General features: G+C 39.9%; 2 long non-coding RNA genes across 7 annotated transcripts; one reads left to right on the top strand and one right to left on the bottom strand.

The window, feature by feature from the left end:
- Nucleotides 1–45142: 45142 nt before the first annotated feature.
- Nucleotides 45143–94457, bottom strand: LOC105491807 (uncharacterized). Of its 5 annotated transcripts, none has more exons than XR_011612504.1 (8): nt 94328–94457; nt 93621–93695; nt 92746–92972; nt 92516–92623; nt 60123–60210; nt 58899–59045; nt 48559–49334; nt 45143–47662 (listed from the first exon to the last, which is right to left on the bottom strand). It is a non-coding gene; the product is annotated as an uncharacterized lncRNA (long non-coding RNA). The 5 variants fall into 5 exon arrangements; XR_011612503.1 differs by having other exon boundaries at nt 45143–48838; nt 49207–49334; XR_011612506.1 differs by having other exon boundaries at nt 45143–48633; nt 49207–49334.
- Nucleotides 93526–101402, top strand: LOC139358125 (uncharacterized). 2 transcript variants are annotated; one of them, XR_011612509.1, is made up of 4 exons: nt 93526–93623; nt 93708–94931; nt 98120–98485; nt 99448–101402. It is a non-coding gene; the product is annotated as an uncharacterized lncRNA (long non-coding RNA). The 2 variants fall into 2 exon arrangements; XR_011612507.1 differs by lacking the exon at nt 98120–98485 and adding an exon at nt 95571–95789 and having other exon boundaries at nt 99448–101395.
- The last annotated feature ends 42777 nt before the right edge of the window (nt 101403–144179 follow it).

Genomic DNA, 144179 nt, shown 5'->3' with positions numbered 1-144179 from the left:
CTGCCACATCTTATGAATAATTAACACTTGGGTTAGCAAAATTAAGAAGGGCTGGGGCCAGGTATTCATATACAATCTAGAAACAGAAAAATCAAACACAGCTGAATCTTTTGTGAGCTGGAGCATCTTCACTGGCCGAATTTGCTTTTGCCATGTTTCAGAGACCACATGCCCCCTCTTCTTTATTTGTCTGTGTACCTACTACATGCTTTCAGTTTGAAGACCAGTTTTCTTGTGTTCCTTAGCCTACACATGCCTGCAACTTTGCCTTCAGACACTCTGTTTAAACGGCTCATCTCCTGGCAACAAACTGACTCTATATCATGCTCTGTCATGACCCTCCTCATATCCCCTTGGCCCTGAAGACTTCCATACCACTGGCTCAATTTGCCATGCCAGCACTGGCAACTCCTAACCCCAGTGTTATCTCTGGACTTGGGTCTCCTCTGCCCACAGGAAATGCATGTGATTTAACACCTCCTGGGGGCAGCCTTTGACCAATAACTCACACCAAGTGATGGATAAATGCCTTAACTCCTTTAACCAATAACTCATACTAAATGATGGATAAATACCTTAGCTCCTTTAACCCTAGGATGGAATTATTGAGACACATATTCCACATGGGCTACCAGAGTCTCCTAACTGGATTAAACTCTAATTCCAAACTTGTCACTTGTTTGATTAGTCTTTTTTTTTTTTTTTGAGATGGAGTCTCACTCTGTTGTCCAGTCTGGAGTTCAGTGGCGCTATCTCAGCTCACTGCAACCTCGGCTTCCCGGGGTCAAGCAATTCTCCTCCCTCAGCTTCCCAAGTATCAGGGATTACAGTCACCTGCCACCACACCTGGCTAACTTTTTATTTTTAGTAGAGACAGGGTTTCACCATGTTGGCCAGGCTGGTCTCGAACTCCTGATCTCAGGTGATCCACCCGCCTCAGCCTCCCAAAGTGCTGGGATTACAGGGATGACCCACCACGCCTGACCGATGACTCACCTTTTATTGCCATCTTTGCTTTCCCATCTCACTTCTCCACTTCCCTACAGATGTTTCCTGAGATCCTCTCTCAAATAAACTGCTGCAATTAAATCTTGGCCTTGGAGTTTTGGAGAAAATCAAACTAAGATGCTCCATCTCCCTCAGTGGCCCAATTTAAAACTCTAGAAGAAGTAGTATGATTGGCCTGATCTGGTTCATGTTACCATTCATCATTCAATCTTCTGGAATTAGGGGACTGGGTAATGGAATTGCATGGCTCCTCGGGCCTTCCTATCATCAAGCGTCATAGGGAGAGTAGCTCCCAGAGAAAGATCTATGGGCAGAAAGGTATAATATGGCCTCCTAATTCACCACAGTGCATTTCTAACATGCATTCAGAGTCCCCTTTGCACCTAGACACTGTTACCAAAATCCTATTCTTATGAAGATGCCTCTATATTCAGAACAGAATGCCCACACCCAAAATCCTGCCTTGACAGAATGTATGAAGTAAGGCCCTTTATAATTTATAGAAATAATAGACTAGCAGTTATTTAGGACCTATCATGCTAGGCACTTTATGGCAATTTTTCCTTTTATCTTCACAAATATATGTTTTTAGAAGTGAAAACAGATCAGGAAAGGTCTTAAAAATGAGCAGTTCTTTTAACAGCCAACACATTTAAGCTTGGAGTGATATTATTTCAGATCACTAACCATCTCATTACAGATTATTGTAAAGATCCATCATTATTTGAAATTTTTTAAAAAAATAAAATCAAACACACAAATAATGTTATAAGGAAAGTTGTACGTGTTTGACTTCAATTACTTGGATGCAAAACTCACTTATGGATGATGTAGTAAAGAAATTATTTGTGGGCTACTAACTCTGCAACCTTACCCTAGAATCCTTTTCCATTTCAATCTAAGGGGCTACTCCAAAAGTGTTCCACCTATACATTCCTCTACAAAAAAAGTTTTATAATAAAAATTAAGGTCACAACATTGAATTTAAATACCCAATTTACAATAGTTTTAGCAGTTTCCATTTATCACCTATTAGATCGACCATGTAGGAACTGAGAAACTTCCTTGAACTTTCTCTCAGAATGTTCTGGGGTCCCCAAAGTGAACCACTTTCTTAGCCACAGTTACTCTTGGCCTCCAATTTTTCCCCTCCTATTCCAACGGAACTAATGTCAACTGAAGCTGCTTGCAGGAGCTTCCCCTAGATCATGTTGATAGTGCCATGTTGAGCAATGCTGCCTGGAGCAGACAAGGAACTGCCAGCTCCTCACAAGCCAGAATAGCGTTCAATTCCGAGCAGAGTTGGCAAGACCGTGTTCACCTGTGGTGCTTCACCTGCTGACCTGAGCACAAAATAGCCCAACCTACACCCACAGTTTTCCATGAACTCAGTCAATTTCTGCCTCTCGTGCTCTATCAAAAGAGGCTCAACCGCAGTCCAAGGGGTCACATGTCAGATGGGTAACAGACACTGTACTAGGCTCCTTGCCAACACTTCCACTTCTTTTTCAAATAATGTGGGGTTTTTTTGTTGTTTTTTTTGTTTGTTTGTTTCTTTTGCTTTTGTTATTTTTTTAGACAGAATCTCACTCTGTCACCAGGCTGGAGTGCAGTGGCACGATCTCGGCTCATTGCAACCTCCACCTCCCGGTCAAGCGATTCTCCTGCCTCAGCCTCCAGAGTAGCTGGGACTACAGGCATGTGCCACCACACCCAGCTAATTTTTGTATTTTTAGGAGAGATGGGGTTTCACCATGTTGGCCAGGATGGTCTCGATCTCTTGACCTCGTGATCCGCCCGCCTCAGCCTCCCAAAATGCTGGGATTACAGGTGTGAGCCACCATGCCCAGCCAAATAATGTTCTTTTAATGTATATTTTTTGAGGAAACAGATAAGGGTGACTGAGTGGACAAGGGTCATGATGATGTTTCTCCCTATCAGTTTTTGACCCCACTCTGCCATGTTTGTCACATCAGAAGCACTACCATGTTGCCCAGGAGCAGTGGCTCACATCTGTAATCCTAGCACTTTGGAAGGCCAAGGCAGGTGGATCACTGGAAATCAGGAATCCGAGACTAGCCTGGGCAATACAGTGAAACCCTGTTTCTAAAAATATATATATGAAAATTAGCCAGGGGTGATGGCTCATGCCTGTAATCCCAGCTACTTGGGGGGCTGAGGCAGGAGAATCACTTCAGCCCAGGAGGCAGAGGTTGCAGTGAGCCGAGAACACAACACTGCACTCCAGCCTGGGTGGCCGGGAGAGTGAGACTCTGTCTCAAAAACAAAGGAAAAAAACAGTGCACTACAATGTTATGTACAGTATTTTGAACAATGTTATTATTGGTACTAGTCAGCTAAGTGAATTTTAACTGATGCAAAATGACCATCCAGTATGGTACTGGAATGCATCTAAACAATACTCACTACCTCACAGGGCTAGACTTCTCAGTGGCATAGCAGACCATGAGACAGTCCAAGAGGGACCAAATGATGTAACTGGAAACAATGAAAGCTAGAGAAATGCTCCAAATACATGCTGAAGCACAGCTGAAAAGAATAGGGCAAGCCTGAAGCTGCCTGAGATTGAAATAGCCAATAGCTCTGCCTGGTGAGTGACAATCATACTTAACAAATGCAATCACAGGTGACACCAGGCTCTGTGTATAGTAACTGCCATTTCATATCAAAAAAAGGACCACTCCATGCACACACATTGGAAAGCATGCTTGCACCTTCCAAATGCAAACAGAGAGTCACCTAGCAACACACAGTAGAACAATCCACCAAGTTTCACTCTCCAAAATGTAGGTACTAGTACATATTTTAAAAACCTTCAGTGTTGTCAAGGACTTTGACAACTGTGAACTGTGACTACTGTGCCCTAGTATGGTAAGGTCCAACTACTTTCTATATTCAATGGACATTCAATACTTTTGTTGCATTTCCACCCAAGTCTCTGCCAGCACGATCAATTAAGTATCCATGGTTAGCTCCTTTGCCCCATGAATGAAATACGGGATGGGAATCTAATGTTTGCTCTCAGCTATGTGCTTCAGAAAAAATTCTAAGCTAATATAAATTGAGTATTGTGCCAACACTATTTTTAGTGTGCTAAATATTTTGCCTGGACTATCTCATTTAATCCCTATCACAATCATATAAGGCAGGTCCTACTGCTATTAGAAACCTGAGTTCAGAAAAGTTAGGTGATTTGCCTAATGTCACAGTGTTAGGTGCAATAAGACAGGAGTCAAACACCATCAATATGACTACAAGTGCGTACTAACCTTCTATCCTTTAAATAGTCCAGTGTACTGCCTCCAGTTTTTTGAATCATTGACTCTGTTCTAGCCAGTTCTTCTGACTGGAACAGTATCAGTATCAGTAGGTGTTTTTTTGCTTTTTCTTTGTTTTGTTTTTTTTTAGTGAGATCTATGTCGAGGTAGACAATAATCCATCCTTGTTGATAAGTAATGGTTCTTTCAGCACCTCCTTCTTGAAGTAGTCTTGGCGGAATTGAGGAGTAGTTGGTGGTAATCAGTTGGCTCCATTGGGTTTTCAAGTGAATAGAATAGCCTTTGCAGAAAGATTGGTTGAAAATACTGCCCAGTCTGCTATGTAGTCAATCAACCCTGGAAGTGTAGTCCATTCAGTCTGTCCCTCCTCACAACTCACTCATATTATGGTAGAAACATTTACAGAATTGGATGGTATTTCCAAGACGTTCAGAAGCCAACCTCTTGCCATTTTGCAATGCAGCAAAGCCATGAAAAGTGGACTGTGACTACTGTGCCCCAATATGGTAAGGTCCAACTATTCATCTTTCACTACTCACTTCTTCCTCCAACATCAAAGTAGCTTCTGTCTCTTAAAGGAAGAGGGGATGGAACCCACATTTCTTATGTAGGCCTGCGCTGAGTATTCTATCTACATACTTTACTTTGCTTCACAAGAAGCCTTTGTGACTGATATTCCCATCTATTTAAGAATGGAAAAGTAGAGACTTCAAGAAGTTAAATATTGTGTCCAAGTTTATCTGACTGATTAGTGCCAAGCAGGTATAAGAACTCAAGTCTAACATCAAAGACCAAGTGTTTATTTCCTGACGAGGCAAGTTGTCACAGTTTCCAGATTTTGGTCTGGATGAGGTCAAGAGCACTTCTGGGTTGCATCAGAATACATTATAAACATGGCATATGTAAACAGTAAGTCTGATTTACAAAGCCCACTAAAGATGAGAGGAAGAGAGAAAGAACTGCAGAGATGGGAAAATTCACACTTCTCCTGCCACCTCACGATCCCAAATGTTGTTTTCTTAACTAAAAAGAAAAAAGGAGAAAATTTATTCCTAGTATTTTCTGAGGTCTAAATACATTCAAACATAAATCATATGGAAAAAAATCTATCATTTTTGTAGCCCAAGCATGTGTTGTCTGTGGAAATGGCATCCCCTCCATTTCGCTTCTCTATCCTCCCCACTCCCAGCCCCCAAATTAAGTTTACAAACCTCTTACAGAGGCAGTGCTGTTGCCTAGGAAATCTGGCAGAGTAAGAAAACAGTGGTTTCACACTGGTCTGGGTGTACAGTTTGAATAAGATATTGAATTTTAAAAATTGATTTTGTATACTCCTTAGGCCAACTTCCTGGGATTAGAAGTTTCTTTAACACTTCACATTCTCTTCAGGCTTCTCAGATATCAGTAAAAATAAAGAAAACGGAGACCATGGCAGAACAAAACCATAACTCAGGAGTTGGTAATAGGTGAAAGATGCTAATCCCAGTTGAGAGGAGTTCATAAAAATGAATCCTGGCCCCCCCTTTGGGTGGCAGGAGTACTGCATCATGAATATTTATGGTGGAATATGGGAAGTGTTGGGAAACAGACCCAGCAGGGGCCAATCTACCCGAACAGCTGGGGATCGTTTGAGTGTTAAAATGAAGTTTTAAGGGACACCATTTAGATAAAAATCATATTTGAAAGGAATTATGCCTGTGTTCCAAATAACATCAAGTATAGAGCAATTTTGAATTTTATATGCTTTGCAAACATCTGCTTGCTTTTAAACTCTACTCATCTTATACCATAAAGTTGGATTAGGTTTCAAAAATCTCCCATATTTTTTATGTTGGGGTGAACCAGTTAAAGGGGTTTGTGAAAGTGTTCAAAAGAAAAAGATTGTGTACGTACATATCTATATATCATGAACTGACTTTTCAAAAAGCATTAATTTTGAAGAGTTGATATGTGTAGTGGTAAAGTGCACAGACTCTGGAACCAGACACTCTGAGCCCAAATTCCAGATCCACCACTCCCTGCAGGCTGTATGGCCTTGGACAAGTTACTTAACTTCTCTGTGACTTCATTTTCCGATCTCTAAAAATGAGGTCATAATAGTGCCCGCTCCGGTGGCTGTTATGAAGATTAAATGAGTTCCTAGCCCATAATAGGTGCTGTGTTAATGTTAGCTTTCATCCTTACTATGAAAATTATTCTCATTTAAATGCAATGCTCAGGTAAAGGGTATAAAATGAGAATCATATGCTTGCCCCAAAATGTTTTTAAAAGAATTAAAAGAGATAATGAAGCCAGGTGTGGTGCGTCACGCCTGTAATCCCAGCACTTTGGGAAGACAAGGCGGGTAGATCACGAGGTCAAGAGATCGAGACCATCCCAGCCAACATAGTGAAATCCTGTATCTACTGAAAATACAAACAAATAGCAGGGTGTGGTGGCACGTGCCTGTAGTCCCAGCTACTTGGAAAGCTGAGGCAGGAGGATCGCTTGAACCCAGGAGGCGGAGGTTGCAGTGAGCCAAGATCACACCACTGCACTTCAGCCTGACGACGGAGTGAGACTGTCTTAAAAAAAAAAAAAGGATAATGAACAAATGAACACAGTACCTAGTTCAAATGCTATGTGCAGAAGTATTTAAGAGGAATTACTGATTAGCCAAAACTCACCTGTGTCATAAGTTCTCGTCATTGAGTGTTCTTGAAATGAATTTCACTATTCTCTAACAAAACAAAAAAAGCATTTACCACCAAACAAATCAAAACTGTCGTTAACAGTTTAATGCCTTATTGTCATTACTTTTTTTTTTTTTTTTTAAGACTGAGTCTTACTGTGTCACCCAGGCAGGAGTGCAGTGGCCTGGTCTCACCTCACTGCAACCTCTACCTCCTGGGTTGAAGTGATTCTCCTGCCTCAGCCTCCCAAGTAGCTGGGATTACAGGCACAAGCCACCATGCCAAGCTAATTTTTGTATTTTTAGCAGACACAGGGTTTCACCGTGTTGGCCAGGCTGGTCTCAAACTCCCGACCTCAGGTGATCCACCCACCTCAGCCTCCCAAAGTTTTTGGATTATAGGCATGAGCCACTGCGACCAGCTGCTTTTTAAATATATATTGAGACTCAACTTATTGTGTGTTACCTGAGAGGTTTATTCGTACGGTATAGACCGATTGGAATCTCTTCTCTCCCTAGGAACACAGGAAATTTTATTTTGATCCCCAATTCTGATTTTGTTCATGTATTATTTCATTCATTTATCCAAAATGAAATTAGGAAAAAAAGAAATAAAACCATTGAAGGCTCTACTTCACTGGAATCTGATTACTTATAGATTTATTATTGTTGGTGTAGTTTGTTCATTTCAGCTCCGCAAAATTTCCAAATGTCTGCTGTGAATGATCAATAATCTTCACATACCCCTTTTAGGCAACACCTGAAAGAAGATTCACCCATGTTTGAAATCCAGATTGCCACATGAAAGAACTCTGCTTTTCCTGGAGAGAAAATAACTTGTTCCCAACAGACAGTTAGCTTTGCAGGAGCCACACAGTAAACGTGCTAATATGATCATGTTAGTTCACTGCTTAAAACCCTTTGACAACTCCAAAGTTCCCATAACATGAAGACCAAAATCTTTAACAGGGAGTTTCCATGGCATGATCCTGGATGAGCGTCTGCTCCTTCCTCCCTCCCCTCTCATCATCTACTCCATGTCCCAGATGCCCTGCCCTTCCTTTGGTTCCTTGAACTTGCCAACCTCCTTGCAGGCCAGCAACAGCTAAAGACATGGCTGTGACCTGGAGGACTGAGTGTCTGGGGCTCCTTCAAACAGATAGTCTTTAAATATTTGTTTGATGTTTCTCTCCTGAGAGTGGGGTAAACCTAGTTTTCTATTAATAAAAATTGTCTACAGAAACAAATTTATAAACACGTCAATTCACTTGGTTAAAGCAAAACTAATATTCTGAAAAATGTGCACAACCTTCATATGTTTCTTTTGTCAATTATTAAGCAAGACAACTTCTTAGGGGGTGAGAAGATGTATTGAAGAGCTTTGCATTTAGATCACAAAGGCTATCATTTGTCATACACTATGCACAACACTATACCAGCACACTATCACCACCCTAGCCATGATGTGGTTTTGGAATTTCAGATGATCGTGACTGCCAGTTTCAGATATTAGCTGTGCCAAGCAACTTGTGTAACCACATATTAAAAGTACTCAAGAAACAGACCGGTGATAGTTTTATTTTATTGTGCACTCCCAAATCCTCTCAGTCTCAGTGAGGGTGAGACCTACTTTCATTTCTTCGGGACGGTGAGCCTTCATGTACAAAAACCTGGATGGCAGTTACCACATTTCACATTTACTCTGGAAATATTGTAGCATTGCTGCAGTTTCGTGTCCAGATGAGCCTGTAATCCAGTCCCGTCTCTACCAGGATCACACTTTCCACTTGGTCTTCTGAACAACTTCTTAGTTTTCAAATCTAAGCCTAAATGTCACCTCCTCCAAGAGAAAACCACTGATCCTGAAGACCAAGTCGGATCATAGAGTGACTCTTTTTCATTGATCATTATTTTCATAATTTTACATTCTGAAATCAAGACGTGACTTTCCAACAATGGGGTCTTCCAATTTCCTCCACTCAGCATCAGTGGGCATCCTGACATGATCTTCATTGCTGGCACGTGCGTGAATGTGAGTGTTAGCTCCAGCAACGTGATTCCACAAATACTGCCCCTTCCCTCTTTAATCAATAAACTATGAAAGGACTGTTGCAGGAAAGTATAGACATCCTAATTAATGCCTGAAAAGCTTCTGTTGGCACCTGTTGGTAAAATCAAGAAAGCACCAGTGGCTGGGTGCAGTGATGCAGGCCTGTAATGCCAGCACTTTGGTGTGAGGATGGCCTGAAGCCAGGAGTTCAAGAGCAGCCCTGGCAACATAGTGAGACTTCATATCTACACACAATTTTAAAAATTAGCTGGGCATGTTGGCACATGTCTGTAGTTCCAGCTACTGGGGAGGCTGAGGTGGGGAGATCTCTTCAGCCCAGGAGGCTGAAACTGCAGTGATCCATGATTGCACCACTGTACTCCAGTCTGGGCAACAGAGAACGAGCTTATTTCTATTAAAAAAAATAAAATAAAATAACAAAACACGAGTATCTAAACTTCGAGAGTTAGTGTCAGCTGCTGGGAAGACACCTCACAGACAACAGTAGAGCACTCTCAAAAATGCTGATGTCCATCTCTCTTGCTGACCAGAAAATGACAGTGTATACAAAAGCATGGATGCTGATGACTCTGTGTCAAAAACTGCTTCAGATGAGTTCAATTCTCAATGTGAAAAGGTTTTAGAAATGCTTTATTCAATTTATATATACACACAAGAATGTGTGATAAAAATTCTATGTTGCACTAAGTAAAAAATGAATTCTTTCCATAAGTATGAAATGAAATGTATAAAAAAGCACAGAGCTATAACTTAATTGGCAGGGTTTTCTCTTTTTTTAGAGGTAAATAGTGTAGTGATGTAATTTATAAGCAAGCTCATGTTATGAAATATGATATACATTTTTAGAGTTGCCTGGGATTTTCATTCATTTCATTTATTACAAATGTAATTCTATTTGTGTAATTATTTGTTTAATATCTGTTTTCTCAACTTGTCTATCAAGATAGAGTGACGTCTAGAATAAGACAAAGATGCAATAAGTATTTTTTGGTGAATGAGTTGAATTACCACATTAATGAATGAGTAAATGAAGCGTGCTTAGACTTTTGCTCCTGGGTGCACAAATGTCACCTGGGATCTCATAAGACCTCTGGCACTAGATGGTTGCAGGCTGAATCTGAGCTTCAAACGTGTGTTGCTTGATAGAGTACATTCTTTAAAAAGTAAATAAATAAACAAAACTGAATGCCTCTAGGTAGGGCATGCAGTCTCCAACTTGCTGTCCTGATCACTCTTATTATTTTACATCTACATGATCTAACTGCCCCTCAAAGGCATTAGGATTTAAGATGCCTTCTCTGTGGTTTTATATTAACACATGATGACCATGTCCTACATACATACGGTCTGAAGGATGCTTATTGATTTGCAGTGAAAAGCCCCATCCCAGGTCATGGAGGTATAAAACACTTACTGGGAAAATTTTGGAATATCTGATTCGCCAGGTTGCTTGTTGTCACCATAATAACATGACACTGACACTTCACTCGGCCTGCAGCATGTCGCTAATGCTTGCTGCTGTCCACAGGTGGCAGTGGTCCTTCACTGTTGCAGAAGCCTAGAAACACCAGTGTTACCTCTAGGCCTCTGAATCCTGGGCCCTGGGAGATGGTATCCATGTTCCGGGCAGTCTGTCCATGTTATCATGCCACTTCTTGTTCAGTGTTACCTGCGTGCAGTATTTGGACAGGGAGGCAGCACAGCCCCTGGTATTCCCATACAATGTGTTTACATTGCTAAAATATAAAAGGCAGTTTGCAGCTGAAAAGATGTTTTTCCCATGTGGTTTAAACCAAGCATCTTTTCCAGTCTTTTCCTTCAAATAAGAGTGCAGGAAGGGAGCGGTGATTTTGTTGTGCATTTTATTCCCCTGCTAGTCTAATCTTTGTCTTTTACTGTTATCCTAAGATACTAGTATATCTGAAACTTGCATTGTCAAGTTTCAGATATACTAGTATCTTAGGATAACAAATAATGAATCTCCAAAGTTAAGACATTTTTAAGAAAACATGTGTTTTCCTATGTGTTTTCCTTCTTTACAGTCTTCAATATGTGTATAGACGCAATGGGAAGCTCAGTTTAAAAGGGGTTGTAATCAAGTATATTCTAGCTCTAACCAATTTCACAGGTAAGTTAGCCTTGTAGATATAAACTCTGGAAACTAGGATTCTGGGCTTTATATTTTCTGTATTTAAGCCTAGACAAGGCTGGGGACACTGCTTAGGAGTTAGCCCTGCTCTGCAAGGAGTAGCCTAATAAATAAATAAACAAACCTAGTCTGGATGTGTTCTATTTGTAACTCAGCTACAAAAGTGCTCTGGCTATCTTAAGAATAGCCCCACAAGTGTAAATATTCCTTAATAACACATGACAAAGTTTTAAATGCTTTTCTGTTAGACCATGATATTGCCTGCGGTAAGGAATAAGTTACAGCAAATAATTTTCAATTGACTAACTTCCCCAGAGAAAAGTTAGTCCCACTGTATATATGACCATTAGCAAAGACATTTGTTGATGATGATTTAAATGAAATCTTTTCTCAAAGAGAAAAAAAATATGGTTATAAAAGCAATACTTGTGTATATAGGATCAGCAACTCATCCCTCTTCATGCTATGAACTGAAGGAACCCTCAAGAAAAGTATAGCCTTTTAAAAAGTATAGTTGTTGAATAAATGGAACCTGTCTTAAGCCACTTGAACCGAACATTTTTCTGCAGAACCTTTCACATTTTTTTTATTGATATAGAATTGCTCATGTATTTCTTGATCAGGTAAAGCACGTTAAAGACAAATGGCCCCATTTAGACTTTAAAATAAAGGAAAAGAAAAAGGTGATAAAAAATAAACATTAACTATCTTCTTTTTCTCTATTGTGAGAGATTTATTTCCCTTTCCTTCTCACTCAAAAGCAAAACAACCAGCATGGGGCTTTTCTCTCTTTGGCTGGGTTGGCTCCTCTACTGCAGCTGTACACATCTGGTGTCTGAGTCTCCACTTAAACATGACTTCGCAATATCATTGCACAAGCTGCAAGCTCTGTGTGTATGAACCCCTGTCTCTAGTGTCCTCCCTGGTGGTGGTGTTTCCTCATTTTGACTCCCACACTTAACCATCTCTACCCAAGGCAATAGAGTAACAGTTTGTTAAACTTCCATAGCCTCTCGAAAAATCAGTTTATCCACAGCTGTTTTAAGATGTTGGACACAAGGAGTAATATAACATTGAGTAGGTTTTCTAACACTGGAAATCACCACACTGTTATCAGACTTAAGTATCAGAATTTGGGGCAACACATATAACTCTATACCGAGTGAAGAAATTAGGAAGGTATTGATTTCCTTGAACTTCTTGGGAATGGATCTTTCATCCAGCCCAGTGTCAGAGTTGCCTGGGATTTTCATTCATTCAGAACTCCCAACTGAGCCAACAAAAACTACTGGACCTAAAAACAATTTCAGGACAAAATCAGCACATAAATCAAAAGCAGTATTAAAGTCTTCAACAGGGAGAAACATCAGTATTTATTAAGTTCCTAATAAGCCAGATACTTTACATGCATTTTCTCAATGAATTCTTAGAACAACACTGTGATAATTTTATTAGTCCCACTTCACAGGTAAAACCACTGAGATTACAAAGGTTAGCCAATTCACTTGCCAAGTCAACCACCTTACTACCCGCAGTGTGTTAACCCAGGTCTATCTACTTGTGAGTCCCATAGTCTTTTTACTACCTCATTTCCAATGTCCCCTTTGACTGCTTGATTATTTCAAGATAATTTTTAATAACACGTGTATTGGAAATGGTAATTCCAGTACCTACGAAAGAATGAAACTATGAAATTTATTCCCTCCATTCTTACGTAAAGGATCTTGGAGTATGAAGAACTTGATAACAACTGTGGTTTTGGATGTCACAATTGCCTTTATAATAAATATTATTTTCCCAGAGTGCAAGGATAGGCATCTTTGACTCTGATGGAAAAGGGGTTTCTTTCCACATTATAATGATTGACTTCAGCACCAATGATACAAGTTATATAGATTGAGTCCCTAGATGCTCAGATAATTAGAGATATTTAAAAGCCAGTCTACACTTGCCACCAGAGTATTTCTGAGATTATTTTATCTGAAATTATTTATTATATAATAAATAAATATTTATATTTATAATAATAAATGTTATTATATGTATATTTTATCTATAGTAAACAAATAGGGTAAGAGTAAGAATTTCCTCCAGAGAACTTTCAGAATGTACAGCATTGCAGCATGGCCTGAAACTCTTTCAGCTTCCATGTCCCAACTGATCAATGTAGAATTACAAAGAGATTTGAAGAAGAGATGTAGAATTACAAAGAGCATAAACTTTTCTGCTGAGAGCTCTGGACAACAGAGCTACCATGGAACATGCCTACTGAGTATAAAGCAAGCCACCTGACTTTCAAAGAGAATTTCAGATTGATAGCTTTCAAGGGGATGGGCATATAAGTTAGTGTCTTAGATAGAGCAATTAAACTAGAAATCTTAAGGCTGCTAGAACATTCTGTGTTTGGCTTGGGGTTAGGTATCAAAAGTGATGTCTTCCTTATTCTGTTTGAAAAGGGTTTCCCACTGCTAAAGACCTCCCCAGTCCTCCCCTTCTCCCCTTTACTCAAGTAAGAATGAAGCTTGGGAAACATCAAAATATTAATTCAAACACTCATGTACAGCCCTGTGCCTACTACAGAGGAAGTTAACCCCAGGGATGCCTGCTTTCTGGGGCCTTGAGATTTCTATCCATCAAAAATTGATTTTTCTGAATTTAAAAAAGAGATGAATTTGACAAATGCTATAAAAAGGTTTCAGATTGATGATTATATTACATTTTTAGGACCTGAAACTCGGTCTGTCAGAAAATAAGGCAGCAAAATTATCAACCGCAAAATCGCTCTCCATATTCCAATATGGAATATTCACAGGCTTGCAGTCATCTTCTCTATTTTCCTTATTCTCAATTCAGTCTCACCTAGGGAAACTGATGGAAGAAAAATAATTTATTTCCACTAAAAATATTTTCTTTGAGGCTGCCTAGCTATTGTACAGATATATTTATTGCTGCAAAGACCATAAATGAAAACTAAAGGTAAGTTACACTCTGAAAGAACACTCATTTGTTTATAGTACAAACTGATTTAATTAAATATTTTTGAAGAACTCTGTTTCACAGAGACTGTGACCTAAGAATTTCTATGACCACAAACATATCAGGTGACCTGGTACACTAAAAAGAGCTCTGCAGTCTGACAACAGAGACCAAGATCATCGCACTTTTAGAATCACAATGCTATCGAATGATATCCCAGGAGTCACAGAACCTCCAGCCCACAGTTTCCCTATCTATAAAGAGGCTGAAAAACTGGATGATCACTGGGGGTCTTCAAGCTTTAACATTTTTATTCTAATATGCTAGGCACATTTTAAAAATATGTATAACAATAGAGGCAAATTTTAACACATTTTTTAAAACTAGAACTTTTTTTTTATAAATATCATACCTAAATTATAAGTAAAGCAAAGTGAAGATACAAGTGAGAGAAAATGAAGGCAGAATTATTTTCCACATTCTGAGAGCTTTCCTAAAAATGAACAACTGTGGAAGCAAGCCAGCATCCCCTTATTTCTGCCAGCAAATGTCACAAGTGAGCTGCAGGTTTGATCACATTTACCCTCTAACACCAGCAATGCCAAATTGAGAGAGTCTCTGTGCAGAGGGCCACTTGGATTGTAAAGGTGCATTCATGCTTCTGGAGTCCTTTTTCCAAAGCAGGGGATGGGGCACCCCCCACCCCAGCACACAGGCTAGACAGCACAGCCCTGGCTCCCATCCTAGGAAGATTGCCCTTCTCACTAGGGGTTGGGGTAGGAAAGAGCCTGGAGGTTCCAACAACAAAGTGTGCCTGCCACAACTTAATGTATTGTGCAACAATACATGAAATACATGTGCCTACTTTTCCACCCTCAATTTAATGTATTTAATGCAACATCTAATCTAATGATAAACAAAATAGCTTTTTTGTTAAGGCTCCCTGATCTCCCTCAAAGGGATGAAGGATCTCACTCTCTCTCTCATGCATTTTGCATATTCGACTCTCTGCTCTTTCAGGGCTTTGAGCTGGATGGGTACAGTCTATTTGTTTCACCTAATTGAAGTTTTGAATGGAATCAAGCTGCTACTGATGATTTAGAGAACAAACAAGGGAGAAAGAGCAGCGGTGATGTATAACAAAGGGCCACATGTGGCTTCACACACCCATTTGGCCACAATCCTTTAACACACTCTTGTTTACATACATCACTATTTAGTGGAAATTATAGGAAGAATCCTCACAGTCTCACAAGGTAAGAATCTAACCCAAGAAATAATGGAACCAGAGGCGACTCATTTGAACATTTATTATGTGAGATAGGAAAACTTTTAATCAACTTTGCAGGATTATGAATGACTGTATTCAAAGAAGCCAGAAGACCTAGTGTAAATAAAATTATTACCTTTACGCCTACTCAATACACAGTTTTGAAGAAGTCATACGCTCTGTCATAAGTTTCTTACCCTATCCCTGAATTGAGGTTCAGATTTCTGGCCAAGCAACCAGAACACTATTACCTTATTACCTTTAATGGCTAAAAATTTCAGAAAGGAGGAAAATGTCACTACATAGTTTAGGAGGCCAAAGTGGGAGGATCACTTGAGCCCAGGAGTTTCAAGCTGCAGTGAGCTATGATACTACCACTGCACTCTAGCCTGGGTGACAGTGAAACCCTACCTCTAACACAAAAAAAAAAAAAAAAGAAAAAAAAGTAAGAAAATAAAATAAATATTTAGTAAGTTGGAAGATACAATTGATTCAATCGCACAGAACACAACACAGAAAGACAAAGAGGTGAGAATTATGGAAGGGAAGCTAAAGTATAAAATATACACCAAGAAGCTCAAACATAAGTCTAAGAGGGCTCCAGAAGAAAATAAAAAAGCATATCTGAATATACAATTCCAGAAATTTTTCTAGATTTGTAACCTAACCTAGACTAACCAGAAAAGACTTGCTCTTGTGATTAAAATGAGCTAAGCACAAATGTTAACAGAGCAGTATCTCTAATCTATTCTTGTTCGATTCAAAAATCGTAATCAAAGTCACAATGAAGTCTTAGTAAGGGTGGAGATGTCATGACATTTGTGATTTACATAAACCAGAGAAGACTGTTGTTGCAAATGGAATGATAGGTTGACAAATAACAAACCTGTAAAGTCTTACTGATAAATCCCCTCTATTCATCCACTTCTCTAGGCATACTCAGTAGATTGTATCATTCTTCTAAGTTTGTTCCTTTGCTCAAAGTGGTAAGACACAGTGGTTCTTACTTTGGGTTCCTAAACACAAATGCATTAGGTTTGGTTGAGCTAAATGAGGAAACTTTACTAGGAAACATCGTGCCTAGAAAACCCTAGTTTTATAAATAATTAATATAAAGCAGTGACCAACAAAACAGAGAGCTGAGACATAAATGGCAGTAGAGTACTTGGAATCATTCTGAGATGATCTTCCCTTTTACTGGTCTTGGAAATTTGCCATGCATTTTACCCCAGTGCTTTTTAAATACTAAACATACAGTAAAGATGACAAATACATTGTAGGATCTGGTATTTTGAGGCTAGGCAAAGAACCTACATGCTAAGTCAGAACATAAAAGTTATGAAGTGGTAAGTGATGCTCATTTTGATGGATGGTAGACATTAAAGGATTCATCAGTGATGGAAGTGAATGGAAGGAATATAGAATAGATATTGAGGAGCCATGGGAAGCCAGAAGGGCTTGCACTGATTTTGGAATACATCCCGAGGTTGAATCTACCTCACATTGGGTGGCAATTAATTCCAAAGCATTTTAGAAGTAGGCCAAGAACTTAGCACTGGAAGTTCTAGATTTATGGGGATTTTGTAACCCCAACTAAAATATCTAAGGTAAGATTTACTGCTCTTTTGAGAATTGTATCCTCTCCTAATATCATGTCAGTAAAGCACTAAAAAAATGGCACTACTCTGAAATCCTAGAAAATGGAACTTCCATAAAGCCTTTAAAAAATGTCATAGGTGAAACAAATTTTAATGGTATAAAAAACAAAACACTTCCCAAAAGGTCTTCACCAAAACTTGTCCCCTGCCTGCTGCAAGAAAGCCATAAGGAATTGATAGATTGCTAAGTCCTAGCAATCTTAATATTGTGGCTATTTGACTTCTTCATCATCCACTTTTAACATCATCTTACAGCAGAATTTGTTTAGCCCACCAATTAAAGAATGATTACTTTAAAGTCATTTGGTTTAATTGGATGGTGGAGTCTCCTTTAAAAATATTAGTATTTTTTCCTTTACAGTATAAAGTATATTTCCAACTTTCAAAACAACTGGGATAATACAGAGAACCAAACAGAATAGCACTGACTGCCTCACTGAAAGTTCAGGTCCCTCACTGACTCCGAGAAAATGAAAATATCAAATTAGGCTGTCATGGTGACAGCAATGTCTTGAATCCTGACTTCAGTAGTAACATCTATTTCCTAATTAAGAGGATTTTTGTACCTCCTCCCTGCAGTGATTCATGAGATCTTGTCCACAGAATAGAATGACTGTGCACATTCACATGTATGTTTATAACCGTGCAACCCTTACAAAGCCTAGCTACCATGTGACCCAGTTTGGACACAGATTTGCATTCAAATATCAATCAACTTGAGATCCAAAAGTTATTGTAGAGCTATGTGGTACTGTAGTGCAATACCTTGAAAAAATGTCAAAGAAAGATTCATTCATAGGTATGACCAAATTCTTACAATCCTCTTTCTATGCCTCCTTACCTCTCACAGTAAGAGGACTTGTTCCCCAAAACTCACTGTTTCTTCACTCTAACTCTCCCCCAAATCTGGTCACATCGACTTCAATGATTCTTCACCTTTTCACCCTTTTTGTATCCTTCTCTCTCTGATGCTTTCTAATGAAAATCAAATGAAGCCTGTCTTGATTCTCTTCAATTCCTTCCTTCATCCATTATCCAGAATCTGCCCAATGAAGAAGGCATGAGGGACCCAGCAGACAATACAAAATTCCCTTTAGTGCACAGGGAAGAGAAGAGAGAGCTGCCATTTTCCTGTAATAGTAGGATGGCATCTTTCTTGAATATTCACCAAACACTTGAGAACATGACCCCCATTGGGTCACTTAGGAAGAAATGTCAATCTGGACTACTCTGGGCATGTTGTCTTTAAATGTGGCTAAATTCCTGGATCCGTAGCCAGGAAAATAATGAGAGCCCTTTATACCAGTGGTGAAAACTTTTGCCGCAGGCCCTAGACTTTATTCCACTGACTGTTCAGTGGCTCTTTCTTTTGAAGAACGTGCGTGTTGTTTTCTTGCATTTTCAGGAAGAAAACTGATGTAGCTTCTGCATCCAGAATAGACATTGATGGGCTTAGTCAGATCTTCAAGTACTATACAACTTCTGTTTCCTGTGTTCTACTCACCGTTGAGAAACTCCCTTGACATGCATATGGGGGCAAAGTAACTATTAGAAGCTGCCCTTCAATTCTGTGGTATGTGATGAAGTGGAGTCATTTCTTGGATTACTTAAAATGCATCTGTCAAAGACAGGGTTGGGGACCTGAGTTTTGAATCCATATAGAGAATGCTTCCATGATATGCCATTCAATTCAAGAAATCTCACAAAATTGCCGCTTTGAGAAAGATAGCACAGTTCTGGTTCAACAAAGGCTCAATTTCTTCAAACGTCTGGTTTGGAAGAGACCATGTCATACATTTGAAGTTAACAAACAGGAGCACAGCTTTGTTTTACTCAAGACTGTCTTTGTTATTTTGTGGGGGGGGAATAGGGTTGTCATTGTCATTGTTTTGCTTCAAAACATAGTGGAAGCCCCTTGTCATATTAACCCAAGGAAGCTAACTGACAGATAACCAACTCCTCAGCATCTCATCAAGTAGCTCACCATTTCAGGTGCAAAGTCTGCTTGATTGCAGGCTGGAGTTACAATCCGATGCTGTCTACCAGTAATACCTAAAAGTGAAGAGGAACTGCCCACTCTTTCTTTGTGTGTATTTAGAGAGGAGCAGAGGTGGGCGAGGGAGAGACTTTTTTACATTCTGGCTTCTATTTTTTTAAAAAAGAAAATTATTCTTAAGATACACTCTTAAGTGTATGTTACTTTTTATGTACATAATACATAATGAAACTTTGTATCAACTCACTGATTTTTTTCTTACTGATCCCCCAGGTGACCCATAGTGGGGAATTATACTTCAACTGGCAGGATTAGTAGTGGAATTAGGAGCAACTTGTAACTCTGGGACAGAAAGCAGACACCCTCAGAAGAGTCTGTCCCTTCAGGAACAACAGCATCACCCTGGATCTCCTGAGCTGTCCTTTTTACCCATCCTCTGCTCAAATATTTACTGAATGTTAACTATGTGCAGTACCACACCCAGGGCTAAAGAGAAAGAAGTGAATTGTGACATAATAAAACATATTCATATAAATTATATAAATATGATCCCTGTTCTCCTGAAAGGGAAGTCAATGTAAAAAGTAAACAAACTAAGAAATAAAATAATTGCAAGTCATAAGAAGTGCCATGAAGGAAACCAACCAAAGGCAGATCGATATACAGGAGAGGCCTATCATAAGTTAAGAAAGTCAGGAAAGGCCTTTCTGAGAGAGAGATTTCTCTCCCCTGTAATATTTCTTCAAACATTTGAAGGCAACTAAGGCCTAGCTAGTGACAATCATTTTCTTCTCTGCGGGAAACAGTCACAGTTTCTTTGGTCAGTCCTCCTACACAGAGTGATTAGAGAGGGCCCCTTCCACGTCTCCCTAGTTCACTTATAGGCCTGAGTCTTCAAGGATAAGAAAAGGGTCCCACAGTCTCTGCTTAAGAGTCTTTCTTTAAGGGGAGCAGGGTAGTTGAAAAACAAGTTAGAAAAGTTTTTATCCTGTGTCATTTACTGTTTGTTAGAAAAAAAGCTGCAATCCTAAAATCTGATCTCCAAGTCTTGGGTTGCAAACAGTTCTCTGTCTCTGGAAAAAGTCTCCCGCTTCATACAGTTGTGCTGCCAGCTGCTACCAGCTACCACTAGGAAGCCAAATCCACACTGAGGTTTCCAAAGCCCTGACATCTTGAAAAGACCATCATCGAGCTGCTGTTCTTAAAACTGTAACTTCTACCCACTTTTATCCCCTGCTTTTGACTTCGGCCTAGCTCACCTTCCACCTCCTCCTGCCCCTACTAGGTTTCACCAGCTAGGTGGGCAATCGCAAGGGTGCACTGACATATAAGGCAAGGAACACATGGGCAAGGCCAGTACTAGTTCTTGTTTATTCAAGATTTTGGGAATTCCTCTCTCCCATCACAAGATGAATACAATGTGAAATTCCGAGTGAATGAAACCAATCTGTTCAATGGAAGCATTTTCAGTACAACATGCAGACATTGATCATGCTATCAAGGAGGCATTAGTTTTATTTACTAAAGACCCACATTGCTGGGCTAGGCTGCAGCCAGTCAGAACTACAAAGGATGTAGCCCAACTGGTTTGCATATTGCTCTCTTTAAATTATAGTTTTTCCAGTCTCCCAGCTCTGTAAATATTTACTCAATATTTTACCATACCTCAAATTTAAGAAGTAAGTTGTCTGTCTTAACTCATTCATAAACATCAAATTTTTAAAAAATGTCTTTGAGATGGAGGAGATAGCATCTGATTGACACACTGAACTTGGATTACGTATTAAACAAGAAATGCCCTCCTTGAGCCAAGATCATTGTGAGTGAAAAGCAAGTGACCTTCTCAGCCAACAATGCATCCATAAAATGGTTGGAAAGCTGCCCTGTTTGCACATGGAATCAGAAAGTAAAATGAAGTAAAAAGAATCTAGCCCACTCCTCTAATTTCATCATCTTGCTACAGCCATTCTCCCCAGGGCTTTCCACTAACGCAGTTGCCAAGGAGGCGTGAGGGGTTATCCTCTCTGAAACGCCATTAAGGATTCTGTAGGCCCTCCTGAGGATACTCCAAAAGCATTCTGTAGGGAAACTGGCTGCTTCTCTGGGCTCATCATATGGAAAGTATATTTCTCAACACAGCTGGCAAACAAATCTCTTTGAAGGAGATAGCCAAGAGGCCTGAGATTGGCCTTCAAATAATGAATTCAGCATCTTTCACTCTCCCCAGCCTATAATATTCTTCCTCTCTTGTAGTTATTTATTATTATTCAATATTTATGCAAGCTATAAACGTGCAGAGTACTGCACAATATCACAGAGAGGGCCAATGCAATAACAGCACCTTCTCCTAAGGAATGGAGAGGAACTCACTAGCCAAGTCCATGGGCAGAGGCTTCCAAAGAGAGAGGAGTGCAGGGAGACAGGTGGACGGCTGAAGTTGTCCAGTGTCAGAGACCCATTCTACGTGTGGGTACATTCTGATAGATCAGAGCCCCTCTATTCTGCAGTGAATTAAAGGAGGAAATAGCTTGACCTCTCCATGCCTTTGACTATTTCACAATTATTTTGTAAACAGAGGTAGAAACAGTGATCTGGAATTAAGACATGCACCATAAACTACAACTCCTATACCCAGGCCACATCCAAGGCAGTGGAAACTATTAAAAGAGCAAGACTTTATCAAGTAGTGTTTCTAAACTTAGAGTACATAGCCTGCAGAACACCCTCCTCAATATGACCTGTATCCGTATTTGAAAATAAATGGTTCTGATGTTCTTCACCAATGACCTGGGCATGTTTTCTGTTTACCAGGAAATGAGTGTAATGAGGTTCAAGCTGTGGAAGAACTATCAAGGTCATGTCATCAAAGAATGACAGAGCTCAGAACCAAACCCAACTTCCCTGATCCAAGGCTAGTGTTCCTCCACTGTGAAACTGTCGCCTCAGCCTTCTGCTTCCTTGGTTGCTCAGGGCCTTGGTTCTCTGGCTTTCTTCCTTCCTCTTCAACCTTTCCTCTTATTTTCCCCAAATGGCTATTCATCTTCCACCTTTAACTCTAGGTCTCCCCAGCCCCTCTGGTTCTTTATTTCTCTCCTGAGCCCCTCTGTTTTATTTCCATGTTCTTCCTGGGAATTTGCTCCATCCTCTCTCATGTTTCAGTCATCAGCTCTATGTGGTGGACTCTCCGTTCCCTCTCCAGCCCTACACTTACTATAGAGAAAAACTCATGAACTTTGGAGTCAGAGAGGCTTGAGGTGAAATATTAGCACTGCCATGTACCACCTGTGAGACCTCATTAGGCTCTCTAGAACCACTTCTTACCTTTAAAATGAGGATACTAGTGACCTTATAGCTGAAATACAGACTTCTAAATGCTGTGTACTGTCCATTATCCCCACTCTTTTTTATCCAAATCCAAGGTCCAATTTCAAATCCAAAAGAGCCTGGATTTATAGCTGAGTAGTTATGACCAACTTAAAACACCATTACCCAGCCTCCCTTTCAGCTTCCTGTGGCCATGTGATTCTGTTTCAGCCAATGAGATACAAGTGGCAGCATCAAAGGGATAATCCTTTTCTCCACCTTTTCTTTCTCCTATTGCCTAGAGCACAGATAAGATGGCTGAGCTTCATCAGCTATTTTGGACCATGAGGATACCCTGGAAGTAGAAACCACATGTAAGAGATGGCTGAGCAGAGATACATGACTAGGTCCCTAAAGAAACTGCAAAGCTACCATAATAGGTCTAAACTGCCTATCTTTTATATAACAGACATACACACACACACACACACACACACACACACATATATATATATATTTAAGCCACTTCTTGGCAAGTTTTTTCTCTTATATGCAGATGCAGTCAAATTTAGCATACTGACTGTGGGGTTTTTTCCCCCTTTTCTTTTTCTGTCCAGTTAGAGAGAGTACCAAAGAAAAGAAAAGGCAGCTACTGCTACTGGAGATGCAACTGGAAGCAGAGAGGAGAGGAATATCTTTCTCCAGCCCTCCAATCTCCCACCATCCCTTCCACTGGTCAAATCAAGCCAGAAGTCATTTTCAAGGACAGCCTTTCTCAATGCAACACAGAGTTAGCAAACAGGGGTTGGATTTGAGAACAAACAGGCAAATTATATGGTCTTTCCAGAGAACATTAACTAAATGAAGATCCATTTGTAAAGCACTTAGCACTGTACCTGCTGCATAGTTAAGATACCATAAATGCTGCCTCCCTTCCCCTTCACTGATTTCTCTTCAAAGTCATAAATTCACAGGACCATTCATCTGTGCATCTCTGCATAGATATTCCACAAGTATCCATCTAATTTGCCCAAGGAAGAACTCAGCACCTTCTGCCTCTACAAAATTCCCTTACACCTGCATTCTAGCACAGGCAAGAGAATCACTACCAATCTAGTCACTCAGTGTTGAAATCTTAGAGTTTTTTTTTTTTTTTTTTTTTTTAAGACGGAGTCTTGCTCTGTCACCCAGGCTGGAATGCAGTGGTGCGATCTCAGCTTACTGCAACCTCTGTCTCCTGGGTTTGAGCAATTCTCCTGCCTTAGCCTCTAGAGTAGCTGGGATTACAGGTGCCTGCCACCATGCCTGGCTAATGAGTTCTCCTAAATTCTTTCTCCCATCACAAACTTCCCCTCCCCACATCCCTCAAGTTACCAAAACACAGATGTTCTGCCTTGATGGATTTCATAGCTACCCCTCTAACTCTCATGGTCATGAATATAAATCGCTCATGGTGTCCCTGTATCGTCTTCTTATTCATGTTCCCTGCTCCTCTCTGTTTAATTACACTATTCATATCCTTCTTATGGCTTCTTCATCATCAGTTACTCATTTTTTGGCTCATACAAGCCTTTGAATTGCAGTGGCCATACTCCACTTCTTGGCCTCCTTTCGCTTTCAGTCACATGGCTAAATAGCAAATTTCTTACAGATCAGGTTCAAAAAGAAAGACTTTGGCCCTATTGCTGCACCACAGGTAATCTGATGTTCTAGACATTACCTACCCATGGGGGATATGTCTATCATGGCCTGTTCATTGGGAATCAGGAGGGGAGTGTAGCCATAATAGAGATCTGTGAAACAGCCCTGTTGCCACTGCCATTCTCATATGATCACAACATCCTCCTAATCAAAATTTCCCAAGGTTTTTTTTTTTTTTTTACTGCCCACAAGAAGAAGGGAAAAAAATGCTTTCTCCACGGTTTGTTTGTTTGTTTTTGACTACTCACAACAAGAAGGGAAAAAGTGCTTACCTTACAAACTTTAATGGGAAATACTTCCACCATTAAGAGAGATATTTGTCACTTCATGATTCATGAAATATCAAGTAAAGTGTGTTCACTGAGAGTTTTTCACAGCATGGAATCAATCTCCGAATCTTTCTAGATTCATCCTGTGCTCCAGTATATGAGATCCAGCATCTGAGACTTACTCTCCACTTCCAAATACATTCTCCAAAGTCTCTACCTTGAGCTTCTGTTCTGTTTCAGGAATGCTTTTCCCCTTGATGTTTCTATGTTGAGATACTACCTTCCTTCTCACAAAAATCCCAGTGTGGTCTTTGCAATGAAATTACTCCTCGTTACTCCAGCCAGAATTTGTCCCTTCTGGACACATATGCTTTCCCTATCCTATAAGCTCCAAGAGGGCAGAGACAGTACATTTTTTTTTCCACTGTATTCCCAGTACACAGGTGAGATCTTGGCTTGGCAAGTGTTAAATACATATTGCTTGAATAACTGTGCACTCCATAGCACATCATTTCTTCTTCACAGATTTACTGCAGTACTGATAGAAGCCTGCCTTAGTTAGATTCCAGCTATGTCAATTCTCATCTCTACTTCCTAACAGATAGTAAATAAGAATATATCTTATTAATTTTGGCATCTCCCATCCAGGTACCTACAAGATTACTTTAAACACATGATACATGTTTGTAAAATTGAACAGTTGAATTTATTACCCCATTGGCAGTCAAAAGAAGGTTTTGAATGTAATAAGATCTAGTTTATTCTTCACCTAGGAAAAAATGCATTTGGAGAGTCTCAGCGACACATACAGAATGAAAATCTCGGAAAAATCATGAAATCAAATTTAGATTTTTCACATTTCTTGATTATAACACTTCAGTAATAACTATATCCATAGGAAGTGATGCATGTTGTTCTCACACTGCCAACCATTACTATAAAAATAAGATATTCTGGAACTTCAAGATGTAAAAATAATATATGTTTTCTATTACTTGAGAAGTAATCTTATTTTCAACCTTAAGTCATTTTTGGAAAGGATTATTTTCAAAATTATTCCCAAATTTATTTGAGGTATCTTATTACAACCCACAAATAGAGGGGGTGGTTGCAAAAGCAATTGTTGCTTCTTTAAATAATCATTTTGAAAACTTTAAAGGAAATAAAAATAAATTTTAGAAAGCATTTTTTACTTATTAACCCTTTGGTGAAATGTAACAGTATGTGGAATTGAACTGAAAGTTTATAGTGTTTATTTTAAGGGTAAAAAAGTACCCACTCCAGGAGAAACAAGTTTAAAAATAAAATGGAATCAAAGAGGAAGACCTATCCCTTGAGGATGACGCCAAGGAATAGAAGAAGTCATGAGGAAAATACTTGTATTAATTTATACAGATGAAGTGCAAAAAATAAGGAAGAATAGTTCTCCCATATTCCATTCAGGCCCCGTAGTAAACAGAACCACATGCTCTTCTGTCCTTTCTGAGAAGTTTGGGACTTCAGTTTTTTACTCTACCCAACACTCTCCTCCCTGCCTGGCTGACTTGCCTTCATGGGACTACGTTTCTCTTTGGGTGGGGATAATGCTTTCTTGGGTGGCCTCACCTCTCTCCTAAGCCAGCAGCATTAAGGCTCAGGGGCACTGTCTCGAGTTTGCAGGTTCTGTGCCAAGTGCAAACCAGGCAGGGCCTGGAGATCAAGGCACAGGCAAGATCTACCGGCTTATTCTGCTCCCACTTTCCTCCTGAACAAGTTAGGTAGGACAAGCCAGGCCAGCCTCTTCCCTCAGCCTGTCTTCAGTGCTTGAGGGGTTGAAGGGAAGCATCACAGCAATTCATTCCATCTTTGCTGTTACTAAAATTCACGCTTTGATATCCATCATGAGGCTCCCAGGAGGCCTGTTAAAAGCATTTTGGGTGCATCAGTCTTCATTGTGCCAACCTGTTCTGAACAGAATGAGATGTCTCATTTCTCTGCCTCCCTCCATTGCATTTCAGGAATGCCCCCACACACGTGACCCCCTAAAACACATTTCCACATATTTTCAAACTCTCTAGAAGAATGATAGAGCCCCTGTATCTAGACCTCCTTTTGGTCCAAAATCAAAGCTGAGGACAGCTGAACCTTGACATCCCACACCAATAGTAAATTCTATATTTAACTTGTGATATTGGTGCCACTGCTGTTAATATAGCAGGATTGGTTAAAAATGTATCACTTTAACTATCCCTGAGACATGCCAGGCACAACTCAAAAACTGCTCTTCCTCCACAAAATTCAAAGGAAAATATTATCTCTACCTAGGAGCAGATTTACCGCTTCATAAACTAAAAAGAAAAAATGGCAAATAGAGTGTGCTTTTAAAATTAAACTTTTTCACACAGACGATGGGAGGCTAATCCCAACCTACCTCACCCCCATACTCCCTACATCCAAAACACACATGCAGAGAGAGTGGCTCCTACTATAGATGAGTTAATTGCATTCATTTGGACAGTTTTGAGAGTGAAAGAAAGGAAGGATTTATATGAGGGAAATATATACTGAAGATTGACTTTTCAGGCAAATGCTTGTTAGTGTTGCACCGCTCCTTTGGGTATCCTGAGGTTGAAGATTTAATGAGGATTCTTGGAAAGCAGACTAAATTGTGACCACAGATGATAAATTACAGGCAATTAGGTCTACATCTGATCCATTTTCCAGCATACTAAGCTTCACTTACAACCTGTCTTCAGATTCAGGTTTTTCTACAAAGAGCAAACCAACTTTGCTTTTAAGAACATAGTTCATTGGAAATGAAATGTCTCTGGGTTGATACCCAGAAGCCCAGCCACAAACAAACCCAGATTATGTTTGCAGGCAGCAAGGTATTGGGTTACTGATTCCTTCCGGAGCATATCTGTTACAATCTGGTTGAAAGTCAGCTGGCCTGGCAGAGAAGCTCTCATTTGCAAAGGAGAAAAGAGAGGGTCATGCCAGTGGAGGAGGCTGCAGAACTAGCAGGTGTTTGTAGGAGCTACCAAACACGGGGTCTAAGCCTGGCTTCATCGAAATTACCTGGAGAAAATGCTAGAAATACAACTTCCCGGGGTCCCACCTGATAAGGCTGAATTGCATCCCCTCAAAATTCACACGTTGAAGTCCTAACACCTGGGATTCCAGAATATGACTGTATATGGAGACAAGGTCTTTAACGAGGTACTTAAGGTTAAATGAAGTCCTTGGGGTGGGCTCTAATCTGACTGGTGTCTTTATAATGAACGATTAGGACACAGACAAGCACAGAGAGAAGACCACGTGGAGACAAAGAGGAGAAAATGGCCAGCTACAAGCCAAGAAGAGAGGCCTTCCAAGAAACCAACCCTGATGAATTTTTGGTCTCTGACTTTTAGCCTCCAGATCTGTAAGGGAATAAATATCTGCTGTCTAAGCCACCCCCCAAAAAGTCTGTGGTACTTATTTATGCAGACCAAATACACTCCCCTAGGAACAGCAAATCAGATTCTCCAGAGGTTAGAGGGAGGAGTGAGTTTAATATATCAGGGGTTAAGAACCAACAGCAAGGACTTCTTCCCAAGAGGCTACAGGGCTTCGCCAGGTTGCCCATCACCTTGACTTACTCTGACTGTAGCCAAGTGGTGTTAGGCACATGCTTGCAACAGAAGCATTCTTAGTTGCCCACTGTGGAGTCTTGGTTCTCCCTTCTCCCGTTTAACCCTGACTTCTTATAAAATAATTGTTCACTTTTTGGTTCTGGGAGTTTCAAAGAAACTCCTGTCCTCAGAACTGCTTCTGCCAAAGCCATTTGAAAGGCAGCTCATAGGGGTATTTCCAGATGACGTGAAAATCTATATCATAAAGAAAAATGTAGAGAGAAAAGTGGATCAAGTCAGGCTGACCAAAATGCTGAATAATTTCTAAGCTATAGAGGGTCAAAGAGGCTCAGTGGTTCAGGAGTATATGTTTAAGCGAAAGAGCAGCTCATGAGGTGACCAAGTTACTAGCCCTGAAAGTCTCCAGCCTGCCGAGGGCTGCAGAGTTGGAGTGTGCCAGCCCCCAGAATGGACAACTGGGAAAGCCATGGTCATTTCCCAAGCTTTCATCATGGAGGGTAAACTGCTATGCTTATCCCTGCACTTTACAATTCATAAACACACAGGTAGCAGGGCTTGCAGTCTGCAATACACAGTCTAGCTTAAATAACTGCTTTTGGTCAACCAGAAGCCATGCAGACACCCCTCACGCACAGAGTTGCTGAGGCTATAGAATTCACCTAGGCACAGGAGGGAGCTTTGCATGTTATTCTGTTGTAGCAATGGCCAAATATACTCAAGCCTTAGAGGAAATTATGCAGCCCTCCTATCCCTACTATTGAAATTATCCTGTTGGTTCACTAGCATCATGTTTCATGATTACTGCTCCCTGCCCCTAGATTTGCAACTTTGTATTTTATTTGCCTAGAAGCAAATTTGATGAGCAGCACCTCCTATCTGGGCATAGATACAAGTATTTCTGTGGCCCAGAGTCACTCCAATCACCACCATCTAAAAAAACCTTTCACCCACTGAACTTCCTGGTGATGTGTCCATTTGTTAATTCAATAAATATTTTTTGAGTACCTATAACAAATTAGGCATTTTCCGAATCCTAGAGACATAGCAGTTAAACTTAGTTGACTAAATTCCTGTTCGCGGCAAGCTTAATTTCTTACGATGGAACCAGACAATAGGCAAATTTTAAAATACAAACATAATTCCAGGAAAATGTTGTATAAAAGAAAAGCAGGGTGATGAAACAGATCAGTGGTTCTCAGAGTTTGGTCCCTAAATTAGCAGTATCAGCATCATCGGGGAACATGTTAGGAAAGCAGATTCTCAGCCCTCACTGAAGACTTTCTGAATCAGATGCTCTGGGGGTGGGACCATCAGCCATACACATTGAAATTTGAGACCCATTGCTGTAATAGTGAATGATGAAGGGAGAGTTACTTTGGAATGGATGATTAGGAGTAGCCTTTAAGAAGATGACATCTGAGCCATGACCCAAATGGTCACTTGAACTAGAACATGCCCTGGTCTCAATGCCCCGCAATGGTCACTTAAGGTCTCCTGAAGTCCTTGATCTTTATTTCTTGCTTACCAAACACTTTCTGATTACAACTTCCCATCAGGGATGGCTTCCTGGCTATGAGACCTGGGCAGCCACACAAGTCTCTGTGCTCAGAAGGGTCCCTCATGTGGTTTAATGCTCTGCTGTTGCCATCTTGAAATTCTTAGTAATTTTATCTTCGAACCTGTGTTTTGTAACTGAAATCCAATAGGACAATGGAGCAGGCACATGAACAAAGGAGATACAGGTAATGTGCATGCTCTTCCATTCACAAATGGCATTTGCAATGCCCTGTGAGCCCAGAAGTCTGGTGGACTTGTAATTCATGGGCGTTCAGCATAATCCAAAGGGAGTTTAATGTAAGCATGTTATGTCTACAACTGAATAAGCAGGGACACTGACAGCCCAGAGTGGCCATGCTCTCCATTCTAACTAGAACTTGCTTCAGATGCAGAAAGAATGCAATGATGTTCTAAGTAACAAGAACTACCAAGGAACCCTATTGTATACATTCTTATCCATGTTATTTCTCTGTATTGCCCAACTACTTATGCTGAAAATATGGCATAGACAGGAACATATAGGGAAACCCATAATTCCTTTTTCCTTTCGGTTCTTCCTTATTCCTCAGTAAGCCCAAAGTGAGGAGTGTTAGTACAAACTGGTGAATCAAGAAGTGAAAGGAAAACAATTGGGTTAGTTTTATGCAGCCATTCCATTGTTCTTGTGAGAACAAAAGACATATGCATGCGTGAGCAATGAAATACCCATTGCGTAATTTTCATGATTCCTATATGAGTTAAATGATCTTAAATTTGCCTATAAAACTGGCATTGTACAATATAAACAGCAAAATTCATGTTAATAATTTTTAATTGTTCTTCACTTAAAATGACATTAAACTATAAATTTAAAATACCAAATTGAGAGAAATACGAAGGAAGACAGGGAGAAGCCTTACAGTTTAGTTCCTTTAATGAAGTTTTTTTCCTGCTTTTTGAACAAGAAGACTCACATTTTCATTTTGCACTGGGCCTCATAAATTATGTAGCTGGCACTGCTTGCAATTAGAAAGCTGCCCACAGAGAGAGAAGGCACACTCACCATGCCGGCACGAGCATTCCAAGACATGCAGCTGCTATATTTCTCTTTGTCACAAATGGGTCATCAAGTGGAGCATCCATCTTTAGGAAGGTGCCAGGTGGCACTGTTATCAGAAAGGTGCAGTTACATTCGTGTCAGTGAGGAAGCCAACAGCCTCCATAAATTAAAAAGGAAACCTTTCTCTTTGGCTCATACCCACATGCCACAATGGTAACAGCTTCCTTATGAACAGTCATGAGTGTAGCTTTCAAGATTGGGCACAATGTTGAGTCTTGAAAAACCCGGTCTATCGTTTGTGAGACCACCCGGCCACTTCCCAACAAGCAAAAGATGGAAATGGGGCTAGCTACCCAGACAGTTCCCCAAAGAACAAACAGCACAAAAACATTAGTTTATTGACTTGTGCTAAAACATTGTACACACAGCCTGGTGAGACTTCAGTGGAGATTCACATTGTTTAAAATTAAGAGGTTTTAGGGCCCTGTCTCACTTTTACATTCTACTAAAAACTCAAGTTACATTTGCATGTAATGGACATGGGTTCCCCTTTCTCTAATCCACTTCCAAGTTACATTGCATACCTTTAACAACAAACCAATATGAAAAAAAAGGGAAAGTCCCCTTGACTTCGCCTGCCCAGAGTTCAATGCCAAACAGTAAGAGGGACCTTCATTTACAGGCAGCTCCAAGACCTGGTGTGTGTCACCTCACACGGTCAGATACATTGCTCCAGCTAGTTCGCTTCATGAGAAATCTGGGATCTCTCTCACACGTGGTGCCAGAAGAGGCACAAAGGCTGTTTTCATGGACTACGGCAGGTTTACGAGGCTGAAAGCGCCAAGATTTCGGGGTTATGGCACTATCCCATTCATTTCTTATTAGGATGTTCCTTCATCATTAGGAATTCCTTTCAGTCCCAAATGATTTCAGTCCTGTTATTGAGCCATTAGTTAACAGAAAGGGCTTAGAACCAAAATCCTTACCTCTCCGTCAAAGCCATTAGCTCTTGGAGATCGATTTTTACAAGTTTTTTAAATGCCGACCCTGGGGAATACGGTGTTCTATTAGGTGAAAACACGAGTAATGGATTTATTTTTCACCATCAAAATAAAGAAATAAATACCTTTTACTGATAATTAATGTATGGGAAACATTCTGAAAGAGTTCAGAGGTGGACTTTCTCTCCCACTTCGCTAGAAAACAAAGAGCTGCCTCATGTACTGCCGTTGCAGAGATGCTGGAGGCCAGTCAAATGGGGGAGCCCCGGCTCTGTTTCTAACCATCCTCATCTGCCTGACAGCTTCCTCTGCAGGCTATTTCTTCATCTTCAAGGTTGGACTAGATCAGAGGTTTTCCGACTGTGCTCCGTGAAGTTCTTAAGAAAGAGGTTATTAAACCTTAGTGAATATAAAGGATCACTTGGGAAGTGTGTTCACAATTCAAATTCTTACCTCTGACCGTCACATTCCATAGGTCAGGGAGGAAGGAGGACCCAGCCATCTAAATTATTAATAAGTTCTTTGGCTGATTCTGACTCTGGGATTGTGGAGATGCCTCTGAAGTTTTGGAGAGGAAGAGGGTGGATGTGAAAAGGGCCTTACCCCCTCCACCACTGCATTGAAGAAAGCAGCTCAGCCTTCCTCTATGTAAAGATTAAGCTCCTCACAAGATCAAACTTGATTAAAAAGGAAAAAAAAAAAAACCTCAAAACCCAGCAATAAGGGTTGATGAGCCCAGGACTAAAAGTCCTCTTTGCTGTTTGCAGTACCATTGTCTAGGATTCCAGGAAGCCCACGGTGGAATGGGTTTTAACTTGGGGTAGATACATGCAATACATTAATAGCTTGTACTCTTTCAGCTGGAAACCTTCAAGTGTTTCCAGAGAAGAGACACTTCTCCCTAGACTCCAGGGCATTCATCAAATACTTCTCCCATAACTAAAAAAATAAAACAGAGGCACTTCACTTCCTTTAAAAAAATTCAATAATGGCTTATGAGTTGAGTGGTGTCCCTCAAAAAGATACACTGAAGTCCTAACCCCAAGTACCTCAAAATGAGACTTTATTTGGAAATAGGGCTTATGGTCCCACCCCCAGAGCATCTGATTCAGACAGTCTTCAGTGAGGGCTGAGAATCTGCTTTCCTAACATGTTCCCCGATGATGCTGATACCGCTAATTTAGGGACCACTCTGAGAACCACTGATCTATTTCATTACCCTGCTTTTCTTTTATACAACATTTTCCTGGAATTATGTTTGTATTTTAAAATTTGCCTATTGTCTGGTTCCAATAGTTACTCATACTGGAGTAAACTCTTAATCTAATGTGACTGGTTTTTTTTGTACCAACACCATGTGAAGACACAGGGCGGCGACGGTGGCAGGGGGAAGCCCTGTGACGAGGGAGACAGAGATTGCAGTTATATAGCTGCAAACCAAAGACTGATCGTGACACCACAAACAAACAGAAGCACAAGAAACAGATTCTCCTGCTGACATCTTGATTTCAACTTCTAGCCTCCAGAACTGTGAGAGAATTTATTGCTCTTGTTTAAGCCATCCAGTTTGCAGCACTTTGTTATGGCATCACTAGGAAACTAACACAATTACTGAATTTGCAAATGACAAAAATTATTCTTGCAAAGGTTGCTCTTTTATCTTAATTTAATTTTCAGGGTAGGAGTGTGAAAGGTTATCCCAACTCTGCCCAGGTAGTTGTGAACCACCATCTATCCACCATCTTTCAAACGCAAAAAGGTCCATCTCTGCACTGAGGCTCAATATGATATCAAAACAATCTCTAGGTTACAGCAGGCCCTGTATACTCAGCATGTATCATCCTTTCACAAAAAGAGGTCATTAATTGGTGTTGGCCATGAAGTCAAAGTTTTTTTAAAAATGTTTAAGAGGAATACATGATCTCCATATAAAAAGATTCCAAAAGTCTGTGTTGCTACAGGGGGGAAGGAAAACTTTGTACATTCTAAAGGTTCTGTGGAAATAGGTCATATTTACATTTAGAGAATAAAAAAGAACTTGCCATTTTTAATCTAATTGGATATTGTAGTAATTACAATGACTGTCAAAATACCAACCCATTGGCACATATAAGCCATTAAGTTAAATTAGCCTCATACTACTTTTTTATTACACTTTAAGTTCTGGGATACATGCACAGAACATGCAGGTTTGTTACAAAGGCATACATGTGCCATGGTGGTTTGCGGTACCCATCAACCCATCATCTAGGTTTTAAGCCCCGCGTGCATTAAGTATTTGTCCTAATGCTCTCTCTCCCTTGCCCCCCAACCCCAACAGGCCCTGGTGTGTGATGTTCCCTTCCCTGTGTCCATGTGTTCTCATTCCCACTTATGAATGAGAACATGCGGTGTTGGTTTTCTGTTCCTGTGTTAGTTTGCTGAGAATGATGGTTTACAGCTTTATTCATGTCCCTGCAAAGGACATGAACTCATTCTTTTTTTATAGCTGCGTAGTATTCCATGGTGTATATGTGCCACATTTTCTTTATTCAGTCTATCATTGATGGACATTTGGGTTGGTTCCAAGTCTTTGCTATTGTAAACAGTGCTGCAATAAACATATGTGTGCATGTGTCTTAATAGTAGAATGATTTATAATCCTTTGGGTATATACCCAGTAATGGGATTGCTGGGTCAAATGGCATTTCTAATTTTATATCCTTGAGGAATCGCCACACTGTCTTCCACAATGGTTGAATTAATTTACACTCCCACCAACAGTGTAAAAGCATTCCTATTTTTCCACTTCCTCTCTAGCATCTGTTGTTTCCTCACTTTTTAATGATCACCATTCTAACTGGTGTGAGATGGTATCTCACTGTGGTTTTGATTTGCATTACTCTGATGACCAGTGATGATGAGCTTTTTTTCATATGTTTTTGGCCACATAAATGTCTTCTTTTGAGAAGTGTCTGTTCATATCCTTTGCCCACTTTGTCATGGGGTTGTTTTTTTCTTGTACATTTGTTTAAGTTCCTAGCAGATTCTGGATATTAGCCCTTTGTCAGATGGATAGATTGCAAAAATTTTCTCCCATTCTGTAGGTTGCCTGTTCACTCTGATGATAGTTTCTTTTGTTGTGCAGAAGGTCTTTAGTTTAATTAGATCCCATTTGTCAATTTTGGCTTTTGTTGCCATTGCTTTTGGTGTTTTAGTCATGAAGTCTTTGCCCATGCCTATGTCCTGAATGGTATTCCCTAGGTTTTCTTCTAGAGTTTTTACGGTTTGGGGTCTTAAAGTTTTAATCCATCTTGAGTTAATTTTTGTATAAGGTATAAGGAAGGGGTTCAGTTTCAGTTTTCTGCATATGGCTAGCCAGTTTTCCCAACACTATTTATTAAATAGGGAATCCTTTCTCCATTGTTTGTTTGTGTCAGGTGGTTTGTCAAAGATCAGATGGTTGTAGCTGTGTGCTGTTATTTCTGAGGCCTCTGTTCTGTTCCATTGCTCTATACATCTGTTTTGGTACCAGTACCATGCTGTTTCAGTTACTGTAGCCTTGTAGTATAGTTTGAAGTCAGGTAGTGTGATGTCTTCAGCTTTGTTCTTTTAGCTTAGGAATGTCTTGGCTATACGGGCTGTTTTTTGGTTCCATATGAAATTTAAAGTAGTTTTTTCTAATTCTGTGAAGACAGTCAGTGGTAACTTGATGGGAATAGCATTGAGTCTATAAATTACTTTGGGTAATAAGGCCATTTTCACAATATTGATTCTTTCTATCCATAAGCATGAAATATTTTTTCCATGTGTTTGTGTCCTCTCTTACTTCCTTGAGCAGTGGTTTGTAGTTCTCCTTGAAGAGGTCTCTCATGTCCCTTGTAAGTTGTATTCCTAGGTATTTTATTCTTTTGTAGCATTTGTGAATGGGATTCACTCATGATTTGGCTGTCTATTACTGGTGTATAGAAATGCTTGTGATTTTTGCACACTGATTTTATATTCTGAGATTTTGCTGAAGTTGCTTATCAGCTTAAGGAGTTTGGGGGCTGAGATGATGGGCTTTTCTAAATATACAATCATGTCATCTACAAACAGAGACAATTTGACTTCCTATTTGAATACCCTTTATTTCTTTCTCTTGCCTGATTGCCCTGGCCAGGACGTTCAATACTATGTTGAGTAAGAGTGGCAAGAAAGGGCATCCTTGTCTTCTGCTGGTTTTCAAAGGGAATACCTCCAGCTTTTGCCCATTCAGTATGATATTGGCTATGTATTTGACATAAACAGCTCTTCTTATTTTGAGATATGTTCCATCAATACTGACTTTTTTTAGTGTTTTTTTTTTTTTTTAGCATGAAGGAGTGTTTAATTTTATTGAAGGCCTTTTCTGCATCTATTGAGATAATCATGTGGTTTTTGCCATTAGTTCTGTTTATGTGATGGATTACGTTTATTGATTTGCATATGTTGAACCACCCTTGCATCCCAGGGATGAAGCTGACTTGATCGTGGTGGATAAGCTTTTCGATGTGCTGTCTTATTTGGTTTGCCAGTATTTTTCTGAGGATTTTTGCATCGATGCTCATCAGGGATATAGGCCTGAAATTTTCTTTTTTTGTTGTGTCTCTGCCAGGTTTTGGTATCTGGATGATGCTGGCCTCCTAAAATGAGTTAGGGAGGATTCCCTTTTTTTCTATTGTTTGGAATAGTTTCAGAAGGAATGGTACCAGCTCTTCTTTGTACCTCTGTAGAATGCAGCTGTGAATCCATCTGGTCCTGGGCTTTCTTTGGTTGACAGGCTATTAATTACTGCCTTAATTTCAGGACTTGTTATTGGTCTATTCAGGGATTTGACTACTTCCTGGTTTAGTCTTGGAGGGTGTATGTGTCCACATTCTCTATTTTATTTGCATAGAGATATTAATAGTATTCTCTGATGGTAGTTTGTATTTCTGTGGGATCAGGGGTGATATCCCCTTTATCATTTTTTATTGTGTCTATTTGAGTCTTCTATCTTTTCTTCTTTATTAATCTGGCTAGCAGTCTATCTATTTTGTTAATCTTTTCAAAAAATCAGCTCCTGAATTCACTGACTTTTTTGAAGGGATTTTCCTTTCTCTATCTCCTTCAGTTCTGCTCTGATCTTAGTTATTTGTCTCAAGCTAGCTTTTGATTTGTTTGCTCTTGCTTCCCTAGTTCTTTTAATTGTGATGTTAGAATATTGAATTTAGATCTTTCCTGCTCTCTCCTGTGGGCATGTAGTGCTATAAATTTCCCTCTAAACACTGCTTCTGCTGTGTCCCAGAGATTCTGGTACATTGTCTCTTTGTTCTCATTGGTTTCAAAGAACTTACTTATTTCTCATTGGTTTCAAAGAACTTATTTATTTCTGCCTTAATTTCATTATTTACCCAATAGTCATTCAGGAGCAGGCCATTCATTTTCCATGTAGTTGTGTGGTTTTGAGTGAGTTTCTTAATCCTGAGTTCTAATTTGATTGCACTGTGGTCTGAAAGAGTGACTGTTATGATTTCCATTCTTTTGCATTTGCTAAGGAGTGTTTTACTTCCAACTATGTGGTTGATTTTAGAATAAGTGCTATGTGGTGCTGAGAAGAATGTATATTCTGTTGATTTGGGATAGAGAGTTCTGTAGATGTCTATTAATTCAGCTTGGTTCAGAGCTGAGTTCATGTCCTTAATATCCTTGCTAATTTTCTGTCTCATTGATCTGTCTAACATTGACAGTGGGATATTAAAGTCTCCCACTATTATTGCATGGGAGCCTAAGTCTCTTTGTAAGTCTTGAGAACTTGCTTTATGAATCTGGGTGCTCCTGTTTGGGTGCATGTATATTTAGGATAATTAACTCTTCTTGTTGCATTGATTCCTTTACCATTATGTAATGCCCTTCTTTGTCTTTTTTGATCTTTGTTGATTTAAAGTCTGTTTTATCAGAGACTAGGATTGCAACCTCCACTTTGTTTTGTTTTCCATTTGCTTGGTAAATATTCCTCTGTCTCTTTATTCCAAGCCTATGTATGTCTTTGCACATGAGATGGGTCTCCTGAATACAGCACACCAATGGGTCTGGACTCTTTATCCAATTTGCCAGACTGTGTCTTTTAGTTGGGTCACTTAGCCTATTTACATTTAAGGTTAATATTGTTATGTGTGAATTTGATCCTATCATCATGATGCTAGCTGGTTATTTTGCACTTTAGTTGGTGTAGTTTCTTCATAGTGTCATTGGTCATTATATTCGGTATGTTTTTGCAGTAGCTGTTACTGGTTTTTCCTTTCCATATTTAGTACTTCTTTCAGGAGCTCTTGTAAGGCAGGCCTGGTGCTAACGAATTCCTCAGCATTTGCTTGTCTGTAGAGGATTTTATTTCTCTTCATTTATGAAATTCTGGGTTGAAAATTCTTTTCTTTAAGAATGTTGAATATTGGCCCCACTCTCTTCTGGCTTGCAGGGTTTCTGCAGAGAGATCCACTGTTAGTCTAATGAGCTTCCCTTTGTAGGCAACCTGACCTTTCTTTCTGGCTGTCCTTAATATTTTTTCCTTCATTTCAATCTTGGTGAATCTGACGATTATGTGTCTTGGGGTTGCTCTTCTCAAGGAATATCTTAGTGGTGTTCTCTGTATTTCTTGAATTTGAGTGTTGGTCTATCTTGTTAGGTTGGGGAAGTTCTCCTGGATAATATCCTGAAGTGTGTTTGCCAGCTTGGTTCCATTCTCCCCATCACCTTCAGGTACACCAATCAATCATAGGTTTGGTCTTTTCACATAGTCCAATATTTCTTGGAGGCTTTGTTCGTTCCTTTTTGTTCTCTTTTCTCTAATCTTGTCTTCATGCTTTATTTCATTAAGTTGATCTTCAATATCTGATATCTTTTCTTCCACTTGATCAATTTGGCTATTGGTACTTGCGTATGTTTCAGGAAGTTCTTGTGCTGTGTTTTTCAGCACTATCAAGTCATTTATGTTCTTCTCTAAACTGGATATTCTAGTTAGCAATTCCTGTAACCTTTTATCAATGTTCTTAACTTCCTTGCATTCAGTTAGAACATGCTCCTTTAGCTCAGAGGGGTTTGTTATTACGCACCTTCTGAATTCTATTTCTGTCAGTTCATCAAACTCATTCCTTGTCCAGTTTTGTGCCTTTGCTGGCGAGGAGTTGCAATCATTTGGAGAAGAGGAATTCTGGTTTTTGGAATTTTCAGCACTTTTGTGCTGGTTTTTTCTCATCTTTATGGATTTACCTACCTTTGATCTTTGATGTTAATGACCTTTGGATGGGGTTTTTACATGGGTGTCCTTTTTGTTAATGTTGATGTTACTACTTTCTGTTTGTTAGTTTTCCTTCTGACAGTCAGGCCCCTCTTCTGCAGGTCTGCTGGAGTTTGCTGGAGTTTTCTGGAGGTCCACTCCAGACTCTGTTTGTCTGGGTATCACCAGCAGAGGCTGCAGAACAGCAAAGATTGCTGCCTGCTCCTTCCTCTAGAAGCTTTGTCCCAGAGGGGCACCCGCCAGATGCCAGCCAGAGCTCTCCTGTATGAGGTGTCTGTCAAGCCCTGCTGGGAGTTGTCTCCCAGTCAGGAGGCACAAGGGTCAGCAACCTACTTGAGGAGGCGGTCTGTCCCTTAGCAGAGCTCAAGTGCTGTGCTGGGGGATCCATTGCTCTCTTCAGAGCCAGCAGGCAGGAACGTTTAAGTCTACTGAAGTTGCACCCACAGCTGCTCCATCCCCCAGGTGTTCTGTCACAGGAAGATGGGAGTTTTATCTATAAGCCCCTGACTGGGGCTGCTGCCTTTCTTTCAGAGATGACCTGCCCACTGAGGAGGACTCTAGAGAGGCCGTCTGACCACAGCTGCTTTGCCATGCTGCGGTGGGTTCCACCAAGTCCAAACTTCCCAATAGCTTCCTTTACACCGTGAGGGGAAAATCGCCTTCTCAAGCCTCAGTAATGGTGGATGCTCCCCTCCTTACCAAGCTCCAGCATCCCAGGTCGACTTCAGACTGCTGTGCTGGCAAAGAGAATTTCAAGCCAGTGTATCTTAGCTTGCTGGGCTTAGTGGGGGTGGGATCCGATAAGCAAGACCACTTGGCTCCCTGGCTTCAGCCCCTTTCCAGGGTAGTGAACGGTTCTGTCTCGCTGGGGTTCCAGGAGACACTGCAGTATGAAAAAAAACTCCTGCAACTAGCTTGGTGTCTGCCCAAACATCCACCCAGTTTTGTGCCTGAAACCCAGGGCCCTGGTTGTGTAGGCACACAATCTGCAGGTTGCAAAAACCATGGGAAAAGCATAGTATCTGGGCCAGATAGCACAGTCCCTCACAGCTTCCCCTGGCCAAGGGAGGGAGGTCCCTGGCCCCTTGCACTTCCCGGGTCAGGCGATGCCCCACCCTGCTTCTGCTAGCCCTTCATGGGCTGCACCCACTGTCTAACCAGTCCCAAAGAGATGAAACAGTACCTCAGTTGGAAATGCAGAAATCTTCCCACCTTCTGCATTGGTCTTTCTAGGAGCTGCAGACTGGAGCTCTTCCTATTCAGCCATCTTGCCGGATTCACTGCAAAGCACTTTTGCCTCCTACTATTATTAAGGAGCCTAAAATTAAATTTTAAAATATTTTTAAAGTACAGTACATTTTAATGGTATCCTAATTTTTATGAGGGATTCAAAGGTGAAACCAAATTTCACAATTAGAACATTCGTTTTTATTCTGAAAGAAAAGCAAATAAATAGAAAATCAGTTTTATAAAAAGGTGTAGTCAGATCTCATAAATATAATTAAACCTAGCAGTTAGATTTTGCATGCCAACATGCCAAAGATCATTAGAAAAGAGTAAAACTTCTCATTTTGCTTTTTTTCACCTCCTTTTTATGAATCATGTCATGTCTATCTACAAATCTATAAGATGAAAAGAAAAGGAACTGGCCTTCCTCCTATCTGGCTTGTTAACTGATCAGTAAATCCCCTATGAGACAGTCCCTTACTGGATGAGTCTCTCCTCTCTTCCACCAACCGCTTGCTTTTCTGAATTTCCTACTTTAATTTTTGACAGATACAAACCTGAAGTTCAGGGAGTTACAATCACATTCCATTGTTTCAAGAGATAAGTTCCATTGTTTCAAGTGAGAAGTGTTTACACTTGCACCGTGACATAAGCAAATCTGTGACATGGCAACACAAACTATCAGCAGTATAAATTGGAGATGATGATTTTCATCCCACAGTGATTCATAATAAGACTCTCTTAAACAACATCTGACATTATATATGTAAAATTTAATTAAATGAACAAGAATTCTGTTTTCATAAAACTTTTAGGACCTCAAGTAATATATCAAGCGAAGTGACATGGTTTGTATTATCATATATACTAATTTGTTCAACTAACACTCATTGAGAGCCCATAGTGTGCCAAGAACTGTTTGGCACTAGGGACACAGGTGAATAAGATGCAGGCCTTAGCATAAGAATACTTCATACAATCACATTTCATAAATAAGTACAACAGTAGTGAGGGAAATGAACACTTGTTTCTGGAAAGAAAATACCTTGACAAAAATCCCTAGATTTTGCTGATGGCTGCATGAATTCGCCTGGTTTTTGTCTTTCTTTCCCACTCTCCTGCTTTACTGCACCAAAAGATTCTGAGTCACTGTCCATCTGCATACAGAACAGAGAGCCATCTCAGTAACAGGATTTGGGATTATTGATTCTGAATGATCCAGGAATGTCAAGGAGCTACAAAGCTGAAGACTCTCCAGTTTCGGTGAAGGTAACTATAAATCAGCATATTTTCATTTGTACAATTCTATAGCTGGACCAGATCCACTTCTATGTGTTACTTTAATCAGGCAAACATTTTCAGGTCATCAGTATTTCCCATTCAATTACTCCATCCTTCATATTCCTAATGTATCCACATTAAAATTAATATTAAATTGATTATCTTGTATGCATTATCAATTAATAAAAGATATGTTTGTTATTGTTGTGTTGGCTGCAGGCATCAGAAATTAATTCTGATTAGTTGAAGTAAAGAGCAGTAATTTGCTGGAACTAAAGGAATTGTCGAACAGGGAAGTCTTGAGAAAATAGACACCAAGACATCCCTAAAGTCTCCATGACTGTGCTCTCTCTAAAGAGCTAATTTACTCTTAACTTGGCTTCAAGGAGCTTTGGGTACCTGAACACTCCAGTCCCTGTCTCAGATTTCCAGGAGCAAGAACCCAGTTGGCCCAATTTGGATCAAGTGCCTACCCCTAGAACAAGAGCAGGATCAGTGTTCATCGTGCCTATTCACAGAGAGGAGTGAATGCTTGTGAACCTAGAAGTTGTCTTTGGCATTAAAGTAAGTTTTTAAAATATTAAACATTAACTATCTTTTTTTCTTTGAGACAGGGTCTCACTCTGTCACCCACGCTGGAGTGCAGTGACATCATCACAGCTCACTACAGCCTTGACCTCCCAGGCACACGCAATCCTCCCAACTCAGCCTCCCAAGCAGCTGGGATTACAGGCACACATCACCATGCCTGGCTATTTTTTAAAATGTTTTTGTAGAGACTGGGTCTTACTATGTTACCCAAGCTGTTTAACTCTCTTTAAGGAGTTAAGTTTCTTAGTTTACCACATTGATTCTTTTCTGAGACTTATTCAGGATATTAAAAAAACACAACTTAAAACCACAATGAGGTTTTTCATCTCACAGCTGTCAGAAGGGCTATGTCAAACAGACAAATAGGCTGGGCATGGTGGCTCATGCCTATAATCCCAGCACTTTGGGAGGCTGAGGTGGGTGGATCACCTGAGGTTAGGAGTTCAAGACCAGCCTAAATAACATGGTAAAACCCCATCTCTACCAAAAATACAAAATTAGCCAGGCATGGTGGCACATGCTTGTAATCCCAGCTACTTGGGAGGCTGAGGCAGGAGAATTGCTTGAACACAGGAGGCTTTCTGAGTAGCTGGGACTACAGGTACCCACCACCACATCCAACTAATTTTTGTATTTTTAGTAGAAATGGGGTTTCATCATGTTGGCCAGGATGGTCTTTATCTCCTGACCTTGTGATCCACCCACCTTGGACTCCCAAAATGCTGGGATTACAGGTGTGAGCCACCATGCCAGGCCAGAAATTTTTTTTTTTAAACCCACAACTATGGGGACTGCTTGGGAGGAAGATGAGAGGTGCAAAGGTGTCAAAAAAGATGAGCATAGTCAACAACATAACAGTCTACACTCATCCAAACACTGAGATACTTTGTGATTTATTCTCCAGCCTATGGACACAGAGACTGAAAAGTAAAAGTCACTCAGAGTGATAAACAGATGGAATTCCAGAGTCAACAGGACAGAATGATTTTGCTCCAAAAGCCCTAACAAGAGCATTCTGTTCCATTAAATTCCCAGCAGAGTGATCCCTCAGAATCCATGCCTTATGCTATTTCCAGTATTGTCTGACGAGAAGATGGTACTTTTCTTTGTGACTGATTAAAAACCAAAACAAACAAATAAAATCTTTATTTCAAAAAACGGGATAAGGAGGAAGCAGGGACTCTGGATTGACATATGAAGACTGTCTAAATATAGAAATTTACTTTTTCAAGAAGCAAACGAGTCTCCTGTTTCTTTCTGTTGGAAAGGTTGCTTGATGAGCTAGGTTTTGAATTACATGAAAAGACATGCACAGAGAAAGCTTTGAGTCTAATGAGAAATGTCAAATGGAAAATGTAACTAAAAGAGTCTTACTCAAAAAATCCCTGCTGATGAAACCTGAAATCAATATTGATGAATTTGGCTTCCCCAATTTTTGCTGAGTGGAATGAACTGCATTGGTAGGAGAGGTTATTTTAGCTGCATTTTCTCGCCATGCCAGTAGAGTTTTTTCCAGCATTCTTCCAGCCACACATGTGGCATACATTTATTATTTACAATACATACACAGGAAGCGCTTGATTGATGAGATAACCTCTTTTTCAGAAAGATCTTTTCCAAATGGGCCTTTATGCTACATGTGTTAAATGAAGTACCATAAAGTCAGGAAGATATACTTTTTCACCCCTAGGTTTTATTCCTGATAAAAATATTACAAGGGTGATTTTTTTGCAGATAGTATGTGATATAAAATATGGTCACAGATAAATACACATTGTGCCTCTATTTTTTTTTTTTTTTTTTTGCTTTACATGCTCCCTAATATGTTATATACAGTGTGTATACAGACTTATGTAAATATCAGGGGTGGGGGAACAGAGAGAACCAGGGGGGAGAGATTGAGATTGGGATTGTTTCTGGATAAAAATGCACTCATATAGAGTAGATAATTATATTCATGGAGATTTTAATCCATACTTAGATATTTATATTGTACTATTACATTGAATGAGAACTATGAAAAACATTTGAAGTGGCATCTGTGGAGTTTTGTAAATGTTTTAAATTTAATTTTGAAACATTAGTATTGCCATAATAGGAATGTTCCCATTTAGTGTTGGAAAGTAAATTTTGCCTTTAAAGGAGGGAATAACATTTAGCACAACGTCAAATTTACATCATTTGGTTAGATATGGTTTTGAATCTGACCATGTCCAAATATAGTTCTGTTTTGCTTTAAGACTGTTAAAGAGAGAGAGATATATATATTTAAGATATATAATATATTACATATATAATGTAATATATATAATATATAATAATATATAACATAATATATATAATATTATAGAGAGAGAGAGAGAAAGAGAAAGAGAGCTGAGAATTTTCATTTAAAAAAAAACCTGTTTCCTTCTCAAATCATTACATTACAGTATTCCTTCTAATAGTATTCTCCAGGAGTACATTTCATGGGCAATTATATTTACAAAAATGTAATATGCATATACTTGTATATATGTGTGTATATGAATATATATTTATTAATTTGTGATACATACTCACTTATACATAAATATGTATGGGATATCATATATATGAACATGTTCTGTATATATACACATCAGGGATTATATATGATTGGACATAATATTTAACATTCATAACTACTATCAGCCATCATTATAGATTACTTACATGTATTTATTTATGCTGCATGACTTTCATAAAATAAGCAGTATTTTATTATTCTTATTTTACAAATGATAAAATAGAGGCACAGATAGGTTTTACAACTTGCCTTAGTTCTCCCTCTAGATGGCTGAGCCAGGATTAACACCCAGGGAACCACACAGAGAGATTGCATGCTCATCCGCCTGCTGCAGAGCAAGGTTAGCAAAGATGTTCTGTAAAGGCCCAGATAATACACACTTTAGGCTTTGTGGGCAACAGATAATTTCTGTTGCATAGTTGTCTTTTTTTTTTTTTTTTTTTTTTTTACATTTTAAAATGTCACTCATGGACTATTACAAAAACAGGCCACGGAACAGATTTGGCCCGTAGATGATAGTTTGCCAACCTCAGTTGATTGCCAAAATATCTCACAAAACAATTTTTTAAATGTATATGTAATACATGTAGACAAAGTGGCATTATTCTGTTGACAGCATAGTTTCTTCCAAAGACCCTCCAGCCACCTTTTCTTGGGATTAAACCCTGGGGAACTGACTTCCCCATCCTTTAACTACCCACATGGTTGGGCTCCTAACAGTCCAGTTCTTCTAATGTGACCCCGCCCATCCAGCCTCAGCTGATTGGTCCAGGGAGATCATGTGGCCCAACCCGTGTCAGAGAATTGGGAATTCTTATGTTGAGGGATGTTTTCCATCTATACTGGTGGAGGTTCTTGTGTTGAATGAAACCGGAGGCTTCTCAATTGCCATGGTTTCCACCACAGAAACTGCAGAAACAGAGAAAGCCAGTGTGCAAAGAGACCAAATGCAGAGAGGGAAGAGCAGAGATGACAGACGGAGAAAGAAGCCTGACAGTGAGTCCTGTGCATGCTCATTTTTGGATTTCCTGAGAAAACTCATATTTCCTGCTAATAAATTTCCCTTTTCTTCCCAGCTATCTGGCATTAGTCTGTTGATTACAACCAAAACTAATACTTTTTACACATTCTTACCATATTTAATTAGCTAACATATTTTAGACAGGGAAATTTGTTCTAAGGGAATTGGCTCAATAAGAGTTTAAGGAGGTACATGCTTTAAGATTACTCAAGATGTTTTTAGTTCATGCAGCTCCATTTAAACATTTGAGATACCTCTTTAAAGTAAGGCACCAATGAAACTAAACACTTTAACAAAATGTTGTAGTTCAACATCCCTCATCTTTCCCATCACTTCCCACAGCAGTGGCAGTCACTCAAAGACCAGAACTTGATGTACAGGGAAGTTCAACAAATGCTAAAATTCCTACCATGTTTTCAACACTTTTCTTACCTTAGGCTGACACCCATTACCTGGAGCAGTGCCTGGGCCAGAGCAGTAACAACACATACTGAGTTTTTTAAAAAGGTAAACTGAGGCACAATAAAAAAAATTTTTAAGAGTTATTTGAGCAAATAACAATTTATTAATCAGGCAGCTTCAAACCAGAAGTGGTTTGGGAGGTCCACCAAGAGAACACAGTGGGAGGCTTTCACCGAGTGAACACAGAGGTAAAGCAAAGAATGTATTTGATTGGTTAGAGTTATAGAGTTGTCTTATTTGGTCTCTCCCACTGGAAAGTTCCTAGTGATATAATTACAAGTTAGGTGGCAGCTTCTCATTGGTTGAGCTTAAGTTTCTTTAGTATAGGCACTTATGAGAAATAAGTCTTTTTGTTTCTGTTTGCAAATCAAACAAGGTTAAGCTTACTCTGGGATTCTTCAGGCCTGGTCTCCATTTTAATTTACTTTAACAAGTTAAAAGAATCAATACATGTATATTTTAATGATTTTTAAATGTTTAACCACACTCAAAAGATGCCTGTTTATTTGAAAGGGATTTTTAGTTTAGGTAACTAGTCATTACAAACTGATTTGTTTAAACTTAAAACTTTCCAAACAGAAAATAAAATCCTAGGTAGAAGTAAGGAAAAGGGGGAAATCAGGCTGAAGCAAATCTTTTTACGATGCTGTGCTTAAGTGAAAATGTAATGAATGAGGCAACCAACGAAAAGGGCTTTGGTTTTTATGTTTTTGGTGCTATTTAAAGTAAATTCAGTTGCAACAATACATATAGAATTTTCAAATGCTTTGGAAACATTCGTGTGTGGAATTAATGGGAGCTATTTCTTCATCCTCTCTTCTCCTGGAAGCCATATAAAATCGTCACACTTTCAGGGCAAATGGCAAAAATGTCTCTTTTTTTATATGTGTTTTGAAGAAAAGCCAAGGAATTGGCCATCCTGGTGAGATCAGTCTCACCAGCTGCTTTCGTGAGTTTAGCTCCACCAGCCAAGTGAATTGACTTACATAGATGAGATGCTGTATGGCAAAGTGATTTCTTTTTTTAAACAATTCAGAGGTGTGGAGATTTTCTAAGTGAAAAATCACACGGACTTTTTGGAGTTTTGCCGTATATCACCTCCCAAAGAGGCCAGCTTCGTTATGAGTCCTATCGAGTCCTCTAGATTGAACCAATGAAATTGATGATAATTTGCCATCAAACATTAGTTGGATACAACACATTTACTATTCCATATTCCTACATGTATGCTTGCGGGTTTTTTGTTTCAAGTACAAAACACCAGAAGATGTATTCTGCCATTTGCACAGCTAGTCTTCTTTCATTTCCTCCCACCACACAAGTGCCTTCAATTGTTCTTTAACTCTACCCGCTTCAAGTCAGGAGGTCATTTGGAAACAGTCCCATTTGAAAAGTAAGAATCTATATTTAAAACACAGAAATCCACTCTTCAGGGTTTGAAGGTATTTTTATTTGAGCACTCAGTCTGTAATGACCATTGAACATCAGTTGCCAAACTACTTCTCTTGGGATCCTTTTTGTTTCTTTCTTATTACACAGAATAACAGCTCTTTGGTGCTCATTTCCTGAAGAAGATTACTTTTCAGTATCAGACTTCGCCAACAAGCCTTTTCCCAGCCAAGGACCGCAAATTTACATCATAGCTAAACCAGGTGACCTTCCAGGTAATACTGACTATAGAAGAAAACAAACAAACAAACGAACTCTTTGGTTAGCTTTTCCACAGCATATTTATTGCTCCTCATAAGTAAGTATTTCACTGGACATTCTCATCTAAGAGAGAGAAGTTTAGCCAAGAGTGGTGATGCAACTCCCAGCCAGGACTTAGGGGCTCGTCAAAAGTGGGGGAAACATCCACGACTTAGAGTGAATTTATGCCAGTTAGAAAGGGACATGGAGTGTTCCAAAGGCTTTCAAGATACCCCACTTCATTGCAGGTGATTACTTAATATAGAGAGTCACTCAGGCATGGTCCACAACCAGATATAAATCCACACACATGGAGAGACTACGTTATTAAGGTGAGAAAGGAGAAGGCAATACTGGACTTGGAGTCACCATCTGACTTTGAATCTGGACTAAAAAGACTTGCTAGCTAGTTGTATTGATAAGATATTCGACCTCAGTGAGGGTCAATTTTCCTTATCTGTTAATTGAGCATCGTATCTAGTTCACAATCTTACTTTAAGAGCTAAGTAAAACAATCTGTGTGGAAATGGCGAGCCAGTACAACAAGCACACAACAATGAATCAAATTTTTCTTTAACAGCATCCAGAAGGCAAAATAACAGCTGGCAGGGCCACCGATTAACTAAGCTCATAGAAAAATGCAAATTCACATGTTTTCCAGAGTGGACACTTTTCCTGTAGCTGAGAATTTATAGAATTTATCTGTCTCTAATTAATGCAATAAGGGGATCGAGGACTCCTAGAATGCATGTAGGGTACATTAAAAGACAACAGCAATGTTAGGAAAAGTCCCTGCTGTGAAAACGTTGAAATTAATTAAACTCTCTGCAGGACTAGAAGTGTAGGCATCTCTTATATTTTCCAGTTTAAAGATTGCTTACCTGGTGTAGTTTGGGTTCCTCAGGAAACAGACTTTGGGATGAAGATTTGCATGAAGGGAATTAATTGGAGAATAACTGAGGAAGCAGGGAAATCAGAATTGGATAAAGGAAGAGTTAAACTGTAGAGTAGTAGTAACAGCCTCAGCCAATTCCACAGAAGGCTCTAAAGCTGTAACGGCCCATCAATGATGTTCCAAATTGAAGCAAAGGAGGCCAGACAGTTGTCCCCATCCCTCGGCCAGTCATAGAATGCAACCTTCATCCAGAGAGAGGTGTAAACCTGGGAGAGGCAGCTTTATTCAGCTGAGGGCATTTCTCCAGAAGGAGCTCAGCCACAAATGTTCAGCAGCCATCACTTGTGGCAGCTGGGGAAATAAGTACCTCATTCCTCAAGTTAAACCTGGGTACATCACAGATTTACTAGGGACCACACTTTGTCACTCAAAACCAATAGCTTCCTATAGTGAGTCTACTCCATCAGAAAACAACTCCCATGGGATCTTTCTGGTTTCCATCTATTCCTGTGGACACTTTCAGGTGGGCAGTTATAGAGACAAATTAGAACTTCTGCAATTGCAGATGGTCATGGGGTGTACACCTGGTACTCACTGTATCCTTTCTGCTCCCTCCATTCTAGATTCCCCTTACCTTCTGCTAGCACCTCTGCAGGGTTTGTTGGTTTACCAATTGGAGACACAGGCCCTCATCCCGAAGGGGTCTGAACCCTTGGTCCACATGTCCTTTTCAGGCTGTAGCTGCTTGCACTTGTCCACTTACTGTTAAAATTGTGTGGGAGAGAACCAAGAAACATCCCATTGGAGCACCTGGATGCCAAAGGCACTCTGATATGCTTCCATTGTATAAGAGCAGCCCTATCTTCTCCTAAGGCTCCAGGATCAATTACTCTTGCTGGGACGATGACTCATTTTCTCACATGCTGATCTCTTAGCACAAGGAGCCCAAAGTGACTGGGTGGCAGCCTAGTTTAAAATGTAGTAGGATCGTTGTCGTGTCTTCAGTGCACATATTCTGCTTTTGAGAGCCTCTAAGACCAAATTGAAGAGATTAGAGTTGCAAAAACATGAAGCATAAATTCCCCCAGGTGAATCACAAATAAGATAGGCTACCTTTAACATCCAATCCTTGCCTGGTTCCTAGACCCTAGAGCCTTTGTAAATTAATTTGGGGCATATTCCAACTTGCAGGATGGTACTCCTTTCCTGCAGGGCATCACCTCCAAACTGGCACCTCAGCTATACCTTCATAGCAGGTTGATGGCTTCTGAGTGATGTGGCATATGATAGGACCAGCGGACCCTATAGTCATGTGCCACTGCCTCTTTTGATATGAGTGAGCCTCATGTCTGAGGCAATATTATGTGGTATCTTGTTTCGGTGAATAAAACACTCTATGAGGCATCAGGTAGTGATGGTGTTCATGGTCCTTCCATTAAGAAAGGCAGTCCCCAAACCTAAAATTATGTCACTTCCTTCCCCCTCTGAGTGAAAGAGGTCCACAGTGGTGGCTGTTTGGTTTCAAAGAGTAGTGCTGTATCAGGGGCTTAGGTTGGACAGGTTGGTAGTTTGGACATTCAGCAACAGTAAGAACTAGAACAACATTGGTGAGTGGGAGCCTATGCTCTTGGACCCTTCAGGACTTCCCATCCCTGTCATCATGGATACTCTATTTGAGTCCATTGTGCCAGTGATGGAGTGGCCAGTGACAGTCTGGTTGATATCAGCTATTTGACTCATTCTGCGTAGTGCCTCTTCCTCAAAGGATACTCTTGGTGGTAAATAACAAGTGATGCAAAGACCTTCAAATTTCATGCCCACTCTCATAGGTCATTCACATGCCTGTTACTTCCCAAACCTCCTTGACTCTAATATTCATCCAAGCTCTTTGGAAACCACCAACCATCTACCACTATCCATAAATCCATATATATTCTTACATCAGGTCACATCTTTTTCCACGCTATGTGGATGCCAGATGTACCTGCCAATCCTCTGCCCACTGGGAGGATTTATCTTACTGCTTTCTCTCAAGGACACAAATAAATAGGGCTGCCGTCCAACCACAAACCATTCTCAGCTCCTACATATTGAGCCACCCCATGCACGAACCAAACTCAGGATTTTGTCTCTCCTGTCAGCTAGATATTAGGACCCTCCCCACACAGATAGGATCTGAGATAGAGAAGCGGGGGTGGTGGTAGATGACATGGCACTCTGGGTATGTGATTCAGCAACTTCACTCCCGACCATGTTCATGATCAATCTTGGATGTACAACTTCTATCTTATAATAGATTACTGTTGGGCCTGCCTGACCCTAAGATATGGTGGGTCTGAGAACCGAACTCATGGTGGCCACATCGTGACTCATGTTCAGGTGGTCCATCTCTATGGACACTGATAGAGTGTCCAGTAGTATACAGGAGCTGTTTTTCAAAAGTTTATTATATTCTGCTACAGATGCAATTGAATGAGCTCCTGCAGCTTTCTATAAACTCCACATGGCCTCTCTTTTCCTACACAATTACCTTTAATATCACAGGATGTAGCAGGTTGTATGACCTAAAGGCACTCTCAGCTTACTGAATAACCCTTTCTGGTCTTGGCCCCACTTAAGGCTGGCAGTCTCTTTTGTCAGTTGGTGAACTGGTCAGAGTAGTATTCTCAAATGTGACATATACTACCCCCAAAACCCAACCAGACTTACCAGACGTTATGCTTCCTTCTTCATGATGCAAAGAGAAAGATGCAATATTTTTTTCTTTTATTAAAGTGGATGCCCTGGCATGTACCAGATCATGAGACCCCTGAAATTTCACTAATATTGCAGGACCTTGAATCGTTTCTCTGATTCTTTCACTTCCAATATATTTTCCACATTTTTCTCATCGGTCCAATTAACAGGATGTCATCGATACTGTGGACCCATGTGAGGGTCTATGGAATAAGCAAATGGTGTAGTTCCTTTAGACCATATTATGACAGAGGGTTGGAGAGTGAAGATAGCCTTGGGACAAGATGATAGATGTATATTGTTGACTATTCCACGTGAATGCAAACTGCATCTGGCCTTACTTCTTCATAGGTATATAAAAAGAACTATTTGCCAAATCAGTGGACACATACAATGTACATGAGGTCATATTAATTTTAAAGGTTACCTCATTTGACAAAACATATGCAATCAGGCCTACCACTTGGTTGAGTTTGTGGAAATCCACTACCATACTCAAGGGTCACTTGTTTTTATTAAGTGCCAGAGTAGTTAATTAATTGGGAATATTTATGGAGACCACCAGCCCTACATTAGTTAGGGCTTGAAGGGTGGCTCTAATCTAATTCTGCTGCAACATGCTATTATTTTTATTTGCTATCCTAGACAGCAAGCATAGGGCAGATTTAGAGGCCTCCAGTTAGTCTTCCTCGTTATAAAATCTCTTACCACATAGCCCATGGAACTAATATGGGGGTTCTTTCAATTACCAAAGGTATCCATTCCAATTATACAATCAGGGATGAAGGAAATGACCACTGGATGGGTCCCTGGGTCCAGTGGACCGAACATGAGCAAAACCTGGCCAGTATCTCATTTATAACCTGGCCCCCATATGTACTACTTTAATAGCAGGGCAGTAATAATGCTTTGGGGCCCTGGAAATCAATGTCAAGTTAGAATGTGTGTCCAACAGTCCTCAAAATACTTGATTCACACCCTGTTCACAGTGTATGGTTTCCCAAGTAAATGACCACAGGACTCTTTGCCAAATGAGTGGGAGCATAATTAATGTATATACTTGTCTTCGTAAGTCTTTCTTCCTGAATACTTAGTCCCATCTTGAATATTTAGATGTCAGGTGTGAAGAGTAACTCAGGTTTTTCATTTTTGAGTTTTTTTGTTGTTGTTGTTGTTGTTTTTGAGACGGAGTCATGCTCTGTCGCCCAGGCTGGAGTGCAATGGCGGGATCTCGGCTCACTGCAAGCTCCGCTTCCCGGGTTCACGCCATTCTCCAGCCTCAGCCTCCCGAGTAGCTGGGACTACAGGCGCCTGCCACCACGCCTGGCTAATTTTTTTTTGTATTTTTAGTAGAGACGGGGTTTCACCATGTTGGCCAGGATGGTCTCGATCTCCTGACCTCGTGATCCGCCCGCCTTGGCCTCCCAAAGTGCTGGGATTACAGGCATAAGCCACAGTTTTGGTTTTGTAAAAGATGAGATCTCACTGTATTTCCCAGACTGGTCCCAAACTCCAGGGCTTTAAGCAATCCTCCTGCCTCAGCCTCCTAAGTAGTTGGAATAGAGGTGTGAGCTACTGCGCCGACCTAGCTCAGGTCTTGAAGCAGGGCTAGGAACTGCAACTTTCTACTGAGGAAGCTGCCCTCAGATTTCTAATAATCTATTCTTGATTTCTTTAAGTAATACTATCCTTGGCCTCCCACCTGTCTTACCTCAAGGACTCTGTATTCTATTAACCATCTCCCTAACTTTCTGTGAATCAGGCATACCTGCTGTCATTCCAATCTTGCTGTAAATTACAAGAAGTGCTCCAACCTTTCTCTGATTGGCAAGTGCCACCACTTGGCCTATATATCAGGCTCTTTTCAACCCTATTTATTTAGAGGCCCATTCTATAACAGCATCCCTTCTATCAGCCCTGGCCCCAGAGGATGGCTACCACTGAGCCTCTCAACAATTCCAGCATCCCTCTCACCAGTGCATTATCACTTTGGTAAGTGGAGTGTCCTTTAAACTCTCACACAGAATATAGTTGACTGATGGATTCTTCAGACTTATATAGTATTCCCACTGTAGCATGGTCTCTTCTGTGAGCATTTTAATTTCTCTGTCCACCATCTGCTATGGCAGTTCTGGCATCTCTGCTTTACTTAATGTGGACCATCACCTCCTCCAATCTTTAAGAGCAATTCTAGCTGCATGTTAACATCATATTCTTACGTCCTTTCCAGGTGCTAAATCCTCTATTATAGGAGAATGCTCCCATGTTAATAAACTTCTTTATATTCTCCTATATTCCCCCTGTCCAACACATACACACTTGATTCAGCACTCACAGGAGCCATACTTTCCCAGCTCCTGCTGGTATAAGTTAGGTTAGTCTTGCAGCTTCTTAGAGGTATAATTTCTTTCCTCTCTTAGCATAAAAGCACTTCCCCTGGGTTAGGTTGTAATATGACCCTAATCATTAGTCTGATAGCCAGGAAGGTGGTGAGGTAGATCCTAAAAGAGCTACAAGTTGTCATCCAAGACAAATACTTCTGCATCTTCCGTAAAAAGGAGGGAGTGCTAGCCTATAACAGAGAGGAGCAGGCCCTCTGCAGGTTCAGAGGGCTCAGGGAGAAAGCAAAGCACACAGAATTTTGTAGTGTATTGTCACCATGCTGAATCTCAAGGTCTCACTTTTTCCAATGAGAGTCCTAACCTTGGCAGAACAGACTTGCTAGCATGGAGACTTTGGCCTTCCCTGGTGCTCTGCTACCCTTAACAATCTAGAACAAAGCCCTAGGTCATCCATTCTTTTTGTTCTCTAACTGCAAGAGATGAGTCTCTTTATATGCTACCATGGGCTCTCTGGCTTTTACACTTAGGCTTAAATTGGTAATTAATCACCCTCAGCCTATCATTGTCTTTTTCCAGTATCTCCATAGGCCCTGACAAGAACTATCCAATTTTATAGTTCTTATAAATACTACATGACCCTCTCAAAAGCTTGAAATACTGCAATCAGCAGTGTAGTCCCTTCCACCTGTGTCTCATCCAAGTTCAACACCAATGAAATTTTAACAGTTGCTCTGCAACCACATGCCAGGAGTTGGCAATGCTCCATCTACCACCACTAAATGGAGATTCGTTCACAGCCAGCTGACAGAATCCAGCTCCAAAATTCCATTTTGAAATCTGCTTCCGAGGATAGTTCCTGGTACAAACTGTCACAGGTCAGAAACAACTCTAATATGAAGATTTGCATGCAGTAAATCTTCTGCATGCAATCTGGGGAGTTGTTTTGGGCACCACACCTGTGTGGGAGCAAGGACAATAGGATTCAGCACAGAAAAAAGTTGAACTGTGATACATTTGCAGCTGCTGCCTCAGCTGGTCTTTTTGGAAGATCTAAAGCTGAAATGGTTCTTCAAAGATGTCCCTAATTGAAGCATGGGGCTATGCCCTCCTAAACCCATTTGGACCAGCTATTAGATGCGGGCTTCCCTCAGGAAAGTATGTAACCTTGTGCGAGACAGCTCCCTTTGGCCAAGGGCAATTCCCAGAGAGGAAGTTGGACATGAGTCTTTGGCAGCCTAAATTCCTGGGAGTTGGGAAAAGGAGTGTCTCCATTTTGAAAAGGAATCTGGACTTCTACCACAGCATACACTACCTTAGCCAAGAAATTACAGTTCCTAGAATTTAACACAAACTATAATCTGAGGAATTATAAAATGTTATTCAAGAGTTAAAGGACTTGCAGAAGATTTAATGAAGTAATAAATAATGAAAGGAAAAAGAAGAAGGAAGTAGGAATTTTTCAATGTGCTTCAAGCACTGTAGCAGTAAATGGGTGCCTTGAACCACAAAAGCTAACTTTTATTCAACAAGCACTCTTCTAGAGCTTTACAAATACTAACTCATTTAATTTATATATAACCTTATGAGTTCTTTACTATTGTCCTTATTTTTACATGATAAAACCAAGATCTGCAGAGATTAAATTATTCGCCAAGCTACACTACCCAGTAAGTAGCAGAGCTGGTATTTGAATCCCAGTAATCTGTGTTCTTAACCACTATATGAAGCTGCCTCCCTTAATGTATCAGATCTTGTTTTAAGTACTTTTCCTACATGAATCATTTATCCATTATGCAGCTGGTTCTATTATGAACCCCACTTTACAGAGAAAGAAACTAAGGCCAAACGTTTATTGATATTTTGTTCAGTAAGATACCTCTTGTTCATCACTTAATTTATGAAATAATCACATTTAGAACTAAGAATTCTGCCTCTATCACTTACTAGCTGTGTGACCTTAGAAAAGTTATTTAACCTCTCCATGCCTGTTTCCTCTATGTAAAATACAGACTTACCCATTGGTTGTTGATATGTAAAACTCTCCTCTATCCATAGTAAGGACTCCAGAACTGTTGACCTTCATCAGCATCAACATCACTATATCATCATCACTTCTTTACTGTGATGATGTTAGAGACATTCAAACCAGAGCAACTCCATCTTGAATAGGGGCTTGGTAAAATAAGTATGAGACCTACTAGGCTGCATTCCCAGGAGGTTAAGGCATTCTTAGTCACGGGATGAGATAGGATGTCAGCACAAGATACAGGTTACAAAGACCTTGCTGATAAAACTGCATGCAGTAAAGAAGCTGACAAAATCCTATCAAAACCAAGATGATGATGAAAGTGACCTCTGGTCATCCTCACTGCTCATTATACACTAATTATAATGCATTAGCATGCTAAAAGACCCTCCCACCAGTGCCATGACAGTTAACAAATGCCAGGGCAACATCAGGAATTTACCATATATGGTCTAAAAAGGGGGAGGAACCCTCAGTTCTGGAAATTGCCCACCTTTTTTCTGGGAAACTCATGAATAATCTACCCTTTGTTTGGCATATAATCAAGAAGTAACAAGTATAAGCAGCTGAGCAGCCCGTGCCGCTGCTCTGCCTATAGAATAGTCATTCTCTATTCCTTAACTTTCTTAGTAAACTTCTTTTCACTTTACTCTACGGACTTGCCCCAAATTCTTTCTTGCGTGAAGTCCAAGAACCCCCTCTTGGGGTCTGAATAGGGACGCCTTTCCGGTAACAATGAGAATCCATCAAATGTTCAACTAAGAATTCCTGTTCATTTGACCATTGTGTTTGTTAGTGTATATGAGTTATTTGTTATTCTACTTTATTCATTAGGGTCTTATAAGGCCAATTACTTGTTAATAGGTATCAATACCCCACGGTGAGCTCATAAAATGTTTTACTAAACTCACAAACAGTGAGGAAAGATTTTAGCCTTATATTGCAGAAAATGGCTCTAGAGGAACAAGTGCTCCTGCTTCCACTAAAATCCATGCACTTTCCAAATTAAATAGTCTCATATTCCTCTACACCTGGAAACCACTATGGTTTTCATGGGTCAGGACTAAAGGAAAGGAGACTGGGTCATCATAGTAGACTTTGTCATGTGACTAATATATTCCATTCAGTCAAGACAGCTGATTTTTTTTAAAGCATAGAAGGTGAAGTGAGGCTTTTCCATTTATCAACCCACCTGAGAAAGCCATCTTACCATGTTAAATTAAAGGACAGTGGCACATAGTAAAAATAATCATGGAAACATGATAAGGAGCACTCCCAGAATTGACTTTTCCCCATCATTTCCAAAGCCTGGTAATTTTGTGTAATGTTAGCATAAGTTACTCTCCTAAAAAATTGTTTTTCAATATCTTAGTTCTTCTGGGCTGCTATTGCAAATTACCATAGACTGGGCAGCTTGGAAATGACAGAAATTTATTTCTCTCAGTCTGGAGGCTGGGAAGTCCAAGATCAAGACAGATTTGATGCCTGGTGAGGACCTATTCCTTACTTCGTAGATGGTGACTGCTTGCTTCATTCTCATCTGGTAGAAGAGGCAAATAAGCCCTCAGGGCCTCTTTAGGGTACTGGCCTCATGACTTACTCATCTCTGAAAGCCTCACCTATTAATACTATCAACTTGGAAGTCAGTTTATGAATTTTGGGCAGATGTAAGCATTCAGACCATAGCACTCAAGAAACAGGTCTATCCAGATAATAAATCAATATCCAGTTTATGGGAAATGTGTCATAATTATTCAAGCCCCCTGTGTTGGATATCCTGTACTTGCCACTTGGGATTCACTTTCTTCCCTGCTCTTCCCTAGGAGGCTGAGCCATGGAGACTCCATCAGTGAACCCCAATACCTTCCAGTTTCTTGTAGGGTTTGATAAAGAGAGATAGTGGTATGAGATCAGAGCACTGGAGAAAAGTGAAATGAGGGTGGTGGTTGTCATTTCCCTCTGACTCCTTTCCCATCGGATCACCATAATTTGGCTATATCCTTACATCAAAATCTGCCAGTAACACTTTCCTAGAGCTGCAGTTGCTGTCTCCAGGCCCCAGAGCCTGTTTGACCCACTTGTCTCTTCTGGCCTTGAGTATTAAGGGCTCCACTGCTGCCAGCCCTCAAGAGTGGAAGTATCAGTGTTGCTTTCCCTAAATCTTGACCACACTTTTGAAAATCATTCCTTTATTGACTTCTCTTTTACACAGTTTGAGTGTGCCATCTATTTCAAGCTGGGACTCTCATACAACAACTAAACAGATGTTGGTTCTTTTCATTCAAAGAGTGCCTGACTCCTCTCCATGACTGGACCCTGACACTGTGCCCTAAGCCCAATACCTTCTCCCAATCCCTTTCTACATGCTTTGCCATCAGCCAGTCTTAACATTCTCAGTCAATTCTTGAAAGCCACCTCTTATTTACTATACTGTGGTTATTTCTGAGACATAAAAAGCAATTAGAAAACTTTCTACAATCCATTTTGTCTCAAGCCCCCACTTGGTATGGATTCACACATAAAACACGCATTCAAGATGAAGTTCTTTTCATCTTCAGTCATCTCTAACCTGTTTAGTCTCCTAGCCTAAATTCTGGCAGATGACAGGTCATTGCTGCTGCAGTCAATGCTTAACCTTTTCACCCTTTTCCCACGTGAACTCTGACCATCCTATGGTCACAAGAAAGCCTGACCATGACCTCTGACTCCTGTCACTACTTGACCACTCAAGGAACAGAATAAATCGCAAAGCACACTGGACCAGTGTCATGGTCTAGTTTTAACTCTGTTACTGGCTAACCGTGTGACCTGAATATGTCAGTTCCTTCTCCCAGTATGTCAGTTCCTTCTCCCAGGGCAACACTTCCTTGTTTATAAGCAGAAGGCAGTTGCAAAAAAACTCTTCCAGCCCTACAAAATGGCTTTACTTTCACCTTTCAGTATGAATCCTCTAACTTCTAATCTCCTTCCCTTGCCACAATCCCAAGTTCCTGTCCTTGGTTTACTCCACTGATCTTACGCCCTTTGCTTCTTAATTATGGCTTTATATTTGCCATAAATGTGCACATATTTACTCTAAACATATGTGTGTATGAGTATGCACATACTTCTATATACTCACACATGGAGATCACCACATTGCCCCATTTACCACATTTTTGAATTACAATTTATGGTGAAATAGGGGTCATCAGTATACATGGAATATCTAATCAGACTCACCACTGTCCCATTGATTATATCCATACTCGGCATCACAGTTCAGGTCCTCAGTCTACAAATGATGTTAGCTTTTCACTCTTTATCGGACATATACAAGGTGTCCAGAAATACACTGTGGAGCCCCCTTGTAAAAACTGAGTATAACACCTAGCAAAGAACAGACCTGTTAAAAGAATCAAATTTCTTCTCCTCAAATGATATCACATGTAATATATATACATTTTTAATGGGCATGTTGATTTAAAAGGAACATGAAAGATAAGAATGCTCACTCAGGTTATGAGTTTAACAGGGCTCTGGTTTCCATTTATATCCTACATCATTAGAGCAGTTTTCTTCTCTCCTAGTTAAGAGATGAATTGCTTTTCCAATAAGCCAATCTCTGTTTACCTCACGGACCCCTGATGATGAGGTACACCCTTTTTGTTTGAAGTCAATAAGAGTATACAGGGGATTGAGGCCCAAGTATATGGGTCAAGTCGGAGTAGAGACAAGACTGTAAATAAATTCCCCTTGACCTCCCTGCCAACAGCTCTGGTTTTCCCATCCAGATTATAACATTTGTAAATGCTAAGGGCATGGTTTGAGAGGGACTTTTGTATGTGTTTAAATCCAGGCCGAAGGTTTGAATTACAAAGAATAAAAAATCATATTTGGTATCATGCTACTCAAGTGAAAACATCCTGCAGACCTTCTGGTGAGTGTGGGGATGTACATTACTCCCAAGAGAGGAGGACACACGTCATTATTTAACCTAACCTGGTGGGCTCAGTCAGGAGTCAACTCCTGTAATCAGATGCACTGACCCAGGGGAAACTAGCTGCCGATTCCCCTTCTTTCCCCCGACTCACATCCCAGGGTAGAGATGCCATGAGCCTCTGCTCTGTATCTCACTCACTCTCTCAGTCATTTTTAATTTTCCCGAAGTCGATGCTTACTTATTTGTCATAAATATATGTAGTTTTAAAAAGTAAACATGCAATAAGGTGTATAACAAAAAAATAGCTCCTTGACTCACCCCTCCCTTCCTTGCCACCATCCTCTTTCCCAGAAACACCTACTTTCAACATGATTAGCAATTTTTCAGTTTTTCTAAATTTTTTAAAATATTGTGTTTATGTCATTCTTTCCCAATTTCAATTTTAACCACTATATGTTGACTTCTCATTGTGGTAGAGGAGACTTTAGCTCTTTTACAGCACTTTTCCTCATACTTTCACTAACCTTTTCCACGGGTTCCTGATACAATGCACTGTTCAGGCTCATCATCATTTCACCATATACATGATTGTGACTGTTGAATGTTGCTCACCTGTGTGACAAGTATTAAGCATGATTACCTTTAGCATAGAAACTTTTGCTTTTTGTGGGATTTGTTTAGATGTCTAGGCACTTATGACCAGATATTCCTACCTTCTCTTAGAGGCCCTCAGTATAATTTTTTATATCTTCAAATATTAGGTAAATCTGTTCATTACATATTTTTTTCTTGTCTTCTCTTGCTCCAGACCGGACTATTGTTCTCCAGTCCTGCCACAGAGCTGATTTCCCAAGGTTTTCCTTCCTGCCATCCTGGAAATTCCCCTCACCACTTCACTGTATTGCAATTTCTATTTCCCAGACCCCACAACTTCCTCCAGTAGCTTCTAAGAAGCACGGAAAGTAGATTTCTTGAAAACTTGAATATCCAAAATTTTCTGTCTTTATTTTATTTTCATACTTCATTATGAGTCTCCCCAGGTATATAATTCTGTGTTGGAAATCACTTTCTCTCCACATTTAGAAGGCTTTGCTCTTTGATGGTCTGTATTTATTCCGTCGTTGCTATTGAACAATGCTATCTCAGTTTCTCATCTGTGTAAGTGAGCTGTGTTTTGCTCTCTGCAAGGTTTTAGGATTTCCCCTTCTTTCTTGTCATGATTATGTATCCTGGCTGTGGTCATGATTTTAGGAACTCAGCGAGCTTTTGCAGTATGGAGATTCCTGTTCCTTTCATTATGAAATTTTTTTTCTTGTATTATTTCTTTGAAAGAAAAATCTCCCCCATTTCTCTTTCTGGAAATCCTACTATCTTAGGTCATTTTGATTTCTGTACCAATTCTGTAATTTGCTTAAGTATTCTCTCCTATGAGTATATTTTAATCATTCTCTCTACTTTCTAGGAGCAATTTGACTTCATCTCCCATGCCTATCCCTTCTATGAGTTTTAATGTTGCCTGTCAGGGGATTACTTTCTAATCTTTTTCTCTGGTTCTTTTTTGGAGTACTATTTTCTCAATTCATAAATGCAGTATCTTCCCTTCCCTCTTCTAGTATCTGAACCATCTCTTTCTTCCACATTTCTTCTTTTTGTATCCTCAGCATATAGTATATTTTTGTAGTCTCAGTATTTCATGCTATCCATTGCTCTTTGACCATCCATTTATAATGAAAAGTAAAGAATAAAAGCGCTGTTTGAGAAAATCAGATACTCACATGTTCTCACTTATAAGTGAGAGCTAAACAATACATACACATAGACATAAAGATGAAAATAATGGACATTGGGGACTCCAAAAGAAGGGAGAGTGGGAAGGGAGTGATGATTGAAAAATTACCTACTGGGTTCAATGTTCATTATCTGGGTGACGAGTTCACTAGAAGCCCAAACCTCACCATTATGCAATATATCCATGTAACAAACCTGCACTTGTACTCCCTGAATTCAAAATAAAATAACAAAAAATAGTCATTTAAATGCCTTTTTTAAAACATTTAAAGCTCTGTTTGCTTGAGCTAGGCTTGTAAGCTGCTGGACTCTATTTTAGGATGATGGGATGTTTGTTTGGGCCTCCTCCCCTATAACAATATCTGTATATATTTTTCTTCTAGACCTGTTTCTCCTGAGAAGAATCTTCTAACCCCCTACCCAGAAGGGCATAAGCCTGGCATCTAACATTCTAGAAACTGTTCATGATTTGTTAGGGAGGAATGGCTAACTTCTTGTCAATACTCTCCTCTATAAAGAGGTATTTTCAACTTTCTCTCTTCCACTAAATCAGTTATCTATCCTCCATCTGTTTCTCATCTTCCAAAAATTTACCTGTTATTTACTGTTTTCACTTCCCTTGTTCTTTGTTCTTATGCTTTTATATTTTTATTCTTTTATTTTCATTTTAGTGGGGTTTTAGAAAACGGTGGGAAAATATGTATTTAATCTGCCCTCTTGACATGGAAGCCCCCATTTTTTATAACATAGATATTTTTGAGTACCTGCTATGATCCTGGTTCTGTGCTAGCTTGAGCTATATAACAGTTAACAAGACAAAACTTAAAGTCATGGAAAAGATACAGATAATACACATATACATTATAAAAGAAGAAGAAGGTAGATGAGAGAGATTGACAGGAGAAACCCTTGGGCAGGCAGGGAGGGCCTTCTTGCAGAAGTGGAATTTAAGGTGAGAGCTGAAGGATAAGTAGATGTTGGCCATGTTTTAAGGGGAGAGAGTAGGGAATGAAAAAGGGGAGCATTTTAGGACAGGAACTTGAAATAAGGAAGATAATTAAGAGTTCATGGAAATGGAAGAAGACAGTGTAAGTGAACTGCAGTTAGTGAGAGGGAGAATGGAGCAGTTAATGAGTAAGGTTGGAGACAGATCACAAGTGAAATCTTATGTGGAGTTAAGATATTTGTATACTATTCTAGGTGCAATGAGAAACATGGAGGGATATTAAGCCAAATCCTGCATCTGTTCTATTCATTCAGTCAGCAACTGATTATTTTCCATGTGCCGAGAGAGAGCAGTTACACACAACTGTGAAGAGATTAATATGTATGAAGGGCTTCACTAAAGTCCACCAAATAAACACTACTCAAGTACAGACTGCAAACCAAAATGTATCTGTGTTATGACATTAATTGCAAATAAGTATGGTGCTAAAGTCTACACCAATGGAATTAGATGAGTGCTATGCACTTAATTTTAAAATAAAACTAGTTTCCAGTAAAACACACACGCACACACATACACAAAACCTCTGCCCTCAGGGTGGTTACTTTCTAGTGCCTTCCTGTCTTCCTCTGCATACGCATATCAAAGGCAAACCCCTCCAATTGTTCTGCAAGTCTCAGCCCCTTTCCCCTGCTCACACCAACATTTTCCCCCTTCAGTCCATACGAATCCTTCCCTCTCTACTTCATCATTATCATTGTCATCAAATATGGTGTAGTATCTCCCATCTTAACAAATAAATTCAAAAATAAATAAAAAACAAACATATAAAACCTCATTTGACCCCAAAATCTCTCTCCAATTAAGGTCTAAATTATCATTTTCGATTTTCATTGAGATCCTGCAAAAAGTTTTCCATCACCGATATGTCTCCTTCCATTTTCTCCAGTCAGGATTTTGCACAGTCATGGTCACTAATAATGACTACGTTTATAAATGCAATAGCCAGTTTCTTTGTCTCCATCTTACTTGAAACATCAGCAACATTTGAAACAGTTGATCATACCTTTTCACTTGGCTTTGGGCACCTTTCTCTCTTGGTTATTTCACTACATCACTGGCTACTACTTCTCACCTGCCTTTGTAGGTTCCTCCTTCTCTCACATGCTCTAAATGTTGAGATACCCCATGACTTGGTCCTCAGACTTCTCTCCTCTTTCTGCACATACTTCCTTGGTGATTTTAGCCAGTCTTGTGGCTTTAAATAGCATATATAAAATGATATACTCCAAAATTATATCCTCATTTTGACTTCTTCCATAAACTTTATATTTTTATATCAAATTCCTAGTTGACATCTTGGATGTCTAATAGGCATCTCCAACAACATGATTAAAACCAATTTCCGATATTTCCCCACACTCTGAAGCCTATTCCTTCTGTGATATCTCAGCAAACAGTACATTTACTCTTCTAGCTCCTCAGGTTAAAAACCATGTTATTGTCCTTGACATCTTCCTCCTATTCACTTATCCCATCAAAACCATCAGCAACTACTGTTGTCTCAACCTTCAAGGTATATCCAGAATCCAACCCCCATTTCTTCCTACCTCTGCCACTACCACCCTTGTCTAAGACACCATCAACTTGCTCCTAGAAAGAGCCTCCAATCTGCTTTCTTTCTTGCTTTCCAATCATTTTTTCTCAACACAATAGTCAAAGTAATACCTTAAAAATATAAATGGTATCATTTCTTATCACTGAACCAAACCCTTCAGTACCTTTCCATCGTACTCAGAGCAAAAGCTAAAAAGTCTTAAACTTGCCCACAAGATCTGACAGCCTCCATTCCCCGTGCTGCCATCATCTCCAACTATTATCTTCCTTTTGCTTATTCCACTCCAGCCATGCAGACCTTCTTGCTAAACCTCAAACAGTCTAAATAGACTCTCTACTCGGGCAACTTGTCCTTGCTGTTCCTTCTACCTGGAATGTTCTTCTCTAAGGTCTCTATGTGGCAACTGATCACATGTTACCTTATCAGTGAATTCCCTGGCTACTCTTTACAAACCGTAATGTTCTCCCCTACTGCCACGTCTTATCCCTTTACACTTTCATTTTTCTCTGTAAAACTTATTACCATGTGATATAGTTTGGATGTTTGTCCCTACCCAAATCTCACGTTGAATTGTAATCCCCAATGCTAGAGGTGGGGCCACTTAGGAGGGGTTTGGATTATGGGGATAGATCCCTCATAGCTTGGTGCTGTCTTCATGATAGTGAATTCTCATGAGATCTGGTCATTTAAGTGTGTGGCACCACCCCCACCCACATCCCCACTCCCACCCCCTGCTTGCTCCTGCTTTCTCCATGTGATGTGCCTGCTCCCACTTCACCTTCTGTCATAAATGAAAACTTCCTGAGGCTTTACTAGAAGCCAGCCAGTTGCCAGGACCATGTTTCCTATACAACCTGCAGAATCATAAACCAATTAAACCTCTTTTCTTTATAATTTACCCAGTCCTGGGTGCTTCTTTACAGCAATGCAAGAATGGCCTAATACACCATCTAAGTCGTCACTCTATGCATAATTCACTTGCTTACTGAGCTGCCATATGGCCTCCCTTGAAGATATGCATTTTGTCTGCTTTTTTCCCTACCATATTCCCAGACACTAGGACAATGTCTGAGACTAGTAGGTAGTCAGTATATATCTGCTAAATTAACAAATGAATGAACAAAATTGAGTCACAGAGTCAGATCTCAAATGGCAACAAAAATACCTTATTTTGAGAAACAAGTTAAACCAGTCAAAGACTGGATTGGCTTTAGAGCCTAGAAAAAGACTAAGACTTTAGGTAGAGACCAAGTCATTAGATAGGTAAAATTTGGTTAAAACAAGCATCAAAAACAGGCCTTAGGCCACAGAGTCCAAAGAAGTACTGTTAGCTACAGAAGACAAAAAGCAAACAGCTTCAAGAAGTTCTAAGAGATGGGTAGGGGGCTTGCACAAAGACTGAAGTAACACTTAAATCATCATCTCCTCTTCCTCTTGCATTTTCCAGAAAGGATTCCAAAAACACAGGGCTAAGGAGATTGCTGCCATTGGAAATACCAAAAAAGGTGGCTCACAGGCTGACTCCAGGTCCTGAAAAACAGACAGATATAAGGCAAGAGATTTTTAAGGTATTTCACAAAGATGGCCCAGAGAGAGAAAGAGAAAGAGAGAATACAAACCACATACCTTACTTGGCTAGCAAAAACAACCATGCATTCTGAGAAATCAGAAGGGAACTTCAGATCTGCAAGGAGCCCCACCCACCTTATGCTCTTTCCTGACCACTTTCTTCCTCAGATCCAATAAACCTTTTCATCTCTTTTCAAGTTGTCTAGCGGGAGTCATAAAAAAGCAGCCCTGACAGATGCTCACGTCAGCTCAACACTGCCAAAAGAATAAGCACACGTCAGGGCCTGCTGCTCCCTGGCACATCACTTGAAGGTTTCACCTGGGTGTCCCTCCAGAAAAAGTGAAATGGGCCCTTTTGAACTCACTGGGACAACATAAAGGAGTTCCCTGGACTTTCCCCACTCAGAGAAGCAGTCCTATGTTTCTGAGTTTGCTAGATGTTCAAAAGCATATCATGGAAGTTTCAAGAAAAATGAAACAAAGCAGAAAATGGGAAAAGCCTCAGAGACTACAAGAGTAGATGCTTTTAGGGGAAAGAGTCTAGTCTGACATTTACAAGGCATGAGTGGTCCCTTTTCTTTTTTAATGGGACACTTAGAGATTCTGATGATAATGTGATGGTAAGTATTAAGAAACAGTTAATTTGTTTCCCAGTTTCTTCTGATACCCAATCAAAATGTCAGAGATAGGATGAAAGGAGAGGAAAGAGAAATTCAAAAAAAATTATCATCTTGTTAGTGAAAGAGTTGGGAGAACTGTTGACAGGGGTAGCAATAGCAGAGGAGCACCCCAGTCATTCTCTTCTTCAAGACCCCAGCTTCTAAAGATGAGAACGAAATAGACAAAGAAGTGCCCTTACTCACCTAGCCTCCACCATCTAGATGCCTCTTCTCCCTCTTCCACAACCAAATCTGACCCAACTAAGGCCCAGATCAAAAACTTCAGCTGTAAAACCAAACTCCTATCATCATTTTTGACTAAACATATTTCCTAAAAAAAAAAAAAAAAAAAAAAAGTATTACATTTTCAACCCTACTAAGCAGTCTATTTCTTGAGTTGGGGGTTTATATCCCTTTTATATTTTGCCCCTATAGGATCCATCATGGTGCCTTACCTAAAATAAGTCCTTAATAAAGCTTTCTCCAACAAATTAATGAATAAATGAGAACGGATTAAGAGATCATAAGTAACTCTATGGATGCACTGGCGTATTGATGGCAGTAGGGGGGACCCAGGTACCACTTTATAAAAGTGGAGACAATAGCTTTCCAGAAGAAAATTAATAAATTCCTGTGTGGCCAAACCATTGAGAAGGACTTACAGCAACAGTATCATTATGGCATCTCTTTACCTAACAGTAAGAAAAATGTTCCAACTGTGATCTTCAGCAAAGACCACTGGACAAACTCCCTCTAGTTGATCATCAGAGGGAGAGCAGTGGCCCAGGAACCTGGGACTTGAGGGGTCTTCACACTTTCATGAGATTAGTGCTCCATAAGGGCAGAATATATTTAAGAAAAGACTCCTGGATTGGCTCATGAATATGAGTCTCTGCGATGCCTCTAACACAAATCCTGTAACCTTGGGCAGGTCCAATATCCCATTTGTCACATAAGGCCTTCAAGAGGGATTCGCCTGTCAATGAAGATTGGGACTGGAATGACCCTAAAGTCCCTTCCAGCTCTAGAATTCAATCTGTTCCACATCAGAAAAGGATTTTCACTGTGTCCAAAATGCAATCAGCCTCAAAACAATTTTTTTAAAATTTGTGTCTTCAAAATTATTTGGACTCTGAAGATTTAGCATTGCCAAGCAACATATGACCATTTAGGTGGCCCAACCTCAAGTCTGAGTACCCCCTCCTAGGTCCCTTGGGTTCTTTCTCTTGGTCCCCAGCAGCCCCACTAGGTCCCTCAGCAACACTGCCACGTCCCTCCCAACCCCTCGTTAACATATGGTCTCCTTAACTCACAGAATTGTCTGCCCCGGTTTTTGTAAAGCTACTAGTAAAAAGTTCTGAAATAGAAACCAGATGCACACATGCACCTTGGGATATATGTATTATGAAGATGAAACTGACACATCTCTTCCCAGTTGGCTTCGCCTCTTTTTTCCCCACCTGGTCATGTGGTGTGCACCTGCAATATGTTGACAAGGCTTTAGATTACAACAGGAATGGTTATATCAGGTTCCAGGATGGCCTTGGGTTTTAATCCCAGGTGAGTTGTGCATGCATCAGGGGTTTTTATTCCCACCTCATCTTTATGGTTCTCGTGGCTTCCTCTTGTGTTCAAGCTAATATTTCATGTGGACGAGCAAGCCCCTTATTTCCCTCTTCTACTGTTCAAACTTTTTTGTTTTTGGAAAACTAGTTTTCCACCCTCTTAATTGTCAGAATCTGTGGTGTGAGGCAAACACGTGCTATGGTTGGGGATAACACTCTCATGGTGATATTGTTCACCTCTTGTGGCAGATTATCTCACACTGGAAAACTGCCTTTGAGCCTATGGGCTAGAGGAGACCTCGCCATAGAGACCATCTCTCCCACCACCATCCACAAAAGCTAATGGAGCAAAGAAAAGTAAAAGAAAGCAAAGGGGCCTCTAAATTATCCCACAAAACCCAAATCCCTTATATCTATAGAATCAAGACCATAGAAAAATGATCTATAACTACAGTTATCAGATATTCTGAGCAAAATGAAGGATTTTATTTGATGGATGCTGTGAGACTAGAACAGAATATTTGTTCTGTTTTTGTTTTTGTTTTTGTTTTTGTTTTTGTAGAGGTAGGATCTCTCTGTATCACCCAGGCTGGAGTGCACTGGCACAGTCATAGCTCACTGCAACCTCAAACTCCTGGGCTCAAGCGATCCTACCACTACCTCAGCCTCCTGAGTAGCTGGGACTACAGGCATGTGCCACCACACCCAGCTAATTTTATTACTATTATTATTATTATTATTTGTAGAAATGGAGTCTGGCTATATTGTAAGGCTGGTCCTGAACTCCTGGACTCAAGCGATCCTTCCACCTCAGTCTCCCAAAAGTGCTGGGATTATAGGCATAAGCCACTTTGCTCAGCCTAGAACAGAATATTTGAAAATATAAACATTTTCAAGAAGCTAAAATGTAAGATCACGTACATTAAAAGTTGTAGGCCCATAAATTCTAAATCAATGAACAATTTTTAGGCCTTTACTATGTGTTAGGCATTGTCTTATCTTCGTTTATTTCTATTTTTATAATCCAGATATAAGTGATGACGCTATATGAATGCAAACCTTTGGATCCCTCTATCTCCTGTGGTGGCCACAAATTTGTTACCACTCATCCCACCAAGAAGAGGAGTCTGTTCCTCCCCTCCTTTAATCTAGGTTGGACTGTGACTACCTTTGATCCATATGATGTTTTGGAAATACGCTATATAATTTTCTAAAACTGGGCCCTAAAAGAACTACACTTCCCATTTTTGTTCCAACACTCTCTCTTAGAACCTCTGAAAACCATGGTGTAAGAACCTTATCCAATGCAGACAAGCTACATGGAAGAAGGCCAAGACATTATGGCCAACAGCCCCAGCTGAGTTCCCATCTGGGAGCATCAACTGGCCACCGTGTGAGTAAACCAAGCTGGATGTGCTGGCACCGTTGTGCCTCCAGATGACACAGCCCCTGCTGACCTCACACAGAGCAGAACTTCCGAGATGAGTTCAGTCAACCCACAGAATCACAAAAGAGAATAAATAACTTTGTATTCTAAGCCACCATGTCTGGGATGGTTTGTTCCACAGTGATAATGTAAATGCTTCCCTCTTTATTATGCAGGATAGCTTGTTTCTTTGCTTCTATACTCAGTCCATTCTGTTTATTGTCTAAATATGGGTATGTATTCTTAGCTAAAACATAGTTTCTTACCTTCAAGCCTACCTTTTAGTGGCATAGAACTAAAAAACAAAATGCTTTTAAAATGTATAATTTGTTCTGGCTGTCTACCCACAGGTGTATCTGTGAGAAGATAGCAGGACAGAAATTTATTTTCCCACTGATACTAATTAGGACACTACCCCTAAAAGCAGACATGTCTAAAGTCACTGCAAGTTTTTAGCAAAGGCAAATTTACCCGGAAGCTAACAAAGCTTACACCCAGTTGCACAGTTGTCTTCCAAGGCCCCAGGAGGGGTCCGGCCTTTGTGTCGACATGTCATAAGTCACAATTAAAATTTGCATCCTATGTTCACTGTAGTAGGGCAAGGGTCCTATCTGTTTCCTCTCTAGCTATGCCTCTGTCACATTTCCCCTCCTGTCAGGTGAGTCTGTGTGATCACTGACATTTTAGGGATCTGATGAAAGGGAAGTTAACATATGCATGGATGTTCTTTGGGTCACATAGACATATTTGTGATTTACAGTCATTTCCGTGTCTAGATATTTTAGCCATCCTGGTATAGGTGCAACTGTCGGGAATTCTCCCACAGTCCACACTACCACCTGACCCAACACAGGAACACAGAGATGAGGGCCCAAGGCTGTCAATACAAACATGCCCCGCCGTGTCCAGAACCGACGAACAGGAAAGTGAAGAGAGACACTGTTTGCAAATATCGATTGCCAGAACTTGGTTCATGCAATATTCCACTGGTCATCAATGTGTAAAATTATAAGCAGAGGTTTAGAAGATTAGGTACTTATTGGCACAATCAAAATGGAGGTTTTGAGGAATGAGCTTTCAGAAATGAACTTCATAATATATTGATGCTATCATAAACACAACATGATTTTTTTTCTTTTTTAATGGTAGTCCCATGGAGTTGAATCCAACAGAATTCCTGGCTGTGTGGGATACAGTCTTGATCAGTACTGCAAAGAAGGAGCCTATCTCTGTATGCAGTCACAGAAGTCTGTGTTTATGGTCACGATTTACCTATAATAATCAATTTGCGATCAACCATTCTATAAGTAAGACCGAAAACATTCGCTTCTCCCTGAGGAAAGTAGTCTTACAAAAGCAGGGCCACAGGAAGAGGAAAACCAAAAGATGCAGACAACCAATGTAGGAGGAAAAAATATCAGAGAGGTGTACCAGGAAATAAATTGATACAAATATTATATCACTATCATGTCCGGGTTCCAAATAGAAAGTAGAAGACAGACGAGAGGCAAAGGGCACATGTCAGGTGAATCTGTCTCCTTTTAAAAACATTTTCTACAAGCCTCATCCAGCAATTTCTCCTGACTCCTTGTTGCCCAGAGCAAGTCACATGACCACTCGAGAGGCAAGAAGTAGAAGTATAGTGTTTCTTTTGTTTGGTTTTTGTTCATTTTCTGGACACATTACTATCCTTCTACCCAAAAATCCCCATTCTGGTACTAATGAAGAATGGAAAGATGCATATTGGGTAAGCGACTAGCAGGGTCTACATCGGAGTAAATCTCCAATCCAGCCTCAGGCAACAGAGTTATCTCTATTTACTAATGATTAGTGGCTTGAGAAAAACAACCCTGTGCCTCAGCTAGTAACCTTAACTATAAATGATCACGAGCAAATGTTTTATTATACTGTTAGTTCACTAGATGGATCCACCATCTATTTACCTGATTAAGTGTTGAACTATTTAGAGAAGACAGCTCATAAGCTATATGGGTCAAAATGGAGCTTTTAAAGAAAATGCCATGATCAGGGTTATTACTTGGCTTATTCCTTCTCTCCCCCTTCCCAGTCGTAATTACACATATTAGGGTAATTGAGAAATTAACAGAGACACCCTGATAATACAGTAATCACCTTTCCTAGGTATTTACTTAGTTCCTATGGTTCATGAATATCATTTAGATACTCTTAAGTTTGCTTTTCATTAGAAAGGGTCTCTCCCTTGCTCTGCTGCAATTTTTTAATTTGCCTACTGTATTAGTCTGCTTTCAGGCTGCTGATGAAGACATACCCAAGACTGGGTAATTACAAAGAGCTTTCATTGACTCACCGTTCCACACGGCCGGGGAGGCCTCTTAATCATGGCAGAAGGCAAGAAGGAGCAAGTCACATCTTACATGGTGGCAGGGGAGAGAGAGAATGAGAAGCAAGCAAAAGGGGTTTCCCCTTATAAAACCATCAGATCTCGTGAGACCTATTCACTACCACGACAACAGTATGGGGGAAACTGCCCCCATGATTCAGTTATCTCCCACTGGACCTCTCCCACAACACATGGGAATTATGGGAGCTACAACACAAGATGAGATTTGGGTAGGAACACAGCCAAACCATATCACTTCCTAAATTGAAAATTAAGTTGATGTTTGTTCCAACATACCCCACCAAAGGTCACAATATAGAGGCCCACAGTACCCCACAGACAAATCTTGTTTGGTCCATATGGTGTTTTAAAAAATAATTGAAGTAAACATCAAATTTTAATTCCAGGTACTTTGAGTCAAAATTCTTGATTTCTACCTTTTCTTAAATAATGAAAATGTCCAGCAACCCTGGCTTGCATTTGTGCATAACAACTATCTGTGGTTTTTAGTGGTTCATCCATTGGGCAGAGTTAAGAATTCCATACTGTTAAAAATATCAGAATAGGTAGACATTAAGGTTCATAACTGAGGCCAGGGTTGTCTGGATTTATGAACTCTAAGCTCCACCTATCCACATATTTTAAACTATAATATAAAACTCTAATATTAAACTATAATATAAAAGTTTTTTGTTATACTTATTTCAGGAATTCACATGAATCAATTAATGGCTTATTTATGAAAGAAAAAATACCATAAGACATAGCTAATGCCTTGAAAAACCTATAAAATCTAATAATATTGACAATATAAAACAAAACTTCAAAAAATAGTTATAGTGAGTATGAAGGCATACACACTTAATGGGACAAATAGTAAGGAAAATGTTTGTGATAAAAATTGCTAAATTTTTGAAATGAAATTTTATCAAAGCATTTTGAAAAATAAAATGCTTGATTAAAACCTAAACATAGAAATACTTTTAAATAAAAAACGGTAAGTAAAAGACATGGAAAATGATCCTAATAATAATTGTAAACTGCTTGATCCAAACCTAAACATAGAAATACTTTTAAATGAAAAACAGTAAGAGACAAATTGCAGCAATACTAAAAGTCAGGATCCCATTCCATGGAGACTATTTGACTGATGCCTGTGAAAATGGAGCTGAAGTCAGCCTTGAGAGCAGCTTTTGACGGTCAGGGCAACATGAGCATCTCAGATGAGTGACTTTGATATGTCACAGAGCACTCTCTATTTCTGTCTGAGGCTGCATGAAGTTCTAATCTGCTTAGATCTGATTGGATGGCCCTTTGATTGCTCTATTCATCTGTTCATTTAAAATCTCTTTTATGCCAGGGTTTTCTGACTACACTCATAACCCCGCAATCATCCCAGCTATATCAAGCAGGATAATGTGGCTTTGCTTTAAGCTGAGATACTCCACAAAGCATAAGCAGGAGATTTAGATTCAGCTGAGGTTTTCTGAAAGTTAAGAACGCAGCAGGAGTTACCATTTAGGCAACAAACACCACAAGGCCCTAGTTTAGCTTTTTCTCTAGTTGCAAACATAATACTTTCATGTTTTCTTAGATTCTTTTCATTAAGTTAGACCTTTCATGCCAAGCTTCCCTCAGATTCACCCCTAGCTTCTGAACAGAGTAGCATTTGGTGGCTGACAGATGAAATACTTTAATGTACGTCATCTGTATTCACAGCACCCCAGTAATTAACCCCCTGTTAGGTCTCCCAGTAGCACCATTCTATGTACCTCTAAGAATCAGCTTATTTCCAGAAGGAGGGCATATCCTCATGTCATAAACAATGGAGGAGAGATCATATCACTCAGTTTCACTGCTACCAGACAAAAGCAACTCGTGGAATGTGCCATTTAACCCATTCCCAGCAAAGAATTCTAACTGATATTTTAATCCCATCAGTATCCCAGTCACTCTCACACCCTTACAGAAGCCCAAGGCACCTCAGCTGGCTCCCACCCCCACCCAGGCATGGAGTGATGGCAGAAGCATATGAGGAAGTCAGTTGACTTCTTGACCCTACCCAATCATTTGGTGGCTGTCACAGGGATACCAAATGTGAAGCAGAAGTTTTTCAGAGATGAGCTGGGCTCTGAGAGAAGTTCTGAGGGCAACGAAAAGCCTAAAGAGCCTCCAGGGATCCATCCATCTTCCCAAAGAGCCTTGTGAACTGCGATTTAGAATCAGGTGCGCCATCTTGAGAAACCATCCCACATTCCAAGCAAAATTAGTTTAATGTTCCCACATAAAAAGGTCCCGAGCCAGGTGGAGGATCATTATATGAGCATACACCGTGGAACTAAAAAGGTTTGCATGCTGCTGGAAGGAATTCATGGGGGAATTTATTACAGATCCATTTCTTATGTAAATTGTGTCCTCCTATGATGAGCTCAGTGGAGGTAGCAAGGCCAAGAAAGGTTATTTGGGCCAAATATCATTACCGTTTCCCCTTTGAGAAATAAGATATTCTTCATCTAGATATTCTTCTAGTCCCAGGAAGAGGAAGGAGGGCAGGGAAAAAAAAAAAAACAAAAAAAAACAAACCTCAAACTTTCTACAAGAACAATTCTTTGCCTTTGGGAGAAGTCTATCTATTTCTCAATTCTTCCTGCAAACTGGGCGAAAGTGAAGAACAGTAGGGATAAACAGAGGCTGAGAAAACTCACAGGTTGGCAAATACCACAGTCCTGAGGGGTAAAAGGGTCTTTAGAATCTCAGGTTCTTTCTTTATCTTCCATGGTAAACTCTTGTAGAGTGGAAATACTTTTATACTACAAAGACTCTGAGACCACAGACATCACAAGTAACAAGACAGCACTGTTGAATGTCAAAGCATGGACTGGGAAGCTAAATGGACTCATGGCCTAATTCTAGACCTATCATCTGCTAACAGGTAATTCTAATAATGAAAAATAACAACCACCACATGTATGACTCATGTACTCCATGCCTCCATTGGTACCAATTTCACCCAGAGTGAGAGCCACTGCAGTGACCACAAGACCCTGGATGACTTAGTCCCTGGTCTCTCTCCAAACAAACTACTGTGACTCTCCCCTGTTTGCACTCCACTCTAACCATGACAGTCTCCATATTGTCCTGGCACATGCAAAGCCCACTCCTGCCCTAGGGCCTTTGCACTAGCTGTCCCCTCAGTCAGGAATGCTTTTCTCCAGACCCTCATAATTTCTTCAGATCCTTGCTCACATGTCATCTTATCAGAGAAAAATTTGCTTGTTCTAAAATGACAAGAGCCCTCTACCTGCCCCTTTCAAACCTTCCCCAAGATTCTAGTCCCCTTGTCCAGCTTCAGTATTCTCCACTTATTTCCAACTGAAATAACATATAGTCCTTTGTTCATATCTTGTCTGCATCCCACGGAAAGATGTAGGGTACTAGGTTCTAGGGATATGGCAGTGAACTGCATGCCAGGTACTACTATATCTGGCATGAGCCGTGCCTATGTGGATGGACACAATTGACCACCTATGTGTCAGGCACTCTACAGAGACAAGTGTCTGAGTCTCACAATGATCTTGCCAGTAGATATGAAAAATGAACCAATGACACATAGGTCTTGACTGAGGAATAAACCATTTTAAGTCAGATAACCCAGAAAATGAACATCTAGCAATTGTTTGTTTTCAGGAGTCTTTTCCAGTTACTCACTCCTGCATAATAAATTTCCCTAAAGCTTACTGGCTTATACCAACAACCATTTTATTGTAATTCTTACTTTTGTGGGTCAAGAATTCTGGCAAGTTTCTGCTTGGTGATTCTTCTGTTCCACATGGTGTCAATTGAAGTTGCTTAGTCATATTCACAATCAAAATGGGCTGGTCTGGAAATCAATCTGCTTCACTCACACATATGACACTCTAGTAGGGAAAGCTACAAGGGGCTATCAAGCAAGTGTCTACAAAAATTTATCCCTTATTTTTAAAGTTAGTAAGTCAGACCAGAAGGCAATGTAAGAAAGGAATCTGAAAGTCTTTTGAACAATTATGGTATTACTGAAATGGCACCCGACTTCCAGAGAATGACATTCTCATGTTCAAATTCAGTTTACCTCTTGAAACAGTAATCTCATAATTTCATGTCACACTTCACATACTTAGTATTCAGTCCTTAAAAATAACTGACAAATGGAGAATAAAATCAGTGTCTAGGCATAAATATAATGAAAAGTTAATTTTGTGAACTTGGAATCAAATCCAGCAGAAGGTACTTTTAAATTTAGCCACCACTTAAACCAAAGCATTAAGGTTTTATGACCCCAAAACAACAACATAATGAAAGATAAAAGGGGAAAACAGTAAATGAACATCTGGGCCATTATGTACATTTTAAAGATGGGCATACTTTTGGTATAATCTCAGGTTGAAGTGAAAAAGGAATGTGATGGTTTCTTAAGAAACAGACAGATATTTTTCAAGGGAACATCTACAACCTCATTTCTCACACCTTATTTTGCAACAGTGGTGGTGAGGAGGGGACATAATTCAAGAAAGGATGGAGAAATGGAACTCCCTCAGTCAGTGTTATTTGAAAAACAAAATCCTGACCCGTGGTTTTACTTAAAAGTGTCCTCAAAAAATGCCTTTTAGAACCTTCCCCCAACAAAAACTCTTCTGTCTTTCAAGGAACATAGAGACATGCTCTTTCCCTACCAGATGAAATAAGGCAAGATAATTCCATGCATGACAATATAATATATGGAATCCAACATTGTATCTTTGGTTACCATTTGTGCAGGTTGGCAGGTAAACATGAGCCTTGGGGGAGCCTGTGGTCTACCTGCCCAGTCTACTCCCCTCTCCTTTGTCTTCATGAGCAGCACTTTTCAACTTCCTTTTCTTCCTCCAGTTCCTCTTACATGGGCTTAGGTTTTTGGTAGAATCTGCATCCTTTTTAAAAGTTTATATACTCTCAAAATTTAGAGCAGGAATTCTTCCCTTTCCCATTTGATTTAAAAGTACATCATTTAAGGATTTTTCTTATCTAGTGATTCTGAATATTAGCAACAACATTTATAACAATGGAAACTACAGAGCTGGTGTGCCACTGGCCCACAGCAAACCACATGGCTGAGGTCAGAGTGAAGGAGGAATCAGAACAACACACCAAGGAGAAGGGCTCCATAAAGGGAGAGGATCTGGGGAGTGGTGAAGAATTGGAGCCCATTTTTGAAATTTACAACAGGTACTCAACAATAAGAATGGACTTCTTTGCCAGGCTCCACAAAGTGTGGGACCAGTCGAGTCCCTTTTTTACTCATTTATTTTTTTTATTAGTCAGGTCACTTGAAATTTTATGCTGATTCTTCATTTTGGCAAACATTCTTTTTTCTCATAAAGATTCACGTGGTTTTGAATGTTAAAAGAACACTTTAAGTCTTTCCAAGGACTATGGGTAATAAAAAGCAGGGACCTGTTTCTTAGTGCCTGTGAGCTCCAAGAACTCTAGGGTTGGGATCTCAACCATTGCAGAGATGGAAAAATATCTGAGACAATTGAGAGGTGGAATCCATCCAAAATCAAAATAACAGCTGAAAGGAGGTCTTACAAGTTCAAGCCCTTGGATGCATCCTTCCAACAATCAGGCTTTGGGGCAGGCTTAAAGGGGAAAATGCAGGGAATAAGGAAAACTCAGGCAAATCACTCCACCATTGCACCCAAAGCCTGCCCTCCTCATCTGTCAGGTAATAGTCTACAAGTTATGCATTAACCTGCTATCCTAACAATCTAATACAGTCCATCTCATACTGAACAGGAAGACACATTAAAGCTATCCTACACCTATGCTGCCCCTGGGTCAGTTGAGGGAATGTGGTATGTTAATGATACACACGGGAAGTGTCATGGCCCAATTCAATAAGGAGCTAGTTTCACCTGGGATCTGCTTCACTCAGACAAAAAGAGATTTGAAACATCACACACTATATCCTCATCCTATAGAGCCGCACTGTATGCGGAAGCCTCTGAGAAGTCTTATAAGAAGATTAAACCATTTCACCTTGAATAGCCCAGCATTTCTCCACGTATTTGACTACAGAACCTTGAATTACGCATTATCATCACATGGGATACTAGATATGGAGGTAATGATTTGTGACTGTCCTGGCTTCACCGGGATGCCAGAGGAGAGGTTCCAGGGACCACAGGACCATCAAAGAGCAAGAGGTACAACAAAGTGTTACTGGAAATGTTTCAACAGCAGCCAATCAGCCTCCTTGCCTCCAGCTAGGAGAGGCTTGCAAAACAATTCCCAAGTCTCAGGAGCTTGAAACCACAAAGATTAATTTTGCAGTCACACTTATGTTCTTTATAAATCAACAAGGGAGTTCTTTTCAACATGGTCACTCAGAGATCCAAGCATGATGGTTAATTTTGTAAGTCCACTTGGCAGGACTAAGGGACACCCAGATAGCTGGTAAAGCGTTATTCTGGGTGTGTCTGTGTGGGTGTTTTGGGAAGAGATTTGCATTTGAATTGGTAGACTGAGTAAAGATCACCCTCACTAATGTGGGCAGTCATCATCCAATTTGTTGAGAGCAAAAATAAAATGAAAATATGGAGAAAGGATGAATTCACTCTCCTCTCTTTGAACTGGGATATTCTTCTTCTCCTGCCCTGAGAATTAATATGCCTCATCCTCAGGTCTTCTGATTTGGACCAGGAAATTAAACCATCAGCCTCCCCACACTGCACCCCACAGTTCTCAGGCCTCAGATTCAGACTGAATTACTCTATCAGGTTTCTGGCCCTCCAGCTTGCAGACGGCAGAGCATAGGACTTCTGAGCCTCCACAAACACAAAGGCCAATTCCTATAAATTAACATATGTAATACATAAAATATGTATTATTTATAATTTTATATAAAAGACCCTTTTCTCCAAATTATACATATATACATATGTCTCCTATTGGTTCTCTCTGGAGAACTCTAATCTAGCAGGACAACAAGGCAGCCATCATCTCCAAACTTTCCATCACCAAATGGAAAAGAGAGCATGGAAAAGCAGGCATTTGCCCTAAAGACACACATCACTTCCACTCACATGGCATCAGTCAAAGCAACCACATGGCTACATCTAACTTGCACAGGGAAGCGCTAGTCCTACTGTGTTAGTTTCTCGAACCTGCTATAACAAATTACCACAAATGTGATGGCTTGAAACAACACAGATCTATTTACTTTCAGCTCTGGAGGCCAAAAACCCCAAATCAGTATCACTAGGCTGAAACCAAGGTGTTAGCAGTACCATGCTCTCTTTGAAGGCTTTAGGGGAGAATTACTTCTTTGCCTCTTCCAGCTCCTGGTCACTGTGGGCATTTCTTGGATTGTTCCCTCCTCACTCGAATCAAGACCAGCATCTTCAGACCTTTCTTCACATGGTCTTCTCATCTGTGTGTGTCCAGTCTCTCTCCGCATTAAGGCCCTTGTGGATAATCCAGGATAATCCCCCTAACTCAATATCCTTAATGTAATTACATCTACAAAGACACTTTTATCCAAATAAAGCAGCATTTGCAGGTTCTAGGGACTAGGACTTGATATCACTGGGGACCATTATTCAGCCTAAGGAAGGAGAACTGGGATCCTGTATTTAACTACAAGCATAACAACTACTGTATTCTATTTTAGTCTCCCCTCTCACCTGATTTCTTAACTAAGTGCACAGGGTTCTGAGTACTTTGTCTGTCTACAGCTAAGCATTCATTCAATTTCAGACAGAGCTGAAAATGCACAGCCAGAGAAGGCCTCAAGGACTGACTTACACAACCCTCTCTTTGACAATTGAATAATTTGGGTCTCAGAAAATATTATGTACCCAGGGTCAGACATTGAGTATGAGATGAAAATAGAACAGAGGTCACCAGACTTGTAATAGAGCCATAAATACTACATGACATTCTTTGTTAGCTGCCTAGTTAGCCATTTGGTTGGTAATCTGATTTTTGTCCTCTGATAAATAACTTCTGCAGCAACATCTTCATCCCATATATTCTGTCCCCTAATCTTTAGAAATTATCATCTGATATTTGATATATATTTATTGGTTTGTTTATTGTCTGTTTTTCTCTACCAGAATTTAGAGTCAATGACCACTAAATTTTACTTTACTCACTGTAGTGGCTATACTAGTGCCTGGCATATAACTGGCATTCAATACTTGTTAAATGAATGAATAAATGAATCTTGAGAACTGACCCTTTTCTCTGACTCCTTACCAACACTTATTATCTTTCATCTCTTTTTCAAAATAGCCATTCTAACAGATGTGAGGTGTTATCTCCTTCGGATTTTTGTTTGTTTAAGGTTAAAAGGTACAAGTGCAGTTTTGTTATGTGGATATATTGCATAGTGGTGAAGTCTGGGCTTTCAGTGTAACCATCACACAAATAATGTACATTGCATCCATTAAGTATTTATCTTCCCTCATCCACCTCCCCACATCCCACCCTCTCAGCTTCTGTGTCTCCAATGTCTATTATTCCACACCTATGTTCATATGTACTCATTATTTAGCTTCCATTTACAAATGAGAACATGTAGTATTTGACCTTCTGTTTCTGAGTTATTTCACTTAAGGTAATGGCCTCCAGGTTCATCCATGTTGCTGCAAAAATATGATTTTATTCTTTTCAAGGTATCTCATTCTTTTAATTTGCATTTTCTTTTTTACTTTTTGTTTTTCGGTTTGTCTGTTTGTTTGTTTGTTCGTTTGTTTGTTTTTGAGATGAGGTCTTGCTCTATCACCCAGGCTGGAGTAGAGTGGTGTAATCTCAGCTCACTGCAACCTCCACCTCCCAGGTTCAAGTGATTCTCCTGCCTCAGGCCCCCGAGTAGCTGGGATTATTCAGGCGCATGCCACCAGGCCCAGCTAATTTTTGTATTTTTAGTAGAGATGGGGTTTCACCATGTTGGCCAGGCTGGTCCCGAACTCCTGACCTCAAGTGATCTGCCCGCCTTGGCCTCACAAAGTGCTGGGATTACAGGCATGAGGCACCACACCCAGCCTTGCATTTTCTTCATGATATAACTTATCATCAGGGAAATGATATAGCTTTATCTACCTGCTGTCTACTTTTTAATAGTTTACATTAAAACTTCACTATCATGTTAATTTGGTAAATGCCTGATAATGTCTTCTGGAGTATTAAAAAGAATTATATTTTCAGCTTATAATAAATATGGTTGCAATTTTGTAGACCTTTTTGTATTTATTTTGTAATACTTTATATTTTGTCATATTTTTCTAAAGAAACTGCCAACAAAAATATATACAGATTAATTATCAACTCATCTCATATGGCAAAAAAATAAAACCTTTGCTATAGATAGGCAATACTCTAGAATGATTTTATTTATATAAATAGTATAGTTTTTTTATGACTTAAGTTATGGTTTTCTCCAATTCTTCCCTGAACCACTGCTTCAGATATTTGCAATCTGATAAAAATTACTGCCTTTAGTTTTCCTGTTTGATCTTAGAGTGAAGGAATATTCCTAGTAAATACATTGTCATGTAAACTTTTCTGACACCAGGTTCCATTTAATTACTTTGGAGCAGAACCAAGCAGAATAATAACTATGAATTCAGTAGCTTTTGTTTATAAAGCAAAAGTATCTGACAATCAACAAAAACAAAAATATGAGCATACTGGGTGGGAAAACATATTGTTTTTTAAAAAGAGAACCTGCTTTTCCTTAGTTTTAGAGATGCCAGGAAGAAATAAATTCTTTACGTGAAGACAATTGACAAACTCCCAGTAAAGTGGAGGAAGGACTAAAATGATAGATTAGAATTTCTTGGACTTAAGAGTCTAAAAATTGGTGAAATATTGACCAAGATATTTACACAGAAACTTCTAAGCTGATGAACCACAAGCCTGTATAACTATGATTCTTCCGTCCTCAACCTGACTCATTTCTCATGCACTCTCCACTTCCACCTTTCTAGATGTCTTTCAGTACTCTCACTTTCCTCTCAACTTTCAGATTTGCTGTACCTTGCCCTGGGACATTCTTCTCCCAAACAAATCCCCTTCCCTTCCAATTCTAACTCTCAGTCTCTCAACTGTAAAATGAGTATTATCGGAAATGAGCTAATAATGCACATTAGTGCTTACTCCAGTGTTTGGCACGTGGTGAACACTGAACAAATGTTCCTCATTATTTTTACCACTGGTGTTCTCAACAAGGCAGTTTCAGTTGGATAAATATGCTGGAACGACTATTTGGGGCATTTGGCAGGCCCACAGGGAGATGTTTGGGAGTATGTAATTCATTTGGGGGATAGATATTTCTAAAACACTATGTAAGGTTGGTCTTCTACCTAATGGTTATTTAAGTTGAGTTATTCCAAAGTGGAGCATAACGCAGAACAGAAAAGCATGAAATGAAAAGGATTTAACGGGGCAATTCCAGCTCTACCATATCCCCAGGGACTCCCCTCTTTGCCACAGAAAGAAAATTTATTTATTCAACAGATGTTTATTGAATACCTGTGCCAGGCCCTACCTAGAGTCTAGACATGGAAACCACATTGAGCCAAACAGACTAAAATTTCTTCCCTGATAGAGCTTTTGTTCTGAAGGGGCTAGGCAGATGATAAAGAAAATAAATAAAGATTTATTTGTAAGACTCTGGTAAGTCATATGGAGAAAAATAAAGCAGGGTGTCTAGTTTGAGCAGACCAGTAAGCGGGCAGGCAACAATTTTATTTTAAGTAGGGTATTTCACACCTAGCCTAGGTGTGAAAGTGATATTTGATCAAATACTTGAAGGGGAAAGAGAGCAAGACTTATGTACATCTGAGTGCTCCAGGCAGAACAAGCAACCAGTACAAAGGCCCTGAGGTGCTAGGGAGGTGCCTTATGTGCCTGATTGTTTAAAGGACAGGAGAGAGGAAAGGATGGCTGCAGAATAATGAACCACAGGGAGCATTTCAGGAGCCAGATCACAAAAGGCCTTGCAAGCTATGTAAGAGCATTGGCTTTTACCCTCAGCGAGATGGGAAGACACTTTAGGGGTCTGAGTAGAGATGAAAGGAGATTTGACTTAGGTTTTTAAAAGATAAGAGAATTGTCTTTTAAGACAAACATTTGTTATCTTTCATGTTTATTTCTAAATATAAGGTAATGTTATGATGACATGACCTTATATTTAGAAAACCCTAAGGAATCTACCAAAAAACTTCTAGAACTGAAAAACTCAGTAAAGTTGCAGGATACAAAATCATCATATAAGAATCAATAGTGTTTCTATGCACTAACAACTATTCAAAAAAGAAACCAATAAAAAATTTAATTTATGATAGCTACCAGAAAAAACAAAATACTTAAGAATATATTTAACCAAGGAGGTGAAAGACCTGTACATTGAAAATTATAAAACATTGATTGAAGAAATTGAAGAAGACACAAATAAATGGAAAGATATCCCATGTTCATGGATTGGTAGAATAAATATTGCTAAAATGTCCATACTACCGAAAGTGAGCTGCAGATTCAATGCAACCCTACCAAAATTCCAATGATATTTTTAGCAGAAAGAGAAAAAAAATCCTAAAATTTTCATGGAACCACAAAAGACCCTAGATAGTCAAACCATCTTGAGCAAAAACAAGAAAAGTGGAAGCATCACACTACTTGACTTCAAAATATACTACAAAGGTATAATAATCAAAACAGCAAGGCACTGGTATAAAATCAGATACACAGACCAGTGGAACAAGACAGAGAGCCCAGAAATAAGCCCACACAATTACAGTCAATTGATTTTTAACAAAGGTGTCAAGAACACACAATAGGAAAATGACAGTCTTTTCAATAAATGGTGTTGAGGAAATTGGATATCCACATGAAGAAGAATAAAATTATACCTTTAATTAATACCAGATAAAAAAGTCAGTTCAAAATGAACTAATGACTTAAAACCTGAAACTGTCAAGGAACTAGAGAAAAGCATACAGGAAAGCTCCATGATGTTGGTCTAGGCAATGATTATTTAGATATGATTCCAAAAGCGCATGTAGTAAAAGCAAGAATAAACAAAACGGATTATATCAAACTAAAAAGCTTCAGCACAGCACAGGAAACAATCAATGAACAGAGAAAGAGATAAACTGAGAAGTGGGATAACACACTTGCAAACCACATATCTGATAAAACGTTAATGTCCAAAATATATAAGGAACTCAAACATCTCAATAGCAAAAAAATAAATAAGTCAATTATAAAATTGGAAAAGGAACTGAATTGACATTTCTCAAAAGAAGACATAAAAAATTGCCACCAGCTATATGAAAAAACATATTTGAGATCACTAATCATCAAGAAAATGCAAATTAAAACCACAATGAGATGTCATCTCACCCCAGTTAGAATGTATATTTTCAAAAATATGAAAGATAACAACTGCTGGCAAGGATGTAGAGAAAAGAAAACGCTTGCACACTATTGGTAGAAATGTAATAGCATAGCCACTATAAAAACAGTATGGATTTTCATTAAAAAATTAAAAACAGAACCACCATATGATCCAGCAATCCCACTGCTGAGTATAAACCCAAAGGAAATGAATGAGTATGTCAAAGAGTTATCTGGACTCCCATGTTTATTTCAGCACTATTCACAATAGCCAAGATATGGAATTAACTTAAGTGTCCATTAAAGGATGAATAAAGAAAATGTGGCATATATACACAATGGAGTACTATTCAGCCATAAAAAAGAAGGAAATACTATCATTTGCAACAACATGGATGAAACTGGAGGACATTATGTTAATTAAAATAAGCCAGGCACAGAAAGATAAATATTGCATGATCTCACTTACATGTGGAATCTAAAAATTGAACTCATAGATGTAGAGAGTAGAATGGTGGGCATCAGAGGCTGGGTGGGAAAGGGACAAAGATGTTGGTCAAAGGATACAAAATTTCAGTTAGACAGGAGGAATAAGTTCAAGAGACCTATTGCACAACGTGGTGACTATAGTTAATAACACTGTATTGTATTATTGAAAATTGCTAAGAAAGTAGATTTTAAGTGCTCTCATCACAAAAGATAAGTATGTGAGATAATAAGTATGTTAATTAGCTTGATTTAGGCATTCCACAGTGTACACATACTTCAAAACATGTTATACAAGATAAATATAAACAATTTTTGCCAATTAAAAAATAAAGAAGTAAATACATTGGAAAAAACATGGTATGAAAAGAGCTTAGTAAATCCAGCTATCCAGGAAACCCAGAAGTTTATGAATGTGCAGCCAACCTGCTATGGACTGAATTGTGTCCCCCCAAATTAATATGTTGAAGCCCTAACCCGAAAGTGAAGGTGTTTGGAGATGGGGCTTTTGGGAGGTGATTAGGGGGAGATGAGGCCATGAGGCTGGGGCACTCATAATAGGATTAGGGTCCTTAGAAGAACAGGAAGGGAGACAGTTCTCTCTTCATTATGTAAGGACACAGCTAGAAGATGACTGTGTGCAAATCAGAAAGAGGAACCTTACCAAAACTCAGACATGGTAGCACCCTATCTCAGATTTCCAACCTCCAGAACGGTGAGAAAAAAGTACCTGCATTTAACCTGCCCAGTCTATTGTATTTTGTTATAGCAGCCAAAGATGACTAAGACACAGCCCTTCCAGTTGCATGCCCTTCCTGGCCCAAGAGTGAAAAGACCAGTGGACAGAGACAGAATACTCCAAGCCCAAGAAAGCCCGGAGCTGCAGTTTTTCTGAGCACAGATGGAAAGAGTGAGCTTGGCCTGTGCTGCCAGAGCAAGTAGTTCACCCTGCCATGTCTGTATCTCAACTCCTTTCAACCAGGGATTTAAAATAAGCTGAAACGTTCCTTGAATGACTGCCACATGCTTCCAAGACACTATAGGCCACTGAGAGGGGAACAAGTAGCCAAAACATTTCCTCACAGCTCTCAAGACTTCACTACCAGTCATGGTCAGGGAGAAGGTAAATCTCAGTTTTGAAGGCTGATGGTTTGTTTTCCTATAGTCAGCCCTAGGTAAACAAACAACTACCAAGAAGTATTATAGTTTTCATATGAAATGATAGAATATTAGACATTTCTATTTCTCCTCTGGGCAACATAACCACTTGGTTTATTTCAGATACCAAGTTAATTGATTTAACAAGAACAAAGAGGAGAAACTTCTGGTGTACCTTAATCAGAAGGAAAACAAACCAGTTTAATATATTATTATGTAGTCTTCTCTCCAAGTTGCTTCCATATAATTATTCATTGAGGAAGAAAATATTAAGATGAGGCTAGGATGCACATAACTCTATGGATAAAACCAAGTAAAAGTACTTCATTCAACAGTGCCATAAATCAAAACTATTCTTAAGCCTTGCCTCCCTTAAGAATTGACTCGACCCCAAATAAAATTGCCAAGCGAGCAAAATCTGTCTTTTGCTTACTCATCTACATTCTGTGTCCCTTTTTAACCCTCTACCACTTTTCACTTTCCATATCCCCTTGATTTTAGGATACTGCCTAAGGTCATAATCCTTGAGAAAGATATCTGAAATCATGCTAATACTTTTCTGTGAGTTAATTTAATATTATTCTCATGTGTATCGACACTTTAAAAAAAAAAGACTTCTGAGTTAATAGCCCTCTCCTTGAATGATGTCCATGGCTTAAATGGCAAAATCTATATTCTAGAGTAAAATATACCAAGCCTATATTTCCAGCTCTAAAATATCTTGCAAGCTCCAGACATACATTCCTGGCTAAGAACCATAGCTGGTCTGGGGTAAGGTGTTGAATAACACTGGTTGAAAGTCTTATATTCACCTTGTAGTTATTAACTTCCTGTGTACTTCCACTTGAATATTGCACCTGCATCTCAAAACACAACCCAAACTGAAATTATCATCTTCCACCCCAAGGATGTTCTGTGTCCTTTGAGCTTAGTTTCATTTAATTGTATCACCATGCCCCTAAGCCTTCCAATAGAGAAAGAGTTATTTCTTTCTAAATTTCTCTTTAAGCCTAAACGTTTAAGCTGCCAGTCATCATGTTCATTCTATTTCTTTTCCTCTTCTCTGACAAAGATGATAAACAAGTTTCATCATTATAAACATTACTATTATGTTTACATGTTGTATGTTAATAAACAGTGGCTTCCTGATGTGCTGTATGGAGAAAAATTCGAGGATAACCATGGGAACAGAACAGATTAACTAGTAATGTCTGTTATGGTGCAGAAAGGAGTAGTAGGACACATGGTAGATATATGAAATCCTTAGCCTATGGCCTCATCATCTCTTACCTGAAATATTGTAAAAAGCTTCACTTCACAGCCTCTTTCTAGTTTAAACTATCTCTTATACTATCAAACTATCTCTTATACTGTGAGAGTTATATTCTTTCACAAAATTCATAAACATTTAGTTCCATCCCCAGCTTAAACATTTCAATTTGTTTTCTATTACCTTCAGGATAGAGTCCCACCCTCCCTGTGTAGTATATAAGATGCTCCTGAATTTGATCAGCTTCATTCTCCACACTCACTGCCATCCATATATGGTCCAGGCACACATATATTTTTACTTTCTCTAATCAACATTTGGGACCCTAGGCTTTCATGCACATCCTTCGCTCAGTGCAGTTTCATTTAACAATAAACATCCTAGGCCTTCTTCACTTACAAAATAATTTCTCATCTCTTAAAACCCAATTCAAAATGCCCTTTCCCACAAAAAAGCTCTTTCTAACCTGACTCTTACAGCGCTCCATACATGCATACTTGAAAGTGCTCACCCCATTTTGCTCCAGAATGTACTTGTTTATCTCTCTCCATCACTATACTGTGAATCTCCCAGCAGGAGTGATCAGGTCTTATTCATCTTTATGTCCCAGGTGCCTGGCACAAAATCTGGTACATAGTAGGGTTATTTGGTAAATGTTTGTTGGATAAATGAACTCAAAGGAAAGCTCTCTGATTGTGTCCATTGAAACACTGTAACATCTACCACCAAAGAGATATTTTTGGTTGGAGAGGCTATTGTCAATCCTTTAATTCACATCATCATATATAGTGGCCTAAGATGTGGCTCTTCTAGCAAGAAACATAGCCCTAAATATTGCACCCACCAATTGCTATAACATGAATATTGTTTTCTGATACAATTAGGCCAATGAAATTGCTTTCCTAGAAGCTTTTAGCCCTGCCCAACAAGAAAGACTAGCTGGAAGCGCACACTCAGGACTCCTATGGACTCTTGGCTACGTCCAAAGACAAGCAATAGTATGAATTGCAGTGTCCTCCAAATCCTATATCTCCCTCATGAATTTCTACTTGCTCAACTTCTCATCACAGATAACAAAGACCTCTTTTCTCAAAAGAATTAAATTAAAACTACACATAAACTTGAACTACCTCATTCCCTAGTTTCTACCTCCCCCAGCTCCCTAAAACTGAATATAACAAGAGGAACATAAAGCAAACTACAGCGTAATGTAAATAGTTTGAGCTTCAAAGATTCAGATGTTTAAACTCAGAGTACTCACTGAAGTGCCTGACAGTATAAGTCCTGGAAGGCTTGGGACTGCATTTTTGGAGCATGGGAATTTTTCCATGAAACAACCAAGAAAACTGTTTCAAAAAATCAGCAATTCAGATAGCATGAAAATCTGTGAAAAGCAACCAGAGGTAAAATAAGGCATAAGATGTCTACAGGAAGTGGCCTTACCTTGAGTTCCTGACTGAGCAACCACCATATCTCTTATGGACCAAGTCTCAAAATGTGTCATATGAACAACAGATTCACCATACTTTCAAATAGGACTGAGAGATACTTCAAAATTGGACTAGGGGCCATTGTCAGAAAGGAGTTAGAAGGGCTGCAGAGGACAAGGTTGGCATCTACAGGACATGGGAGCTTGCCAGTGCCTGGCACAAGGCCCAGAAATGAGTTGTGAGGATCCAAATGTGCCCACCTGCATGCAGTGTTTATTCTAGGCAATTCCTCAGCTAGGAAGAGTGTTATTCTTTTTCTATTTAAAAATAGAATAGACCCTAAAGAGTGAAATAGAGAAGCAGTTCTCAACTATGATGTTTACCAGAATCACCTGGAGAGTTAATAAAGCTCCTAGAACCCCCGGCTCACTGAAGAAGGGCTGGGCCTGAACCCCTGTGTTTTTACCAAGTTCTCCAGGTGATTTTGATATACACAGATGTCTAAGGACTGCTGATATAGCACTCTGGTTCTCAAATTTGTCTACCTATTGAAATCATTTGGGGAGCTTTGAGAATTACTGATGCTGGGATCCCACCCAGGGCTTCTGATTTAATTGGCCTAGATGTAGCTTGGGCGTTAGGATTTGTTAAAGATCCCAAAGGAAGCCAACATTGAAACCACAGATTGAGAAGAATGGTTGCCCTCATCAAAGGAGAATAACTGATTCCTATATATTCAAAACTCCACTCAATTGTAATCTGAAATCCTTATTCAGATTATATGTTATTCTCTATTGACACTTGATATTACCATAGTTTTCTTGATTATCATCAATAATGTTTTCACTGGTACCTGGAGCTCTGCCCTGACCCTATCCATAGGAGCTATTTTATGAATTACTTGAAAAGGATAGAAAAAGGCCACTTGTTTGAACTGTCCTTTACTGCTCTCTGACAACTCAAGCTGATGGCAAGATTTACCCCCAGTCTTTTCTCCAATTTACCAGATACCAAACAACTACCCACAGAGCACAAAGCTTTTTACAAAATAGCAGGGCTGTCTCCTGCCTTCTTGGCATTCATTTCACTCTTACTTAACTCTCCATTGTAAATTTCTAATAATGACCGTACTGAGTAAGAATCTAGAGAAGTAGAAAGCGCTCATGGTTTGTATTTTAAAGCAACTGGATGCCTCAACAACTGTGCAACTTCAGGCAAGGTCCCCATCCTCTCTGAACTTCATTTTCCTCATTTTTGTAAAATTGAAGCAATCATACTAACCAGCCATGCTGTGATGATAAAATGAGATCTTACAGTTATAGCACTATGGCAGGGGCTGGCACACAGTAGGTGTTCAAAAGTCTGGCACCCAGTAGGCACTCTCCATTGTTTATTTATTGCTGTTAACATTGTTATTATTCTATGTCGTACAAAACAAAACACTGCCACAGATAAATCTTATCTGCTCATTAAAGGAACAAGGTTAAAATTTCTTTGCCTCCTCCGTTTTAGGAAATCTCAGATTATCTGGAGAGCAAAGATTCAGATCAGTGATCTACATGAGGGCCAAAAAACAAAACACTGAAATTAGCAACTATTGGTTTTGTCAACTTGGGGCCAAAGTACCCCATAATGCTTTTCCCATGTACGTTATCAGAGCCAGAAATGTTCTTGGAGATCATTGAAGCCTAATAAGTTTTCACAATAAAGAAATGGAGTCCCAGAGTTCAAACAGTGCTTTGGGCAGTTGGGTAGTAAGGAGTTACAGTCATATTTAGCACCCATGCCTGAGAGATGCTATAGTAACACTTGATATTTATACATCTCTGAACAATTCACAAAGCACCTGATGCTAACATTTCTCCATAACCACGACCTGTAAAGCAGGATTTGTCAACCTTGGCACTATTGACATGCGGTGCTAGATATTCCTTTGTTGTGGGAGAGTCTTTGTCCATTTGTAGGATGTTTAGCAGCATCTGGGACCTCCACCCACTAGATGCCAGTAGCACACCTCTACACAGTTGTGATAGCCAAAAGTATCTCCAGACATTGTCAAACATCCCCTGAGGGGCAAAATTGATTCCTACTTAAGAGCCATGGCTCTCAATGTTAGCACAACTGGCACAAAACCAAGTTCAGAGAGGTGAACTTGCCCAAGGACACACAAGCTAACAATTAGCAGAATTGGGGAGGTGATAAGTAGGACAAAAACAAACAAGCAACCCCAAACATATACATAGCCTAACCATTAGTCGTGATTTTTCCATATTCTCATCTGCTGAGTGAAGTTGTTTCATGTCATTCTTATCCCTTACTCGGAAGAAAAAAAAAAATGTAAACGATAACTTGAAAAGCCTGTTGAGGCCAACTGTTTCAAACATGCTGTATGTGAAATATCAATATTTTTCATCACAAGATACAGAAAGTGTGAGTTTATTGTAATTATTTTTAGATGAGGCTATTTGAAGGTAAATAACCCACAAGATATTTTGTACACATACTTGAGTTATTTTTGCCACAATGCCAGCGAGAAATAATTCAATTTGAGCACTGGAGTTATGAAAGTTCTTTCTAATATAAATGGCCCATAATTTCCCTGAGAAGTGATTACAAATATTTAGCTCAACTATTCAAATTAAAGTAGTTGGAAACTAACATCCAGTAAATTAAGGAACTAGTAACAATGAGGATAAGAATGTTAAGGCTGAGGGAAAGTAGAAATAAGAGACCTGACTTTGTCAAGGTGAATGATGTTATCTCAAGTAAAAGCTAATACAGTCTGCCCACTAGAGATGGAAGAGGGTTCGGGTCACTTGCAGAGTGGCTTTGGATGTGACCCTTGGAATAGGGAGATATTTTTCCTGTGGGTTCCCTCCAGAAGGAGACATTTCCATACGGGTCACAGCTTTGTATTGTTAAGAAACATTTCCTATCTTGTTTCTCACATTTCTCATCTACGCCTTGGTACAGCAATTTCTGAAAAAGCAAAAAAAGACGCTCAATAAGCAAGGCAGTGACTCTGCAGGCTTCTGAGTGTACTTCCAGCAGGCAAAAGACAAAAATAAAAAATTACAATTAAAATAGAAAAGAGTAGCCAACCTTTGACATAAGTAGGCCCAAAGAGAAGGGCAAATGAAATATCTCACCTCTCAAGCTTTGTGGGAAAGTAAAGACAAATTTGCATGCAAAGCCTGGGAAGGTCAGAAATTATTTCTGTGATTCAACCAAACTGAAAAAATTACACCTAATCCCTTGGTACAGCCATGACTGAGCCAAAACTTACACCTAATCCCTTGGCACAGTAATCCTGCCATGTGCTGCATTTCTCTGAGCATCAGTTTTTCCATCTGTACGTTGGGGATAATACAGCTCCTTATAAAGATTAAATAAGATCATGGATGTAAATTGCCTAGCACACTGCCTCACAGGTAGAAATCATTCTGTAATCATTCTTCCTTCCTTCTCCAGACCCATAATGAACACCAAGAGAGATGTGGATGTTGGTTTGGTTTGTTTGTTTTTAAATCTATAGACTTTTTCTTTATTCTATTCTAAGGACACAAAGGATGTAGGCCTGAAATTAGACCCTAGTGAGGTCAGTGGAAGCCCTCAACTGCTGCTACATTTGTGTCTCCTTAAAGGGTATGGGTCCTTCCTGTTCCAGTACAGGCAGCCAGCACACAGCCCAGTGTCAAAATGGGGCTCGTCAGCTTGGGAGAAACAAGTGTAGAAATGAAATCATGTCAGGCAGAGGGTGGCCAAGAGTGCACCAGAAACCTCAGACGTCCAAATCAGGGGCAACCTTGTCCCCTAGGAAAATCTTGGGGCAGCCTTAACCTTTGGCCCAAAGCAAGATCCTCGGCCAACTCTAAATGTTCCAGGTAGTGGCACCTTTGCTGATATTTATCTTTTTAGAACAAGGTTAGACTTCATAACCTCAGTGGCTTCATCATTTTCAATAAGAAAACTGACATCCAGAAATTTATGATTTGCCCAAAGTCACACGGTTAGAAATCTATCTTAAAAACTTGGATTCCAAAACAGAGCTCTTCCACTGAACTACAACTTTCTCTACTAAGCCGTGCTCTTCAAAGAGTCCTGATAAAAGAGCAATCGTCCCCCCTGCATTGAAGAGTAAGGAGATAGCCAAGTACTTGGAGATACTGTGTTTTTCTTTTGAATTTTGTGATTTCACTCATTAGAATAAGAATTGTACTTACAAAGGTGAGAATTATAAACGATATTCCTCCTCAGTTACCTTTTGGTTCTAGCGAAGAACCCAAAATCTGTAAGGTCCAAAAAGGCACGGAATTCATCCCATGTCAAATCTGTAGGGACCCAAAATGCACAGAATTCATCCCATGTTATTCAATTGAAGAGGCGTTAATGAAGGGTCCACACATAAAGGTGTGGGCAGGGTTATGGGAATATAAAAGGGATAGAAAAATACCTAGAGCCTAGCAGCCATGTGCACCCCCAGGGACTAAAGGGGCCAGGGGAGGAGGCAGAATGACTGGAGCCCGTTGAGAGATGGGCCCTGTCATGGGGGGCCATAGCTACTGCTTCCTCTCTATCTGCTGCTGGTGCCTCCCATTGGCCAAACCCACTCGGAAGCCAGAAGGCACAAGATCCCAGGTAATGCAGTCCACAGGGTGTCAGCCTCCGAAAACACACAGCCTGGAAGAGAATAGAGGAGAGAGGATCGTGCAGGGTGCAGGCTCAGTTGTCCGTGAAAATTAACCAGGACGGACCCTCCCCAATGTAGTCAAACCCAGAGAGATCCCAGGCATGGGACTTGGGAAGGACCCTTCTCTAGCGGATTCTCAGATTCTGCAGGGGCTGCTGGGTGCAGAGCTAGAGCAGTGTTTTTGCTTTAGTTAGGCAGACCTCAGATTGAATATTAGAAGTGAAAAAGAGTCAACAGAGAAAGCTCAGGAAAGAGATTTTCACTGAAACAGAAATTAGCAGAAAGCTACACACAGAGAGATGGTCCTTCCCAGAAGTAATCTACTCCCCTCAGTGGGATGTAGGGAATAACTGAAGAGATTAAAGTGCCTTAGAGACATGGCCAGCAAGCAGCTCACTAGAAATGATTTTGTGTAAAATAAGCCTCACCCTCAGAAATCATAATGAGTTACGAACAACGGTAGAAATGAGGAAGGTGGAGCTGCAGGTACGAGTATAAACAAAAGGGTGGCTGGCACGGGAGACAAAGGAAAGGAGAGCTGGACATACAAGAGGCATTTCAGCTTCATCCCAAAAAGGAGGTGTTCCTGTATATCATGAGGAAGGAAGGCAGGAATGCAGCTGCTAGTAGCTGGGTACCTGGTATGTCCCAACTTCATATATTGATATCCTATGTAGTTTCATCTTCACAATATTGAGGCAGCTACTTTTATCCTTGTTTTGCAGATAAAGACACAGAAATGGGAGAGAGTGGTTAAGTGCATGGGCACTGAAGGCACATTTCCTGGGTTCCAATCTTGGCTGTCTGACCTCAGGCAAGTTACTTAACCTTCTATGCCTAAGTTTCCTCATCTGTGAAATGACGTTAATAATAGCATGTACCCTACAGCCTACTTGTGCATACTGAAAAATACGTGTAAGTTAATACTTTGCAAGGTGTCTAAACCTGATCAGTGTCTGATATATGGTAGAAATTCAATAAATGTTAGTTGTAGGTGTTATCTACTGCCTAAATGTATGCTGCTGATAAATGGAGGAGCTGGGATTTGATTCAGGATTGTTCTAATGCCAAAACTCACATGCGTTCTTATCATTCTACCATACTGGCACCCTGTTCCAAGTGGCACAGACATCCCAAGAAAGAGGGGACTCTAGGAACTACACCTCATGGAATCTGCCTCAGATCTTCCAGCTCTCCCAGCTCTAATTTCATGTTCCCCAAAGGAACCTGGAGATTATTTATTCTGGTTCCTAGGACCCTCATTTATGGATAAGAGGGAGTTGATTGTCTGGTACCACCCAGGAAAGCTTAAGGTCATAGAAAAAAAAAGTGGCAAGTTTAGTACCTGGCTTGGAGCTGGTGCTCTCCCAGTTTCTCCCATCTAAGTACTAACCAGGCCCAACCCTGCTTAGCTTCTGAGATCAGATAAGATTGGGCATGTTCAGGTTGGTAAGGCCATAGACTCAACCAGTTTCTAATGGGTCAGAATCTGCCCAGTCTGCCTATGTACACATTCTCACCCTTTGCACATAGCTACCCATGTGAGATGGAGGTGCAGCAAAAATTATAAAATCCAGGCATTATCCCTTGCCCTTTCAGAGCCTGTTCCATCTCCTGGCTTCTCTGACCAAGGACATGTGTGGTCTCCATGCTGCCCTCTGTGACATCATAAGAAACTGGATTCTTCAGCCCAGTGAGTCCCAGGCTCTAGGAGGACTCTATCTTTTACTCCAGTCAAGACCAGAAATTTCAAGTCTACCTTTTTATCATAAACCAAACTGTAAGACTTGAAGTGCCCTGGATTTGCAAGTTGTACAATGAGAGTCTCTGATACATTCTCATTGTAGCTATAGCATGTCCTCTGGACTGAATATCTGCATCTCCCCAGAACTCGTGTGTTGAAGCCTAAATCTCCAGTGTGATTGTATTGGAGGTGGAGCTTTTGGGAGGTAATTAGGTTATAAGGCTGGAGGCATGAATGGAACTAGCGCCCATTTATGAAAAGAGACAAAAAAAGAGATTATCTATTTCTCTGTCGACCGCATAAGGATACAATGGAAAACAGTGGTCTGAAAACCAGGAAAAGAACACTCACCAGTACTGATATGCTAGCATTTTGATCTTGAACTTCCCAACCTCCAGAACTGTGATTTAAAAAAAAAAAATTGTATTGTTTAAGCTACCCATGGTATTCTGTTATAACAGGTAGAACTGATTAAAACAGCATTCAATTTCAGAAAGAAGGAAAGGGAGAAGGTGGAAAGAAACCATTAGCCCTAAGGGATCCATAATGAATGGTTTAGTCTATAGCTGATTTTTCTGGGCCTTCTCACAGTTCACCTCCTACGTAGCTCCCTGGCATATAAGGCCACTGCTAAACTTGAGTCAATTTTCTTAGAGAGTAATTCATGGCCATTAAAATTCTGGGCTTTCAATATTAATAGTCCACGGGATGGTTTGTCATGGCATCAAAAAGATGTGAATTTTAACCCACTTACTAATTGCATAACAGCTTGGGGAAGTTACTAACACTCCCAGCCTTCATTTTATTGCATGTTAAACAGAAATGGTACCTCTTTTCCTTCAAGGTTGCTGGAGGTTTGGATAAGGTATTGCAGGCAAAGCACCTGCACACAGAGTCAGCTGCATGGTCACTCTGTGCCAACCTCTTTCCCCTTTCCTCTGCCAACAAGATGCAGCAGCCAATGAGAGCCAACTTTCTGAGACTGCCAGATTCCTACTGTGGGTATGTTACCCACAGATACCTTAAAAAGGTCAATGCAATGTCAGTGGTGGGTCACCTGGAGGTAAGAGCAAGAAATGCAAGTAGGAAATGACCAAGAAATCATTTTGTCCCATACATGCCTCTTTCTTCCCCAAGTCCTCTATTCTTCAGCACTTATTCACATCCTTATCCAGCCTTGATGTAAAGCTATTTCCACCCACGAGTCTTATCTCCCCAACTAGGATGCACTCTTGTAGAAGGCAGGGTGTCTTTCTTAATGCCTTGGCTTAGTGCTGTGGTCATGAAAAAGGAATGTTGAATGTAGGATATTCCAACTAACCTTGACAGTTTCAAGTTTACATCACATGTATAGTGTTGGCCAATGTTACTTAAAAGAAAAAGAATTATTATCTATTATGCTTCTTGTACTTAGAAGAGTTGGATTTGTCCTAGAACATTTTCTAGAACAGAGTCAAATAAATTATAGCTCAAGAGCTTTTCCGCCCTCAGAATTAATGATAATTAATGATTCTTTGTCATTAATATGGCCCCTAAGCTCCAAGAAACTTAAAGTGACTAAAGTTACAAAAAAAATTTGCAAAAATAATTAAGTATATTTAATATTTAGTAATGTTATCCAGGAAATGTTATCCTATTTGCATGAGGAATCTCTCTGCTGCTCAGATGGCCACAAGGAAGTGATTGCCAAGTCTCAGAAAATGGGATTCTACAATTATAGAGGAGAGGCTGTGGTCAACAGAAAAGACAGCCCAGCAGAAAAAGGATGCAGCCTGGGACAGGAGAGTGGTTGGAGGGAGACAGCTGCAGGCCCTTGTTCTCAAAGGCCACCAAGGTTAACAAGTAAGGCAAACTGACAGCATTTTGCAGGACACACTGGAGAACATCAAAGACTTCTTTGTAAATCATCTGCTAAAGACTCCCCTTGGAGCTGCTTCAAAAGCAGAAACTCAGGAATAATGGCCTTAAAACCAATAACAGAGGGCTATATCTTTTACTCTTTGGGACAAGAACTACACAGAGCATCTAAAAGAGCATCAGCAGAATCTGGGACAAGAAAAATGCTGGCAAGCCTAGGTGTCTTCATCCATTTTGTGATGCTATAACCAAATACCTGAAACTGGGTAATTTATAAAGAACAGAAGCTTATTTTCTCACAGTTCTGGAGGCTGGGAAGTCCAAGATTAAGCTGTCAATAGGTTTGGTGTCTGCTGAGGGCTGCTCTCCGCTTTCATAATGGTGCCTCATTGATGAATCCTATAGAGGGGAAGAATGCTGTATCCTCACAGGGCAGATGATGGAAAGACAAGCTAGCCAAACTTCTCCCTTTTAATAGGGCACCTAATCCCATTAATGAGGGAGGAGCCCTCATGGGCTAATCACCTCTTAAAACCTCACCTCTTAATATTATCACATTGGCAACACCTGAATTTGGGAGGGGACACATTCAAGCCATAGCACTCGGGAGGTAACCATGGATTTTAGCATGTTACTGGCTCCCCTTAGTGAAGAAGTGTATAGTTAATACTCCTTCCTTTAACCATACATTATTTATTGCCCTCAAACCAGAGTGGAGGTTTGGATATCCTTCACAAAACGTTTTATAATAATGGTAATAACAGTAGCCTCTCTAATTTATAAGTGGTTCATAGAAACCAGCTACAGTGATAAGTGTATCGCATTATCTCAATTCTCAGCAAGACCCTAGGATGTAGACACTATCATGATTCCTATTTTTACAGATGAAGAAAGTGGAACCCAGAGAGCTTCAAGAGCTTTTCTAGCCCTCACAGTTAAAAGGGTGCAGAATGAGGATTTGAACCCAGATGTACTCAATCTAGGGACAGTGAAACTGACTGTAAGAGCAGAGTCTTCCACACTTCAGTGAGGGTTATCTGAGGGTCTTGTTCGAATTGTGGGCTCTCAGACCACACACATAGTTACAGTTTGAATGGAAATGTGGTAGAGTCCTGGACCTCAGGATGACTCTGAGATGTGCGATTCTTTTTTTTTTTTTTTTTTTTTTTAGGCAGGGTCTCACTCTGTCATCCTGGCTGGAGGGCAGTGGCATGCTCACAGCTCACTGCAGGCTTTGATCTCCTGAGCTCAAGTGATCCTCGCATCTCAGCCTTTCAAGTAGCTGGGACTACAGGCATGCACAACCATGCTGGGCTACTTTTTGTATTTTCTGCAGAGACAGGGTTTCACCCTGTTGCTCAGGCTGGTCTTGAACTCCTGGGCTCAAAGGATGGGCCAGCCTCAGCCTCCCAAAGTGCTGGGATTACAGGCATGAGTCACCTCTCCCAGCCTTGCATGATCTACCTGATGCCCATGGTCTGAAAGCACACTTCACTCGATGCTTCATGTCATGATGCCTCTTTTCATCATTTTCAGAGACCCATGTTAAATATATCACTCCAAGGGCTATGTATGAACACCTGGAGCAATGGACTCAACCTATTAGAGTGAAGGTCCAGAAGCCAGAACGGGCAGGTCAGCAACTGCTACTTCTAGGATAATTTTCTTTGCTTGTTACTTGTTTCTCCTTGGAGTTGCACCATCCAATAGTAGCATTTTTTCCCTTTATTTCAAAAGGGAAGGCAGCCAAAGAGAATCACAGAAAAGGCAGCTACTAAAACCACAAGAAGAATCCAGAAAACACAGAGTTCTACTCCAAATCACTCTGTTCCTGTTTACCGAGATGAATCTAAGCATTGAAAGTTTCAACTTAAAGACTTCAAGAGTCTCCACATACACTAGGTGTATATTTTTTACACTTAGTAAAATGTGTTAATTGAAAGTCTAATAACTGGTAGAATTTAAGATAATTTTAAAATGTATAAGGTTTGACAAATATGGTCAGTTCAAGAAATAATTTACATTTCACATAGGGACTATTTTATATTGTTGGGAACAGGTTTTTCAATTTGGTTTGGTTGTTTTGCTTGAGCAAGGGAAGCTCACAAAAGATTATCTACTTTCCTAACAGAATTGTATTTCTTAAGAGATTTGTCATACCAATGTTACCTCTGGTTTTATACTTTTAAATAATTGATTTCTAAGTAAAAGTCTATCTGGGATTTGCTATTGTCCCTGCTAATGCTTTTTATCAATGGCAAAAATTACAATTGATAAAACTAACTTGACTTTACTGAAATGACACATTTTTCTGACTTCCCTTGCAAAGAACATGGCACTTTTTCAAAATGTTTATCTACTATCTTCCCTTTGCTACCTTCATAGCTCCACCCATCATTATTCACATTGAGTTAAAAATTGGTTTATTAGAAAGGTGAGAACTTTTACTTTGTCATTTTAAAAAGTTATGTTTCTTCATGTTGCATAATAAAGGTAATATAAAAGGCCACAGTTGTAAGCATTTCTCATCTGACATTCTCTGATTAGTGTAGCACAGTGTAGCCATTTCTGCATTGCTAGAATAAAATGTTTTAAAAATCTTGTCTGTGCTGCTCTTCAAAAAGTGATACCAAATGACAGATGATAGCATTTTAAAAAGCCTTTTTCTCCTATTCATTCTGTAATATTTGGAGCCTATATTTTTACCATCACAGGCTACAGTTTTCACTTTATTCATTTTGATAACCTCTGTCACCTCTCTGAGTTTAACATCATTCAATACAAAAGTCCAGACATGATCACAGAATCTGTATGTATTTAGAAAGCCTCTGAAACTGATCCTATTCCTGTTCATATCGGTGCAGATGCTGAATTTACAGCCTTCTCTAACTGAAGTCGAGCTTAGGGGTGATCTGTGAAGACTGTATAAATGAACTCATCCAGGTCCTCCTAAAGATTGTTTCCTAAGGTGTATTTCTGTATAACTGATAATGCTCCAGCTTAAGAGGAAGAAGTCACTGATGTCCTGTGGAGAAGGGCTGTGCAACAGCAAGGACTCGACAGGGGTACCTACTTTCCCCAACAGCTTCTTCAGCAGCCCCAGGAACTGGAGGAGAGCTGGGCTGATAACCTGGAAGTGCTCAAGGAAACTGGAACTGACACCACACCTGGGGGCAAGGAGGCCTCCACCAGTCACCTTTAAAACAAGGGTCTGGAGTCCATGTCTCACAATTCCCAAGCATCAGAATGTACAAAGCCTGCCCAGTCCTTTTGGCAAACAAAGCAGAGAACACTCACGGCTGCTGCAGTGGCTGGAGAGACCACTTTATACCTTTACACACACACATACACACACTCCTTCAGGTTTTTCAATATGTTTAAAATAACATGGATTAGAGAAATATTCCAACTTCTTCGTAAAACAGTAGCATGTCAAACACCAAATTACAAAACTTAAATGGCCCAAGCAACAGATTGGAAGCCCAATATTTCTATATAAATTTCTAAGTAACTGATGGTGGAAAAAACTTGGAGCACTTTAAAAGCTGATGCTTGCGGTCAAAAAAAAGAGATCATAAACTTATTTAAATTCTAAGAACATCGTCATGCTACTTGAAGTGACTCAAAATTTTAATGCCGAAAAAGACCTAGAAGAGCATCTAATAAAATCTCTTTATTTCACAAATAAAGAAACTAGTTTATGATTAGCCCCAAGTGTTATTGCTTCCTTTTCTGCTTTAACATCAAGCAAGGTTTAAATCAAAGAAGGGCAAAGAACTTGTCAGGGCTTTTCCTCTAAGAAGTTAGAGCCTTGAGAGCCAGAGTGAGGAATCTGCTTTCAACACAGAGGACAATTGGAGGCCAGCAGAATTTGAAAACAGAAACTACAATGTTGAAGTGCAGAGTGAAAACGGGGATTGATGCTGGGTTGTTTTAAAGTGATTATAAATGGATCAGCTGGAAATTGGCAGTTTGGTGAGAATCAAAATCATCCTTGGAACTCATGGAATGTTGAGTCAAAGTGACACCCTAGAGCTCATCTAGTTTAACTCCCTATTTGCACAGATGAGGAAGTTGAGGCTCAGGGAGTGAAACAGACTTACCCACATTCACACAGCCAGCTAGAAGCAGACTTAGGCCTGGCATCCACCTCTCCTAATACTTGGGCCAACAATCTCTATGTCAAGGCAGGTCACCTTGCAGAGCCCACATTAAAGTGCTGATTCTAATGCTGGAGAAAAGAAGTCAGATCTTAAGGATGTGAATAAAGCAAGGAGAGAAAGCCTTTAATTATATATATATATATATATACACACACACACACACACACACACACACACACTTTCCAGATCTTTCCATCGATGGACACTGAGTCAGCGAGTCACTGGTTAATATGGAGTGGATTTTTGGGATAGGAGGAAAGGCAATACAGAGCTGGAGAGAGCAAGCAAAGCATCTCAGCTTCCTACTCTTCTCCTGAAATAATAACCAAGCTTCAGAGAGAGGCACTGTGTTTGGTATAAATAAGTAACAGTAAAACTATGAGTGCAAGAAATACCTTATTTTACTTAATTTGAAGTCAAAAATCAATCCAAATGCAAGGCCCCAATTTCTCCCATTATCGGGGCTTCTACCTGTGGCTGGACAAAAGTCTCTAGGGATTTTCTACACTAAAAAATTTTAGAGGTGACCCTCTATCAATCTGTCCATACTGGTTTCATCTGTGATGGCACTGTTCAAATCTACAGAATCCTTAGAAATGGAGAAACTGTTAAAGGTTGGTCCCTGGGAGCCCAGGAATCATTGCTGAGATGTCTGAACTCAACACTCTGGGCACACCATCCACCATCCTCTGAAGGTACAACCCTCTCTGAATCTCTCCTTTATTTAAAGTATTGATATGTTGTTCATTATGGATTTTTTTTTGCATTAATCTTGATTTTTTAAAATAATACGTTTAAAATATTACTTATCTTAATTACTGAGTGTTTTTGGAGTCCCCTCAAGTACTCGAGTTGAGTGGCTCACTTGGCTCACCTGAGTTCTGGCCCTGCCTCTCCTTTAGGCTACATCAGACAGTGGGTCACTGGTCACCCCCTCATGGAAGCCACAGACCACAAAATTCTGTCTCCTTCCCGGGCTAGGGAGATATTTCTCTCCATTACCACTTTCCATCTCCCCAACTTCCTCTGCTTGCTTTTCCTCCTCCCTCCGCAGCAAAATTACCTGCAGTAGTTTAATCTCCCTGAGAGCAGGAACCAGGAATCATAAGAGGGTCGGGGAGCTGCTTCTAGTACTGTATCTTCAGGTCCGTCCACAACCTTCCCCAAGGCAAGGAAGTCAAAGTTGGGCTTAGAATGGATTTGGAAAAGAGACTGGAAGGAAATTGATAGAGATAAACACTAAATAAATATCTCCTAATGAATGGTTACCAAAAATAATAACAAGTCAGGAAAAGTGCAAAACTGAATGTCAAAAGAAAAATGTCATTGCTAGAGAAAACTGACTTGGGGTAAAGGATTTCTCTTAGTGCTGAGGACATTTTTTTAATAACGGAAACCCCACAAGTGATAGGGAAGGAGGACAAATGGTATAAGAAAGCCATCCAATTGAAATCTTGTCAGTATATTTCCAAACATTGGGGCCACAATGAAAATAAAAATTACAGACTGTCTATGAAGATGTAGGAAATGCAGTAAGAGAAGACATCATCTGGGAAGAAAATGATGTTGAGTGAGTGGCCATAAGAAGTCAGCGATCAGGTTAATGAGGAGACACAAGGGAGAAGGGTGAGAGCATGTAAGAAAAATAAAGTGAGAAAAAATAAAATGAGAACAATGTCTCAAATATTCAAACTAGAGATGCTTAGAGGACAAAGAAACTAACTGTACCCAAAGAGACATGACATTGCTGTAAAATTCAGAACCTGACAGATTTTTATCTCAACGAAAGCAGATCACAGGAGACATTAAGCCTGAATAGAACTTTTGAGGGTAAGCTGGGGCCAGGAACTGGTTGCAAATGTCAGATGTGAGGAGACACAATAGATCTGAATCTCCTGTTCAAGCAGTTTAAAAGCACATGTGAAGGAAGAGAAGGACTGGAGAGAGATCCACATGGTTAAAGGAGAATTCTCAAGGAGAGAAAAAAATATAGACATGCTTGAATTTAGAATTAAGCAAATTCTAAAAAGATGCAGAGAAAAAGAGGAAAAGATAGAAGATGGGAGGGAAAATGAAGGTGAACAGAGAGAAGTTATATAAAGAAATAGAAAAAGCAGCTTGGGGATTTTCTGTGAAAAGTTAGTAAAAGAGCAGAATTTACTAGCTGGGAACTTATGTGAACTATCCTACACCCAAATACGACCAACTCCAGAAAGCAGAGACTCATGCCCTGTGCATCTTTCTTGTGTTGCACCAATCGATGTCATTCTCCAGGCACTGGATGACAATGGACATACTCCCAGCCGCCCAAGCCTGCTGTTAGATGGCCCCCTTCACCAGTAAAAGCATAGCCTCACTTTTCTTTTGGAGGGGACCATAGCATTCTTTGTCACACAGGCAATGTTAATAGCTCTTGCAATCAAGGTAAAACAGTTTCTGTTCGATGTAATGTGATCCTAAACATGAAAATCATAAGATAGTTCAACAGTTCCTTTTCACTTTTAAATTAGTAATAGTCATCTGTGGTAATGCAGTAAAATCATATCAAAGTCATTTCATATTTTATTTTGAGTTCTTCTTGTATATGATCTAGGTTAAAGAAAAAGTCAGAATATGAAAACAAAAGTTATAGATCATTCTTCATTGTCTATATTTTCATCATGTGTAACAATTGAGAGTAAATATATCAATGTTTATTAAACAGTGGGTTTACTTCCAAAAATGCATCTGTCTACCAAATCTACAAAGTATTACTTCACATAATTCTTACTGGTTTTGTGGTTTATTTTTTGACTCGTATTTCCATATACTGCACAAGAGTTTGGTAACATTTTGGCTAATCAGACAGGAAAGGAAAATGGTAGATACAGCTTTTTATCACACAATGTCCCAGGCTAACAAATTGAATTTCTCAGTTTATTCTGACATGAACATTTTCAATAATGTAAGTCAGAAAGTTATGCATGGATAAGGAATACTGCAAACATATTCTCTACATTGTAGTCATGTCAGTCTTCTTTTATGGTGGGAACTCATTAAAGATTGAAACACTCAATATAAATGCTGCAGGCACTTTTTTTAATGAGAAAAAAATAAACATAATTCCTAAATGGTAATTTTGCTGGATGAACAATTCCTTTAAGAGAATTAAGTAACAGTTAAATCCTGCCACATGGTTTGCTTTCCAAATATGACAACAGATAAATTATAATAAACTTCACAGGTTATTATCAGGAGATGAAAAAAGAGTGTGCATTAGAGGCACTGAGCATCTAAATCTGTCAGCAAATATTCAGACCTCCAGTTTGCTCAGCTCCATACTAATAATACAATGTACTTGCTCAATCTCTGTGGAAACACTATTGGATTTGAAGTCAGAAGTCTCAGATTCGAATTCCAACCCACTTTGCCTGTCTGCTGCTGTTTCCTCCCAAATAAAATGAGAGGTTTGGACTAATCAGGCCCAGGGGGATGAAGGAAAGAGAGGACCATGGGAAATCACTGCTTCTCTGAAATCCATTATTGTTGGGTGGAGTGTGCATCCACAACTGCAGATTTTTCAAGAGAAGCCAGAAATCTAGATTTTACTATGATATCTCCTCATTTTTATCCATTGGCAACAAGTTAAATTGTTTCAAAAACAGGGGAAAAAACAAAAAACAAAACACTGAGTAGGGGACCTCCCTTTCTGACCAAAATGAAGTAACAAGGATCAGACTTACCTTCCCATCTGAAAAAAAAGAAAAAAAATTAAAAATCCACAAACTGCATGAAACCATGGCTTTCCAGGCACCAGACATCAATCAATGAAGGGCAGTATCCTCTGAAAAATGGAAAACGAGGTGAGCCCTACAATTGCCCCAGCTTGAAAGAATGCTGAGCAATTCAGTGGTGAAAGGATAGTCTTTCCGGCAGGGCGTGGTGGCTCACACCTGTAATCGCAGCACTTTGGGAGGCCAAGGTGGGCAGATCACCAGAAGTCAGAAGTTTGAGACCAGCCTGGCCAACATGGCAAAATCCTGCCTCTACTGAAAATACAAAAATTAGCCGGGTATGGTGGCGTACACCTGTAATCCCAGCTACTCAGGAAGCCAAGGCAGGAGAATCGCTTGAACCCAGGAGGCGGAGGTTGCAGTGAGCCATGATCGCACAACTGCACTCCAGCCTGGGCGACAGAGTGAGACTCTGTCTCAAAAAAATAAAAAAATTGATATTCACATAAAAAAATGAACTTCTGTCTATACCTCAGACAACTGTTCAAAAATTAACTTAAAATAGAGACCTTAATGTATTATAAAACCTAAATTATAAAACTTCTGGAAATAAACATAGGAAGAAACCTTTTTAATTACTATGAGTGTGGAGTGAATCTCAAAATAATTATGCTAAATGAAAGAAGGCAGAAAGAAAAAGACACATATTTTATGATTCCACTCATAGAAAAGTCTAGAAAATGCAAACAAATCTATAATGATAGAAATTAAATGAGCAGTTGCCTGGAGGGGCTAGAACAGGAAAGGAGACTGCAGAGGGGCATGAGGACACTTTGATGGTGCTGAATATCTGAATTATCTTGATTGTGATGATGTTTTTACCCACTGTTAAAGGAAAAGCTTCAGACAATTTAATTTAATAGAGTTTAACTGAGCAAAGAATTGAGTAGCCCCCATAACCAGAATAGGTTCAGATTAACTCTGGCGCTGCCAATGTGGACAGAGAGGATTTATGGACAGAAACTAAAAGGGAGGCATGTTAACAGTCAGATTGGTTACAACTCAGCATTTGCCTCATTTGCACACGGTTTGAACAGTTGGCCACCTATAGCTGAAACTCCGTGACTGGTACAGGAGTAGGTTACAGTCTGTTTCCGTATCTAGGTGGGTTACAGTTCACTATGTACAGAGAAACCTTTAGGCCAAAGTTAAAAGAAGTAAGGAAGCAGCTTTAGGATAAACAATTTAACATTGTATATACCTTTATCCAAATGATGGATGTCATAGGTGTGTACCTTTATTGAAACATATCAAACTGTATGGTGTATGTGCAGTTTATTGTGTGTCAGTTACACCTCAATAAAACTGTTCAGCATACACATGTGCACACACACACACACACACACCGAATGCCCCAAAAAATATATATTGTAGGCAAAATCTGGCACGCTAGCTGCCAGTTTTCCATCTCTGTATTCAGTGGCATCTGAAGCCATTTCCAGTGATCTGTGATTCTTTGAAATTTATCCAAGGCTAAAGCTAAGATACAATTTCCATACAGAGTAAATGTAACTATAGGAAAGCATGCTAGAAAATATCTGCAGTTGAAAACTTAGATATATCGAAAGTATGTATTAGCATATGTAATTACTGCATATTTATATAATGCTTGTGTAATCATTCATAAAATATGTAAAATAGATTGTTTCAACAGATCCTTATTTCCTTGCTATTTGGTAGAGTGTATAATTTTCTCAGTGCTCAGGGGGAAATAAGGTACAAATCTATTTCGTGCTGTATTCGAAGAAAATGAAATCATGGTATCACTAGGAGTATTATAGAAGATATTCTAAGAACTCCTCCTTTTTCCAGCAATTGTGAAACATAGAAGCACATAGAACTTACACATTATATGAGCAGTATTCACACAATCAATGGTTTAGGCACTGTGTTCATTCTATAGCAACATACGCATTATTTCCAGAGTGTCTTAAAAAATGCTTTGACTACACACATACCTATATCCACATAAATATACGCAGATAAAGTAACGTTAGAACATATAAACAGGTGTACAAAAGAAATCCGTATGCACACATAATCATAATATAATGTCTAATATTTGCATTGGTACATATTATATATTATGTAAAGAACACGTATGTCCACAGTTTCCCATTTTTCTTGTATAAATGTATTTATGGAAATGTGAGTATATTGTTGCTCATAAACATTTTTCCAGTTTTAAACTGAAACGGCTCAAAGAACTTTGAAACAGAGGTGAATGGTTGTCTGGTAACCAGCTTGTCATTAGCCTCCCCACCAGTATCAATTTTCATTTGTCATCAGATAAGCCTAAAAGTGATGGAGTTGATATAACCCAGTTCTGCAGGTAAAAAGAGTACAGACGTATTTTGTGGCAGACTGTAACATGAAAAGGGGCCTGAGGAATGTCACTTGTTCTGTGTCAAAACAATACAATAAAGAAATCTATTGTCTATGGGTCACCCTCATTTTGCTCAGCTTAATACAGGTGGAGTCTCATAAGCCACATTGTGGAATGTGGTCCTTTCGTGCAAAGAGGCACCATTTGCAAGCTGCTAGCTTTCTTTTTCTTCTTTTAATTTTTTTTTTTTTTTTGTGTGTGTGTGTGTGTGTGTGTGTGTGTGTGTATTTAATGCTGGTTGCACTAGACATAGGACAATTTTCATAGCTCAAATTACAAGTAGAATAAGTGTCTTCTGTACCTTGTTTATGAAATTCCAGACAAGTTCTTAATAGGAAAGGTAAATAACACTGCTCCGCATTCACCTCTTTCTGCTTCCATTAATGAACGCTGATTAACAAGGCCTCTCATTTTGTTTCGGAACAATACATTTGATGTCTGACCACTGAAAAATTTTGATCACCACCTTTAGAACAGATAATTAAGGAAAAGGTCATTTTCTTGGTTGAGGGACAGTGAAGAAAACTGATCTAAGGATACCTGTGCTGCTAGGGCAAGTTTGAAGATCTTTCTAATTGAGCATTCTTCTGCAAATGCATTGCAGGTGGATTTTCCCCCCTCAGTTCTTAAGGAGGAAAATTCATAGTTAAAATACATGTATGGTTAAAAATAAATATAGCATTGGATTAAAATTCATAAGAAATAACTAAAACATTTATATACCAATAATCCCGAGTGCTAAATTGATAGGATTGTTAATCCAGGAAAGGTCCTTAGTAGAGGATCTCTTTAACAAAGTAAAGAAATCTAACTTCAATAAACATTCCTGTTGCTAAGATGGCAGTAGGAATTTAATGCTTTGGTAAAGAAAAATGCCTCCTGCCTCCTGAAACAATAAAAACAGCTAATAATGATGTACCATTTATTATATGCTAGATGTCATTCAAAATATTCTTTATGTATTAACTCATTCACTTCTCAAAGCTATGAGGTAGGCGCTATCATTAGCCCAGTTTTATAGATGAGAAATCCAAAGCAGACAGCAGTTGGGGAAACTCACCCATCACACAGGTAATAAGTAACAAAGACAGGATTTGACCTGGCTGTCCGATTCCAAAATTGAAGTTGTTAAGCACCACTCCCTCCTGCCCCTTGAATCTACAGAGCACTTCCTTACTCACAAGACCCCCGTTCCCCAGTAAATGACCACCTGTAGGACACGCTGCTTGCACATGGTCAGTCAGGTCTCTTCCAAGCTGCCCGTGATCTGTGGCACTATCCCACCATTCCGGTTCGGTCCATTTTCCCTACTGCAAGTCTTCTTTCAAAATGAAAAGTTTGTTATTCTTATCCAATTACATTTACTGGTAAACAGGGCTCAAAGAGGATGTTTTGATGGGAAGAGGGCATCTAAGAAAAACAGGACTCCTGGGGACAAGAGGTGGCAGCCCCGGTGGTAAAAGAAGAGAATTGGAAGGAGCGTGAAACGGACATTGCTCAGGGCCAGTCTAGCCAGATGTGGGATTTTCAGGGACTGGTTTCTAGATGTTTAGCACAACTCCAGTTACTGATCTATTGACAGCCATTCAGTCTTGCTCAATGCTAATCTATTGAGGACCACAGTGAAACCAGGGGCCGAGTAGCGCACGGCATTCCTCCATCCAGCCTGGAAGAAGCTTAACATGATGCCCTGTACTCCTAAAATCTTGAGAGAGAAAGCAAGGTCTTCAAGAGGGCAGCCTAAAATTTCCACAAATGAGAGCCTAGGATGAGGAGAAGAATGCTCTTCAGAAAACGGTATTGGCTGGGAAGTGAAAGAACAAGGTTGTCTACATGCGGTGCTGTTCTCTGACAGTGTCAGAGAGAAGGAGATTCTCCCCACAGAAGAGATCTAGCAAAGTAGGGTTAATTTCTTTCTGTGCCAGATCTTTTTCCTTCCCTTCCCTGGATTTGGAAGTCTGGGTCTATGGCAGAAAAGACCACAGGAATGAATAAATAAAATCGTGAATCTGTCATTTTATCCAGACACGCATCACTGGAAAAAAAGTCATCCCCAATGGTTTGATACGCTAACAAAAGCATCTGAATGTCCACATATATCACACATTATAGCTTATGAAATAAAAAGGGAATTTTTATAAACAAGTCTTTGCATAAACTGCGTATAACCAGACCAGACATTTCCTTTAAAAAAACAAAATCAGAACTGTGAAAGTCCATTCATATAAAACTAGGCAAATTAGGACATTCTTAATATTGAATGCATATGTTGTGCTTAATTAAATGTCAGTCACACTTTCAATACATCATAGTTATACATACACAGTAAACATTTTACATGTTTTATTATGATGTTGTATTTATATAGATAGTTTTACCATTTACAATTTTGGGATGCTTCTCTGACTTTTATAATTATGTTAGGAAATGTCAACAGTTGAATTCTGAAACAAAAATATTGCATAATCCTCCTTCAAGGTTCTAGATCAGTTTAAAAAGAATCAAAACCGCAAAGTGAAATGTTGAAGTCTTTCATTTTTGAAGCTGCTGATGTTTATGTATAAGGATTTTCTCAATGCCATGAAACCAAAACACATAGAAAGCCTTGATTTTAAAAGCCAATAACTTTGATTTCAGATTTGTGTGCTCATAAAAAAGGCTTTCTTGATGTCAGTGAAATCAATGACTCCTCAAAGAGTAAAAGTTAAAATTGGATTTTATAAAGAAATTTGTACCAATAAAATACCCCAAACCCTCCTTTGGGATGTCATGCTCGTTTTGTATCAGCTTCGGCATTGACTTCCTTCTCCAAAGTCCCATTCCTCTGTTCAGCTGCCTGCCACTCTGTTTCCAGCCATCTATCCTAAGCCACTTCCAATTGCCCTCTGCCACATGCCCCTGTATCATCAGACATTTGGGGTTGTTTGAGGTCACTCGCCCTCTAGTTTCTGTGATCCTTGAATCTTGCCTTTCATATCTGAGTGGAAAGATGGAGAATGGCAGGTTAAGCCAGGCTCCATAGATAACAGAATCTAGCCTGACTTTTACGACTCCTGGGGTGGAACAGACCCAGGGTACAGCAGACACAGATGTGAAATGTTCCTCATTAAAAGAGCAGTTGTTAGAGCATTTATTATGATGATGTTGGCAGACCCCAGACACACTGGCCATCCAAGAAGGTGATAGCAAAAGGGCTCTCTGGACAGAGGTCACCTCCTTTCCTCCCTTCAGCATCTGGCCTGTCATCTGTCCAAGCTGCCCTGTAAGTGCAGGCAGCTCATGATAGCAGTGGGAAGAAGGTAATGTCTGATGGGGCTTCCAGCATACGCCACGAGGTAGGGGAGTTGGAGGGAGGCAGCTGACCCTGTCCCAGCCTTAGAGCATCTCCTCTCCAAAACCTCCAGGGAGAAGCCATGAAGGTAGCTTGCTTCCTGAGTAAACAGAAATTCTTCTGGAAAAGTGTGCTTAGGAAAGGCAAGGCCTCCATTTAAAATCTTCCGACAGGGTTATACATGTTTCTTTATAACCAGGCAAGTGCTGATTAATTGCATAATATTCAGCTCTTAGTTGGTGCTGCCTCTCAGGCTTTAGCCTGCCTGACCCAGCAGCTGTTGAACTTGGCTCCAGGCATTTATGACTTTATTTTGAACAAATCTTTAACATTTTCGTTTGATTTTTCCCAACTCGACTATGCAACTCAAAATTTGTTTTAAATTTTCCGGTCTCTTTTTTAACACCTCCTCCCCACCCCTTTTTCTCCTTCTCCTTCTTACAGCTGTAGCTTTGGAATTTGAGTTGGTTTTCTTTAGGCAGCAACAGATTTTGTAATGCGAAAGAAAGGAAGTTTGCAGGAGGGGAAGGGGGTAGAGCAGAGAAGGGGAAGGTCATTTTACTAATTCTTTGGATCCCCTCGGAACAAGTTAGAACCTAATACTATATAAATATTGAAGTGCACAGTAGAGTCAAAGTATTCAATAAACATTTACTGTGAATGGAGGCATTAGGAAAGGCTTAGACCCCGCCTGAATTCCCATGAAATTTGTAAATATTTCTTTCATTTGTTCTCCATTTACAATTAGTTGCGGTCAAGCTGATCAAAGCCAGAAGAGGCCTGTTGCATGTGAACCCGCATCCCTCACAATGACATCCACAAAGCAGAATGAAATATGGAATATCGAGTTTCCAAGGATGTATGAACTTGTAAAAAATCTGAAAGAATAGGAGGTTTTTCACACTGAGTAATGTGAAACATTTGGTGCGGATTGTAGGCCTCTGAAGAGGAAAAGGGAGAGCCAAAATCCATCAGGCTATAAAACAGAAGCAGGCCAAGCAAAAACAAGCCTCTTTCCTGGGCATCCAGTGATTTAGCTGTCACAGGCTCTCTGCCCTCCAGAGGTCCCAGCAAAGAAGCCCCTTCAGCAGGACAGAGAGGAGGCACCAGGGCCCCCTCTGGGATGATGGTTTTCCAGTGGTCCCTGCTCGGCTCCACTCCTCCTCCCTCTCCTTCCCTGGGTTTCTGGATTGTTGAATGTACCAGGGCCCCCTCTGGGATGATGGTTTTCCAGTGGTCCCTGCTCAGCTCCACTCCTCCTCCCTCTCCTTCCCTGGGTTTCTGGATGGTTGAATCACACAACCAAACACATACACACCCCTTTCAATTAATGCATTTACAAACCATTTCCAACCAGACAGGTGCTGAAGTTAATTGGGCAAGTACTTGGGTAGGATCTCTCCATTTTTAACTGTTCTGGCTCACTCTTCTCTCTCTCACACACACTCTTTTGCAGATCTGCTCCTTTCACTGTTGGCTGGGGCTGGGATCTCCTTTTGTGACTAATACAGGGTGTTTTAATTGCTTCCTATGCTTTTCCCAGCTGTCAGGCCATAATAAGGTCTGAGGTGGGGACATGGGGCCTTAGTTTACATTCTTTCACCTCCAGAAATTCATAAGGCCATGAGGCAATGTCTCCTCCTTATTAGAAACCTGAGCGGCCACTACTGCTGCTAGCATAATAAAGGACAACACAGTAATTCACAAAATTTTCAGAAGGAAATAAGCAAGGCTTATCCACCAAGGATTTCAGAAGCAGCATTTGCAGCGAAAACGCAGGCCGGGCGCGGTGGCTCACGCCTGTAATCCCAGCGCTTTGGGAGGCTGAGGTGGGCGGATCACAAGGTCAGGAGATGGAGACCACGGTGAAACCCCGTCTCTACTAAAAATACAAAAAATTAGCCGGGCGCGGTTGTGGGCGCCTGTAGTCCCAGCTACTCGGGAGGCTGAGGCAGGAGAATGGCGTGAACCCGGGAGGCGGAGCTTGCAGTGAGCCGAGATCGCGCCACTGCACTCCAGCCTGGGCGACAGAGCGAGACTCCGTCTCAAAAAAAAAAAAAAAAAAAAAAAAAGAAAACGCAAACAATCCTTCTCTCCTCCCACTACTCACTCCTGCCCTTACCCAAGGGAGCTGCCTGCAACCTCCTCTCCTCCCCTGATTTTTTAGGTGGATATACTTTGTTCAAAGTATATACTAGCACCAAAACACTAGGAAGGAGAGGAAGGCTAAAATCACTCACTATATTTTTACCAAGACGGGGAAAGGTTCATTGGGAGGATTACAAATTATAGGGGATTAGGCAGGGGTAAACAAACAATAAATAAAACCGAGTCTTCACGAAAACTCAGTCTCCCACACCCTATCACAAACACACACACCCTCCAGGTCTTCACCCTCATTTACTCCAAACGATTAGATGAAGAACCAGTAGCCTGTACAAACAGCAGATGATCTTAGGAGGGTAGGGAAGGGTCACCTTTGAACTGAAAGCCACTGTGCTTTCACAGACACTGTGAGACACCGAGCTCTTCTTTCAGAGAGAGCTTTCCAAACCTCTGGATGGGAGCTTCCCTGGGCTCCTGCAGCTGGACTGAAGGGTGTTCCCTTGAGCTCAGGAGAACTGATATAAAACAATATGCAGTGCAGAAGGGTGAAATCATGACATTCATGGAATCCAAATGGAGCAGAAACCATAACTTGATCTTGGATGGGGGCCTTCGGCTTAGAAAAACTGAATCATGCCAAATCTTTCAGAATTTATTGGGCATGGCAAAAGCAGAACATCTTTAAATGGTGTCCTAAATAGTCTCCAACGATTTCATGAAACAAGTAGCTATACCCAGGTCATATTTCAGCAATTGGGTCACAAATGACTTGAATGTCACGAGTTAGGTGTGTTTTCAAACGAATGTGAGTTGGTCATTTTTAAGGGAAGTGCAACCAAAGGAAAATCACAATTGGAAACTTAGCTAAAACCAACTTTGGCTCAACTAACTTAGCTTGCTCAGATGCACACCCTTTGCCAGGATGTCGGTGATTACAGGTTCACTGGGCAATACCATCCAGCTCCACACAGAGAAGAAAAGTTGCTGCAGTATTTTTTTAAATGGACACCCATCATCCATTCCAAGAAACCACACATTACCATACCCCATAAGCCACTTACATATCACTGAATGCAACCCATTCCTCTTCTTTAAAGGTAACCACTATATTGAATTCTGATAATTTATAGTGTTTACCATCTGTGCAGGTATCCCTAAACAATATGTAATTCAACTGTCTATATTAGAACTTTACAATTATGAAATTATAGCAATATGTTCTTTTTAGTGACTTGCTTTTTGTATTCAATATTATGTTTGTGAACTTGGTCCCTGTTGATGCACATAAAGATTATTTCATATTTATGGCTGTATAGTATTCCAGCATATGAGTATACATCTTTCTATTGATGAACAACTATATAAATATGTTACATATTTTGTTCATAATTTTAAAGTGTCATTATGAACATCTGTGTCTCACATGCAAGATCTCCTCTATAGTAGCTATCTGGTCATGGAATTGGTAGGTCATAGGGTCATAGGGTATGCTCATAATTCGATGTTGCCAAAGTCATTTCCAAAATGGTATACCAGTTTCTACACCCAATAGCAGTGGATGAGAATTTCTGTATCTGCAGGTCCTAGTTACAACTTGGTATTGTTAAAGAGTGGAGTATAAAATAGTAGGTTTCAATTTGCATTTCCCTGACTAGTAATGAAATTGTCCATTGACTCGTTTTTCATGTGAAATTGATCCTTTAAAATTGTTCTTTATTTCATTTGCCCATTTTTCTATAATGTTGTTTTTCTTTCTTATTGATTAGTAGGAATTTGTATCTTCTGGATAATACATTCACTCAACGTATGGTGTCTTTTAATGAAAGTAAATTCTTAATTTGATGTATTTTAAGGAATAGAAATTGAAATTGTAAACTAATTTCAGCAATATGTCCCTTCACTGGTTATTATTTTGTGTCTTGTGTCCTTCTCTACCATAACATCACAATAATTCTCTCATATTAACTTTATAGTCTTGCCTTTTTCACATTAGGGTCTTTGATGTACCTGAAATTAATTGTTAAATATTATGTGAAGCAGGAGTCAAATTTCATTTATTTTCCAAATGGATAACCAATTGTCTCCACATCATTTATTAAAAACATATACTTTTGCTTTCACTTTGCCAAATAATCATAACAAATTCCATGTATTCATGGGTCCATTTGTGATCTCTCTATTCTATTCATGTAATCTATTTCCTACCCATATGCCAATATACCTATTGGGTAGGGCAACTCAGAGGGAAAAAAAATGTGTGCCTTCATAGGAGCAATAGCAAGACTGAGAGCTGAGCTAAAAGAAATATTGGAATCAAAGAAATAAGAAAATGTACCCAGATACGGTTTTTTTATTTTTTTTTTCTGCTTGGGGATTACAGCAATTCTTGAACCTGTGGCTTGAAGTCTTTCATCTATTTTAGAAAATTCTCAGCTGTTACTTCTCCAAATATGGCTTCTGCCACATTCTCCCTCACTAACTTTTGTTAGTCATTTTCACTCTGTCTCATACGCCTCTTATGCTCTTTCTATAGTTGCCCATGTCCATCCTTTATCATTTCATACTTCAGTAGAGATATTGTATTCTGATCTATCTTCCAGTTTACTCATTCTCTCATCTGCTGTGTATACTTGTTAAATCCTTCCATTGTGTTGTTAAATTTAGTATTGCATTTGTCCATTTTAGAATTTCCATTCGGCTCCTTGTTTCCTATTCTTTGCCAACATCTTCCATATTTTATTTTAGCTCTTTTAATATGCTGATCTCAGTTATTTTAAACTCCATATCTGTTAACTCTAATAACTGAATCTCTCTGTTCAGTATGCTTGTATTGTATCTTTTTTCTCTTGTTTTTTGATTAGGTCTTAGTGATATGGTTTGGCTGCGCTCCCACCCAAATCTCATTTTGAATTGTAGTTCCCATAATCCCCATGTGTTATAGGAAGGACCTAGTGGGAGGTAATTAAATCATGGGGGTGGTTTTCCCCATGCTATTCTCATGACGGTAAGTTCTCAGGAGATCTGATGGTTTCACAAGGGGTTTTCCCCTTTGCTCAGTTCTCATTCTTCTCCTTCCTGCCACCATGTGAGAAAGGACGTGTTTGCTTCCCCTTCTGCCATGACTGTAAATTTCCTGAGGCCTTTCCAGCCATGCTGAGCTGTGAGCCAATTAAATCTCTTTCCTTTATAAATTACCCAATCTCAGGTATGTCTTTATTAGCAGTATGAGAATGGGCTAATACACTTATATTTTTGTATACCCAATTATTTTTGATAGCATACCAATTGTAGGACAAATTATAGAAGTAATATACTACTCTGAATGATGTTATTCTTCTCCAGAAATTATTTAATTTTGTAGTTAATTTTGCAGACAGTTAGGGTAGGAGCAAATCACCTTAATCCAATAAAAATTAGGCTGTTTTGAGCTCTAGTCCTGTGAGGATTTGACTTGTTCAGGTTCACTCTTACTCCTAGCATATAATCCTTTAGGGTCCCAACTGAAAGCCTGGGGTGTTTATCAGAGCACCTCCTTCTCAATGGGGCTTGACCTATTCCTTTTGTCACTCCAGCCCTGTTTAGAGTGCTGAACGCTCTGGCCAGCTTCTGAATCTCTCAGCCATTGCTTTTGATTTTAGAATCTGCATTCACCTCAAGATGAAAAGCAACCCCCAAATGCTAAACTCACTTCTCTTGTGGCTTCCCTCTTACTCCAGGTCTTGATCCTGAAAATTCTCTCTGCACCTTCCAACAACCTTCTGTATGTTATCTAGCTTTTCTATAAAGATTGGTCTGGAATAGTCTAGTCAGCCATTACTGGAAGCAAAACTCTAGTTTTTTAAATTTTTTTTATTCTGTGATAAATGCTATCTTTCTAAAATTAGTTTTCAATTGTAGTTGGTATGTAGGAATGTGGTTGATTTTATTAAATTGATTTTTATATCCAACAACATTGTCAAACTCTGCTAGTAATTCCAGTCATTTCCTTAAAGATTCATTATGGTTTTCTAATCAACCCTAGTTATTCATATCATCTGTGAATTATAGTTTTGTTTCTTCCTTTCTAAGGCTTATATACATATAATTTATTTTTCTTGTATTACACATTGTTTGGGAATGCCAGTACAATTGAACAGAAGTGGTGACAGAGACAACTTTGTCTTGTTCACGACCTTCAAGACAGAATGGTACAGGCATAAAAACAGATACATAGACCAGTGTAACAGGATAGAGAGCTCAGAAATAAATCCATGTGTTTATTGTCTGTTGAATTTCAACAAAGGTGCCAAAAGCATACAATGAGAGAGAGGGACAGTCTCTTTAATACATGGTACTGAGAAACTGGCTAGCCACATGCAGAAGTATGAAACCGGATCCTTATCTCACACCATATACAAAAAGAAATGCAAATGGATTAAATACTTAAATGTAAGACCTGAAAGTATAAAACCACTGAAAGAAAACATAAGTTAAAGAGCTCTACAACACTGGTCCAGGCACTGATGTTTTAAATACGATCCCAAAAGCACAGGCAACAAAAGCAAAAATAGGCAAAACAGATTACATCAAACCAAAAAGCTTCTGTACAGCAAGGGAAAAAATTAACAAAGTGAGGAGACTATCCACAGAGTGGGAGAAAATATTTGCAAACCATACATCTAATGAGGATGTAACATCCAAAACATGTAAGAAACTCAAACTACTCATAGCAAGAAAACAAATAATCCAATTATAAAATGGGGAAAATAACTGAATGACATTTCTCAAAAGAAGACATACAAATGGAAAACAATTCACGAAAAAATACTCAAATCACTAATCATTAGGCAAATGTAAATTAAAACCACAATAAGATATTACCTCACACCTATAAGAACAACTACTATTAAAAAGACAAAAGTGTTGGCAAGGATATGGAGAAAAGAAAACCCTCGTACAATATTGATGGGAATGCAAATTAGTACAGCCATTTTGGTAAGGAGGTTCCTCAAAAAACTAAAAATAGAACTACCATATGCTCCAGCAATCCTCTGTCTGGGTACATATCCAAAGGATTTGAAATCAATATGTTGAAGAGTACCTGCACTCCCCTGTTCACTGCAGCATTATTCACAATAGTCATGATATGGAATCAACCTAAGTGCCCATCAACAGGTAAGTGGATAAAGAAAATGTGACATATATACACAATAAAATACTTATTCAGTCACAAAAAGAAGGAAATCCCGGCCAGGCGCAGTGGCTCACGCCTGTAATCCCAGCACTTTGGGAAGCCGAGGTGGGTGGATCACAAGGTCAGGAGATCGAGACCATCCTGGTTAACACGGTGAAACCCCCGTCTCTACTAAAAATACAAAAAAAATTAGCCAGGCGTGGTGGCAGGTGCCTGTAGTCCCAGCTACTCTCGGGAGGCTGAGGCAGGAGAATGGCGTGAGCCTGGGAGCTTGCAGTGAGCCCAGATCGCACCACTGCACTCCAGCCTGGGCGACAGAGCGAGACTCAGTTTCAAAAAAAAAAAAAAAGAAAGAAAGAAAGAAATCCTGTCATTTGCAACAACATGAATTAACCTACAGGACATTATGCTAAGTGAAATAAGCCAGACACAGAAAGACAAAGACTGTATAATCTTATTTATTTGCAGAATCTAAAAACCTTGAACTCATAGAAGTAGAGAGTAGAATGGTGGTTACCAGAGGCAGCAGGGAGACTGGGAGAGTATAGTAAAAAGGATATAAAGTTTTAGTTAGACAGTAGGGATACATTTTTGCAGTTTATTGAAAAGCAGGGTGACTATATTCAATAGTAATGTAGTATATATTTCACAATAGCTAAGTGTGTAAACTTCAAAGGTCTCACCACACACCAAAAAATGATGTTAGTGAGGTGATGGATATGTTAATTAGTGTGGTTCAATAATTCCATATTCTATACACATATCAAAATATCACACTGTACCCTATAAATGTACATAATTATGATTTATCCAATTAAAATAACATATTAATATTTTTAAATGTTTTCAAATGTTTTCCATTGAGTCTGATGTTTGCTGAAAGGCATCTGTAGATGCCCTTTATCAGGATAAAGAAGTTTTCTTATAGTCCTACTTGGTTAAGAATGGATATGCAGAAATCAAAGTTGTCTCAGGTGTTTAGCAGATTTATGGTGCACTAACTTCATCAATGTTTTCAGGATTCCAGAGCATCTCATTCCTTCTATGTAGAGCAAAACTTACCGGAGGCTTTTATTCCCCACTGGCAGGGGGCCTTACATTCCAGATTTCTCATGAAGACCACCTTTTGCCTCTTGGGCCCCGAAGCAACATTAGCAGATACAGGTTTCGTTTCCCCAACCTTTTTCAGAGACTGCCCACTTTTGATGTTAGAAATTTCTTCGTAATGTCTATTCGCTATTCTCTTCTCCTTCTGGTAAAAGATCAGCTAATCACTATCTTTCATGTAAAAGCACATTTTCCTGTATGTGAAAAATGTTAAGTTCTCCCCTTAGTCTTGTTTTCAACATACTAAATAAAAGCAGCCTCTTTTTGCTTTTTTACGCCTAATATTTATTAGTCTCCCCTGAAATATCCAAAGTTCATCATAATTGCACTTCAATTCCAGCATCCTAACTTGGGTGATGCCAATAGAAAGTCCTAACCAATATCAAGTACCAGGGGAAGGCTATGTAATGATTTCTTTCTCCTTTACATTTCTCATGCTCTGATTTTTCTCTGCCTTTTTAATCACAGCTCTCCATCGCTGAACCATTCTTCACTGGACAATTTCTTGTTATGATTGGATGAATGTCCTCTGAGAATCAGTAGGACCTTCACACTTGTCCACACTTTTTCCACTCTTGTCACAATCACTTAGCATTTTAGTCCTGCTGAATTTCAGGATGTTAGCTAACTATATTGTGCAATCCCCTATCACTGGCAGATGGAATCAGTATGTCTTATACGTACTCTCCTAAATCACTAACAGACATGTTAAGTAGTATCATGTCATAGGGCCAACTCTTTCAGAACTCCAGTCAATAAAGCAACATTTATCCACTCATGTGGGGCACCCACCATCTAAATCAGGGCATTCTCAATCATAGCTGCACCCTATGAGTTTTTTTAAATGCCAGTGCCTGGCCCCTACTCCAAAAAAAAAAAAAACTGATATAATTGGTCTGGAGTGGGGCCACCCAAAGATTGGAATATTCAGCCAGGGTTGAGACCACTAATCAATATCTTTGGTGCATTGTGCTATTGTTTAGTATGTTTTAGCAGAGTAGTTTTCAAACATCACTGTGCATCCAACCTACCTGGGGATCTTTTTTAAATGCAGACTCTGATTCAGTGGGTCTTGGGTGGGACCTAAGACTCTGCATTTCTAACAACCTTCCGGTTGATGCTGATGCCACAAACCACATTCTCGTCTCATTTATAAAGCAGTAGAGCAGAGATCCTTACTCAAGTTGAGCATGCAGTTTACTATTGAACAGCTTATTCTAAGCTACATGAAGTATGAAACTGTTGAACAGCTTATTCTAAGCTACATGAAGTATGAACATACTAGATCAAGTATCTTTTAAGCCTGACTTTCACATCTTATTGGAAATAAATCTGAAATTCCCTCAGCCTTTGCCTAGATTTGCAGGTTTTCTCATAGTTCACTCTGTCCCCGTGTTCTTTGGTCCATGACATAGTTCTGGGTTTGTGAAATGAGTGAGCCTATGAAGCTGGGTTTCCAATCATTATCATGGAATCACCTCTAATGGCTACTAGTATCTCTCTCTGCTGGGAGATAGAGTCTAGCCAAGAAGCCTCCCTCTGAGGTTTACTGGGTTCTGGATGGAAAAGGATTCCAACCAGCATCAGTGCCCTTGCACACACATACACCTACACAGACCTGAGTGTCAGTATTTCACACACACATGCTTGCTTTGTCAAGCCCCTGGCCTCCCTACAACCTTAAGTTTTCAGAAAAATGAAAAGTAGCTGCTGCCCTCTTCACAAAAAGACAGGTATCCCAGTTATGAAAGGATACTATGTAAGACCCTCTGCCTGTGTCCTGCTTGTTTTGAATTCTATCATAGACGCTCCTTACATATACGCCTTATGTCCTCCTCTCTGGTATTGGAGCTGTTCTCAACAACGCCAACCATCATCTGGCATCAGGGATGTATAACAGGACATTTGCAGCTAGCATACTCAAGGGTATCTTGACATTTCTATCAACAACATTATGAGATCCTCACTGGCAGAACCCAAAAATCTTTAAGGAAGGTGGGAATCCCCCCTAAGTCGCTTACCAGTTGGGTGATCTTGACATGTCATTTGACTGCTCAGAACTTCATTTTCTTTATCTGGAAAATGGTGCCAATAGTACCTGCCACCCATGGGTCTTGTAAAAATTAAATAAGATGCACATGAAGTACCTGCACAATACCTAGTACTTAATACTGACTCAGTCAAGGTTAGCAACTTACATTAGAAGTCTCAGTGAGGGCTGGGTGTGGTGGCTCATGCCTGTAATCCCAGCATTTTGGGAGGCTGAGAGGGGCAGATTACTTGAGGTCAGGAGTTCAAGGCCAGCCTGGCCAACATGGTGAAACCCCATCTCTACTAAAAATAAGAAAATTAGCCAGAAGTGGTGGCACACACCTGTGGTCCCAGCCACTTGGGAGGCTGAGGCAGGAGAATCACTTGAACCCAAAAAGTGGAGGTTGCAGTGAGCCAAGATGGCACCACTGCACTCCCGCCTGGGCGACAAAGTAAGATTCTGTTAAAAAAAAAAAAAAAAAAAAAAGAAGAAGAAGAAGAAGAGGAGGAGGAGGAGGAGGAGGAAGGAGAAGTCGTCTCAGTGAGTCCTATCTGGAATATTTCAAGCCTTATCTTCATCTTCCACAAATTCTGCTAGAGGCCTAAGGGGTGGGAGTAGACATAAGTTCTACTCCTGGATTATGTCTCATATTGATAAAGCTCTGAAACACACAGTACACCCTGTCATTGCATTTTCCCATACACATCCCACTACTCCACCCAGCCAAAAAGAGTAAGATGAGTTCGTGCCCTTTGTAGGGACATGGATGCAGCTGGAAACCATCATTCTCAGCAAACTATCGCAAGAACAGAAAACCAAATACCGCATGTTCTCACTCATAGGTGGGAATTGAACAATGTGATCACTGGGACACAGGAAGGGGAGCATCACACACCGGGTCCTGTTGTGGGGAGGGGGTTGGGGGAGGGATAGCATTAGGAGATATACCTAATATAAATGATGAGTTAATGGGTGCAGCACACCAACATGGCACATGTATATATATGTAACAAACCTGCACGTTGTACACATGTACCCTAGAACTTAGAGTATAATAATAAAAAAAAAAGAGTAAGAAAGACACATTTTCCTCAGGAAAAAAAAAAAATATATATATATATATATATATATATATATACGCCTGTTGATCTTTCAATTCATGCTAACCCAAGTCAGGCCTTAAATGTGGGCATAATAATTCTGGTAGACATCACTCTCCTTTAGGGTTTTCTTTTTCTTTCTAAGCCTGAAGCGTTGGCTGCTGTAGGAAGCTGAGAAGAGAATAAGGTAGGCTTTTCCTGAGGGGCCGAAAGAGAGACTGGACCTTTCTTCTTTCCCAGGGATCATGATGGGAGAAACCAGAGTGTGCAATAGAAAAGCAGATTAATCACATGAAAGACAGAAGCCTGTGCTTCCACTCAATGTGGGAGGACTATAGATGAGTCTGCAGAGGGTAGTGAAATTCACAGCCAAGCCCTGGCCTGCTTTCATTTGATGCCGTTAGTTAATCAAGCAGGCCAAAAAACTCCAAGCCCCTCTATCTCAACCCCTGAAAAAGATCCAGGTGCATCTGACCTGAACTGGGTAGCGTCAAGGCTCTCCAGACCATCTGCAGCCCCATGTCTCTTACCTAGCACAGCATCACATTTGTTCTTTCTCAGGTTCATATACAGTGGGAGAGGCGAGAGGAAAAACTACTTTTCAAGTATCACATTTGTTCTTTCTCGGGTTCATATACAGTGGGAGAGGCGAGAGGAAAAACTACTTTTCAAGTTATTTTTTGGCAAAATAATGCACCCAATTCTTTTTACAAGCATGATCTTTAATAAAATCCATAAAAACACTCCCTTTAACAGAAAGCAAACTCAAGGTTAAGACTTTCCCGGGCTTTCTTTTGGTGTACTTGGCCACACAAAATTTTAGTGTTGGAAACTGCTGTCAGAGTTTAATTGCAAGTCAGGCTAAATGTCAATTGTGCTGAGATAGTACTGAAAATATCAACGTACATTTACATTATGTCCCTGCATATATTTCTAAACCCAAAGTTAGGATTCCTAGTTTGACAAGAATGTATTTTTATTCGTGAGAAGATTGAAAAGATTTAAAATGAAATCATATTTAGTTACCTGCTTTATAGGCTAATCCTTTCCCTCCCTGCCAAATAATGACATGAAATTGTCATTTGGCCCATCCTGGAAAATAGGTGACACTTTAAATACACTATCTCAGGACACCAGTCCTCCCACGTGGCTTCAGATAGCAGGTACTCTGCAAATACACTGTTACCCTTGGGGTAGGCAAGGATCCCAAATTTTTCTGGCCCCTCAAAATTACCATCAGCCTGAGCAACTCTAAAGGAGATGGGGAGAAACCCATAGCCTGTGTGAATTCTACTGCCTGTGTGGTTGACAGAAGGCAATCTCTCCTCTCAGCTCACTTTAATTGAGACATAAGCCACACCCATGCCTGAAGAACAAGGAGAAAATAGTACCAATTTCTATTTGGTCTAGCAGAGATTTTAACCCTGTATTCCCAACTTCTAGAATGTTCTCTGGCAAATAAAAGGTACTGAATAATTTCATAATTGTCAAATACATGACTGAATGAATGACACACACATTCCTGATTTCTAACAAAAATTGAAATGCTTTTATCCCAAATACAACAGCTTGTTTTCCAGAATTACGGAAGATTTGCAGCTTACTGCACCCGAGGAAGTAGAATCTCAGTTTCAAGCCTACAGGGAAGGGAGGAATGGGAGAAAGCAGAGAGATGCTAGGGAAAACAACAAATCATCACAAAGGAAGCCAAAGAACTGGAGGCCTCACAGAAGAGAGGTAAAAGTCAGAGAGCTCCCGAGCTCCGTGATGTTAAGTTAGGGCACCAGAAAGAAACTGTAGTGGTATTACATGAGATCCTATACAAATAGCAAACAGAATATATACCCCAAGTCAGTTGAATCAATGACTTACTAGAGGGCCTAACTGTGACCTTACCACACATCTCTGAGCACTCTGACCCTGTTTCATTAAAGAAGTCAGAGACTCACAGTGGGGGGAAGGGAGCACCAAAGCCATCTCACAAGTTCAGCTATGTTTTATATCTTGTCTATTTTTTTAAAAAATGCAGAAAAAAATTTGACTTTTATTTTTCAGATTATGAAGATTTCAGATCAATTGTGTCTACAGTCCATATGCTGGATTCATACTAGTTTTTATTCCTTGAACACACATCAACTGTCTAGAGGGAGGTGGTTACGGGCATCCTCAGTGAGAAGCAGCAGCCAGCAGGGCTTTGACAATGTGCTACTGATGTTCGCCAAAGACAACAATCCACATCCAGACACTCAAATGCTGACAGGGCTGCTGTGGGTGCCAGGTCCAACAGCCTGCCATGACCACCCCTGCACATCCCTCTCCTGGCCACACATGCAGTGCTTCCATTGAAATACCAAACCTAAAGGGAGAAAGAAGTCACAGGCTCCGCCTCAGCTTGTCCAGAGAATTTTGCAAAAGCATAACAGGTGCAGACCCAGACTCACTCACTACTGAGAGTTTGACAGGTTAGGAGGTGGAGTTCATACAGTTCTCCAGGTAAATGAAAGATATGGCTAGGACTGATAACGGGGAAAGGGAAAGACCCAAAGTCCTAGAGTCAGAAGAAGAGGAGAGACAGGAGAGACACAGGGAGTCCCCAGCAAGAGACACAGGGAAGAAGAAAACAACAAGCCAGATCAAGGGGGTTCCAAATGAAAATACATTCTATCAGTTTCATAAATGTTGAAATATTCACAATTTAGAATTTTCCCTTTTAAGACGTCATTGGTTGTATTGTCCTATTGGCTATCCTTACAGTTCAGCTAAAGTTTTAAGTAGCATATATATAATCAGTGCACATACATAAAATTTCAGCAAATCACCCCTCCGAAGAAAAATGTCATTCATTGATAGAGGAGTGAACCTTAAATTCCTAGAGGGCAGGAGCCTGAGCACATTTTTTTGCACACAGTAGGTAATGCAAAAATGACTGTGGGAGTAAGTGAAGTGGAAAAGAATTGCAAAGAGTGTATGAGATTCTGTTTATTGTAATGGGACTACAAAGCAAAACATTCCCTGAAAAATTGCTATCCCTGACCTTGGTCTCCACAAATATCAATCATGGAAACATCTGATGATATATTAATACATCACAACTCCCTCTTAAAAGTCTGAATTTCTGAGACTATGGAAAGCAAAGTTCGTGAAACCATGCCTATGTTCCAACCAGCAGCTGTTTCTGGGAATTAGTAGGAAGAACACACCATATTTGTGACTCTGATGCAGACCAAACCTTTGAATGGCCCCTCACCTGCCCCTGAGTTTTCCACCTCAAAATCCAGAGGGCTCTGCACTCCATGCCTCAGGAACCGTGTAGTTTCAGGTCCATTTGCATCTAGAGCTCATCCTTGAAAAACCAATCTGTGCTTACCGAGAGATGGTGCAGTGTGTGGCACCTTTAACATCAGAAAGGTACTAGAACACAATGGGGACTAGGGCCTGACATCACACAACTCTAGATGCACTATCTGTGTAGAGGGTGTTCACATAGGCATATGCCACATGACCCTGCCTGGGATCATAACCTGACACTGGATCTGCCGGGCTGCATGTCAGGTGCTGGAGACATCAAAATTAAAATGTCTAAGTCTTCTGAGCTCCAAAACTTCAAATTATATTTTTTAAGTTAAAAAATTTAGTGCATGACTTCAGAGTGGTCTTCAAGACAATGAAGTAACTAAACCCTGCAGACCTTCATTCTTCATTGCCATGGAGGACCACACAAGACAAATTATGAATAGATAAGAATAGATTCTTGTCTTAGGAACCTAGCCAGTTAAGTGACTATTTGTAAAAGAATAAGCTCTAATATGTTTTTTCTACAGACATAAAATCTGAAATAAAAACTCCTGGCTCCATCACTTTCTAGCTATACGACCTGCTCATGCTCTATCTTCTCATCTGAAAAATGAGAATAAAAATAGTACCTACAACATAGGCTTTTAATACAATGTAAACTCCTTACCCCAATAAATGACACATGGTAAGCCTTTAATAGATGCTATACGCTATAGTAGATAAGTTCTAAGAACACTTTTTAAAAATGAAACAAAAAACCCAGATCAGATATATTGAAGTGAATTCCTGCAGAAGTTTTAGCCTCTTTTCTGGAATTATTTAAGTAAAAGATTAGGCATTCTATATGATCCATTTATCCAGTAATTTTTTTAACACAGTGAGCCAGAAACTAGAAACCCTTAGGAGCTCAAAGATAAAAGAAATATGCTCATTGCCTTAAGAACTTCACAACTGCCTGGACCATTGAGCATGAGGGCAGAAGAGTGTGCAAATATCGGTTAAGGTCTCAGACTCCCATATTTATTCTGACTATAATCCATATTTATTCTAGACACTCTTTCTTCCTTCTCTCTCAGCCTCCCACAGACAGTAATTCACAAAATGGTTGTAAGACAGAGATAAAGCCAGTGGCATGAGGTATACTTTGTCCTAGGGATTCTTCAGGTATTTTGACCCTCATTGGTATTTATTAGTTCATAGAGTGCTCCGCGTACTCCCCAAACAGGACTGTTTTTACTTTTGAGGGCCCTCTGGTTCTCGATCTTAAGTCAACCTACATTCTAGATCTAGTGCTGACCTTCCAGGCCCCAAAAGCATTACATGGCATCATTTATCCCCATACATTCTACAGGTTCCTGGATATTAAATTCCTGGGGCCATGAGTGGCTTTTAACAGCAGACAAAACTAACTCTAGGAATGTCTTAACCATCATAAGGTGTGCAAACAACACATTCATCTTATTTGCCTTAGCTCACAATTGATGCTTAATTAATACATTTTTAACATTTCTAGAGGCACAAATAATAAATAATTGGTTATAGAATATTCAAAGAGATAACTATGTTCAGGGTTTTTCTCTTTTAATGGAAATGACATCCCTTACTTTCATGAAATTTTCCTCCAGCTAATAAGATGAGGTTTTATGGTGTGACAATCAGCTCATCAGTTATGGGGAAATGGATTTATCCCAAGGGCTTTCCTAGGGAATGCACTGACTGGCAGAGAAACCTGCCATGGCTTTGCTTTCAGCTTCTTGGTTACTGGGCATTTCTTACCGTAAGGTCTGCAGACTAGGAGACCAGGGTAGACACGACGGAGGAAGTAACTTAGTCTGCTAAAAGCCCACAAATCACCAAACTCTGTTTCTGCAGGAACTCCTAGAACAAGTCACCTTGCATGTCACTGCTGCAGCTTAGAGACCTGGGTCCACCTCCAGGGCCTGGTCCCTGTCATTTGCATGCTACCAATCAAGGAATAAGAACTACATCTCAGGATCTGAAGCTCTAAAATTCACCTGTTCATGTGCATGTTGTGGAGACCAGTCAGTATTTTGGTGGAAAACATCAGCCCAATCTCTACCTGAAGGACTACCATCAACACCAAGATCCATTCAGGGAGAGAAACTGAATACTGTTAGGAAACCTGGTCCAGAAAAGACAAAGCAAGGGCAAATTTAGGAAAGTAATTGTGTTTTCATTGCATGTGGTTTCATGCTTGTAAAGGAGGCCACGAAGTTAAACTTCACTTAGGAGTGATAAAAGCTGTTCTACCACACACACAAAAAGCATCCAACTAGAAGAGGCATTATCTGCAGACATAATCCTATCACAAGGTACCAAGTATGTTTCTACTCTTGGGATGACCTCCATGGAGGAGCCTAGGCAAATTTCCTTTATGCCCAACTGTTAGGCAACTTTCAATGCTAGTAGGCTGTTGCCTCTCCCTTCTCCTGATAAGGACAACAATCAGGAGTATCCAAGGACGATAAGACCAAGGTTGATAAGGATGCTAAGACCCTTAAGCATTCCAAGGATGCTAAGACCAAGGATCCCAAGGAAGCTAATCCCAAAGATGCTAAGACCATTAGTCATTTCATTGGAGAAGACTTTTCTCTAAAACAAAGTAGATATTTGACAAACATAACCATGCTTAAAAATACCAATATCATTGCATCAAAACCAATTCCTCTGTATTAATGCAGTTGTAAAATACCAAAGTCTGGAACATCCCACAGGCCAGTGGACAAATGTCTCATTGCTCTTTCAATATTAATAGAGGGAGTGTCACAATGAAAAATGCATGTATCCCACCACTGTCACCAAGATCAACCAGTCAGTCAGCACCTATCTAGAGGATGCTGCATTGTTGCCTAGCTTGACTATGTGTTAGCCCTTTTACTCAACTACATTGCACCAAGCTTCATGTTTCCATGGCTCCCTGCTTTGTAGTCATCCACTTTAGATATCCCTCCTGTGGATCAACTGGGCACATGCCAAACTGAATTCATTATCTTACCCTCGAGGCCTGCTCCTTTGCCCTGTTTCTATGTTAGTCAAAGGCTCTGCCTAGCTCCCAGTCATTTGCCTCTACTTCCATATTCGTGTTTACCATATCTCCCACCTCTTTTTTCCCACTCCCCTCTCCCCATTCAAGGCACTCAGTGTCCCTGACCTGGATTATTTCAAAAGCCTCCTAAAGGTACACCTTACTCCAGTCTCTGTACCTCCCGTTCATCATATGTACAGTGGCCTGATTAATCCATCCAAGGCACTGTTTTGTCATGTCACATTCCCAGTCAAACTTGTTTGATGGCTTTCCATACACTCCCAGACAATCAAGTCCACATTCCTTAGCACAAGAGTCAAGATCCTTCTGTTCCAACCTTGATCCAGTATATCCTCCCAGCCTTATAGGTGACAGTTTCTTGCTACTGGGGTCTCCTTGCTCTTCCCTTTGACTTCCTCCTTCCTCCTCCCTAGTTTGACCCCCATAAATATCCCCAAACTCTTCTTCCTTTCTTATACACCATAAGTCTTACTCCCTGCTCACCCTATCTATATCCTAAGGCAGTGGTTTTCAAATTTTTTGACTGAAATTCACAGAAAAAAAAAAAATCTTACACTGTGAGTACACACATGCACACACACATGAATATTATATAAAATATATGCCAAAAATTATATAATACATAATATATAATCATACATTTTTATATCATATATATGCCAAAAGTTTTACAAAACAATAGTTAGCTTCAGTTCTATGTATTCTGATATTTTCTATTCTATGCTCTATTTCCTTTCTAAAACATTACTGGTTATAATCCACTAATAATTGATTTCATGACCTGTTAACTGGCTAAAATCCACAATTTGAAAAACACTGGCTCACTGTCTATTTTTCCAGGGTTCAAATGAACCATCAAGGGATTTTCCAGAGGGGTTCACTCCCAGTCTCGTAAAAACATGAAAAGCATATCAGAAAACCTTGACATATTATCTCAACATAAGCAGCATAGGGTAAGAATAAAAAATGGGTGGGCTATGGAAGAAAAATGACTGGTTTTAGATTCTGGCTTCAAGCTGGTTAGTGAACTTCTCTGAGCTTTAGAGTTTTTATATTTCAAGTATACTGATGCAATGATAGCTAATTCATAGAAATATTGTGGGACTCAAATTAAATAAAATAAGGATATTATATAAAATACATAGCACAATTATATTCCTACAAAGTAAGTACTTTACAAGTGGTAGCCATTATTATCAGTCCTAGTATTGGTATGATCACACACAAATGCAAGTGATATTCAAATTATCTACTCACTGGAAGTGTCTGTCCTATTTATTAGACTTTGCAATTGAGATGTTGCCCCTGTCTACAGTCTGCATTTCTCTGGCAAGATAGTTACTCTATGCATGTTATCAAGGGAGGATGGAATAGTAAAGTGTGAGAGACAGTCATCCAATTTTATATTTATTTCCAAAACTATCACAATATTTCATTGTTTAGTAAGAACTAGAATTTGGTATCCAAGCAAATTTGGAGCCGAAAACATGCAATGTATTGGAATATAAATAGAAAACATTTCAAATAACCTCCATATCCTTCACTTGGTTTACTATGCTCTTCATCACCTCTCAGAATTTTTAACACTGTAAAGAGAAAATAGAATCAGATATGTGATGTCAGTTTGGCTTACAGAAGCTGTGGGTCAGCTACTTTGTAGGCAAGAACCCAAGGATTCATAGGCAGAGACTCTGGGTCTCCAGCATGGGTGATATGGGCCAGGGCAGGGCTGGTGAACAGACCTCCAATTCAAGACATGCCATCCTGATGCAATTCTTTAGAGCTCTCTTGTGTCTATCATTCCCTCTGAGAAACCTGGAGGGAGGCTTACACCCTGACATGCATGTAACCCTGAAGCAAAAGTGGTTTGTTTTGCTTTCAGCTATAGAACCTATGATCTAATAACCCTATAAAAAAAAGGTAATGTCAATAAAATGTTGGGACTTTAAAAAATCTTGTTTATTTGTCCTGATCCTAAAGCTTCTTAGAGATGCCCCTGTTACCAACCTTCTCCTAATTAGGGAGGTTCTCATTAAGTGAGCCATTCTTCTGAGACTACTTTTGCCAGACACTCTAGCTTAACCCCACTGCTACTTGGGACTTAACCTAGGATCACCCTAAAATAACTCATTGGGGATATTGATCTCTGCAGACCAGGCCAAGTTATACGTCCCTTTTCCATTGGAATCCGTGACCATTGATCTAAATTCAGAATACTATCCAAATCTGGGGTCAACCTGGAACTTCAGCTCTGTCACACTGATCTGTATGCCAGCAAGAGCTCCCCCAAACTGCTATTTCTTGATTTTGTAGCCCCACACCTGTCACAGTTCCTGACACATTGTACACTGTCAACAAATACTTGTTGGATTGAATTGACTTGACTTGTGGAAGCCAATATAATGCAAACAGAGCAAGTTGGGCCATTTCAATTCAATGCCTTAACTTCCCATCCTGAATATTTTTATTAAAATTTAAATCAAAAGCAGGCATGTACATCACCCTAAATTCTCTGATAACATTGCATCCTCTAAACCACCTAGTTTTCCCTGACTCTTGTGAGCATAAATCAGAATCTGTGGTATTTGAAAGGGATTTTTGAAGGGTCTAATCTTATCTCTTGACCATATTAAACCTGCATTTATTCAAAGGGCCTCACTTTAAGGGCCATTCCAACCTTAGTCCAGCTTGTAGGAGGATATAAGAATGAGCTTATGATTAAAACCCTTTTGGAAAGCATGAACAAATGATAACCAGTTGTGATACTTTTCCACATTTTTACAATATTTAAAAATATGTTCAGATATCCAAAACTGATCCCACAATTTGATTTATTCACAAGTCCCCTGAAGTGCTTAATAAGTACAATATGGTACAATGAAAATCATGCTTATTACTGCTATTGGGTTGGTAATTCTCCAAGATGAAATCATACTTTTCAGGTTATAAATATACATTTTATTGTTGATTTTATGCTGCATTTTGAAATACTGCTTCTCTGCTTTCATATTTTCAGGGCCTTACAAGGGCATCATAAATCAACCCCAAACTGGAGGAATGCTAATTGATATCAGGTGATTTCAAAAATGAAGGCTAGGTTAAACTTGCTGTGTGTTTCATGAATTCTAATTCTTATGGAACTCTTTCAAAACCAAGATGTGCAAGAAATTATTCATCTTCCAAGATTAATTAGATAAATGAAGATTAATTAAATAAATGTGTACACATTCAATATTTTAAATATCTAAAAGAAGACTTAAAGAAGGTGTGCGTACAACCTAGCTCAAATGCCAAAAACGTGGAAGAGAGAGGACATACACAATGCATTGTCAGATGATTCAATGCTTTCTCGGTGAAACAAGGAACATTCTATTAACCATAATTTGATCTAAATAACATTCTAACCCCCCGTCTGCATCTTTCTTTGATGTTCTGGTCTTGCAAGCTATGTTACATCTGTGTTGCACAGAATTCTAGGTTTAAACCAACAGGTGTTACCAAGAAGAGCAAGTACCATTCCTCAAAGGTTGTTAGAACAATAACAGTATTGTACTTTAGATTTTTCCTGGTGAGTGGGAAATGGCCTATAGGCCAGCATAAACATTGGCATGTTGTTTGTGATCATCACTGGATAAGGGACTCAAGATAAAGATCAATGTTTGAGTATTGTATATTAATCTATCTCACAGAATACTATACTATGTAGCATTTCCCAATATATGTTATTACATGTAAGAACACAAAAAAGTTATAATAGCTGGGGATTTTGTGTGTGTGTGTGTGTGTTTGCGTGTGTGTACACCATCAAGCTGTAAGCTCATGAATGTTACAGCTTAGGAAGAGGATAAATTTCAAAAGTGACTGAAATAAAAATATTCTGCAAATGATAGTCTAGCCTATACAATGCATAGACAAACAGAAAAACTGCAGAGTGAGGTGACATGCAAATTAGGGAATTTTGAGACACATGTATTAGAACATACTTGAGAAAAATGTTATGCTGAAATTATATAACACTACTACTAAATATCTTAGAGATCAATCATGTTCAACTCTCCCATTTTAAAAATGTAGAAACAGAGGCCCAGAAATTAAAAGATTAGCTAAAGGTTACAAGCTAGTTAGTAGCAAAGCCAGGACAAGAAATGAGTTTTTCTGGCTGGGCGCAGTGGCTCACTCCTGTAATCCCAGCACTTTGGGAGGCTGAGCCTGGAGGATTGGTTGGGGCCAAGAGTTGGAGACAAGTCTGGCCAACATGGGAAAACCCCGTCTCTACTAAAAATACACGAAGTAGCCCAGCATGATGGTGGGTGCCTGTAATCCCAGAGAGTCAGGAGACTGAGGCAGGAAAATCACTTGAACCTGGGAGGTGGAGGTTGCAGTGAGTTGAGATTGTGAAACTGCACTCCAGCCTGGGTGACAGAGCAAAACTCTGTGTCGAAAAAAAAAAAAAAGAAAAAAGAAAAAGACAAGAGGTTTTCTGTTCCTAGAAAAAAAAAACCTCTACCTCCCAATCCACATTTTGAAGGCGAGGGCAAGGACAATGAGGGGGCCCTCTTGAATCTGTCCCTTCCCGGAAAGTAACAAGGCCAAGAACAGACACAGGAAACTATTTCTTACCCTGGTCAGCTCACTTGTCACTTGGGCCACTTCTCGATCACACTGACAAAAGTTCTGCTGAAGAGAACAGTGATGTTTTCTCTCTTTTTTGAGCTTTAACTGAGAGAAACCAATTGGTTACTGAGAGAAAACAGTATCTTAAAAAGAGGTTATAATCATAGATTGTAAACATGTTTCTTGATAACTTATGTTTGATGACTCCCTTATGGATTTACTCTGACACCATCAGAGTAACATGTAGCCAAGATGAGAACCCTACACTTGTTCCTACCTCATCTCTCCTATTGTCTATGTTATCATATAAGAGGAAGCAAGAATCTCATACAAGTGCATGCAATGGTCTGGGTGCGGTGCCCATAATCCCAGCACTTTGGGAGGCCAAGGCAGGTGGATCACCTAAGGTCAGGAGTTCGAGACCAGCCTGGTCAACATGGCGAAACCCCATCTCTACTAAAAATACACAAATTAGCCGGGCGCGGTGGCTCACGCCTGTAATCCCAGCACTTTGGGAGGCCGAGGCGGGCGGATCACAAGGTCAGGAGATCGAGACCACGGTGAAACCCCGTCTCTACTAAAAATACAAAAAATTATCCGGGCGCGGTTGTGGGCGCCTGTAGTCCCAGCTACTCGGGAGGCTGAGGCAGGAGAATGGCGTGAACCCGGGAGGCGGAGCTTGCAGTGAGCCGAGATCGCGCCACTGCACTCCAGCCTGGGCGACAGAGCGAGACTCCGTCTCAAAAAAAAAAAAAAAAAAAATACACAAATTAGCTGGGTGTGGTGGCGGGCGCCTGTAATCCCAGCTACTCAGGATTCTGAGACAAGAGAATTGCTTGAACCCAGGAGGCAGAGGCTGCAGTGAGCCAAGATCACACCACTGCACTCCAGACTGGGTGACAGAGGGAGACTCTATTTCAAAAAAAAGTGCATGCAATGGCTGACTCAATCTTGCATACACTGAGTCTAAATTGTCATGGGTGTGCGCCCATCCCTGCTTTTGCACAGGGCTAGGTCCTCATCTGGTACGGTGCTCACAGCGACTGTGATGTGTAATGGATGATGTCTCCAACACACTCCTTTTCTAGGCAGGTTTACTTTGATCACTAAGAGGAAAGAATAGAAGAAGTCCAGGTCTGCCCTGTAAAAGCTACAACAGCGTGACCTCCAACAAGGTAAAGAGTGGATTCCCACATTTGCTGCTCCTTTGGGTAGAAGGCGTCAGCTCTCAATATCCAGAGGACAAGACAAAGGAAGCAAATAATTAAATACTCACCGTGAATCAGGCCTTGAGACATATCTCACTAATGCTTGCCTCAACCTTGACAGGAAGAAGGTATTGTCCTTATGTTATAAATTAGAGAAATGAGGGTTTGACAAGCTAAAGAACTTGCCCAGTCACCCAGATCCATCAGACTCTGAAGCCCATTCTCTAAGTGCAATTTTATCTTATACTTAAGGAAATTAAGATCCAAAGAGATGAGGTAACGTCTAGGGTCACAGGCCAAGTAGTGGCAGAGATGAGACTAAAATTATTGACTCTCGCTCACTGCTTTTTCTACAGCTTTTAGAGAATTCCACAACGTGCAAACTTAGAATTCATGATAAAACAAAACTAAACAAATTAGTAGAGGATTGTTAGAAACTTCAAAGCAGCAAGAATAAACAAACTATATACCTTTACTAGCATGTAAGGCAAGCTAGGATAGTTCTGTGTGTGTGTGCATGCATGCACACGTGTGTGTTTTTATGTATTTGGATATACCATCTACATTACATGTCTATGTCAGCTATATGTGTGGCCAGGGAAAATTTTAAACATTAATGAATTGTGCTTCTATTTACATTTCCATTACCAAAAGTTCATTGTTTGGCAGAGAAAATGATTAACTTTTTTTCTTAAGAAATTGTCTCTTTGCACGACATTAGTAAATAAGAGGGCACACTGTAGCTGACATTTTGGAATGAACTTAAGCTGATGAATCCATTCTTATGGAAAGCAAACCACTTCTGTTCTCAAAAAAACAAATCACTAAGTGAATTATATGCCATCCCTAAAGATTAAATATCTAAGGCACATTCCTGGATATTTCAATTTCAAGACAATTTTCTTGGGGTCAAATGGATACATCCCCTTTGCAGTTATTTTTTACTCCACTCTATCATACGCATTTATTAGTTTTACATTGAAATATGCCACTATCTTTGCCGCACATTAAGTGAGAAGGCAGAAACCCCAGAAAAGAATCTACACGTTCAATGCATTGGTCAGTATAGAACAGCTCAATGGCTTTACCCATTTCTTACTCATGTCACAGTTTCTGCTCCATTGAGTCATTCAGGAATTTAAGATTTTTCCACCCAGTGGCTAAACCAGCTTCTGTGAATTTGGAATTCTCTGCTGGATCTTCAGGATCAAGATGGCAGACAATGGAAGAGTACTAGAGCATGGAGATTCACTGGGAAGGTTTCAGAGGCCAGGGATGGGAAGTTCGCTCGCATACCATTGGCCACCACCTAGTTACATGGACCTCTTATTCCAGAGAAACTGGGAAATGTATGTTTTTTATCTGCCAGAAAAGTAAGAAAACATGGACTTTGGTGTACACATAAAAGCCTTAAATAATTAAATCTTAATTATGGAAGACATATATAAAAATTCATAGTCTATTTAGGAAAGATAGACAATAAAGCAGAATAAAGTAGCTTAAGCTCAATATTATTTCTTCCAGTTCTGAATTTTAATTTAGATGATTTCACAAAAACTGCATCAAGTCATTTGTGAGAAGAGATGGAGTGCATGTGTGTGCATGTATACAAAAGCATGGTATTAAAAACATCAGACAAAATCTAAACCTATATCTTCATGGCCACCATACTTCTTACAATACCTAATCTTTTCCTTCTCTCCCTTGGTTTTCTGTCTAGATCACATTTTCTCTCTTGGTATAAATCCTCCTATTCCAAGCACATTCTACCTATAACCTTTTTGCTAAAGACGGCATTGACTTTTTCCCACCTATTCCATTTCATTAGAGAAGTTGCCCCACCCACAGGTCCTAGAGGCACTCTTATGAACCAAGAGAACACTCTCCATATCAGATATATCTGAATTGGCCAAAGATGGATGCCTGATCCCTGCTGGGCCAGCCAGAGTCATTGTTCTGGAATTTGTAGTTCAGAATGAAGTCTATTATTACTGGGCTATAGTCACTATAGGGTTTAGGGCTGGGCACTAACAGTCAAGCTACATACCTGCCGCTTAGGTCAAGTGCAATTCAAAGTTACGGGCAAGAGGTAACTAAAAGCCTTGCTGAGGAAGCTGCTGCAAAGAAAAAAATGAACCAGACATGCAGAAAAGTAGATATAAGGGACAAGCATCCTGAAAAGAGGACAACAAAGAGAGGATCTGCCTGAGACGATGAAGCCTACCTGTCCCCCCACCTTTGGGTTCCAAGAGCGTCCTTTCCAACCTAACAATCAATCCTACTTTTCTCATGCTAATTTAATAAGTTCATCTTTTATGATTAAATTACTCCTGTCTGAGATACATTTTAGTTCACTTCCTCAACTCTATGCTGCCTTTTCCCATTTACCTAACTAAAGCAAGCTATCCCAAGAAACAGCTTCTCATAGCTTCAGGCTTAATAAATGCAGTTCTCAGGGAACCATGCAGACAATGTAGCAGACTGAGGAAATGGAGGTAGACAGGCAGGATGAGGAATTGGTGCAAAGAACTCATTCAAACAAAAGGGAAGCAGAGACATGAGGGGTGGGAAAGGGTTGGAATAATATCAGCATTCCAGCTGCTTCTATAATTTATCCATGCCTTCTTATTTCTTCAACATGCTAAATTCTTCCTGTCATTGAGATCTTTAGATTTTCTGCTTCCTTTGCATGAAACACACTTCCCCACAAATCTATGTCTCAGTTTTCTTCATTGAAGTGTCTGCTCAAAAATTACTTCTCAAAGAGGACTTATTTGGCCACCCCATCTAATGTTGTTGGGGTCCATCCTTCTCTCTGTTTATCACATTGTCCTGGCACTTATTATCTGAACTTATTTTGTTTCTTCATATGCTTCTTACACTCTCAGCAGAAGAGAACCTCCAATGCATACAATAAGCTTCCTTGTCACTACTGTGTTCCCAACTTCTGTTAGAGAGCCAGGTGTGGATACCCTAAAAAAGCATTTTTGCTGGATGAATCAATAAAATTATTCAAGTCCAGAGTCTAGACTCCGTCCAGTGTCCAGCCACTGTGATTTGGACACAGAGACAAAGACACGTAGAGTTTTGCCTGAGTGACATAAGGACAGACAGCTTACATTTCTTGTAAACAGAGTGTCCATGATGCAAAATACAACAAAGATTAATGGAAAACCAAAGAGGAGATGGTGACACAACTTACAGTGCAAATACTGGCTGTCAGAAGTAACTCAAGGAAAGGACATGCTCTCCCCACACCTTACACAGCTGCATGTTGTTAGTAAACCCAGAGGTATGCCAATAAAATGAAGCCAGACTGAGCTAGGACATTTGGGAAGATGAAACTTTAATAAAATGTCACTCTTGGCCTATATAAGGGAAATCCATAGCCAACAGCTTCCTTGACTGTTGACAAAACATGGCTTTGGAAGTAGTCTCTCCCCAAAACCATCCCTTCGTACTCCCATCTTTACATTTCTCCAAACTTTTGTTCCTCCAAGGATGAGAAAAATGTGTTATCAAAGGGTGGAAATGGCCATTATGGGATTTACTGAGAAGGAAAATTTTGGAGGAACACAACTCCTGGAAGACCAGAGCTAAAGTTACTCATGCTCCTATCCCTTGTGCCTCGTGCAAAGCCTGGCACAGAGCAGACAATCCATGTTTATTGAATCAATAAATGACTAATAATAAGCATGTAATCCTAGAGCTTGAGAGCTGGGAGGGACCTTCAAAATAATCTCAATTTACAGAAGATGGAACTGAGGCTCAAATGAAATAAACAACTGTTCCAAGGTTGCACTGACTCCCAGATCAAGATTCAACATGTTCCTCTTTTTTACACCCCCTCCTTACATTTGTGTCATGCTTTCTAGTTTACAAACACTTTCTCATATGTGTTTGCCTTGGATTCCCACACCCTTCTCTGAGGCAACAGGGGCAGGGTGGTTATTATCCTTATTTTGCCCTGTGAAGAAAGAGACCCAAAAAGGTTAAGACATTTGCCCATATTTATACAATTTATTGTTTCATGTGGTGATAGGTACCAGCGCTAGACCCAAAGTTTCTAACTTCTGGTCCAAGGCTCTTTACAATCCGCTGAAATTCATGGAAGAGGAAAGCTTTGCGCCAAGCATGGCAGGTGGCTAGCCTATTCGTTTGCTAGGGTTCCCATAACAAAGTGACACAAACCATGGTAACCAAGTACCACAAACATGGTGACAAAACACCACAACTATTTTGTTGGCCTGAACAACAGAAGCTTGTTGTCTCACAGTTCTGGAGGCTGGAATTTAAAAATCAAGGTGTTGACAAGGTTGTCTCCTTCTGAGGGCTGTGAAGGAAGGATCTACTCTCTCTCTCTCTCTCTCTCCTTGGTTTGTTGATGGCCAGTTTCTCCCTGTGTCTTTTCATTTTGTCTTCTGTCTATACTTGTCTTTCTCTCAGTCCAAATTTCCCCCTTTTATTAGGACACGAGTCATATTTGATTAGGAGCCCTCCCTACTCCTACTGGCCATGAACAAAGGAGATTGTGCTATGTATACAGGCAAGTATTGACAATCCTTAACAAATTGCACCTGCAAAGACCCTGTTTATAAATAGGTCATATTCTGAAGTACTGGGAGTTAGGACTTCAACATATGAAGGGTGGCAGTTGCGGGCAGCATGAACACAGTTCAACCTATGACACCTAGAAAGTGGTATGGAAGTAGAGACAGTTCTTAGGTGAATTGATTGATGACTAACTTGAATCAGCAAAGATACGGGCAGAAGTTAAACTGGCACGGCAGGGCCAAGACTCACTGTAGAGAGAAAGGAAGAGTAAGGAGGTTGAGTGGACCAGGCATGGGATGAATTAACCTCCAGGAATCTTTCCCCATGAAAGGTGTGGCAAGCACCTAAGGAGACAGAATGTGCTCACAGGCTTTCTGATATTGATTTGGTTCCCCCACCCTGTTACTAGAAATGGCAAAACTAATCGCTTAAAATCAAGGGTAAGTTTTTTTCTGTTTAAAAAATACTCAGAGATAGCCATAAATACCACCTAGAATAAATCAAATAAGAGCATCTTCATCCAAGAAGGACAGAAGGGAAGCTATGACAGTAAGTGGAGGAAACACTCCTGTGTGCCATATCACATCCTCCTGGGCCACTTCTGATTTCAGCCCCCACATTGCTGAACCCATGACAAGTGTCCCATTCAAGTGCATGTAGATCCATTTCTCTGTCTTTCTGCCTCGAAGCCTTCTCTCAACATGGGCCACTAGAGCCAGTGGATAAATGCCCCAGCCTCTGTCCTTGGGATGGACCGTTCTGAGAGGTATTCTGTACACTTCAAAGGGGTTCCAGCAAAATCCATCCCGGCCATTTCCTAGAGCAGAGACCCTGATAGTCCACTGTAGTCTCTTCCTCCTTTCCTCTCATTATCACCTCTCCCTTACTCTTGCTTCCCAAGGTCACCTCTAAAATATACTTTCTATACCCAAGTCCTTGACTCAGGCTCTGCTTCAGTGAAAACCTAAACTAAAACAGTAAAGAATGAAACCGGGGTCAGCTATAGGAATCCCAGCACTTAAAAGTTACCTCTTGCAATGACATGCTTGTTCCCAAAAGGTTGCATTCAGTAAATGGTTCGGGCATCTGCCCTGTGCAAGGCTCTGCTAGGTGCTGGGAATAGAAAGTGGAGAAAGATATAGCCTCTGCCCTCAGGAAGTTTAAAATCTGCTGGAAAGGATTTATGCTTTGGAATATTCTCTGACTCTTGCTGAACACAAAGATCCATTTTCATTTGATATTTTTGATCCATGAGACCTTTCATAATTGCCAAACAATCCACCACTTCTCTCACTTCAGAACATCCCATTCAGTTTATGACCAGGGTTCCCATGGCTCCAATTTACATGTGATTCACATAACATCTGTTTAATTTTAAAGTTTATATGGCAGCTTTTCGAAATCCCAGGGACTTGTTCAACTCTCTTTCCCTTCCCTCAAACACCAAGAGGATGAAGAAAATTAATTTCCTGTATAAAAATGTGAGATGACAGAAGGTCTAAGGTTAAACCTATTTACAAAGGAAATCATTGCCAATGTTTAGAAAAGTCTGTTTTTCTTTGAAAAATTCACTCACCTACCTGGCTTCTAGTGTCTCACGGCATTTTATTATAAGAGAGTTTCGACCTATAATCAGCAATGGGGAGGGAAAGAGTTCATACTTGTTTTTCCCCAATGTGTGGTGAAATGTTGGCTAATAGGGCAGTCAATTTGTTTCACTAAATGGCCACCCTGGCAAGTTTCTCTTTTTCCTTTCTTCTGGGACTGTCTAAGAATAGTATACCCCAGAACCCCAGCTTGGCTCCAGCAGCCCCTGCCCTCCTGTGGTTTTTCTCTTTTAGTGCTAATGGCAGGAACAGGTTTGGGGCATCACTTCTGGTCTAGCCGGCACAAGCCAAGCTTGGCTCACCAGAGTGCACACATCCAGGCAAAACTCCTCTTGTGGAGGGAGGAGAGAAGGGTTGAGTTCTCTCCACAGTCAGATAACAACTGAAAACATGTTTCTTCCTCCAAGTTTCCATGTTGATGGCAGCTCTGTTCTTTCTCATTCCTGTCCAAATAGCCCCTTCCCATTTGGATCTTGCTCTGAGTTTAGTAGGACCCTCTCAGTGCATGCAAACATTCTCCTGCTCCAGCACTGTCGTGGGTTTCGGAAACATCATGGGCCCTCTAAAACCAGTTTATGACCCGGGTATCCATGGCTCCAATTTACATGTCTACTCGCTCACCCACACAGGACGATTCTGCTGCTCTCCTTTGTGTAGGGCTAAGGCCTCTCTGTATGCACCTACCACCTGGTCGTTTCCACTGTGGGGCATGGCCATTTGCTGGAGAAGTGAGCCACAGGTCTCCTTGTCACTCAATCCTCCAAATCTGTCATGGATTGTGCTAGGTGTTGACTTGTGTCCCCCAAATATCCATATATTGAAGTCCTAACTCACAATGCCTCAGAATGTGACGTTATTTGGAAATCGGGTTGCTGCTGACAGAAGTAGTGAAGATAGGTCAGTCATTAGGGTGGGCTCTTATGCAGTATGACTGATGTTCTTATAAAAGGGGTGGGGATTTGGGCACTGAGAAACATAGACATGGAGAATGCTATGTGAAGATGATATCTACAAGCCAAGGAAGACCAAAGATTGCCAACAAGCCACCAGGAGCCAGGCATGAGGCATGGAACAGATTTTCTCTCACAGCCCTCAGAAAAACCCAACTCTGTAAGTCTTGGACTTACAGATTCCAGAACTGTGAGATAATACATTGCTGTCATTTAAGCCACCCTTAAATGACAAAGTTTGTGGAACTTTGTTACTGCAGCCCTATCATGATATTCCTCCCCTAATACAAGGAATACCTGAATGAATTGGAAAGGGGTCAAAGGGACAAAATGAATTAGAGAAAATGTTTTTAAAATGTTAACCTGCTACCATTTCATAGGATGTAAGGAAGATCTGCACACACACGCATACATACAAAATATTGGAATTCAGTCAGGAAAAGGTTAGCACTTAAAATTGCTATCAACATTCTCCAATCTTGACAAAATGGCTCTTCTGTTGTTTTCATACCCAAGATATTATTATTAAAAATTATTAATTTGAGGCTTGTCTGGTGGAGACAGTGGAAAAGACAGGGGCTTACTGAGACCCAGTGTTAGTTCTGACATTTGCTAACTGGATGAGACCTTGGGAAACTCACAAAATCCCTGTCAATATTTTTCCTCATTTGTAAAATGAGAATAGTAATAGCTTCTTGCAGAGTTATTCAGAGAAATTATAAAACAGTTTACGTAAGTGGTTTACTTCTCAAAACCCATTGCTCTCTTTATTTTTTCATACCCCTTGCACTGGTGTGCAATCACCTCGTAATGGAGAAGGAGAGGAAAAGGGGTTGGCAGGGTCAAGAAAATGGTAGCCCTTTAATGACTTTATTTATATCATATATTAAAGTTTTTATTCCTTAGTAAGAATTTAAAAATCACAAAATAGTGTGGCAATATTTGCGTAATGGAATTTATGGAGTGCTGAAAATACTAGAATATAAAGGTAACTTCTAGTTTATCTCCACATACTAAAACTTTTCTAAACCAGCTGGTTTCTTACAGAAAGTATTTTATATATATATAAAATTTAAGACAGCCACTTTCAGAGGCCAAGGTGGGCGGATCACTTGAGGTCAAGAGTTTGAGACCAGCCTGCCCAACATGGTAAAACCCCATCTCTACTGAAAATACAAAAATTAGCCAGGCATAGTGGCACACGCCTGTAGTCACAGCTATTCAGGAGGATGAGGCACAAGAATCACTTGAGCCGGGGAGGCAGAGTTGCAGTGAGCTGAGATCGTGCCACTGCACTCCAGCCTGGGTGACAGAGTGAGACTCCATCTAATACAAAAAATAAATAAATATTTTTTGAAAGACAGCATATGCTTGTACCAAGCATAGAAACAAAAGTGCAAATTTTCAGCAAATTTTCCCCAAAAGGTATTTTAACTAAAATTATTATTAGCACATATTTTCTCCCTACAAAAACAGCATGTCAGACATCATTAATTGGATGTATTAACAACTTTGTACATAAGAGCCACCTTGTAGGTTAACAGTTTAAACAGTGTTTGAGGCAAACAGCAGCAACAGTGGCAGCAAATGCACCAGACTGATAAAAGGACCCAGGCATTTTCCTCACTCATATTCAGACCGTTGTATCTCACCACTTACATAGCATTCAAGTGAGATTTCTCACAATGCTACCTTGGTAGGCCTTTAATCTAACTGAGAAACTGGTTGTGCCTCCACCGTCTGATGTCCTATGTACTATTTATAAGACTAGGAACCTTCTCAAGCCTCTTGCTTTCTTGAAACTGAACAATTGATTCAAATCAATGGTCACCATCATAAAGTTCCTCTTTACATTGATAAAATGGAAAAAGCAGTTTATTTAATAAAATAAAAACCTATGAAATAAAATGCATAGGGTCAAAGTCATTGAAATATTATTTCCACTAGGAAAACAACATCACCTCTTTTATTCTTAAAATATATTTCTGAATTTGCTTTATCCATGAAAGCAAAGAAGAAAAAAATGCCTGGAAAAATAAATATAGTGCTACTTTTGAAACTACAACAACGAATTCTTGACATTCAAGGTGGTCTCAAAACAAATCTAGTTGCTACTTAACATGACCAAAGCAGCGGTTCTCTGCAGTTAAAATGGACATTCACAGAATGTCTCCTGGGAGGCTCCTAGGATTATTGGTTTGGCCCAAGAATCCAACTTTGGCATTTCAACCAGTGTGTACACATGTGTATGTGCATGCGAATGTGGATATGTAGCTGCATGTGTACTCTTATAGGCTGGAATATGCATATGTATGCATGTGTGTGTGTACACATACATGCAAAGGATCAAAGTAATCAAGTCATTCTGCAACTTATTTTTTCACTTAAAATATGCATGCATACCTTTCCGTACCACCATACATAGATTATTCCCAAATTATCTAACTTATTATTTGTAACAACTGTGTAGTATTCCATTGTTGAGATGTATTTTAATTTATTCAACCAGTGCCATTATAACAAATGTTTTGTTCGTTTTTGTTTGTTTGTTTTGGGTTTGTTTTGTTTTGTTTTGTTTTGTTTTTGGCTATTACAAAGTTGCATATACATTTGAAACTTGGGCAAATTTATCCAATACATGCAGTACAATTGCTGGTTCAAAGGGAAGTACATTTTACCTTTTGATAGATATAGTCAATCTGCCCCTCTTAAAAGGTTCTACCAATTCATATCCCACCAGCAGTACATAAGAAGTCTTACTGGGGAGGAGTGGGGGTAATTTTTTCTTAATAAGATGCCCAAGGCCCTGTGCCCTTGGAAAGTCTGATGCAGTATATCTGCAGGTGGGAACTTTAAGGATCTGTATGTTTCTAAAGTGCTCAAGGGATTTAAAATGATCAGTCAGAATTTGAAACCTCTGCAGTATACCATCTACGGTCGCAGGAGGTACCCATTAGCTACATATCAGTTAGTCAGCTCACTGAGAATTACTCACACGTGTGGCTCTGACCTGTGTAGGTGAAAGTAGCATTTGAAAATCAGACAGAATTAGTGCCTGAGATACAACCCCTGTCCACTGATCCTATTTCTCTACATATAGCTATAAAATTTCCTGGTTTGTATTACTGGCA

The sequence above is a fragment of the Macaca nemestrina genome, chromosome 14 (assembly GCF_043159975.1).
Source record: "Macaca nemestrina isolate mMacNem1 chromosome 14, mMacNem.hap1, whole genome shotgun sequence".
Classification (NCBI taxonomy): domain Eukaryota; kingdom Metazoa; phylum Chordata; class Mammalia; order Primates; family Cercopithecidae; genus Macaca; species Macaca nemestrina.
Note: the sequence above shows the minus strand (reverse complement) of the source record. Positions and strands in the feature narration are given on the sequence as shown.